The 130229-nt window shown below is 44.7% G+C and overlaps 1 protein-coding gene across 1 annotated transcript; it reads left to right on the top strand.

The window, feature by feature from the left end:
* The first annotated feature begins 21843 nt into the window (after positions 1-21843).
* HSD17B4 (hydroxysteroid 17-beta dehydrogenase 4) lies at positions 21844-118033 on the top strand. The gene is made up of 24 exons (XM_062189273.1): positions 21844-21966; positions 24103-24156; positions 40676-40783; positions 43089-43148; positions 44394-44415; positions 44522-44568; positions 46108-46192; positions 47251-47438; positions 54758-54849; positions 59299-59323; positions 61900-62028; positions 64131-64234; positions 67092-67328; positions 69834-69885; positions 74238-74309; positions 75954-76057; positions 76988-77053; positions 81228-81297; positions 83346-83452; positions 93724-93810; positions 97642-97728; positions 99172-99310; positions 109735-109862; positions 117610-118033. Exons 1-24 carry the CDS (start codon positions 21909-21911, stop codon positions 117697-117699), a joined length of 2211 nt encoding a protein of 736 aa, XP_062045257.1. The 5' UTR covers positions 21844-21908; the 3' UTR covers positions 117700-118033.
* Positions 118034-130229: the final 12196 nt, after the last annotated feature.

The raw sequence follows: 130229 nt of genomic DNA, 5'->3' as shown, positions 1-130229 counted from the left end.
TCCACATCACCCTTGCCCCTGGCTGCAGATTTCACATAAATTCCAGGTATGCAGTGTGTAAACCATATGGGCACCATGTGAGGACAGCCTTTATCCTCTACTCGCTCTTTAGAATATGCTGGAAACTTGAGACTGCTTGCCTCTGCCTCCTTCAGTTTCTTTGATGGCTCCTCTGTTCCAAGTCTTGGAATATGCAAGGTCACGATCAAGTGGGTGCAGGGAAAGATGGATGATTGACACTTGTTCCATTCCTCTGGAGCCACAGGTATTGGCCTTGGCATACTGAGTAAGAGCTGCTTTGTGTTAACTGATTAAATCCATACTTTACGGGAATGTAGGGCTGGAATCTGGCCTGGTCTACTTAGGAATCTATTGGGCTGAGTCCCCATGCTTATAGAGCGTTAGGACCTCTCATCATCGGTGCCCGTGGTCATTCGCATGTGCTGCTAAGCACCCATTCCTCATCCTGCTGTTGACAATATCCAAGTCCCCAACTCTCTATCCATGTGCTGACATCACCTCTGACAACAGTGGGTCCCAAGACCAAATGCTCTGGCCTATCAGAGCATCTCCTCCCCTTGGCCACAGTGATTGAGTCACAGATGAGCACGTGAGGCAGCCAGGCAATCAGGATCAGCTGTAGATCATCCTGATGTTGGCACTGGAAACAGGGGCCTATGCTCCTGGAGTTTCTGGCGGCCAGTGTGCATCCAAGAGGAGAGAGAGCCAGCCTGAGACAGGACCAGATCTGGAAAGCAGAGCCATGAGATGGAGAGGTGTCAGGGAGAGAGAGCGAGCAAGCGAGTGCTGACGCCACAGGCTTCCCCTAGGCTGCTTCAGTTTCCAAGGCCAATACATCTTGGGTTTTTGGTAAAGCCAGCGTGAAGGCTTCTTAACTTATAATAGAAAGCGTTCTGACTGACACAGATGATTTTTGGATGGGTTTTGCCTTCCCTGTCGAAAGTTCTGTTGTAGAGAAGGGATAGAGACTCCAAGAGACCTCTGGTCCCTGAACATCGCCTGGAAACAGACCAGCGAGAACCTGGAACGGTCACAGAGATACATTAGCCTGAACTCAGAGGTAATCTGTCCTCAAGTATCATGAGAATGCACTGATTCAAATAGAAGGTATTTAAAAAATTTTTTAGACATTAGTGATAATTTGTTTCAAGTATTTTGGGGGTGAGCATTTGGCAGAGCAGTGACAGCACCACTTGGCACGTCCACATCCCATCCTGTCCCAATGCCTGGGCTTGCTCTCCAGCTCCGCTCCTAATCCAGCCTTCTGCTAATGTGCACTCTGGAAGGCAGCAGGTGAGGGCTCCCATGCCTGGGGCCCTGCCACTCATGTGGGGGAAACTAAGCACCTGGCTCTGGCCTGAGCCTGACCCAGCTCTGCTCTGTTGGGGCCATTTTGGCAGTGAACCAGCAGATGGAAGATTCTCTCCGCCTTTGAAGTTAAAAAAAAAAAAAAAAGGAAAAGATATTTTGGAAGGCTGCAAAGTTTAAGGAAATAAACTTTGTGGTTGAAGCTTAGGAAGGTGACCCTGTGTCCTTGAGCCTCCATTTCCCCGTCTGTAAAATGAGCAGATAACTGTTAACGCAGATGATTTGAATAAAGCATTCAGAACAGGTGCCTAGTGCATCCTCTGTAAGTAGAAGCTGTCCCTGTGAACAATGCTCTGGATTTTTCCTTTCTGGGTTGTGTGAAGATTGTTATTATTGCGTCCTTGAGCCAGATTGAGAAACACAAAATTACCTACATCAGAAGCACAAACGCTCTACCATGAGAATGCTGAATTTGCTCGCTGGCTGCTCCGTGCTGGCAGGCAAAGGAGACCGAAATGCTAGCTGTTTTCCTCATTTCAATGCAGCCCGAGTTATCCAACAGCATGCCCCTGGCTCCCTTGAAGGCTGTGACATCACCATCTGTGCCCCAACGGCTCCTCTGAAGTCTTTATTGTGACTCATTTCTATTTCAAGACCCTAAAAGCACTTGATGTTCTCCAAAGTTGTCTTTCAGGTTTCCAGTCACATTCCGGGGAAGAGATGTAATCGCCGGCCGCCCTAGACCAGTCCCATCCCCATTGCAAGAGCACTGCCTGCACGTATGGGTTGGAAAGTACCCAGAGGTCACTCTGCATCATCCTAACACTAAGATCTCCACCCCAGGAGAGCTTAAGCCTTGTCACCCTAACACACAACCTATGCTGACACATGTGTCTGAACTTATAGCCACCCTTACATGTGATAACAAGGCATCTCCTCTTACAGATCCGTTTCCCCCTAAAATAAGATGGCTAGTGGAGTCACAGCTTTGGAAATTGCTCCCCCTTGCCTCCTTATTTGCTGCAAGTAAATAACTTGATGTGACACCTGATTCTGGTGCATTTCCTAGATTTCTCCAGGAAGCTATCCACAGTTTCAGGTAGACAACAATATGTTGTCAATCACAACCTTTTTTCTGGTGGAAGCACGTTCACGCCACACTTTACCTCCTGGGCACTTAAAAAAGCAACAGCAACAAAAGCACAACACAAGTCAAAAAGCCCAATCCAGCCGTGGATGGTCCTGTTTCTATCACAGTTCTAGAAGTAGGAGCTTTTAATCCTCATTTTACAGATGAAAACACTCAGCTTAACAAGAGAGTGCAGCCAGCTGATGATCAGGGGCTGGGATTATAGCCCGGGCTGTCGAAACCCACAGCCTGCTCTTTCTTCCCCTGTCCCCGCTGCCTGCTGGCCTGCAGCACCCTCTACACCAGCAGGATTTGAGTCCTTGGCCCGTGCACTCAGGCTCCTGTGCCCACCTTTGTCCGCTGTCGGTTCTGGCTCATCAGGAGACCTGGTTCCCAGGGGTGAGTCCTCCTAGGATCCCACAGAGGCTGACTGTGGGACTTTCCAATGGTGAGTTAGAGACAGGAGCAGAACTGAGTCACTTTGAGGAAGAAGGTTGTCTTCCCTGGGAAGAGTTGTTACGGTCTCACTGTGTCTTCTCACTGCTCTGTCAACTTCAGGATTTCTCATTGCGGAAGGACAAGCATTTCTTCCTAATGAATGACTCGTTATGATTTGATTGGATCACGTGTTTAACAAGAGAACCAGGTGGGAATCACGGGGAATTACTTTATTCAGTTTATTGCTTTGCACAAAGGGGAGAGGAATGCAGGTGTTCACTTGAAACAAATGACATATGCTAATTTTGTATGGAAAACAGGCCTTGTTCTACAATGGATTAACAAAGTGGTAATTAACACCTTCTACCACCTAGAGGCCTTGCTAGGTTCCCTGTCCTTTGTCGGGCACCCTCTGAGACCTGTGTTGCTGTCAGAGGTAGTCATGGACATTGCTTGCCTCCTTGAGTTGTGTATGTGTGATCTGGTGACAACAGAAATTAATGAGTGATCTTGGCAGAGACTGAAACAGCACTTGGCAATCAGCTACTTATGATCCTCCCCACAGAGCAATCCCCAACATGAGAGTGCCCATCATTGGGACCAGCACACTGCACGATAGCAGGGCCTCTGTGTTCTGTCCTAATGCCCAATGTTCCCAATGGGCTGTGCTAGGTGACGATGGGGAGGCAAGGGCTGGTGTTGGTTGAGGTATGCTGGTGTATGGTTGAGTCTGTGCCGCCTCTGGCTCCACTTGGTCTCTGTATAGTAGCCCTCGGTATTCCCTGCGGATCTGTATCGGCTCACTCTGGATGCAGGTGGCTCCAATGGAGCTGACCACAGCCTGAGGGTGGCATCAGTCAAAGCCTCGATCCCCTGCCTGCAGTGATTCATTCAAAGATGGATAGTAACCAGCCTCCAGGATGCCAGTGTCTTCTGAGAGAGACCTTGGCACGGTGACTCCTGGGCCAGGCGGAAGTCCCCGAGCTTCAGGCCCACGTGTTCAAGCTGTGCTGACTCGACCAGGTTCAAAGCTGGAAAACAGCACTGATGAAATGGCAGGGAGAGCAGCTGGTGAGTTGGAAGCACGCATCCCTCCATAGTAAGCGAGCTTTGGATTGCCAAGAGCGGAGGGGTGTTGCGTCCCAGGGCGTTCGGGAGCTGAGATCTGCAGGAGGATTCCAGGCCCGGGAAGCTCCCTGAACCCTGGTGGTCTCGGCAGCACAGGGCCGTGGCTGTCTTCTCCTCCTTCAGCCTGCAGGTGCCTTCTCATGGGGAGATTTGGCCAGTGTGCTTTCTCCTGCTCTGCTCCGCTAAGGCGCCTTGGCTTTCCTCTGCCCTCCCCCACCTCGGCCACGAGATGCATTGTCTCTAACAGTCTGTGAAAGTTTAGGTTGCTACTGTGCGGGAAATGTTGCCCTATTTGCAGAAGTAGAAATAGAAACGTAAGAAAAGAATGAAATCTTGCGGTAGACGTCTGGTAATTTATTTTCAGTTATTTTTTTCCCTTGCTGTCGTAGTTTGCAAAGCTGTTCCGTTGAATGTGCGTGTGCATTAGCGCCAGCAGGATTCCCATGTATGTGACCACTGTCAGAACTGACCTCTTGCTGTGCTGACTCCTCCCTGGGGCTCCGCCTGCAGCATTTGACTAACTGCTGGGAGGAGGGTCTCAGCCAGCTGCAGTCATCATTTTCCAGGCTGTACTAACAACAAGGGAAGCCACTCCAGACACCGCGCGTGGTGATCAGGTGCAGCGTGCCACCTTTCAGGGGGCCCTGTGCTACTGCTGGCCCAAGTGCCGAGGACTCAGAATGATGGGGATTAGAACTGGGGATTTCATTCCAACAAAGCTAAACCTGACCTCTACTGATTCAGTGCTTACTGTGGGCTTCTGAAAGTTACGTGTTGGTCTCTATATCACCTTGTTGCTTTAGTGTCATAACAAATCCACTCAAGGGTGTCCTGGCTCAGTGGCTTACGCCTCCGTTCCAGACACGGGCGTCCCATATGAGTGCAGGTTCATGCCCCTGCTGCTCCACTTCCAATCCAGCTTCCCGCCAATGTGCCTGGGAAAGCAGCAGAGGATGGTCCGAGTGCTTGGGCCCCTGCACCCACGTGGCAGACCCAAATGGAGCTCCAGGTTCCTGGCTTCTGTCTGGCCTGGGCTTCTGCAGCCATTTGGAGAGTAAACAGATGGAAGATCTCTGTCTTTCTCTCTCTGTTTCTCTGTCATTCTGCATTGTAAGTAAATACATTTTTTACAAATAAGTCAGTCAATTCGTGATTCGCTGAATATTTTGAGAAAGTTTTCCCATCACCCAGAATTTCTAGCTCTGGAAGCAAACCCAGGAGTGGACCCAGTTGAGGCAGTGTGGGGAGTGCTCCTTGGGGGTGGCAGCCCGAGAGCGGCGCTGAAGTCCACTGCTCCCCTGGCCTCTGCCCCAGCTTTACAGTGCAGTCTGCAGACACTGGCCCTGCTGCTGGCGGGAAGCAAGTCTCTGGAGGGTTAGAAGGAGAACAAGGTGGGCAATGGACACAAAGGTCTCTTTCCCCAGGTGGTCCCGCCTAGCCTTAGAAACACGGAGTGAGAGGTTTCCGCGGCTCTTCACTCCCTCTGGTGGCAGTGCGGTGCCACTACTTCCCAGCTGTGGTGGCTGGTCGCGCCTGCCCAAGTCACCTGGTTGATAGGAGACTAGAAACAGCAGTCGTTGGAGGCAGAGAGCAGGGCACCTTGGCTGCACTGGACTCACCTCGCAGAGCAGTGAGGAACTCGGCGTGACAGGTTGTGGCTAAGCATTGCAGACCTGCTGGTCACACCAAATGTCGCTTCCCAAACACATTTTCCACCAAATGTTGGGCTAGTATGGTGATTTTAGGATTTGGGGAGTAAAGAAATCACCAGATTGTCTCTGGTCCCTCTTCCATTCCAGCTGAAGGCAAATTACACAGATTTACCCTTCAAAAAATTAAAATGCAGATTTGAGTTCAGATGCAGTTCAGTAATGCATCTGTAATACTACTGGAGTTACTTATTGCACATTACTGTATGTCTCCTCTGTTGTATGTTTCATACTGCAGCATAGAGAGAAATGGAATAAAAGCCACAGTTTAATTGAGGGGTCCTTTTTTGAAAACCTGTGTGGGATGAACAGTTCTCGAAGAAATTGTCAGAAGTAGATACTAGTTTTCAACAAAAATGAGCTGGCCATAAGTTTTCAGGTGCTATGTTTTGCGTAAAGATCATTCTTTTTTTTTTTTTAACTTTTATTTAATGAATATAAATTTCCAGTGTACAGCTTATGGATTACAATGGCTTCCCCCTCCCATAACTTCCCTCCCACCCGCAACCCTCCCCTCTCCCGCTCTCTCTCCCCTTCCATTTGCATCAAGATTCATTTTCAATTCTCTTTATATACAGAAGATCAGTTTAGTATAAAGATTGAAATGGTCAGAAGTAGATACTAGTTTTCAACAAAAATGAGCTGGCCGTAAGTTTTCAGGTGCTACATTTTGCGTAAAGGTCATTCTTAATACACAGGGGCAAGCGCTTCCAGTGTTTAGTACTTTGGTAAATGACGTGACGTCAAACAAGGGTGGAGCCTGCCCTGCCACAGACTGTATGGTGGACACCTAAATAACTGTCCGGACCTGGCCGAGCCCTCGGTCAAGGTGGCGGTAAACCTCTGTCTCCCTTGCTGTGGTGGCAACCTCTGGGTCATGCCCCCGATCATTGCCTCTTAGTATTCCTGCCTTTTTAAGATTTATTTATTTGGGGCCGGTGCCATGGCGTAAGAGGCTAATCCTCCGCCTTGCGGCGCCGGCACACCGGGTTCTAGTCCCGGTCGGGGCGCCAGATTCTGTCCCGGTTGCCCCTCTTCCAGGCCAGCTCTCTGCTATGGCCCGGGAGTGCAGTGGAGGATGGCCCAAGTGCTTGGGCCCTGCACCCCATGGGAGACCAGGAGAAGCGCCTGGCTCCTGGCTTCGGATCAGCGCGATGCGCCGGCCGCAGTGGCCATTGGAGGGTGAACCAACAGCAAAGGAAGACCTTTCTCTCTGTCTCTCTCTCTCACTATCCACTCTGCCTGTCAAAAAAAAAAAAAAAAAGATTTATTTATTTGGAAGGCAGGGTTACAGAAAGGCAGAGGCAGAGAGAGATGAGAGGTCTTCCATCCGCTAGTTCACTCCCAAATGGCTGCAAATGCTGGAGCTGAGCCCATCTGAAGCCAGGAGCCTGGAGCTTCTTCCAGGTCTCCCACATGGATGCAAGGGCCCAAGCACTTGGGCCATTTTCTACTGCTTTCCCAGGCCATAGCAGTGAGCTGGATTGGATGTGGAGCAGCTGGGGCTCAAACTGGCATCCATTTGGGATGCCAGCATTGTAGACTGGGCTTTACCTACCATGCCATAGCATTGGCTCTGATACCTCTGCCCTTTTGCGATTTCATCTCTTGAAGCATGGGATGGACATACTAACTTGCTTCTGATAAATAGAACATTGCCAAAGGAACGAGACATCATTTCTAAGATTAGGTTACAAAGAGACTATGGCTTGTCAAGACTTGGAAGCAAGCAAGTTGTCTTACTGGTGTGGTCCATTTAGACGATGGAATAATATTCAGTGTGCATGTATACACAGCTGTCAAGTCATGAAAAGACATCGGGGAAGTTGAAATGCATATTACTAAAATAAGTTCATATGGAAAGGCTATATACCATATGATTCTAACTATATGATATTTTGGAAAAGGCAAAACTACAGTAAAATAAAAGAGCAGTGATTGTTGAGGGTAGAGAGATGGAGAGAATAACAGGCAGAGCAGAGAAGAATTTCAGGACGGTGAAAGCTATGGAAAGGTACTGGAATGATGGATGTGTGTCATTATACACTGGCGAAAACCCAGAGCTAGCACAGCACTGCTGTGGTCTGGATATGGTTTGAGTGTGTCCCGAAGGGTTGCAGGTGTTCCTATCTAATCCCATTGTGTGGAATTAAGAGGGTGGGGACTTAATCCAATCACAGTGCGTGGAGGTGGGGCTGTCGGGAGTGACTAGGGTTGGAGAAGGTCACCAGGGAGAGGCTGCAGGCTTGAATCCTGGCGGCGTTCTAAGAGCAGGGAGAGAGGCCTGAAGACGTCCACACACGTGTGTGCTGCCTTTTGCCCTGTGATGCCCTGTGCCTTGGGACACTGCCAGCAAGGAGGCCAGTGCTAGAGGCAGCTCCTCAATGCTGCACCTCCGGGACAGTGAGCCAAACTAAACCTCTTTTCATTAAAATGTACCCCGTAGTATTGTGTTGTCGGTCATGGAGATGAACTAATACAATCAATAATGGACCGTGATGCGAACTGTGGACAGTGGGTGCTCATGATGTGTCAGTGTAGACCCCTCAGTTGTCAGACCTGTAGCACCCCAGTGGGCAATGCTGACAGTGCGTGTCTGGGTGCACTCCGTGCCTCTAGCTCAGCTTGACTGCGAACTTAAACCTGCTCTAGAAAATAATGTCCATATGTTAAAATAACAAAGACTGAAAACAACAGTAAGAACAACAGACTGCGGCTTCTTTCTTGGGTGCATTGTCTTGTTCTGTCCTTGGCTCTCACAGAGCAAAACTGGCTTCCACGCTATGGAATTATCAGTGTGGCAGGGAATGTCTCCAGCCGGTAGACCTGACATCAGCTATGACTGCTGTTGTGAGCTCCAAGCGGGTCCTTCTCCAGGTGCATCTTAAAACGCTGCAGCTGAAGTCGGGTTCTTGTCTGCCCTGTGAGAAACCCTAAGCTTTAGGTGCCCAGCTAAGCTGTGCCCACATTTCTGACTCAAAGAAACTGAGAAGACACATATATGTGACTTTGAGCTGTCTGGTCTCTGGGGTTAAATCTTTAGGCAGCAATAGATAGCTACCTGTTATGCCACTTCTATCCAAGTGTTGAGACTGAAACTTAGATGCAAAATACTAAACTCATTATTATACCATGAGCTCCGTGCTGACTTCAGCACAGATATACCTAATAGTTTATGAATATCAAGTCACAGTGGTGGTCCAGATTATACCACTAGTCCCTCCTCATGAAGAAAACTAACTTGCTGAGCACTGTTAAGTATCTGTTCACTAGACACCTATTCCTTTAGAAAGGGGTTAGGGTAGTTATTTATTCAAATTACATAGACAACAAGGAAGGAGATGAGATTCCAGCAGAGCTGTGGCTTGTAACTAAAAGGAACTCAAATTACCCTTTCTGGAACTTTCCCTCACTATTTGGCACGGTCTTCTCCACTACCTGTGTTGGTTAGCTGCCCTCCACAGCCCATGTTGGACCAGCCCCTTCCATGACTACAAGTCATGATGCTAGTTTCAGAGGGCTCCCAGGCTCACTCTCGCTCTTCCCTTGTCAAAATCTTCATTGTGGTGGAAGGGTGCTGTATTGCCCATGCAGAATAGTAGCCCATGCTTTTTGGGGAGTTTCTCCCACAGTTTTTCCAGAGGCTGCCAGTCTTAGGTCTAGCCCTAAATAATGGGATTATGACTCATGATAGGTTTGTCAAGTGTTCTTTAGTGATTGTTTGTGGTAAAATGCCAGTTAGAGAATTATTCCAAGATTTGTAAATGGAAACTCTGTTAACTCCTCATGTTCTACTGTATACAGGAGATCACAGGACAGTGTAACTTCAAAATGTATAAAGCAAAAAATGGGGGGGGGCAGTGTTGTGGTGTAGCAGGTGAGGTATTGCCTGCTACACTGGCATCCCATGTGGTGCTGGTTCAAGTCCTAGCTGTTCCATTGCTGATCCAGCTCCCTGCTGGTGTGCCTGGGGAAGCAGAGAATGGGCCAGGTGCTTGGGGTCCTGTAACCACATGGGATACCTGGAGCAAGCTCCTGGCTCCTGGCTTCAGATTGGCCCAGCTCCAGCTATTGCGGCCATCTGGGGATTGAATCAGTAGATGGAAGATCTTTCTCTCTCTCTCTGTCTCTGTCTCTGTCTCTAACTTTGCTTTGCTTTTCAAATAAATCTTTTTTTTTAAAAAAAAAAAAAGCAAAAAATGGAAACGGGTCATCTAGAAAAATCTACAGTCATAGTGAGATATTTTAAACAAATTTTTCTCAATCACTCATAGTAGAAACAGGCAAATTATCAGTAAGAATATGGAACACTTAATAATATGGTCTGTACATACAACCTAATGACCACATATAGAACTGTAAAACCCTAAAATGCGAATTGCATGGTCTTTTCAAGTATACATGGAATCAAGCATGTATCTTATGATGGGTCATAAAATCAAACTCAATACGCTTAAAGGATTGAAATCAGAATGTGTTTTTGGACAATAACATGTTAGGCTGAACAGTGATAACAAGAGATTATTAGGACATCCACCTGTTTGAAATGAAGAAATAAACCTGCAAATTATTCATATCTTAAAAAAGAAATAATGAGGCTGGTGCCGCGGCTCAGTAGGCTAATCCTCCACCTGCGGCGCCGGTACCCCGGGTTCTAGTCCCAGTTGGGGCACTGGATTCTCTCCCGGTTGCTCCTCTTCCTGTCCAGCTCTTTGCTGTGGCCCGGGAGTGCAGTGGAGGATGGCCCAAGTGCTTGGGCCCTGCACCCCATGGGAGACCAGGAGAAGCACCAGGCCCCTGGTTTCAGATCAGCATGGTGCGCCGGCCGTAGTGCGCCAGCTGCAGTGGCCATTGGAGGGTGAACCAATGGTAAAGGAAGACCTTTCTCTCTCTCTGTCTCTCTCTCTCACTGTCCACTCTGCCTGTCAAAAAGAAAAGAAAAGAAAAAAGAAATGATGAAAGTTATAAACCATTTTAAAAATGGACAAGCTGTGCATTTTCTAAGAGTATGAAAAGCAACAAAGAAAAGCAAGGTTGCAGCCTACTGATGAGTTAGGGAGTCTAAGCAGGAAAAGGGGAGACAGAAAAGGCTCTGAGTGTTCAGGAGCCATTGGTGTCAGCACGTAGGAGGTCATGGTGACTACGGAGTATCCTGCGAGAGGAGCACTTGGGCAATGCAGTGAGGGAATCTGGACACGAGATTTCAGACGTGGTAAGGTTTCTGGGGATGTACAAACCCAGGGCACGACGTGGGAGAAAATGGCACGAGATGATTGGATACAAATAATCATGGAAGTGAGAGCATGAATTCAGAAGCAGAACACTGGGTGCATCCAACTCCATGGGTCCATTGCACACAGATTCTTAAGTTTCCAAGCTGAAGAAAAGGCGTTGAGGTGGACAAATGGAAAACAGCTGGAAGGAGAGGTGAAGAATGAGAGTTGTAAGCAGGAAGCTGGAAAATATGGGAAAGTGGGTGCTGAGTCCTACATGGCTCAGCATAAAGGAGCAGGTGAGGCAAGCCCAGTCTCCCCTGAGGCACAGGTCATCAGCGATATTCTGTAAAGGGAGATAGAAGCTGGCAGTAGCTCATCTTTACACTGTCAAGTGGCTTGTGCAATGCACAGGATTCTCAGTTGCTTCCAGCTGAGAGAAACCAGCCAACTTCTACTCACAAATTGGATTTTGTCAACCTTACAATACGGCTTTACTTAGCATACCCTGTTGTGGTGTTCCCAACTTCTCTGCGCCCTAAGCTGATTTGCTCACTGAGCAATGCACCTAGCTGCTTGTGGGGGGTTTCCAAGGGAGAGACCCATCCTGTAACGTAGGCATCATGCACTGAACCATCTAATGTGTGCTTCACCACGCAGCATCTGCTTATAGTTGAGGAATTAAACTATACGATACAGGCACCTCTATGGAATTAGATTGCTTAGAAACTTTTTCATTTGTACGTTTATGCAGGTACATTTCCTTGTAAAAAAAAAAAAAGAGAGAGAGAGAGAAAGAGAAAGAAAGAAAAGAGAGAGAAAGAGAGAAAGAAAGAAAAAGAGAAAGAAAGAAAAAGAGATATAAAGAAAAAGAGGGAGAGAGCAAGAGGGAGGGAGAGGGGGGGAGAGAGGGAAGAAAGAAAGAAAGGAAACGTGTGGAGTCGGCATTGTGGTGTAGCAGGTAAAGCCACCGCCTACAGTGCTAGCATCCCATATCGGTGTCAGTTCAAGTCCCAGCTACACCACTTCTGATCCAGATTGCTGCTGATGCCCCTGGGAAAGCAGTGGAGGATGGCCCAAGTGCTTGGAAACCTGGACCCTCATGGGAGACCCAGATGAAGCTCCTGGCTCCTGACTTCAGCCTGGCCCAGACCTGGTTGTTGAAGCCATCTGGGGAGTAAATCAATGGATGGAAGATCCTGGCTCTGTCTCTCCCTCTCTCTCTGTAATTCTGTCTTTCAAATAAATAAACAAATCTTTAAAAAGAGAGAAAATGTGGAAATGCCTTTGGTCACTGTCATTATTTCTTTTTCTTTTTAATTTTTATTTGACAGAGTTAGACAGTGAGATAGAGAAAGGTCTTCCCTCCATTGATTCACCCCCCCAAATGGCTGCCATGGCGGGAGCTACACCAATCTGAAGCCAGGAGCCAGGTGCCTCCTCCCAGTCTCCCACATGGGTGCAGGGGCCCAAGCACCCGGGCCATCCTCCACTGCCCTCCCAGGCCATAGCAGAGAGCTGGACTGGAAGAGGAGCAACCGGGACTAGAATCTGGCACCCACATGCGATGCCGGCTCCGCAGGTGGAGGATTAACCAAGTGAGCCACGGCGCCAGCCCCCATTATTTCTATCTCATCTTTAGAACCAACTGCTGGTATCAGTCGCTATGCTTCCCCAGGCTTTTCTGTAAGCATTTATACTCTTTTAAAAAAAAATTTAAAGGTTTATTTATTTATTTGAAAGGCAGAGTTAGAGTGAATGAGAGATCTTCTATTCCTTGGTTCATTCCTCCAAAAGGCTGCAGCCACTGCGCCTGGGCCAGGCTGAAGCCAGGAGCCTGGAACTCCACTCAGGTCCACCACATGGGTCATGGGTGCAGGGGCCCAAGCACTTGGGTCATCTGCTTTCCCAGGTGCATTAGTGGGAGCTGGATTAGAAGCAGAGCAGCTGGGGCTTGAACCATCACTCATGGGGGTTGGGCCACCTCCTACATCCCATGAGCCACAGTGCTGGCCCTAGCATTTACACATTTAGAAATATATATAGGGAAATGTACAGGTTTACATATCAGATCATTTTACTCCCCAGATTTCTGTTGTAATCGAGCAAATTCCATGCTCTGCACAGAGTCCTGTGGACTGGTTACATCTGCTCCTTGTTTGATCTCTTCAGGCACCAAGCAAGGACAAGGTGTAGTTCCCAAGTCTGTGCTGTCCATTCTGCTTAGAAGGCTGTCCCAATTCTTGTTTGACTGGTTCCTTCTCATATTAAGTTCTCAGCCAAAGTCCACCTTTGTCTAAGCCTTTCCCAATAACCATCTCTAAATTAGTACTCCGCTTCCCAATCTCTGCTTTCAATCTCTTTTTGAATCCCATTACCTGTTTTAAGCAAGAGAGCGACACCACTGAGGTTTGATTCCTTACTTCTCCATGATAGCTAGGTTACTTAACCTTTTGGTGCTGCAGGTCTCTCACCTGAAAATGGGGATAGTTATAGCATCACCTTTATAGGTTGCTAGGAATTGAGATGTGCTAATATTCATTCAACACAAAGTGCCTAGAACATAAAGAACTGTTAAATGGGTATTTTCCCTTAGCACTTGGGATTATATAGAATAACTTATTTGTGTGCTGGCCATTAAGTGCAGGGACCTTATCTCATTTGTTCTCAGTACTGAGAACACTGCCTGACTTGAGCAGCTCATAATAAAGTTTGAAATATGAATGCTTAAATCTTACCCCATGCATGGGGATCTGTGTGTCCAAGAGATAAGTTTACAACAGAAAACACAGTCCCGAGTTTATTGAAAAGCTTTGAACTTTCATACAGCAGTTACAACTGAGTGTTGTCACTGTGTCTTGTGCTGTTATACTAGATGGATGTAAGCCCTTCTAATGCCTTGAAAGGAGGATTGACCCAACTGTAATTCTCTCACATGTCGTCTTTTCCGCAGAGCACAGGGTCTGTAAGACTAGTGTGAGAGCAGGAGCCACCACACACCCATCATATTTAGATAATACCAGCAGCAGTTATCCCAGCCAAAGACATTCCCAGCTCCCTGCACAATCCAGACCTATACTGCAATACCAGTCAAGTGGCTTAAGATTAGCTGGCAGAGAAGAGAGAAACCGTCTTGTTTGAGCTCGTCAGGTTGGCAGTCATACTGTGTCTGTTGGCCAAGGTCTGTGAACCTAAACTCAGTTGGGAAATCTCTTGCGTAGAGGGTTAATTATGCTTCTCTGTGCCACTCCTGGTATCTTGCATGAATCCAAGGCTAGCACCTTCATAAACCCAAATAGCAGGGGAAAAATCCAATGGAAATCTACCTGTTAGGCTGAGATTGGGGAAAAAGCCAGTTTGTCTGCAGTTCCCCATGACTGGCCCTGAAGTTGTATAAAATACAGCTGTTGCATCTGCTCCCCTAGAGAATGTCTTATCATCCTGAGAAAGAAATACCCATCTCCATTTAAAACTTGATCCTGACTTGTGCAGTAGATATTCCTGGGAGGCCTGCGTTGATTCCCAAATGAACCCATCTTTTTTTTTTTTTTCTTCTCTAACTCATCTACTGTGCTCTGAAAGTTCTAAATCAGGTGCACAACTGCAATCTAAAACTAGTTACGGCTGGCGCCGCGGCTCAGTAGGCTAATCCTCCGCCTTGCGGTGCCAGCACACCGGGTTCTAGTCCCGATTGGGGCACCGATCCTGTCCCGGTTGCCCCTCTTCCAGGCCAGCTCTCTGCTGTGGCCAGGGAGTGCAGTGGAGGATGGCCTAAGTCCTTGGGCCCTGCACCCCATGGGAGACCAGGAGAAGCACCTGGCTCCTGCCATCGGATCAGCGCGGTGCGCCAGCCGCAGCGCGCCTACCACAGCGGCCATTGGAGGGTGAACCAACGGCAAAAAGGAAGACCTTTCTCTCTATCTCTCTCTCTCACTGTCCACTCTGCCTGTCAAAAATAAAAAAAAATAATAAAAATTAAAATTAAAAAAAATTAAAATTAAAACTAGTTACAGCTCAGTGACAGCTCAAACAGCCACAGCAAGGACAACATTTCTCATCTCCCCCTGTCATCTCTGGGTCCCAGAGAGTAGCTTTCACCTCTTGCCACACTGGGCACCAATACGCTCTGGTACAGCATGGACTTCTCCCTGTTGCACCATCGCAAGCTCTTAAGCTGCACAAATAGGGAAGCTATGCCAACAGGAACCACAAGAAAACAAATAAGACAGATTATGGGGGCTGGCGCTGTGGCACAGTAGGTTAAGCCTCTGCCTGCAGCACCGGCATTCCATAGGAGCTCTGGTTTGAGTCCTGGCTGCTCCACTTTCCATCCAGCTCCCTGCTAGTGGCCTGGGAAAGCATGGAAGATGGTGCAAGTGCTTGGGCCCCTGCACCTATGTGAGAGACCTGGAAGAAACTCCTGGGACTCAAACCAGCCCAGCTCCAGGCACTGTGGCCATCTGGGGAATAAACCGGCAGAAGGAAGATCTCTATTTTCTCTCTGTCTCTCCCTTTCTTTGTAACTCTGCCTCTCAAATAAATAAATATTAAAAAAATGGAATTCTGGAGACATTTGATCTATAAAAAAATTTAAAAGATTATGAAAACAGGTTTGATTTTCCCGGTTCCCAGTGCCAGGCAGGATGAGGCTGGCTACTCCATGAATCAAGTGATCATCTGAATCTGCTGTCATTTTGGGAACACAAGGACAGAAAGGGGGTGGCTAGACCTCTCAACAGCTGAGAAACAGTCTTGTCTGGCTTGTTGATCCACGTGATGGAAGGAGGAGGAAGAAAGCCCACAGTATGGGCACAGTTAGTGTAAGAGGAATGGTGGAGGATATTTTTGGTCTACAGATCTGTTACCTGATGCCGTTAGTCTATAATGGGTAGTGATTACTATAAATCCCTCAGTGATCATTATGAATAGCAGCTGATTGGTTCTTGGTTATTTTTATTTATTTATTTATTTTTGGACAGGCAGAGTGGACAGTAGAGGGAGACAGAGAGAAAGGTCTTCCTTTTGCCGTTGGTTCACCCTCCAATGGCCGCCGCGGTAGCGCGCTGCTGCCGGCGCACCGCGCTGTTCTGATGGCAGGAGCCAGGTGCTTCTCCTGGTCTCCCATGGGGTGCAGGGCCCAAGCACTTGGGCCATCCTCCACTGTACTCCCTGGCCACAGCAGAGAGCTGGCCTGGAAGAGGGGCAACCGGGACAGGATCGGTGCCCCTACTGGGACTAGAACCCGGTGTGCCGGCGCCACAAGGCGGAGGATTAGCCTACTGAGCTGTGGCGCTGGCTTGGTTCTTGGTTATTTTTAGCCAGATACAAATGCCAGCATGAAAAGTCTTTGTAAGATGGGAAATGACATGGAGGACCCTGAAGGAACATTCTTGGGCCTATCTTGTGTGCAATTAAACGTGATCTGAAGTACATGGGTGTTCTTTACTTTGGGAAGGAATGACAATATTTAGGCTGCCAATGTGGCCAACGCCAGGCTCTACATCTGCAGATACTTGTCTATCTGTTGTGAGCAAACTCATCTTGGGGTTGTCCGGTAGTTTTAGTCATACTTGCCAGCAAATGCCTCTCTACAGCATGAGCCAGATTTCTTGCAGACCTTGGCACTTCCCCACTACATAGTATGAAAACCTTTTTCTCCTTTGGCTCGTGTGCTGCAAAAATCTAATCTGGGAATATGTTTATCCCAATGCTCTAATTCACTTAGGTTACAATAGACCTTCACACGTTCATCATTCATGTGATTATGTTTTCTTTTGCCAGTTGCATTCATTATTGAAAACGCATTCACTTATATCCTATCTGCAAAAGGATCTTAATTTGGCTTTTTAGGTGTCTGTGATAAAGAACAAAAAATAAGTACAAGTAAAAAAAAATGAGTTTGGAAAAATAATGATAGAAAAGTGAATTTAACCTTCAGAAGGCCCATCATGAAGCTGTATACCACTGTCAGAGGTGGGCCACAATTCGAGTCTTAAATCTTTGAGCAGCTGACGACAAAGAGGGGGAAGTATGACCTAAACACCCTTCATAGCACCCATTGGATAAAACCAAACCAATTAAGTGGAACAAGTTACTTCTCAGACTGAGCAAAAGCACCACCCCTCCAAAACTCTGCTTGTGTCCACATAGGGCACTGGGAAATGTGATAAAAGGCAACTTAGATAACATCGTTTCTATCCGACTACTGATAGCTTAGGTACCTTGTTTTCTACAAGGTTCTGAGTTCTCATCATTCCCTAAAAAAAAAAAAAAGAGAGAGAGAGAGAAATGGTGGGGCGCAGCTCCTGTGGCCATCCCTCACACATCAACAAATGAGCTTCAGTGAATTTCTCCGACTCTTCAGTCCGACTGGCCCTGTCTCCTCTTGGGAAACAGTGGGGCTAGCCCGTATGAAAGACAGATGAGATAGGCCCTCTGCCCACTGTGGCCAAGGTGCAGGACATGTCCCCTTCCCCCAGGTGGTGACTTACTGCAGATAATCCCGTCCAGACAGCGCTCCTCCCAATCATGTTTCTGCTGCAGCGTCAAACTCTGTGCTCCCTCCTCACCCTCGGGTCATCGTCACAGCTCACAATCCCTCTTCCTGTCTTCACTGTTGCCTTTTTGCTACCTGAGACTGAAGTCTCACTGAAGTCTCCGCCCCTTACCCCTAACCCCTCCCCTCCGCATTCTGGCAAATTGATGTCATTTACTTCCAAAACTTCAACTCCATCTTCACGTTGGTCTCTTCTGTATCTTAATCTCTCTTCTCTCTAAATTTCAAAGCCTGATTTTTCCAACTGTGTTCTGGAGCATCCTCAAAAAGTCCTCGCTTGCATCTTCAAATATTTGCATCAAACTGAATTTTATCAACCTCACTCCTGTTTTTTGAAATTTTCTTTTTAAAAAATTTTAAAAGTTTATTTTATTTATTTGAAAGGCAGGGAGAGAGAGAGAGAGAGAGAGAGAGAGAGAGAGAGAGAGGGAGGTAGGTATCTTGCATCCTCTGGTTTACTTCCAAATGGCCTTAACAGCTAGAGCTTGGCCTGGATGAAGCCCAGAATCAGGAGCTTCTTCCTGGTCTCCCACATGGGTGCAGGGGACCAAAAACTTGGTTCATCTTCCACTGTTTTCCCAGGCACATTGGCAGAGAGCTGGATTAGAAGTGAGGCAGCTGGAACAGAAACTGGCGCCTATATGGGATGCCAGCATTGCAGGCGGCAGCTTTACCAGCTACACCACAGCACCAGCCCCAGTTTTCCATCTGCTGCTGTCAAGAGCCTCCCTCTTCCTCGGGGGCTCCCTATTTCAGTTAATGGCAATGCCTACCGAAATCCTGCATCACCAGATGTCTGCTCCTCCTATGCCACGTTGGTTAGAATTATGACCTCTTTTCTCTCCACGACAACCTGCTAATTTCTTTTTAATGTGGATCTGTGAGGGATCTGAGATTGTACCTTACTTGCATTAGCCTCACATAGATCAATGGATTCTGAGATGAGATAAGACTCCAGGGTCAAAGGCAAATGATTTAATTGCTCACAGCACAGCAGGCTCCATGAACTTTATGTTTGCATTGGTTTTCTTTTCCCTGCCATGTTCCATGACAAAGAGGCAGAGGGACCTAGGTGGACACTGGTTAGCCAGTGACTTTGTGCTGTATCTGAAGACACCGTAGCTTAGGACACTTTTGTAAGAACCTGCCTGGGGCGGATATTTGGTGCACGGGTTAAGATGCACGCATCCCGTATCAGTGTAACCGGGTTCAAGTGCCAGTTCTACTCCAGCTTCCTGCTGATGCTCACCCTGGGAGGCAGCAGATAATGGCTCAGGGACTTGGGTTCCTGCCACCTACTTGGGAGACCAGATTGAGTTCCCAGCTCTCAGCTTCACTCTGTAGACATTCGAGGAGTAAATCATCAAGTGGAAGATCTCTGTCGCTATCTTTCAAATACAATAAAAATAAATAAAACTTTATAAAAAGGGACCTGCCTGACCTTAGTTCTAGAGGGAGAGGTTACATTTATTGTCCACACATGAACTTTGCACTGTGAGAAAATATGGTTTCTATCTCTTAATCCATTATCTCATCTATTTATGTAACCATTCTTGGGCAGATAGTCTGGGATAAAAGGGCAGTTGGTGGCTCTTGTCATCTGATGAGCAGAAGCATGAGAGGTGTGTGGAGAATTCTCTGTCAACAGGATTCATCCAGTCATGTATTAACTATTCACATGCTTTTTTCAGTATGTTCCAGATATAATTTCCTTTATGTCAGAAACTGGTTAATTCAGGAAGATTTTAAAAATTCAGATTTGAGAGGCAGAAAGGAGAGGGAGGAAGGAAGAAAGGGAGAAGGGGATTCCATCTACCAACCACTGGTTCACTCCCCAGAATGTCCACCACCGGCCCCTTGTTGGGGCCAAAGGTGGGAGCCAGAACTCCCGCCCAGATCTCCCTTGTGAGTGGCAGGAACTCAATTGCTTGAGCTATCAGCACTGCCCCCAGAGTGTGCATTAGCAGGCAGCTGGAGACTTGAGTGCAGCCAGGCGCTCTGGTATGGGACCCAGGTATCTCAACTGGTGTCTTAACTGCCAGATCAGATACCTGCCCTATCTTAGGAACACTTTTGATGAAAATAATCCTTTGTGCCCAGATGAAAGCTGTTAATAGAACAAGATGTCACTGGCAGATGCTAGGTCACTGGGACAAGGATGGAGGAAGTGTAAAGCTTAGTATCTATTTAAAATCAAAACCATGGCTTCAGCCTTGATGAACATAAGGATAATGCTTTGGAAATACTGTGTCACTCAGATTTCTTATTTACAGTAAAGAAAAACTGACTCTGGCTGAATCAAGTCGGGCAGGATATGGGGAAGCTGATGGTATGAGTAGGAGGAATAGAGAGTGAGGTTTTGCAGCTCTGTGGCCAGGAACTATGCCAAATCACGCCATGGAGCTGGTCTGATAAGAGACCACTGTCCTTGCAGCAGGATCTGAGTGTTGCCACTGGCACCTGTGGGAAGACGGACTCTGAAGCCTGCCCACCCCTACCAGAGCAGACGCCATTGTCACTCCCACAACCTCTCACCAATATGGATTCATGTCATCCGCGCCTTCACTGATCTGTTCCCAACTCAAAGCCTTGGGCAGAAGTGTCTGATAGGCAGGTCTTCAGTCCTATGATGCCTGGTGGCAGCCGAGGCTGGGAAGATGATGACCTGCATTTTCAGGCTTTTAGGTGACAAACAGGCAGCAGATTATCTAATACGAGGAAGTTGGCTTAATGACTGGGCAGCAAGCAAGACTGTGGTTTCACCATAACACTCCATGCTCTCCCAGGTTTTCACATACCATTTAGACTGAGCCAAACACTGTGATACAGCAGGTTAAGCTGCTGCGTGCAGGGCTGGCATCCCATATGGGCACCTGTTCAAGTCCTGGCTCCTCCACTTCTGATCCAGCTCCTGGCTAGTGCGCCTGGGAAAGAAGCGGGAGATGGCCCAAGTGCTTAGGGCCCTATACCCAGATGGAAAACCTGGAAGAAACTCCTGGCTCCTGGTTTTGCCCTGGCCCAGTCCAAATTCTGTGGCCATCTGGGGAGTAAACCAGCAGAAGGAAGATTTCTCTCTGCCTCTAGCTTTCTCTCTGTAGTTCTGCTGTTCAAATAAATTAACCTTTAAAAACAACAGAGTAAGCCATAAAGCCTAGTGTCTCCCTTAGAAGAAGTGACCCCTTAGAAGAAAAGTGGACAAAACACATTTAGGGGGAGTTCTACAGGAAATATAAATAGAATCCTTTCTGGGCAAAGGGTGGAGAAAGGAGGAGGATGGACAACAGGGGGTGTGGTCTGCCACCTCAAAAGCCACCAAGGCGGTTGCTCACCCCTTACCTCAAAGGCGTCTTTTCCTTCGTCCCCTCCCTCCCTCCCTCCCTCCCTCGCTCCTTCCCTTCTTTTCACTTCCGGAATCTCAACTGGCTTTATTTTTCATTTCTAGTTTCAGGCAACACTCCATTCCCTGAACCAGAGCCAGTGTTCTGATGGTCAGAGCCATGGAGGCCAAGGAGGCCTTTTCCAGCTCTTTTATAGGTTGTTTTTGCCTCCTTTTCTCCAGTTCTCCATACTGGGGCAGAGTGGGCCTCTCCATGGTGTGCATGTGCTCTGAGCACATAAAATGCAAAGCTCTGCACAGCTGACTGTGCCTGCTTCCTTCTCGCTCCTCCACCCGGCCTGGGACAGAGGCTCTCTTCCTCGGGTCCCTCTGCTGCGCCACCTTTTCGGAAGTTGACCACCTCACCTCGGATAGCTCCGGAAGACCTTACTGAAAACTAGGGCCTCAAACCCAGGAAATGCTCTAAAACTCGTAATGAACGAACGAATGAATGAATGAATGCCGCCGTCAGCGCACACGCGCAAAACTCGTTCCCACAACACTGAAATGTTTCTGTCCCCGGAGTTTCTACTCCGGCAGGTCAGAGGTGGGGGTTCAGGACCTAGCATTTCGGCAGTTCCTGGGTGATTTTCATGCACAGAGTCCAGGAATTGCATCCTGGGGACGCGACACTGTCTCTCGGGGTCACTTTCCTGGCTTAGAGGCTGTATCTGAACGCTTTTTCTCTAGGCCAGTGCCTAAAGCCAGAAAGCGTTTGTTGAGTGAATGACCGCTCGATAGATGAATGGTGAACACAGGGTGCCAAGGCAGCCATCTTGGCGCACAGGTCCCAGCCGCTCTGCAGAAATGGCCTCTTCCAGCCAAACCAGGTTCTCCCAGCGCGTGGAGGCCGCTGGACTACATTTCCCAGGAGCCACGGGGCGCCCCGCGCAGGCGCACTGGGAAACCACGGCGCCGGTCTCCCCAGGAGCTGGCCGGCCCCGCCCTCTCCCGCCCCCGCCGCTCCCCCTGTCCCGCAGTCCGAGCCCGGCCGCGGTTCCTGGCTGTGTGTCGGTGCCAGGCCGGACTCATGGCTTCGCAGCTGAGGTTCGACGGCCGGGTGGTGCTGGTCACCGGCGCCGGGGGAGGTGAGCACGCGAAGGCCGGGGGCGGACGAGCCTCGCTCGGGCGCGGGCCTGGGTGGGTGGGCGCCGGCCGGTGGCGGGGGAGCGGCTGTTCCTGGGGCTCTGAGGAGGCGGCCGAGGGCCTGCCCGGCCTAGCGCGGGCACGGAAAGCCCCGGCCGGGGAGGCAGGTGCGGCTTCCCCGCGACCCGGTGCAGCCTGAGCGGGGAGGCGGGGGCAGGTGCAAGTTGGTGCCGGCGGTGCTGGCGGGTTCCCGGGGCTGGGGCCCAGGGGTCCCCGGCCCGGAGCAGGCAGGCAGGCCTGGGTGTCTGCTTCCTGAAGTGACCCTGGGCCCGCCCGCCCCCGTCGGAGTTTGTGCAAAGTCCACGAGCGCCTTGGCAGAGCTTGGAGCTGTGCTGCGGCCAGGGGTCAGGCCGGCGGTGCTCGGGCCAGGGTGGGCGAGCGGTGGGGGCCGCGAGGAGCCGCGGAGAGAGTCTGTGACGCCGGCCTGCGGGCGGGGTACGCCTACCCCCTGTGTTTCTGGAGAGGCGCTGTGCAGAGCCCGTGTGTGCAGTAGCCCCATTCTGAAGGGCACAGTGGAAGCAAGGGGTCGTCCCCAGGTAGCGGCTCTGCGGCGAGGGTTTCACCGGGCTGTGCACCAGCGACCTCTGTGCGGGGCCTTGTCACCCTCGCTGGGCTCTTCAGGGGTCGCCCCTATGACAGCGACGTCTGCACTGCCTCTCAGAATGCTTTTAGGATTTCTGGGTGGCCAAGGGTTTGATTCCCGTGGCCGGCTTCACTCGGAAATGGTGCTTTTTGGGGGGAAGTGTAAGCATTTGGTTGGCTTTTGATGGGAATATGTGATGCGCGTGGTGTTTAAAACTTCTTCTGTCATCGACTCACAGATGCAGTCCGTGTACATCCTGCGCCGTGAGCGAGTACCCACACTCATGTTTGTTGGAAGCAAGTTCATGACACGGTGCACAGTACATGCAGTGCACTCCGAAATTTTCTGTATTCCATTGTTTTATATAGCAACTGCTGATTGCATCCCCCACATTGATTTCCCGGAGTGTTAATGTGTTATGACTAGGCAGTTATGAAAACTAGCACCTCCTGTTCGTCAACTGGCCATCTCCGTTTAGAGTGGATCGAATGTTAAAGTAAATTGTTTGTGATACCTTCCAGTTTTGGAACACTTTATATTTTAGTTTCTTTTTGGAAGAGTATAATAACATGCATTTCACTTTACTTGTGTGCTTATGTATCAGCTAGCTTAAATCTGTTTACCAGTTAAGTTTATCAATTGATTAATGAACTTACTAGAGATGTGCTTGTTACAGAAATTTAAACCTTGTGAAAATAAGCCTCTACCCCTGAGTCTAGCCACACAGGTGTTTTCCCTAATGTTATATAAATTCTGTCTGAGATTACCTATGCTTATAAAACTTGCATATTTAGAGGTTTTTTTTGATATATATATATCTATATATATATAGATATAAAAGCACACCTTGCTGCTTTGAGCTGGAATTAATTTTTTTTTCTGTGTCATGATTGTATACTGAAGGTTTATTGCAGGGTACAGGAATCACCTAGATACTCTAAGCAGGAAAGGATTAATACAGCCGGTGAGGTTTTAGGCAGGTCCTCTTGGAATGACTTCCAGAACAGTGCAGCACGGTCTCTTAGAAGAGACCTGAGGCGGCCGGTGCCCGAGTAGGCGGAGGACGCCACCAGGGATTAGGGAGCTGCATCACGAAGCCGCCTCTACAACCGCCGTCTCTCTGCTTGGAAACCTAGGAAGTGTCAAGAAAATCAGTGTCACACCAGTGGCATCAGCCAGAGCCACAGAAAGGTGGTGTCTGCCTTGTCCACCTTTAAAGTTTCACACAGGTGCATCCGTGGTAGAACCCGATTCACACAAGGCATCGGGCGTGGGTAGAATGGCAGGAAGTGGTGGGTCAGCAGACAGGGAAATGCAGTTTGCAGCTTTCCCTCTGCAGGCGGAAGAGGCTAGGAGGAGGTTGAGAGTACCACCGGGGACTCTGTGGCTGTAATGTCATTGGCTGCCTTTTGTTTAAAGTCAGGATTGAGTTGAGTGGACCAAAGAAATTATGCTGGCGTTTTCTCAGCTTTCTTATTATTTTGTTTTTGATTAGGACTGGGCCGAGCCTATGCCCTGGCTTTTGCAGAAAGAGGAGCATCAGTTGTTGGTAAGTTGGTGTTTAATCATTAGCTGATAATTATGGCCTTCACAAGCCCCTTGGTCTTTCCGCCACAGTTGAGCCTCATTGAAAATGCTTGCTTCTGCCAACAGATCCCCCTCCTCTTCCCCAAGCCTGACTTTCTAGCTTTTTGGATTCAGTTGGTTTCATAACATTTCTAACTTGACAATTAATAAAGAGGGATAAACATACATTATAATAACGGAAATTCTTGACTTCATTGTTGTGGACTGTAACACTGTGAGGCAGAAGGCCCTTCTTGGGGCTGGCGTTTTAGTGTAGCAGGTTAAGCCTCTGCCTGTATGAGACCTGGCTGCTCTACTTCCTAGCCAGCTAATGCTAATGGCCTGGGAAAGCATTGAGAGGTAGCCTGAGTACTTGGGCCCCTGCACCCATGTTGGAGACCCAGATGAAGTTCCAGGCTCCTGGCTTCAGCCTGGCACAGCCCCGGTCATTACAGCCATTTGGGAAGTGAACCAGCAGATGGAAGATCGATCTCTCTTCTCTCTCTCTTCTCCCTCTCTTCTCCCTCTCTTCTCCCTCTCTTCTCCCTCTCTCCCTCCTTCCCCCCTCCCCCCAACTCCCTTCTGTAACTTTGCCTTTCATATAAATAAAAAGTAAATATTACAAAAAAGAAAGAAAGCTTATCTACTGGTGTAAGTTTGAAGGAGAAACCTGTAAGTTCATTGATACATGTAAGAAACAACTGAATTTTGAAAACGGGAAATTTTAGAGTCTTTAATCAAAAATTTTCAGTTGCAAGTTTGTTTATTTTTTAAAGATTTTGTTGACTTGAGTGAGAGGTAGAGTTAGAGAGGAGAGAGAGAGAGAGGTCTTTCATCCTCTGGTTCACTCCCCAAATGTCTGTAATGGCTGGAGCTGGGCCGATCTGAAGCCAGGAGCCAGGAACTTCCTCCTGATTTCCCATGCAGGTACAGGGGCCCAAGCTTTTGGGCCATCCTCCACTGCTTTTCCATCCCATAAGCAGAGAGCTGGATGGGAAGAGGAGCAGCTGGGACACAAACCGGCGGCCGTATGTGATGCTGGCGCTGTGAGTGGAAGCTGAGCCTACTACGCCACAGCACTGGCCCCTGGACGTTTTTTTAAAAAACGAAAATATGAGTTCCCAAGGCTATGGAAGCCTTCCAAGTTGGTTACTGGCGCCATAAACTAGAGTGTCAATTTGTTGGGTCAACAACAAGAGCCACTGTGCACTTGCTCCTCATGTGGGATCTCTGTCCTTAATGTGCTGTACATTTTGATTTAATGCTATAACTAGTACTCAAACAGTATGTTTCACTTTGTGTTTCTATGTGTTTGCAAACTGTTGAAATCTTTATACTAAATTGATCTTCTGTATATAAAGAGAATTGAAAATGAATCTTGATGTGAATGGAAGGGGAGAGGGAGCGGGAGAGGGGAGGGTTGTGAGTGGGAGGGAAGTTATGGGAGGGGGAAGCCATTGTAATCCATAAGCTGTACACTGGAAATTTATATTCATTAAATAAAAGTTAAAAAAATTAAAAAAAAAAAAACACGAAAATATGTTAGTTGAGGCAGTTGTGAGTTTGAGTGTTTTTTTTTTTATGATGGAAGATATTGTATTGGAGGCTCTCAAAGGTAGGAGTTTGAGTGCTCTGAATGGCCTGGACTGGCCTGATATACTTGACAGTGGTATGGACCCTGGAGCCAGTGTGTCCACAGCTGAGTCTTAGTGGGCAGTCACTGAATGAATGCCTCCTCCTGGTCTCCCATATGGGTGCAGGGGCCCAAGCACTTGGGCCATCCTCCACTGCCCTCCCAGGCCACAGCAGAGAGCTGGCCTGGAAGAGGAGCAACCGGACTAGAACCTGGCGCCCAAATGGGATTCCAGTGCCTCAGGCAGAGGATTAACCAAGTGAGCCAAGGCGCTGGCCTCCAGCAGCCAGGTTTTCTAAACAAGGAAGGGGTAAACAGGACATTGAACACGCTCTTTGGCAATGCGGGGGCAGGTGGGAGTTGTGGCTTTCATGGAAGAAAGAGCACAGAGACTGGGAATGTTCCTTGTTCAGGGTCATGGCCACTGCTGCTTTTGGCAAGGACAAATTCTGATGGGCTAGTGTTAGCACAGGGGCTGTGTATCTCAGGCCTTCTTGGCCAGATTTTCCCAAGAATCTTTTCCGTTGGGACTGAAGACACGTGCTGGTACTGGTTTCTCTTTCGTATGTTACTATTTAGTTCTTCATATTTTTATCTTCAGGTTTTTTTTGTCACATCTTTTCAGTTTCCCAAGTGCAGTGGTCTGTTTTGCTCTCTTGTGTCTTCTAGAAGTCTTACAGTGTTGTCCTGCACTAAGGAGATGTTTTGCTTTTTGCTTTGTTTTACTGTTGACATGGTGTTTTTGGGGGAGGGGCTGGTGTGTTTGTGACTGAATAATCTGTTATGTAAAATATTTTGTAGCAGTGCATGTTTTCTGGACCAGTTTTCCTATTTCTCTTTTCCCTTGGGATTTGTTAAATTCAGATGAGGAGTGAACAGGGAAGGTTTGTTGTTTTTCTAGTTGTCTTGTTAGAAAGATGGTGTTAACAGCAAGCCCTGGTTAAAGTCCAACAATGTAGACAAAAATGCTTGCAAAACTTGGTGGAAGAGCCAAATGTAGTTTGGCCTGCAAGGGCAGAATTCACGCCAGGTGGACCTGCAGAGCGGTTGGTCGATGTCTTCTGCCCTCTGTGCCCTGCCTGTGATCTTTGATCTGTGTGATCTTCCCTGCCCACATCCTGGCCTGTCCTTTGGCTTTCTCACCTGCACACAGGACACCTTGCGGCTGGTTGTGTCACGTGCACTGCTGTGTCTGCTCTGTTAGTTTTGTTCTGCTGAGCCTAATTTTTACCCGAGTATGCAAAATAAATAAATAAATAAAGAGGCGTAAGAAAACCTAGGATGTAATGATGGTATCTGAATGATTTGATTTTGGGAAATTGATCAGTCACATGCTCTGACAAGGTCAGCGGCCAATGAGAAGTAAGACTTTAAAGTTGTGGGGCTGGCGTTGTGGTGAAGCGAGTTAAGCCAGCGTCCCACGTTGGAGTGCTCGTTCCTTCCTGGCGGCTCTGCTTCCAGTCCAGCTTCCTGCTGATGCTCCTGGGAAGGCAGTGGGTGATGGCCCAAGTGCTTGAGCCCTCTGTTACGCATGTAGGAGACCCAGATGGAGTTCCTGTTTACTGGATTCAGCTATACCCAGTCCTGGCTGTTGGGATCGTTTGGGGAGTGAAGCAGCAAGTGGAAGATTTCTCTCATGCCATCTAACGCTCCCTCCCCCCTCTTCCCCCTTTTCCCCTCTCTTCTCCCCGCCCCCCCCCTATTCTGCCTTTCAAATAAATAAGCCAATCTTCAGAAAGGTCGCATGTTTCTCACATAAGCCGTTTTTTGCTAGGTTATGCTAGGTTAACGTCTGTAAATCTCATGTGGCTTGCAGTTCTGAAGGAGTACTGCATTGCTCCTGTGGACTTGTGATTCTGGTTGGCTGTGGGTCTGCTCTGTGTGTCTTCCTGATTTCAGGATCCCAGCTGTAGGAGTAGGTCCTGTCTGGGACGTTGCTGTTAGGGGACAGAGGGAAAATGAAGGATCTACTTAGTGCCTCTTAAAGCTTTATTGGGAAGTGGCAGGCCATTTCCACTCTTGTTTCATTGGTCAAAGCATTGAGTCCAAAGTTAACGGCCTCCATTAAGATACTTTCTAACTGTGTGTCAGTATGAGTGCTGTGTGTATTCTATAACATACATGAAATGGCACAAATTCTACTCAGACTGTGTCAGATGTAAAAGAAGAAGCGGTTGGTTTCTGGATCAAGCCCTTGTGCTCTGGACTCAGTCTCCCTCTTCATACTGTGAGTTGAAAAGTTACTCATTGTTACTTTGAGGAAAGTACTTTATTTGAGAGCCACATCTGCTGATTCATTCCACCAGATGCCCACAACAGCCCCTGACTAGGACCAAAGCTAAAGACTGGGAACTTAGTCCTTATCTCCTTCATGCATAGCAGGGATCCAGCTCCTTGGGTCACTACTTGCTGTCTTAACTCCCTCTGTGTGTGTGAGCAGAAAGTTGGAGTTAGGAGTGGAGCTGGGACTCAAACCCAGGTGCCCCAGTATGGGATGTGTGCGTCCTCACCTTTATGCCAAATGTCTGCCCACATTGATACTTTTAAAACATGGTTAGGCAGACTTTCTTTGTTTATTCTTTGTCTTGTTTTTCTAGAACTGTTGAGACAGGTTTAAGGACCATGGCCCAGTGATTCTGCAGTGAGAGATCAGGCTCAACTCTGAGTGTAGTGTGGCCTGGTGGGGCGTCAGTGGATAGCGGATTACTAGGAGGGTATGTGAAGGGTAAGGGCAGGCTCTGGCTGGCCTGCCCTCACATGGTTTTTGCTACAGATGCTGGGGTGATTAGACATCACCCGTGAGTTGGTGGTGGCTGAGGAATCCCAGTGGGTGTCAGAAATGATCAGAGATCAAGGGTTGGAGGGTTCCTGCCAAACTCAATTATCAGGCTTCTTGCTACAGCTAATTCAAAGGGAAGTACCCAGTGGACCTAGGAAGAATCTGGAGCTTAACTGCAGTTTGGGGAAGCCAGGAGTCTTTTATGGACTGCGATCCTCACCTTGTTGAAGGAAGAGCAGCTGTCTCCCTCTCTAGTGATGTTGCCTGTTGTTCCTTAAGGACCAGCTGAGCCCTCTGCGGGGAATTATTAGTAGCCGCTCCTTTGGCGAATGCTGCAAGCAATCAGGCCTCTAACAAGGGGGTTCCTGGGGAAGTAAACCCAGGTTAATTGGAATCCCAGTGTCAGAGTCCCGAGGGCAGCAGGTGAGATGTTTAGACTTGAGCATAAAGCCTCATTAGATGGTGGGTGAGAGTGGCGCTGGTTGCTGTCCGGAAGCCTCTGATGATGCCATCGGGTGTTCCAGGAAACTGAGTGGTCCACGGGGCAGCAGGCAAAACGATCGTTCCTTTGAAGCTTGTGAAGAGCGGTCCAGCTTCAGCTTGCATGGCGTTAAGAAGGGCATAGGTTTAGTTAGAGCTGCCAGCTCGGGAAGGTGTATACTGTATGTAGTCTTTGGAGAAGATCCTTACAGGAGGCTGGGCTGAAGCACAAGAGAAGAGACAAGAAAAGCACCTTCTGAGAATACATAGCCTGTGTTCCTCCTCGGATAGTACTGATGCTCAGATGTGATGTTCATTTCTCTCCACTTTCCAGTAATTTACGACTTGCAATATATATGACAAAGAATTAAAAGCAGCTAAGATTCAGCATTACCAGTTACTGTGTAGCGGCAGAATGGAAGTCCTGTGGCTCTTACTCCACAGAACTGTAATTTCCTTTTCCAGAGGAGTTACCTGAGCTCCTGTGGGCTGACGCCTGTCGGGTTTAGCTGCTGTGTAATCCAGCAGTTGGAAGGTGAACTTCATGGGGAAAATGCGTTGCCTTTGAGGTCAGGTCGGGGTTCAGATCCTGGCTTTCCTGACTAACTCATCACCTCCCTGTTTGTAGCTTCCTTATCTTCTGGGAGAAGGGTGAGGTTGAAGGACAGAAAATTGCAGACTTTTGTAAGAAGCGAATATGAAGGTAGCAGTATTGGCGGCTGCTTACTATGTACCAGATGCTGTGCGTGAAAACCATGTGTATCAACGTGAGCCTGAGGTGTGGTTCTCTGAGGGCGCGTCCTAGCCCCTGAATGACATGTGCCTCCCCTGTAGATGGTGCAACAAAAAGGCTGCTTTATATTCATATAGCAAATATTTATGACGTGTGCTATCTTATCTGCATGTGTAAAAGCAGTGCTTTGCTTAGTAATCAGGAATGCATTTTGATTGAACAAGTTCGACAATGTAAGACACAGAAAGATCATGAGAGGAGGCATTTGAGGATTCCAGCTTAGAATAGCAAGCACACATCTCCTCTAGATGTCTCTGGTTATCACCACTGTAGGTTGGGGGGGGGGGGGGGCTTCTGAATATCTCTTAGCTACTCCTCATTTTTAAAGCCCAATTTACAACAGAGTTAAAGCTAAGAGACTTAATATCAGTTGGATTTCTGAATTCAGTCCAGTAGTTCTTTGATGAGTGCCTGTTAATGTAGCAAGTGCTGTTCGGGAGCTGGGAGATGATAGTGGGTAAATAACTGTTGAGCATAAGCTTTTATTGAGCTTACATTCTAGTGGGGGGAGTGGAGAGACAGACACTAAACCAATACACTTGTTGAAATATAATAGATAATGGTAGGTGCTAAGTAGAAAAAAAAGAATGATTGGGACAGGAAATGCTGGAACCTACAGGTGGTGAAGGAGTGTGCCTTGAGATCTGGGGCAGAGGGAAACAGCAAGTACCAAGGTCCTGGGGCAGGCATAGGCTTGGTGTGCTACAGTGTTAGCAGGGCCTGTGGCTGGAATGAGTGAGGTCTTCAAGGGGAGTGACAGGCAGACATAGGGGTAGAGAGGCCTCAGGAGGCTGTGTTAGACAGGACTTAGTTCAGAATGGCTTGTGTTGGCCATTTGAGGTGTGAATGGAGGAGCAACATAATGTGATTTACGTACTAAATGGATCATTCTGGTTCCGATTGGAAACTAAATGGTTGAGAAGCAGGAGTGGAAGTAGGGAAGAAGGGCGGACACATTGGGGGTTATTACACTGCTGATTATTTTGTATATGGTGTTTTGAAGCCTGGTGAGTGAGTGTAGCATTCACACACACACGCACACATACACGCTCACCCCGCACGCTTGGTCTCTTATCACCCTTGATACCTGCCGTGGATGGTGGGTGTTCGGGCTCCAGCATCCCACAGGTGATATCTCACCCCAGCCATCTGCAGCAAACCTCACTTAAGGTCAGTCTAGGCAGGATCTCCACTTACCTCTGATGTATTCCTGCATATATAATTGAATCTTTTTTTCCCCCTCCTTCTACCCATGAACTGCTTTGTGTCTGTTCCTTAGGGATTTAATTTATTTACTTTACATTCAAGGTTATTATTGATAGTTCTCCCACTGTACTAATTGTTTTCTGATTGTTCTGTGTATTTTTTTGTTCCTTACCTTCTCTTATTTATTTTTTAAAAAGATTTATTTATTTGAAAGTTACACAGAGAGAGAAGGAGAGGGAGAGAGAGGTAAGTCTTTCATCTGCTGGTTTACTCCTCAGATGGCCACAATGGCTGGAGTTGCCCCGATCCGAAGCCAGGAGCCAGGAGCTTCCTCTGGGTCTCCCATCTGGGTGCAGGGGCCCAAGGATTTGGACCATCTTCCACTGCTTTTCCAGGCCATAGTAGAGAGCTGGATCAGAAGTGAAGCAGCTGGGTCTCGAACCGGTGCCCATATGGGATGCTGGCACTGCAGGCGGTAGCTTTACCCGCTATGCCACAGCACCGACCCCATCTTCTCTTTTTTTTTTTTTTAACAGGCAGAGTTGGCAGTGAGAGAGAGACAGAGAGAAAGGTCTTCCTTTGCCATTGGTTCACCCTCCAATGGCCACCGTGGCCGGTGCAGCCAGCGCACCATGCAGATCTGAAGCTAGGAGCCAGGTGCTTCTCCTGGTCTCCCATGGGGTGCAGGGCCCAAGCACTTGGGCCATCCTCCGCTGCCTTCCCGGGCCACAGCAGAGAGCTGTCCTGGAAGAGGGGCAGCTGGGACAGAATCCGGCGCCCCGACCGGGACTAGAACCCAGGGTGCCGGCGCTGCAGGCGGAGCATTAGCCTATTGAGCCGCGGCGCCAGCCCCCATCTTCTCTTATTCAGTTTTTATGCTTTGGTGTTTTCTGTAGTGATGGGTTTGCTTGTTTTCTCTTTTGTTTATATGTTTGCTTTATCACTGAGTTTTCTTCTTTCAGGTGTTTGGTAATTGTAGTTATGATCTTTTTGCTTTCAAATATAGGACTCCTTTTCTTTCTTTTTCTTTTCTTTTTTTTTTTTTTTGAGTTTATTTATTTGAGACAGAGTGGCACAGAGAAAGGGAGAGTCATGGTTCTTCTGTTTCCTGGTCCACTCCGCCATGTCTGCAACAACCCAAGCTAGGTCAGGCTGAAGTCAGGATCCAGGAACTCCATGTGGGTGGCAGGAAGTTGAGTATTGGGGCCTTCATCTGGTACCTTCCATGCATGTTAGCAGGAAGCAGAACTGGAAGGATAGAGCAGCCCGTGGCAAGAGTCTCGGTTGACCACTGAGGTCATAAATAAAAGTGTTAATTGTTAAGTGAACAACAGGAGTCACTGTGCACTTACTCCCCATGGAGGACCTCTATCCTTAATGAGTTGTACTATGAGAATTAACTGCAAAACTTGGTCTCAAACAGTACTTTATATATATATATATATAGTGTGTGTGTGTGTGCGCGCACGTGCAAACTGTTGACATCTGTACTTAGCATAGAGTTGGTCCTGTATATAAAGTGAAACTAAAAATGAACCATAATGAAGAATGGGATGGGAGAGGGAGTAAGAGATGGGACCCGAGTTGGGGTGGGAGGGCGGGTAGCGGGGAAAGAATCACTATGTTGCTAAAGTTGTACCTATGAAAAATGCATTCATTAAATAAAAGCTTAAAAAAAAAAAAAGAAGAAAGTATAGAGCAACCTGCACTCAAACCAAGAGCTCTGATGTGAAGCGTGGCTGTCCCAAATGGTGGCGTAACCTGCGCCAGAACCCCACAGGCAGAGCCCCACAGGCAGAACCCCACAGGCAGAACCCCACAGGCAGAGCCCCACAGGCAGAGCCCCACACGCAGAACCCCACACGCAGAACCCCACACGCAGAGCCCCACAGGCAGAGCCCCACAGGCAGAACCCCACAGGCAGAACCCCACAGGCAGAGCCCCACAGGCAGAGCCCCACACGCAGAGCCCCACAGGCAGAGCCCCACACGCAGAACCCCACAGGCAGAGCCCCACAGGCAGAACCCCACAGGCGGAACCCCACACGCGGAACCCCACAGGCAGAGCCCCACACGCAGAGCCCCACAGGCAGAACCCCACACGCAGAACCCCACAGGCAGAACCCCACACGCAGAGCCCCACACGCAGAACCCCACACGCAGAACCCCACAGGCAGAGCCCCACAGGCAGAACCCCACAGGCAGAGCCCCACACGCAGAACCCCACAGGCAGAGCCCCACACGCAGAGCCCCACAGGCAGAGCCCCACACGCAGAACCCCACAGGCAGAACCCCACAGGCAGAACCCCACAGGCAGAGCCCCACACGCAGAGCCCCACAGGCAGAGCCCCACAGGCAGAACCCCACAGGCAGAGCCCCACACGCAGAACCCCACAGGCAGAGCCCCACACGCAGAACCCCACAGGCAGAGCCCCACACGCAGAGCCCCACAGGCGGAACCCCACACGCAGAACCCCACAGGCGGAACCCCACAGGCAGAGCCCCACAGGCAGAGCCCCACAGGCGGAGCCCCACAGGCGGAACCCCACAGGCGGAACCCCACAGGCGGAACCCCACAGGCGGAGCCCCACACGCAGAGCCCCACACGCAGAACCCCACACGCAGAGCCCCACAGGCAGAGCCCCACAGGCAGAACCCCACAGGCAGAACCCCACAGGCAGAACCGCACACGCAGAACCCCACAGGCAGAACCCCACAGGCAGAACCCCACACGCAGAACCCCACACGCAGAACCCCACAGGCAGAACCCCACACGCAGAACCCCACACGCAGAACCCCACACGCAGAGACCCACACGCAGAGACCCACACGCAGAGACCCACAGGCAGAGCCCCACACACAGAGCCCCACACGCAGAACCCCACACGCAGAGCCCCACACGCAGAGCCCCACAGGCAGAGCCCCACAGGCAGAACCCCACACGCGGAGCCCCACAGGCGGAACCCCACACGTGGAACCCCACAGGCAGAGCCCCACAGGCAGAGCCCCACACGCAGAGCCCCACACGCAGAGCCCCACACGCAGAGCCCCACAGGCAGAGCCCCACAGGCAGAGCCCCACACGCAGAACCCCACACGCAGAGCCCCACAGGCAGAGCCCCACAGGCAGAGCCCCACAGGCAGAACCCCACAGGCAGAACCCCACAGGCAGAACCCCACAGGCAGAGCCCCACAGGCAGAACCCCACAGGCAGAGCCCCACAGGCAGAGCCCCACACGCAGAGCCCCACAGGCAGACCCCACAGGCAGAGCCCCACACGCAGAGCCCCACACGCAGAACCCCACACGCAGAACCCCACACGCAGAACCCCACAGGCAGACCCCCACAGGCAGAACCCCACAGGCAGAACCCCACACGCAGAACCCCACACGCAGAACCCCACAGACAGAACCCCACAGGCAGAACCCCACACGCAGAACCCCACACGCAGAGCCCCACACGCAGAACCCCACACGCAGAACCCCACAGGCAGAACCCCACACGCAGAACCCCACAGGCAGAACCCCACAGGCAGAGCCCCACAGGCAGAACCCCACAGGCAGAGCCCCACAGGCAGAGCCCCACACGCAGAACCCCACACGCAGAACCCCACAGGCAGAGCCCCACAGGCAGAGCCCCACAGGCAGAGCCCCACACGCAGAACCCCACACGCAGAACCCCACAGGCAGAACCCCACAGGCAGAGCCCCACAGGCAGAGCCCCACAGGCAGAACCCCACAGGCAGAACCCCACACGCAGAACCCCACAGGCAGAACCCCACAGGCAGAGCCCCACAGGCAGAGCCCCACAGGCAGAACCCCACACGCAGAACCCCACAGGCAGAACCCCACACGCAGAACCCCACACGCAGAGCCCCACACGCAGAACCCCACACGCAGAGCCCCACACGCAGAGCCCCACAGGCAGAACCCCACACGCAGAACCCCACACGCAGAACCCCACAGGCAGAACCCCACAGGCAGAGCCCCACAGGCAGAGCCCCACACGCAGAACCCCACAGGCAGAACCCCACACGCAGAGCCCCACACGCAGAGCCCCACACGCAGAACCCCACACGCAGAGCCCCACAGGCAGAGCCCCACAGGCAGAGCCCCACAGGCAGAACCCCACAGGCAGAACCCCACAGGCAGAGCCCCACACGCAGAGCCCCACACGCAGAACCCCACAGGCAGAACCCCACAGGCAGAGCCCCACAGGCAGAGCCCCACACGCAGAGCCCCACACGCAGAACCCCACTTCAGAACCCCACACGCAGAACCCCACAGGCAGAACCCCACACGCAGAACCCCACACGCAGAACCCCACAGGCAGAACCCCACAGGCAGAACCCCACACGCAGAACCCCACACGCAGAACCCCACAGGCAGACCCCCACAGGCAGAACCCCACAGGCAGAACCCCACACGCAGAACCCCACAGGCAGAACCCCACACGCAGAACCCCACAGGCAGAACCCCACACGCAGAGCCCCACAGGCAGAGCCCCACAGGCAGAGCCCCACAGGCAGAACCCCACACGCAGAACCCCACAGGCAGAACCCCACACGCAGAACCCCACACGCAGAGCCCCACACGCAGAACCCCACACGCAGAACCCCACACGCAGAACCCCACAGGCAGAACCCCACACGCAGAACCCCACAGGCAGAGCCCCACACGCAGAGCCCCACACGCAGCACCCCACAGGCAGAGCCCCACAGGCAGAGCCCCACACGCAGAGCCCCACACGCAGAGCCCCACAGGCAGAACCCCACACGCAGAACCCCACAGGCAGAACCCCACAGGCAGAACCGCACAGGCAGAACCCCACAGGCAGTACTCCTGTGATCGTTTCTTGTATGGCCTGACTGGTGATGATGAATTCCCGTGCCTGTCACTTGTCTTGAGAAGTCTTGTTTCGCCCTTGTTTCTGCGGGGTGACATTCCTGAACGTAATATTCTTGGTTGGCAGTCTTTTTCTTTCAGAACTTTCCGTAGTCCTGTAAGGTTTGTGCTGAGAAATCTGCTGTTAGTCTAATAGGAATTCCCTTAAAAAAAGGACGTGGCACTTTTCTGTTAATGAGTTCAGAAATCTCTCTCTATCTTGGACTTTTGACTGTTTGGCTATGATGTGCCACGGTCAGGATTTTTTTTTTTTTAATTAGATCTGTTTCAGGTTCTTTGAGTTTTCTAGACCTGGATGTCCAAACGTTTCCTATGGGAAATTTTCAGCTACTGTTCTATTAAATAGGATTTGTCTCCCTTCTCTTCATCTGTTGGAACTTGCACAGTCTGGGTACTTTTTAATTTAATGGTGTCTCCCAAGGCTTGGAGGCGTTCTTCATCGTTTTTGTTTGTTGTTTCTTGTTCTGGGATATTTCAGAAGACTTGTCTTCAAGTTCAGAAATTCTTCTGCTTGCTCTGTTATGTTGGGGCCCTTAGAGGTGTTTCCGAGATCTTCTGCTTTAAGATTTCTGTTTGGTTCTTTTTCCTGGTCTCTATCCTTTTGCTGAATTTATTTGGCATATTGTGAATTGTTTTGCTAAGTTCAATGAATCCTCTGCATTCTCTTGTACCTCACTAAATTTGTAAGAATTATTCTTCGGATTTTTATTGTGCACTTACTCAGTATCCTTGTCCTTGGAATCTGTTGCTAAGGAGTTGTGTTGTCGTGGAGGTGTCCTGGTAGCTTTCTGTGTTGATGTTGGTGCCTCTGGAGGTTCAGTTCTGTTTGCCAGCAGTGTGGCCCTGGAAGTCCACGCCTTTCTGTTGCAGGTGTGTCTTAGCTCTGGTTCCATCTGGGTTAGGTGGTGTGGTCTTCCTCTAGTCCAGAGGCAGGCATTTTCAACTACACGGGGCCATTTTCAGGCTTCTCGGTGCTTTTTGTTTACATAGTCTGGCATTATGTGTTTAGACATAGTTTTCCTACTTGCAGAATAGTTCTAATGTTTTAGAATTCTGTGGATCCCTACATTCTCAGCATAGGTTTTATTTAGCAGAGTTTTGGGGGATGGACTTTTTTTTTTTTTTTTTTTAAGACTTATTTATTTGAAAGACAGAGTCAGAGAAAAGCAGAGGCAGAGAGGCAGAGAGAGAGAATCTCCCATGTGCTGGTTTACTTCCCAAATGGCTGTAATGGCCGGAGCTGGGCTGATCCAAAGCCAGGAGCCAAGAGCTTCTTCCAGGTCTCCCATGTGGGTGCAGGGGCTGAAGGACTTGGGGCCATGTTCTCTTGCTTTCCCAGACACGTTAGCAGAGAGCTGGGGACTCGGACTAGTGCCCCTTTGGGATGCTGGCGCTGCAGGCGGTGGCTTTACCTGCTATGCCACTATGTCGGCCCCTGAAGATGGATTTTAAGGGAAAACCTTTGTGCAGTCTTTAAAAGACTTAGTAATTGGCTTTTTATTTATTTTAAATTTCAATTTATTTGAGAGACGGAGGAAGGACGAGAGAGGGACAGACAGAGAGAAAGTTACCATCTGTTGGTTCACTTCCCAAGTGCCCACAGTGGCCTTAAGCTGAGATCTGGGAATTCATTCCAGGTCTCCTTTGTGGGTGATAGGAACACAACGACTCACAGGGTCCACGTTAGGAGGAATCTGGAACCGGGAGCTAGAGTCAGAATTTTAACTCAGGTACTCCGAAAAGAATGGGAGTGTCCTAACCAGTGCCAGCCACTTAGCCAGATGCCCCCTCTAATGTATTTAAAATGAGAGAAATGGGGAAAAGATTTGTGTCTTAAAAAATTTTTCAGGGTTATGTACTGGATTTTTTATGGTTAATTTACAAATGTACAACACCTTGGATATTTTGATAGTTTCAGTTGAAAAACTCTATCCTTAACTTTTTAAAGCTGTTTGAGTAGGGTTGCTGCTTTATCTTTTCCTATATACCTTCCCCAACAAAATGTGATTTTTTTTCTTAGTGGAAATTCTTACATTTTTTTCGGGATAAAGTATACGTATACAGTTGCAAAAATCTCTTTGATGCTGTTGATATTCAAGTGTGTAACCAGTGCTTTTCTAGTTAAGACTGTAATTTCTATAGTTTTGTTCTGTGGTAGTGGGATGACTCCTGGGTCAGTGTTCATCTAGTGCTCTCTAGTGGAGAGACAATTTTCAGTCAATCTGTTTTGTTTAAATTCCACTTGTTTCGTTTGTTTATCCAGACTTCAGGCTTTACCTCTGGTTGCATTTCACAAAATGTCCACTTGGGGGTAGTGTTTCACTGCACAATGGAACATGTCCTTAAAGGTATTTGCCAGTTTGCTTTTGTACTTCTCTGTACATACTTAACAAAAGAGTCATAAAAACTACTAGGTGCATGTCTGAAAACACTGATTTTAAAAAACTGGCTGTTTCCTGCCATTTGAATAATCTTATGGAAATGAACAATTTGTAGGAATTCAGTCTTTTGAGAATCTAATCCCTTTGTTGCATCTCTTGTGTGAGAATGTAAGCCTATTTTCATTATCTTGTGTCTTGGTAGCATTTTTTGTTTGTATTAAGACTGATAATATTATCAGAAAAAAAAATCCTAGGTCACATTTTGAAAAATTCATTTCCTTAAAAACAAAGAAGTGAAGTGAAAACACATTTGCCCCAGCTGGTGAGGTGGCTTTGGCTTTGTGTCCGTGCCATCCCTCTGCTCCTTAGCCACCGGGTCCACTGTCAGTCTTCCTGCAGTAGGAAAAAGGGACTTTTCTTGAATGTTGATTGCTAGAGGCTGGGAGAGGGCAGGGAGACGGGGAGTCTGGCTTAAAAAAAAAGGGAGGGGAAATGGGGTGTGCTTCTTCGTGGCATATACTAATCCAAGCTGTTAATAACCAGGGAAGCTCGGGTTAGGGGACATGGGCACTTTCTGTACTATTTCACAACGGTTTAATAAATGTAAAACTGTTCTGAAATAAATTTTTTTAAAAAAGAGACTGTTCTTCAGAAAATCCTATATTTTTGCAGTTTTGATAATCAGCAATATTAAAAGACATTAAACTTATTAATTAGTAGTCTTTTGATAGTCTTCAAAATCTGTGATAGTAATGCTACAAAAAATGATTATTTCACTGTGTAAATTGATTGTCCTGAGTGTTTTTCCTAAATTCTTTGTTCTCCCAGTTACTTGGTATTGATCAGTATATCTTTTTATTAGTCTCTACAATTTACTTTGTAGGTTTTGCCTTAAATTATTGTGTTAATTAACTTTGTTACTTTTCCTTATTTAATTTTGTGGACCTTCATTTATACTTGGTGCTAAGATCCGTGTATTTCAGCACAAAGTGGTTAAGTTAAAGTATTATCACATAGCTTTCAGTAGATTATAAACTCTTTGAGGACAAGTGTCATTCTTGTGCATTTGTGTGTCTCTATAGATTTTCTTGCAAATAGTAAATCCTCAGTTAATGTTTGTGGATGTAATTGGATAAGGCGAGTTGTTGTAAATGTGGTCAATTAAGCATATGAAGATGGAATCCTGGTATAACTTAGTGACTAGACATATACTAGTTTCGTAGTTTTTGAGCTGTTTAAATGTTAAATGAGTAGTTTTTATTTCTTTAATTGTAGAGTGTGACACAGTGTGTCCTATGAAAATATGAAAGTGTGCTTCTCTGCCTATTAGTTTAAAATCATGTTTTTTTTTTTTTTAAATCACTGTTCCTGTAACAAGTTTTGTTGACATGCAGAATACATTTCACGGTATGTCTTTAATCTGTACATGTTTTTTTTTTTTTTGTGCTAAGAACGCTCAGTGTGAGATCTGCCATCCTAACAAGCTGTTAGCGGCACTGTGGTGCCCTCAGGGGCACAGTTGTGTGCAGCCGATCTCTAGAGTTGTTTGCTGTGCAGAGTTGAAGCGCTAGGCCCACTTCCAGCCTCTCCCCAGCCCCTGGCAAGCACCGTACTGTCTCTGATTCCGAGCGTGACTGTCTGGATATCTCATGTGAGTGGAATCTTGCGGCGCTTGTCCTTTGGTGAAGGATGCGTCTCACGTAGCACCTTCAGGGCTCAGACACGTTGTCATGTATGGAAGGGTTTCCTTTTTTAATGTTGGCTAGTGCTCCATTGCTTGTTTATACCACATTTTCTGTATCTGTTCATCCGAGGATGGGCGTTTAAGTGAGCATTGGTGTGCTACTATGTTTTTGTTGTTTGAAGAGAATTTCAGTTCTTCTTCCGTCTAGTTTTAATTCTTTTGGATAAGTACTGAAAAGTGGAGTTTCTGGGTAGCATGGTAGTTTTTGCGTTTGACTCTTTGAGAAATGTCTATACCATATTCCTGTTTATGTAATCCTAAAGGGGTTTTCACTTTTTTTTATTTTTGCTAAAAAATGAGTTGAATCATGTTCTTTTTCTTAGGAAAAGAGAAAAAGCATTGCAAAGTTTAAAATTCTGTGATGTGAACTTGCATTTAAGCATTTTTGCTGTTTGTTTAAATCCATATTGAAAAACAAATGTGTGTTTTCAAAAAATCTATAATCTGTATATTTAGTGAGATGGGAAAAGGGCAGGAGGAAACTGAGCAGATTAAACGCACACTCTACTAAGTAGAATTATGCTTCTAACTTGTGTTTCGAGGGTCCAGAAATTAATTGTTATTTGCTTAATTTTGCATTGCAGTGAATGATTTAGGCGGAGACTTCAAGGGAGTTGGTAAAGGCTCTGAAGCTGCTGACAGAGTTGTTGAAGAAATAAGGAGGAGAGGTGGAAAAGCAGTGGCCAACTATGGTATGGTATATGAGAGAACAATGCTATTTATTTTCTTTCAACTAACGCAGTTGCTCATGCTAGTAATCTTTGAGCAGATATCTCATTGTTCCAGCATAATTTCGAAATTAGATTTTAGGTAAGCCTGCTAGAGATCTTTGTTACATATTTTAAACAAGATGTGAGAATTTTTTTAAACCATTGATACAGATTGTTTCATAAGATCCTAACCATTTTTGTTCCAGTTTATTAATGAGCACATGATGTAACTATAGTAGATGTGAATATACTCTTGCTCTTAAAACACTTGTTTTAGTTAAAAGAGCTTTTAACTGATGGTGTTAAATTTAGAGGAGTCTTAATCTTAAATTTAAAAGAGTCAAGTAAGTGTTAGAAGTGAGATGTCCCCTTCGGTACTCAAGGCTCCATATTCCATCCTGCACAAGTGGTTCCCTGCTGTATGTAGCTTTGTTTTCTTTGTAAAAACTTAAGGCTCAGAGGCATTAAATAAAACCACAGGAAGAAAACAGCATCCACTACCTTTCCATTTGAAGTGCTGATCATAATAGTAAGACGAGTGCTTGCTTAATTCTTTTTTTGCAAACTAGGTTGTTTTATGGACCAGGAATAGGTTGATTTCATTTTGAAACTTCAGAGGACAGGAAATAAGATATGGGTTGAGTGTTCGATGGAATAATGAGACATTTTAGGATCTTTCAGTTAGACTTTGGAAATGTAACAAAAATGTTTTCAACTTAAAAATCTCTGGAATTTAAAAAGCCTGTTTGATAGATGAAAATTCCAGGCTTCCCCCTCCCCAGTGTTTTTTTTTTTTTTTTAAAGATTTTATTTATTTATTTGAGAGGTAGAGTTACAGTGAGAGGGAGATAGAGCTAGAAAGGTCTTCCATCTGCTGGTTCTCTCCCCAAACAGCCCCAATGGCCAGAGCTGAGCTGGTCTGAAGGCAGGAGCCAGGATCTTTTTCTGGGTCTCACACCTGGATGCAGGGGTCCAAGTGCTTGGGCCATCTTCTGCTTGTCCAGGCCATAGCAGAGAGCTGGATCAGAAGTGGAACAGCAGGGACTAGAACTGGCCCTCATATGGGATGCTGGCACTGCAGGCAGAGGTTAACCCACTGGGCCACAGCGCCAGCCTGGGGCATTTTCTAGTACTTTCCCAGGCTATAGCAGAGAGCTGGATTGGAAGAGGAGCAGCTGGAACTCGCCCATATTGGAAGCCAGCGCCACAGGCTATGGGCGTGGGGGCCTTTCCACAGCCTGACCAGACAACAAAGCCATAAGATTTCATGGAACTTTACTTTTTGTGGTTAGTGTTGCCAAAACAGTAGTCCCCCATCCCCACCCCACCGTATGTACCTATTCTGCCTTGAACATGCTTTTTCTCTTTGAGGAATACCTCCCTTTGTCCCAAATTCTCATTTGCATCCTTGAGGGAAGGTGCCTGTGTTGTTATTTAAAAGTAAACATAAATTATGTGAAATTAAATATTCAGTTTGTCTGTCATACTTAGTCATATTTTCTTTTTTTTTTTTTTGACAGGCAGAGTAGACAGTGAGAGAGAGAGAGACAGAGAGAAAGGTCTTCCTTTGCCGTTGGTTCACCCTCTAATGGCCGCCGCGGTAGCGCGCTGCGGCCGGCGCACCGCGCTGTTCCGATGGCAGGAGCCAGGGGCTTATCCTGGTCTCCCATGGGGTGCAGAGCCCAAACACTTGGGCCATCCTCCACTGCACTCCCTGGCCACAGCAGAGAGCTGGCCTGGAAGAGGGGCAACCGGGACAGGATCGGTGCCCCGACCGGGACTAGAACCTGGTGTGCCGGCGCCGCAAGGCGGAGGATTAGCCTGTTGAGCCACGGCGCCGGCCCTTAGTCATATTTTCAACATTCAAAAGCCGCATGTGGTTGGTTGGTGGCTATTGTGTGTATGGTACAGAAATAAGACATTTCTGTCTGTACAGAAAGTTGTATTGGCAATGCTTTTTTTCCCTAGTGTTTGTCAAGTACTTTTTCCCTCCCCTCTTCCCTTTATATGTTAAGAATTGCCTAGGATTGAAATGTTTTGTAACATTAGATTATTTGTATTTTGATTAGTTATATGCCTGTAATGTGAATGTATTTTTCCTGGAGATGAATTTTATTGAGTGAACAGTAAAATGGAAAATGCATATTGAGAAAAAGTATGCAAAGATCTTAACATTTTTTATGCCAAAATAAACTTACTGTTTCATTCCCTTTTTCTCACACGTTCTGTATGTGGAAGTCATGTTGAGGAGGACTGACCAAGTGTTGTACTCTTTCCTTTTCCCCAGATTCCGTGGAGGAAGGGGAGAAGCTTGTGAAGGCAGCCCTGGATGCTTTTGGAAAAATAGGTGATGTTTCTTTATGCTCCTAACAGAACACCTACCTTCACTTTTGTCCAATAAATGTCTCTAGATAAAAGATTTTTAGATTTGTTTTGTAAATTGATTCATTATTTTGCTTATCCTGTCTTATTCCCTAAAGGACTTAGGGTTAGAGTTTTGTGAATTTGTGTGTTGAGCTTGTTTTTTTATTGCTTTGTGCACTCCAAGTTCTTTAAAAAGCTCACCAATATTTGCCAGTGCCCTTTTTACAGTAATTCAGCTAAGCCTCAGAGATCTGTATGAGATAAAATTAGTATTTAGGCAGTAGAAAGCCCTGTGTATTCTTTTGGATAATTGTAACAACTTGCATTAAGATGATCCAACTTCATGCAAGTTAATTAAGATGAATTGTATACAATAAAAAAATCTTCCCTTTGAAGAAGCATTTCAGATACATTGCAGAGTCGCTGTCTCTCTCACCTTCTGACCTTCCCAGTGTAGTTTTGTACACTCTTCATACAAGGTAGTGGAGTACTAGAGGTAAAGATTTTTGCAGATAGCTCAGCGTGCATACAGTCCGAAACCCAAGATTTTTGGTGAGTTGAATGTGTACCTTCCTTTTCTTGTCTGGTTGAGTAGTTTTGTTTTTCTAATTTTGTTTGGTTGGACTCATCAGAGCCAGCTTCACATACTGTCTGGTAGAGGGGTAGAGTCCATGAGGCTGTGATGTCACAGGGTGGAAATAGCTACAAGATGGTGATTGAACCTTAAAAAACAATTAGAATTTTTGTGATATCCAAATATCAGGATAGGGCATTAGTTTCGAATGTGTCAAGGTAGAATATTAGTTTCTAACTTTAATGTTTCTTTTTGGGATTTTAAATGGTAAATCTTTGGGAAAATATTTTAACCATGCAACTTTCCAAGTGAATGTTGGGTTAAGGTAGAGGATGGCTTGTGTTTCCAGTCTTCAGAAGCTGAGAGCTGTGCAGTGGCCCATCTGGTAAATAAGCTGATGGAGTTCTGGTGGAAGGTGGAGGTGGAACACTTAGTGAGAGAGGAAGGTGCTGACAGAGTGCAGTACTTGTGCATTTGTGAGCTGGGTGTTTCCTGCTGTAGGCACTTGGTTTTGTTTTGATAGGCCTCCCTACCTCTGACATTTAGTTTTCTATGGAGAACAGGGACCGGTTTTTAAAGAATCGTGAGTTTTAAGCAAATGAAGATTAATGTATTTGTTTTGATCTTTGTGACATGTGTCTTCTTGTGTTGTAGATGTTGTGGTCAACAATGCTGGGTGAGTTTTTCTTTATTCCTTTTTATTAAAGTAATGTGCGTGCAGCTGTCTTTTCACGTATGTACCTTCCATCCCTTTGTAACCCCATATAATGTCAACTTTTCAGAATTCTGAGAGACCGTTCCTTTGCTAGGATAAGTGATGAAGACTGGGGTAAGTTATTTTTAACGAGTCTCTGTAGAACATACCTATCCATTTAGCCTTTTTAAATATTTGTTATGTTTATACACTTACGGAAAAGTTACCTTACTAACCTGCTTGTGCTGCTGCTAATACAAGAGATGAATAAGCTGTGCACAGAAAACAATGAATACTTGGAAGTAACCTTTTTTTTTTGGCAAAACAAAATTAATCGTTCGGCAGTCTGTCTCTACGAGGATTTTGTTTCTTTCCATTCAGGAGAAATAAATAAATGCTAGCACTGCGCAGCAGTGTTCACTTCCTTCTCCGAGCCTTTCACTTGCTTCCCCGGCTGTGTGGCTCTTTGTTCAGAGCAAAAGTGGGAAGTGGAAGGCAGTGCAGGGCAACAAAGATGATGGAGATCTGAGAACAGGACTGGACAAAACCTAGCTTCTAGTAAGGAGGAAAGAGTCCCTCTTCCCCTGGCACATCATAAAGACTGAGTTTAGAAAGTGAACACATCACTGTTACATTTTGTTTTTTATTTGCTCTTTTTTGTCCTTACACACATTGACCGTCAGAATTAAAACAAGTGCACGAAGGTGCCCATGGCACTGGCCGGCCTGGCAGCAGAGGTGCAATGGTGGCGGCACTGTTTGTAGTTGTGCCTCTGGGGAGCGCCTTCAGAAGTTCTTTTGGAAGAAGAGAAGTATCTTTGTGACTTAGAATCAGGCAAAGAAGAGCTCTTAGTTTCCACTTCGTTTGTAATGACTTGAATAAATAAAGAAGCAAAGAAAGATGTTGGCAAAGGCGGCCTGTATCAGTGATTTCCTGGAGCTGTGGTGGGATCGGGGGGTTTCTTTTTTAACTTTGTCCTGCTGAGTCAACCATCCTGAGTGTCCTGTTCTGTTTTCAGTGTTTGTTTTCATTCTTACTTTCTTCTTCTATGATATACATAAAAATATTTGTTAGAACTCCAGAATCAAACAGAAATAAGTAAGATTGGTTAAGAACAACAATAAAAACCTTGACAATTAAATAAAATAAATCCTGAGATGTCTGTCTGAACAGTGTTCCCTCGTGCTCTGTATTGAAACCCTGAAAGCAGGTGCCCTTCTACCTCCCAAACTCATTTGCAAACCTTAGTAAAAAATAGGAATGGAGTATTTTATAAATATTTGTTGGTGATGAGCTGTGTCACTTATGATTATGCTTTGGCTGATGTAGATTTGAGTGCCAATTATATATGTGACATTCTTGGATATTGTTAGTACCAAGTTTTTATGTAAAATAAGCATAAATCAGACATGGTGTTGTACTGAGATGTAAATAAGGATTACCATAATTTTATAAATTACAGGGAACCTTATTGTTAAGTATGGATATGAACTGTTGACTGGTAACGCCTAATTGTAACAAAAGCAAAAATAGTTACTCAGGAATGAGACAATCGGCGATTTTGAATGCTGGGTATAAAATGAGCATGTTTGTGTTAGGAAAGCATGGGTTAAGTTGATTTTTAGACACGTGTAACTTGACAAGACGCGTATTAAGGGTCATTTCTCGCTTCAGATATAATCCATCGAGTTCATCTGCGTGGCTCCTTCCAGGTGACTCGGGCCGCGTGGGACCACATGAGGAAGCAGCGCTATGGAAGGTGTGGTTGCACGTTGCGTCGGGAGGCGTTGAGGATGGTGTGTGTGTCTGTGTGCAGTGAGGGAAGGATTGCTCGCATTGAGGAAAACATAAGATATATGCAGGCTTTTAAAATGTTGTTTTAGTACGTGCTCTTTCAGTAAGTTGGGGCCATTTAGTCACAGATGAGCTCAGTAGCTTTGTATTTCTTCTTCTTCTCCTACTTTTCGTTCTTAATGATTTCCTGCTGTTCTCTAGCATTTAGAAAGTAGTGCAGCCAGTGAGGATTCAGCTGTGGATGATTCTGTAACCAAAATGTCCTTTTGTGTGTCTAGTGATCGATTGGGAGTGGCTGTTACTTACTAGTTGGTAACTCCAGGCAGGAGTTAGTAGTCTTTGTCAGCAGCCACAGAGCTGTAGGGCTTCTCACGATTGCTCCTCTGTCAGTAACTCAGGTGTGGCTGTGCTAGGACACTTAGTCCATGCGGTCTGTTGCATGGGGGTGCCGGTCATCCCTGATAATTGAGGGTTCACATACCCGCTCTAGAATCACATTGTTTGTGCTGCTGTTCTCAGTAGAGATTTAGAGCTTGTCCTCACTCCGGCACTTCTTGAGAATAAGTGAGATGATTTATTTTCCTTGGTCTGAGTCAAGTGAGCGAGGCTGGGTCAGACTGAGCTGGCATTGTTTTGATGAGTCACTCAGTATGATTCAGAGGGAGTGGGGTGAAAGGGCGAAGCGTGAAGAGCTGGAAATGCCTGCTCTCATGTTTCATGCAGAAAGTTCAACTTACATATTGCTGATTCATTTTGTGTCTTTAAATGTTGCTGTTTTTGATAGATAATGAATATACCTTATTGCACCTAAATTCATTTGGTTCTGATGGAAGATTCTTTTCAAAACCGTTGAATCTTGTCGTCGAATTTGCAGAGATTACTTTTATATTCATCATGACCATGAGAAGCTAGTGACAGTACCCAGAGTTGATTTTGAGGATCTCATACTACAGAATGGGGTGAGAGTTGCAGCACTGTCAAAGAGTGGGAAAGTTGACATCGAGAGACTGATTTTCATTTTAGGATCATTATGACTTCATCCGCCTCAGGAATTTACGGCAACTTTGGCCAGGCAAATTACAGTGCTGCAAAGCTGGGCATCCTGGGCCTGGCAAATACACTTTCCATCGAAGGCAGGAAGAACAACATTCACTGTAACACGATCGCCCCGAACGCCGGATCGCGGATGACCCAGACGGTCATGCCTGAAGGTAGGCAAGCGTACGCGTTTCTGTGCTGTGACCCACGTGGCTGCAGGAAGTGGCCTTTGCAAAAGTAATTGGTTTTCTGAGTACGTACAAAAAAAAAATCATTTGGTTTGTTACTTCGAGAATGTTGTGTGTAACCTGTGTTATTGTGGTAAATTACGAAAAGAAAAAGACCCATTTTACCACACGGAAGTAAGCTATTGTTTTTTTCCTCTACACACAAACATGCACACACACACATTTGATAGTATAGAATAATAACAGTATTATTGTTTATAATAATTACCATTTTGGCCTGCGCCATGGCTCACTTGGCTAATCCTCCACCTGCGGTGCCGGCACCCCGGGTTCTAGTCCTGGTTGGGGTGCTGGATTCTGTCCTGGTTGCTCCTCTTCCAGTCCAGCTCTCTGCTGTGGCCCGGGAAGGCAGTGGAGGATGACCCAAATGCTTGGGCCCTGCACCCACATAGGAGACCAGGAAGAAGCACCTGGCTCCTAGTTTCGGATCAGCGCAGCGTGCCGGCTGTGGTGGCCATTTGTGGGGTGAACCAATGGAAGCAAGACTTTTCTCTCTGTTTCTCTCTCTCACGGTCTAACTCTAACTCTGCCTGTCAAAAAAAAAAAAAAAAAAAATTACCATTTTGAAAATAGACTCTGTAGAGTAGTTAGATGTACAGAAAAACTGGGCAGATAATGCAGAGTTCCCACACACCGCCACCCTCCACTCAGTTTCCGCTGTTCTTAACATGTTGCTGGGGTTTGGTGTATTTCTTAGACTGATGAGCTGGTGTTGATCCATTCTTGTTAGCTGAAGGTCGTAGTTCGTGCTTGGATTCACATTTGTGTTGTGCGGCTGTGTGGCCTTTCACAGATGCACAGAAATTTCAGTTTGTGGAAAGTTTCACTGTCCTCTGGGTCTTACTTTGTTTCTTTCCCCTGTTCCTCTGGAGTGCCTGGGGCGGTTGGAGCTGTTTCTTTTGTTGTTCAGGAAATACAGTTTGTTTATTGAGGAGAATCTTGATAGCTTCCAGTTTTGGGCCGTTCTGAATAAAGCTACTGTAGACGTTCATGTGCAGGCTTTCGTGTGAATATTAAGTTTTCAACTCGTTTGAGTAAGTGGTTGCTGGACGGTGTGCTAAGACTTGGTGTAGCTTTCTAAGAAACTGCCAAACTCTCTCAAAGTTGGCTGCACCATTTTGCGTTCCCTTGAGCAAAGCACGTGAATTCTTGTTGCTCCTCGTCTTTGGCTGCATTTGTTGTTGGTTTTCGGGCGTCATTCTGGGCGGTGTGTAGTGATACCTCTTGGTTGCTTTAGTTTGCAGTTCCCGAATGATGTGGTATTAAGCATTTCCCCCATGTTTGTTTGCCTTTTATCTTTGGCAAAATGTCTCTTTAGATCTTATGGCTGTTTTTTGGCTGGGTTTTTTATTGTCTAGAGTTCTTTGTGTATTTCTTAAACTAGCCCTTTATCAGGTACTTGTTTTGCAAGTACTTTTCCCCCATCCTGTGGCTTGTCTTCCTGTTCTCTTCATTGCCTTTACTTTAGAAGGATAAAATCACTGGGTACAGGATTCTAGGGCGGTGGCTTTTTCCCCTGACCCTTTGTAGAGATGGTTCGCTTCCCGTCCCCTCTGTTACGTGGCTCTGAAGTGCAGTCTGATGCAGCTCCTGTGCTTGCTCCTCTGTAGCTGGGGTGTTTATCCCTCTGCTTCTCCCGAGATCGTCGCCTTGTCTCAACTTTTTCTGCACCTTGGATATGGCACACAGAGGTGGAGATTATTGCTTGGTGGCCTCTGAGTTTCCTACATCTGTGGTCTTGTTAATTGTGGATAACTCTCAGCCATCATTACTTTAGATACTGCTTCTGCTTTTCTTCTCTGGGATTTCCATTGTACACCTGTTAGGTCTTTTACTGTAGCCCACAGGTCCTGGACACCCTGTTCCATTTTCCTCCCTGCGTTTCAGTTTAGGGATTTTGCTTTTGACCTGTCTTCAGACGCACTGTCTTTCGTCGTGTCTCTTACCGTGGTTTTGATTTCTAGCGTTGGTTTTTGATTCTGTGTCTCTCCGTCTCTCTTCTCAGAGTGCCCGTTCTGTTCTTGTTTCGGTCCAGTTTTTCCATCGCAGTTATTCAGGTTCTCTGTCTGCTGATTGGCAGATTTCTGTCATGTTTGGACCTGGTTCTGAGGGTTCCTTTGTCTCTCTGACCTTTCAGCATGTCTTTTAGCCTTGTGTTTCTTTGTGGAAAGCTGAACGTTATGCAATGTGTTGTAGGACATGAGGTAAATAGACTTGTACTATGAAGGTTTATGCTTAGAGTGTTGGTTCTGTTATGTTGTGATCCTCATGGCATTGTTATGTTCTGTGTTTTATTTGGGGAATTGCTGTTTTCCCTGTGCAATCTCATGTCTGCCGTGTTGCCGTAATTCATTTTTACTGCCGTAAAATAGCCTGCTTTGTGAATTTACTTAATCCTTGCTCATGAACGTCTGGATTTGTTTTTAGCTTACTGTTCTGAAAAGTGTTACCATTCTATTCTAGAGTTTTTATTTAAAAGGCAGAGAGAAAGGGCACACGACTGATCTTAAACCCACCGGTTCACTCCCCAAATGCCCACAACAGCTGGGGCTGAACCAGGCCAAAACCAGGGGCCTGGAACTGATTGGTTTTCCTGGAGCTGTGGTAGTGAGGGAGAGGGGGCATCATGCTTGAGTCAGCACTTCCTGTCTCTCAGGATGTGCGTTAGCGGGAAGCTGGAATTGAGAGCAGAGCGGGGACTGGAACTCAAGCACTCCTTTATGGGGTGTGGGCTTCCAAGCAGCATCTTAACGGCCACACCAAATGCCTGCCCCCAGTATCGCCTTTCTTGTGATGTATCCTGGGTCGTATGAACAAGGCTTTTTCTAGAATGTATACTTAGAAGTAAAATTGCTGGAGCCGGCACTGTGGCGTAGCAGGTAAAGCTGGTTCCTGCAGTGCCGGCATCCCATATGTGTGCCAGTTTGAGTCCCGGCTGCTCCACTTCTGATCCAGCTCTCTGTTATGGCCTGGGAAAGCAGCAGGGGAGGGCCCAAGTCCTTTGGCCCCTGCACACATGTTGGAGAGCCAGAAGAAGCTCCTGGCTTCCGGCTTCAGATATGTCCAGCTCTGGCCATTGCAGCCATCTTGGGAGTAAACCAACGGATGGAAGACCTCTCTCCCTCTCTGTCTGCTTCTGCCTCTCTCTAACCCTGCCTTTCAAATTAAAAACAAAAAAAGTAAAATTGCTGAGTCACACAGCATGAAATAGTAGGCTTAAGATAATGCTAAATTATTTTCAGTTAAACCAAGTTAACATCCAGCAGTGATTACATAGTTTTCACTCTTAAAAATTCCTTAATACCCGTCCTTGTATATTCTCTTTTATTTATCTTGAAACGTATATATTTCCCCTTGGTTCTTTTTTTTTTTTTTTTTTTTTTAAAGATTTATTTGAAAGAGTTACACAGAGAGAGGAGAGGCAGAGAAAAAGAGAGAAAGAGGTCTTCCATCTGCTGGTTCACTTTCCAGATGGCTGCAACGGCCAGAGCTGTGCCGATCTGAAGCCGGGAGCCAGGAGCTTCTTCTGGGTCTTCATCCGGTGCAGGGGCCATCCTCTGTTGCTTTCCCAGGCCATAGCGGTTTGCTGGATTGGAAGTGGAGCAGCTGGGACTCAAACCGGCGGCCATATGGGATGCCAGTGCTTCAGGCCAGGGTGTTAACCCGCTGTGCCGGCCCCCACCTTGGTTCTTGAATGCCAAGACCACAGCTCCAAGGTGACAGTTATTCTTCTCAACACTCAGTGGAAACCATTCCACTCTCATCTGGTGTCTTTGTTGAACTGTCATTTCTTTGAAGGCACTTTGTCATCTGGTGCTTTATCATTTCTTTTGTGTGTGTGTGTGTGTGTGTTTTCTTCTTTCGTTGATTTTCTTTGGAGTGTGTTTCCAGTGTGAGTGGCTCACATCGTGGTTTTTTAATGTGGGGACTCAGGGTTTGTGTTTGTAATTTTGTAAGTTGTGTCAGTTTTTTACCATTCATCTTGAAGTGTTACTGCGCCATTCTCTTCTTTCTTCCTCAGTGTCAGTGAGCTGTATGTTAAACTTAATTCTGCCTTCTGTTCTCTTAACTTTGCCTCTGTATTCCTGTGTCCTTGTCTCTTGTATTGAATTCTGGGTAACTTCATGAAATACATATTCCATTTCACTAAAGCACTGTTCAACTGTGTCTGTCTGTGTTTAATTTAACACTGATTCTTTTGCTTTCAGCACTTCTTCCCTTCCTGCTTTGCCAAATGTACTCTGCCTACCTGCCTGCCCCTTACAGTTCCTTGTTGTTGGCTTGCCATTGTGATTGTATTCTTTCTTAATCAATAGCTAGCTTTTCCATATTTTTAAAATTTCAAGAGGGCTGTTCCATTGTAGTTTGTTGTTTCTTTTGGTTTTTATTCACACTGTCTTTCCTTCCCATGTGCTTGGGGACTTTTAATCAAGAGCCCTTTTCCTGATTTTAATCTGTGTTCATTCTGGGTTTTAATTGGTGATGTTTTCAGAGATGATTTTTCTGTGCTACTGCTGATAATCTGGAGTTACAACCAATCTTGGTCTACTCCAGTCTTCCACGAAAGTTGAGTTTCAGTGCAACAGAATTTTAGGCTCTGTTCTCGAGACAACAATGCACTCCCTGCAGTGTGATGCTCAGTACTTTTTTTTTTTTTTAAAGATTTATTTATTTACTTGAAAGAGTTATACAGAGAGAAGGAGAGGCAAAGAGAGAGAGGTCTTCCATCCGCTGGTACACTCCCCAGATGGCTGCAATGGCCAGAGCTGTGCCGATCCGAAGCCAGGAGCCAGGAGCCAGGAGCCAGGAGCCAGGAGCCTCGAGCCTCCTCCGGGTCTCCCACACAGGTGCAGGGGCCCAAGGACTTGGGCCGTCTTCTACTGCTTTCCCAGGCCATAGCAGAGAGCTGGATTGGAAGTGGAGCAGCCAGGACACAAACCGGCGCCTGTAAGGGATGCCAGCACTGCAGGCTGTGGCTTTACGGGCTATGCCACAGCACTGGCCCCTAAGTACTCTTTTTCATCTCTTTTTCTTAGGGATTATCTGCTTTATCTCAGCAGTGTTTTTAAAGAATCTCATTTCTGGTAGCTGTTTTGTTGCTCAGGGTACTTCGCTTACTCTAATGCTAGCTCTCCTAACATTGGATATTGTGGAAGAACTTCATTGAGTGAATAAATCAAAGTTCTAATTTTGATTTCATGTAGCTTTATGTCCTACTGGCTCGGATTTCTCAGACATTTTATTTATCTTTATTTATCCTCTTGAGCCTTTTTATTTATTTATTTATAAAACTGAATTTAATAGATGCTGGATAACATAGGAATTTGAGAATGAACTGGAAAGAAAGAACATTTCCATATAAAATTCGTGGTAATATATATGAAGCATTTTTTATATGTGGCTTTTGTTCTTTATTCTCTCGTGAGATAAATGATGCTCAGCTGGATTTTGTAGATGTATTTATTTTGCACTTATTATGACGTTGGTCATCTCAAATACTTGAATATAGGCCGGCGCCGTGGCTCACTAGGCTAATCCTCTGCCTTGCGGCGCCGGCACACCAGGTTCTAGTCCCGGTCGGGGCACCGATCCTGTCCCGGTTGCCCCTCTTCCAGGCCAGCTCTCTGCTGTGGCCAGGGAGTGCAGTGGAGGATGGCCCAAGTGTTTGGGCCCTGCACCCCATGGGAGACCAGGTTAAGCACCTAGCTCCTGGCTTTGGATCAGCGCGGTGCGCCGGCCGCAGCGGCCAATGGAGGGTGAACCAACGGCAAAAGGAAGACCTTTCTCTCTCTCTCTCTCTCTCTCTCACTGTCCACTCTGCCTGTCCAAAAAAAAAAAAAAAAAATACTTGAATATAAATATCCTTTTACTTTCACTTTTGCCAAATGTTACATGGAAAGTGAGAAGAATGTTACATATTGAGGTGAATGGTATATAGGTTGAGGATTTGTTGTGTTGTGTAGTTTGGAGTCTACCATTTGTTTCTCCTCATGTTTCTAATGGAGAAGGAACAGTATGCCACTGGATTGCTTGCATACCTGAGAGCTTGTAGGAGCTATGAAGTGAGAAGTTTTTGAAGCTGCTGTTTGATTTCCAGGGACTGTAAAGGCATCTTTATTACTTTAGCATCAGAATATAAAATTGTATTTTGTCATTTTACAATTAAATTTTTGCATGTGCTTGATCCTTTAGGTAGGATTATAAGGTATTTGAGGTATTGTAAGCTATAATTGTATGTCATCTGAGCCTTGGAACAGCTTGATAGAGTAGACAGGGAAAGCATTTTAATTACCAGTGTCCTGATGAGGAAGACAGCAGGGGCCCAGGGGAGGTGACTTACGTGCTCGGGTTCCTGAGTTGCCTGCATGTAGGTCCAGCACTAAAGCCATGTCTCCTTATTCTTTGTGTGTTGTTCTGAGCTGCTTACAGAAAGTAGGCAGTGAATAACTAGTTCTGACACTTGTTCTTAAACTTGTTATTCACCAGTGAGAGTTGCAAGGTCTGTGTCAGTCATTGTCTGCCTTCAGCATTGTCACGCCTGTGTTGTTAAGTAGCTGGGAGAGTGCAGTAGCCCTGGAATTGAGTGGTAGTTCAGTCTTTCGTGTTGAATGGTTTTGCTCACCAGCCTTTGCCCAGGCAGCTGTTCTTCTCCTGAATAGTATGATACCCACCTTGGCAAAGGATGTCTGATGCCTACGATTGTATTTACTTTTAAAGATTTATTTATTTGTTTGAAAAGATAGATGACAGAGAGGTAGAGACAGAGATGGAGAGAGTTCTTCCATCTGCTGGTTCACTTCCCAAATGGCTGCCAACAGCTGGGTGTTGGCCATTCCAAAGCCAGGAGCCGGGAACTCTATCCTGCTCTCTCTCACGGGTGACAAGCAGCCAGGTACTTGGGCCATCATCTGCTGCTTTTCCAGTGCATTGGCAGGAAGCTGGATCAGAAGCGGAGTAGCCAGGACTGGAGCTGGCACTCTTACCTGGGGTGCGGGCAGCTCAGCCCGCTGCACTGCAGTGCCCACCCCCATGCCAACAGTTTCAGAGCCTGAGAGTGCTTCAGGATTTCTGCACTGGGATGAAAATGTTGGAGTAGTCATACATATCTAATGCTGTTCTTGCAGTTAAGAATTCGGTGAACTATCTGTGTAAAAAATTTTCAGAATGTAAAGTGATTGATTAAATGTGTGTATGTTCTTCTTTTTCTTCTTCTTCTTCTTTTTTTTTTTTTGCCTTTATTCCAGATCTTGTTGAAGCCCTGAAGCCTGAGTATGTGGCTCCCCTGGTCCTTTGGCTTTGCCATGAGAGCTGTGAGGAGAACGGCAGCTTGTTTGAGGTATTCTGCAGCTTCCTGTTTTCTTCTGAAGCAGTATTTGTATCATTAAATATAAAGACTGGATTTAAAATTAGTATTTATTTTCCAGTTACTTATATTTGTCAGTGGACTCAGCAGTTGACATGACTTACATTTTGATACTCTGAGTATGTTACTGAGGAATAAGTGTTGACCAGTGTCCTTTTAGAAAATGTAGCAGCAGCTTTTTAAATTCTATTTTCCTTAGTTTTCTATTTCTAACATTTTTATCAAATAAAAATGTGGCTGGTTTGATGTAGTCACATACAGAAAGTCAAAAAATTCGTGGAAAATATGTATTATGAATAACTGTGCATGGATTTCCAGTACTTTTTTGCACCCAGATAAGCTTGTCTTTTAATTCCATGTACCCTGTAAAGTTTTTCAGCCCCATCTTAGGAAGTGAAGGGAAGGTAGGAGGACAGAGCTGGGGCTTTCAGTTATCTGGGCCAGATGTGAGTTCTTACTGTGATAACGGCTGGGTTGCTGCGTTAGTAAATGCAGTAACCCTGAGGTTTGTTTTCCTGGGGTGCGTGGCCAAGTGTGTAGCAGTCATCCCCTCAGTTTTAACTATGAATGATTATAACAGGAATTTAGCCCATGTGTGATAGAGCGATAAATCTAACTTACTGTTTGTTTTAATTGTAAAAGTAAATTTTTCTGTTTTTCCCTATGCAAAGTTTTAAATGTTGGAAAATAAAAACCACACAGTTCCACCGTCCGGTGAGATTATTTATTTATTTGAAAAAGGCAGCATTAGAGAGTAAGGGAGTAAGCAGGAGGGAGAGACAATGAGAGATAGAGATCGTCTATCCATGGGTTCACGCCCCAGATGGCCACAATGACCGGGATTGTGCCAGGTCAAAGCCAGGAGCCAAAAACTTCTTCCTAGTCTCCCTTGTGGGCGACAGGGGCCCAAGCACTTGGGCCATCTTCCACTGCCTTTCCAGGCTGTTACCAGGGGGCTGGATTGAAAGTATTGCAGCTGGGACTCAAACTGGCACCCATATAGGATGCCAGCCTCACAGGTGGCATCTTCACCTGCTATGCCACATTACCGGCCCCGAGATCCTTTTTTTTTTTTTAATTTTCTCTCATCAGTTATCTTTAATCAAGCTAAATTGTTCTGTCTGAAAAAAAAATCAATCTTTTCATTTGTTCAATTAAACAGTATTTAGGCTGTAAATCTTTTTTCTTTTTTAAGAAAGCTTTTATTTAATGAATACAGATTTCATAGGTATAGCTTTAGGAATATAGTGGTTCTTCCCCCCATACCTGCTGTCCCACCCCCACTCCCGTCCCACCTCCTACTCCCTCTACCATCCCTTTCTTCATTAAGATTCCTTTTTAATTAACTTTATATACAGAAGACCAACTCCATACTAAGTAAAGATTTCCACAATTTTCACCCCCCCCCCCAAAGTATAAAGTACTGTTTGAAAACAAGTTTTATAGTTAATTCTCATAGTAGAACTCATTAAGGACAGAGGTCCAACAGGGGGAGTAAGTGCAGTGACTCCTGTTGTTGATTTAACAGTTGAACTCTTACTTTTTTTAAAGATTAATTTATTTATTTGGAAGAGTTACACAGAGAGAGGAGAGGCAGAGAGAGAGTGAGAGAGAGAGAGAGAGGTCTTTCACCCGATGGTTCACTCCCCAATAGACCACAGTGGCCAGAGCTGTGCCGATCTGAAGCCAGGAGCCAGGAGCTTCCTCTGGGTCTCACATGCAGGTGCAGGGGCCCAAGGTTTTGGGCCATCTTCTACTGATTTCCCAGGCCATATCAGAGAGCTGGGTTGGAAGTGGAGTAGCTAGGGCTCTAACTGGCGCCCATATAGGATCTGGTGCTTCAGTCTAGGGTGTGAATGCGCTGTGCCACAGTGATCACCTGAGACTCCTGACATGAGCTGCCAAGGCTATGGAAGTGTTTTGAGTCCACACACTCTGTCCGTATTTAGACAGGGCCATAAGCAAAGTGGAAGTTCTCTCCTCCCTTCAGAGAAAAGTACCTCCTTCTTTGATGGCCCCTTCTTTCCACTTTTCTCTCACTCACAGAGATCTTCATGTAGATCATTTTTTTGCCAGAGTGTCTTGGTTTTCTGTGCCTGAAATGCCCGAGATCCATTGTTTACTCCAAGGGTGAAAGTTCTTTTAGACCTTTTGAAGCCTGTATGTGTGTATGTGTATGTATACATTTTTTAAATTTAAGTTTGGCCTCATCTAGCCTGAACTGTTATATATTAGAACCCTCCCCCCATCTGACTCTGTGATAGTAATGAATCTATTATATGCAAAATACTGACATGTGAAATACTACTTGACAGCTAGTGAATGTGGCTCAGTCTGAAATGAATGCCACCTTAGCCTGTTTTGTTTGAATAAAAGGCAGACGAATAAGTTAAAGAAAAAAGTCTCCATACATTTGGCAGAAGTGCTTCCACCCTTTTGATGAAACCTTTTGAAAGTGAGTTGTGAAATTTTAGAGGTAGAGAGAACTTCACAACTGTAATTTTACAGAGTAGGAAAATTCAATATGATCAAGCCATCTAGAATTCAAACTTTTTAAACTGTTAATCATCTGTAATTATATTATTAATTCTGTGGACAAAATATTATATGTTCTTTTTGAAAATTTTAAGTTCATAGGAATATAAAGAGAAAACCAAAATCACCCATGTTGGCATTGTCCAGAGAGAACTACTGTTAATATTTTTATGTATTTCCAGTATCTTAGAAGATAGACATACTACACAAATAGTCTTTTTTTTTTTTTTAAATAGCTGTTTTATTTATGCACCCAGACACACAATTAGGACTGTGCTGGCAATGGAGTTTTATATGTTTCTTTTTCTTTCTTTTTTTGTATTGTGAACATTTTTTAGTAAGAAATACTGTGCTTGCACGATAGGTAAAATGTAACATGATATGTGTGTCGTGTCCCAGCTTGAACCTTGGAAGCAAGTGGTGCTTGATTCTTAAGCTCTCTTGGACGTCGAGGGGCGGGGCAGAGTGTGTGACTCAGTTTGTACATTTGTTTCTCTCAGATGTGGGGAAAGCTGATGGCTCAGTTGTTGGTCATCAGAACTGCTTGGGTTTATGTAAACCAACAATGCCAAGGCTAACTGGATGCATCCTAAAAGTTTTGAGCTTATCATCAAAGAAGGAGGTACCTATCTCTGCAGGGAGGAGAGAACTTGCACTTGGATTATGGCCTTGTCTAACTAATGTCAGAGTTTGTGTACTTAAGAGGCTTCCATAGCCTTGGCAGCTCATAAGGGTCTCGGGTGATCACTGATGTCATAAATAAGAGTGTCAGTTGTTAAATCAACAACAGGAGTCACTGTGCACTTGCTCCCCATGTAGGACCTCTGTCCTTAATGTGTTGTACTATGAGAATTAATGGTAAAACTAGCCTTCAAACAGTACTTTATACTTTGTGATTCTGTGTGGGTGCAAACTGTTGAAATCTTCACTTAGTATAGAGTTGATCTTTTGCATATAACGATAATTAAAAATGAATCTTAATGAAGAATGGGGTGGGGGAGGGAGTAGCAGGTGGGGCAATTTGGGGGTGGGAAGGTAAGTATGGGGGGAAGAACCACTATGATCCAAAAGTTGTGCTTATGAAATTTATATTTATTAAATAAAATCTTTCTATTAAAAAAAAGGTGTGGGCACATCAATATAGAGGGCAAAGGTAATGAAAATCCTACTGTAAGCCTAGAACCACTAGATCTGCCTTCCGCTGGTTCGTTTTCTGTGTCACATATGGGTGAAATTATGGTAAATTCTGCCACACTGCAGTGTGGTGTTTGAGCACATGACAGGAGCTTTTCTTTATATCTGACATTTTTTCCCCCTGAAGATTATCTTAAATGACCTCTAGGAAAAAACTATAGAAATGAAAACTTTATCTTTCTGGGTAGCTGCTAGTATTTGGTCAGTTGCCTTATCTCTGTATAAAGATGTTTCATTAGTGAATATTTGTAGTTCCCTAAGTCATATGCTCTTTATTTGGCTTTGATCTTTTTAAAAATTCGATAGATCTTTCTGGAGCCCGTGGTATGTGAGGCAGTGTACTATTTATATTTTTTAAACTCCCTGGTAGGCCCTTGAAGTATAAATCATGACCCTTTTATTACATTAGAGGCAGTGTGGGTTTAGGGAAGAGAAATGCTTTTGGCTGGGGTCTCACAGCCGGTCGGTAGAACTGGTCGGATCCTGGTCTCTGACCTCTGTATGTTTCTGCTCTGGGAACATGGAGCAGTGCAAGGCCGTGCTGGCCAGTGGACTTGCGGAAGCTGTATCACTGTCTTCCACTGTCACCTAGCATGCTGATACTCTCAGTAAGATAACTTTCTTTTCTTTAATTTAAAAAATTGTTGGTGATTTCAAACTGATGATAGAATGTTTTTCCCCTCTTTTCTGTAGGTTGGAGCAGGATGGATTGGAAAACGTAAGTGCCTCTCTGTGGTTTGCTGTGGATTATTTCCTTTCTTTAAACCTGCATGTCCTAGCGCAGCTGGCTTAGGATGTTGCCGGAGGCCCAAGCATTGGCTGCGGCGTGTGTGTGTTCAGTCTTAACCCTTGTTAGAGCCACAGTCCATTTTTTTTTTAAGATTTTATATATTTATTTGAGAGGCAGAGTTATAGGCAGAGAGAAACAGAAAGGTCTTCTATCCACTGGTTCACTCCCCAGATGGCTGCAATTGCTGGAGCTGGGCCCATATGAAGCCAGGAGCTTCCAACAGGTCTCTCACGTGGTTGCAGGGGCCCAAGCACCTGGACCATCTTCTGTTGCTTTCCCAGGCCATAAACAGAGAGCTGGATTGAAAGGAGTAGCCGGAACACGAACGACGCGCACAGGGGATGCTGGCACTGCAGGCGGAGGCCTAGCCCACTATGCCACAGTGCTGGCCCGCCACAGGCACTTCACCTGCAAGAACCCATCTCTTCTTCAGAGCCGTTGGCAGCTCTTCCTGAGGACTTGCTGTTTTCTTCAGGACTGGCTGTGCCTTTAGATAGCACAGTCTCTGTGTTGACGCTTTGTCATCCCGTGTGTCTGGAAGCCCCCCGCCCCATCCCCCGTGTGTCTGGAAGCCCCCCGCCCCGGCACGCTCGTCCTTGCCGACTGAGCAGAGCAGTGAGTGGCAGGGAAGCATGGAGATTGTGGTCTCGACGGCGCAGCAGGCACGTTCTCTGGTTCTCTCATGTCCCTTATTCCTTGGAGCATGAGACATCAGGGAGCAGAATCAGACTGACAGCTTTCCAGGGTAGAAATTCCAAGTGAGCTGTGGGGCTGGGTCCCCTTTAGACTAACAGTGAGCAGTGGCATCAGCCCTCGCCTGCCTCATTTCTCAAATGTGAGCCCCGAGTCTGATGATGGATTTATGACGTTAGAAAAAAACGGTGAAAGTTTGACTATTTCAGTTTGTTTCAGTTGGCTGCAACTATCAAAATTAATTACACAGTTAATTGAATTATTTAAAAGGTTGCCATCACTGGAGGGCATTTTTACACAGTAGCAGTATTTTTGGCATTAATGGCTGTTATGTCCAGTTGTTAAAGGGACTTACATTCCTCAAACATTTCTGGGTCTTGTGCTGTCTGTTATATATGAGAACGTCGAGGGTTGCAAGCAAGGGCTGTGTCTGCCACTTTACTGCTGGATTCTCCGTGGGAGCAGGCATTTCCGTAGTTCCTCAACACAAATCTTCATTTTAACAGTTACCACAGTCTGGGCCTTACATTTAAATCAGGTTACTAGTGGCTGTTCTTCTGAATTTTTATAAAGAAAACAATTTAAAAATTCCCCTTGTAGAACCTGTGCTGCAGTAATGATGTGTGTGAGCTGTGTATCAGTTGATTTCTTATGCAAGTAGGAAATGAGCAAAAGGAGAATTACTTGTGGAGACCTGATTGGTGCACTTTTTGTTAACTGGAACCTTTTTTTTTTTTTTTTTTTTAATTTATTTAAAAGGCAGAGTTACAGAGAGAGAGGGACAAATAGAGAGCAGGGTATCTCCCACCTGCTGAGTCACTCCCCAAATGGCCTAAATGGCCAGGACTGGCCCAGGCTGAAACCAGGAACCTGGAACTCCATCTTGGTCTCCCACATGGGTGTCAGGGACCCAAGCACTTGGGTTGTCATCTTTGCTTTCCCAGGCACATGAGCAGGGAGCTGGATGGGAAACAGAGCAGGCGGGCCTTAAACCCATGCTCATATGGGATGCCAGCATCATAGGCAGGGGTTAACCCATTGTGCCACAGTGGTGGCCACTGTCTGGAGTCTTCAACCTATTACCACCATCAGTCCTCAGTTTGCTACCCAACAGAGCTCTTTTTCATTATCTTCATTTGATAAATGAGGAGAGGGAATTGTATTACCTAATGATCTGTGGTTTTCTCAGATTCCGCTTAACATTCTGCCTTATGTAGTGTCTGACGTGGTCCAAAGAGAAATTGCCCCTTCAGTTTCAAATACTGTTTTCCTAATGGGTTTGGTGGGAAAATGCATGTTAAAGCTTGCAGTACAATTCTTTAGGCTGGCGCCGCAGCTCACTAGGCTAATCCTCTGCCTTGCGGCGCCGGCACACCGGGTTCTAGTCCCGGTCGGGGCGCCAGATTCTGTCCCAGTTGCCCCTCTTCCAGGCCAGCTCTCTGCTGTGGCCGGGAGTGCAGTGGAGGATGGCCCAAGTGCTTGGGCCCTGCACCCGCATGGGAGACCAGGAGGAAGCACCTGGCTCCTGCCTTCGGATCAGCGTGGTGCACCGGCCGCAGCGCGGCGGCCATAGGAGGGTGAACCAACGGCAAAGGAAGACCTTTCTAGCTCTGTCTCTCTCTCTCATTGTCCACTCTGCCTGTCAAAAAAAAGCTTGCAGTACAATTCTTTAGAAACTAGAACTTTTTTTTTTCTGAGTTTCCTTTTTCTTGAAGTTAAAGAAAATCAGTTAAAGGGCTCTTAGGCACCTTATTTTCTGTTTTCCTTCTTAAATGAGGTGCCGAGTGTCTTGGTTTTCCTTGTGTCACCAGTTCGCTGGGAGCGCAGCCTGGGAGCCATTGTGAGGAAGAGGAATCAGCTGATGACGCCGGAGGCAGTGAAGGCCAACTGGAAGAAGATCTGTGACTTTGATAATGCCAGCAAGCCTCAGAGCATCCAAGGTAGCCCTGGCTGGGGTGCTGGAGCCCGCCGACTCTTCTGCTTGTTGGGAAATGTCTTCTGCCTTGCCTTTCACCATCTGTGGCATATCTTCTGCTCTGTGAGGTGTCAGATCTCCTCACAGTTAGTGTATTGATGTTATTCCCATGGTGTTTGTTTTTTTTTTTCCTTTCTTTCTTTTTATTTTTTTTTTTTTGGCTTATGTGTGGGTGGAGGACAGATGTCATTTGTACTAAATTCCCTCCCCAGCTGATGGTTGATCTTTAAGTTTTCTGTTTTCTGGCCATGTGCTGCAAGGCAGACCCAAGTATACTCTAATTCTCTGAGGGTTTCCTTAAGCCTGCATTATTCAGGCTTGGCTTTGTCCAGCCCAGTGCCTGGGTGTGGCCTTGTTTTAAGCACTTTATCTTCACTACACACCCTGACTTTTCCTTTCACAGCTCTGTTCTTCTCAGGTCTGCTGACTCTTAGTGTGTCTTTAGAGAAACTCAAGGCCCAGGTGCTCAGTGAACCCCCCACCCTCACCCCTGTTTTCTGGGGCACCTGACCGTCTAATTGTAACTGCTGTCCACTGCTTTTGTCTCATGAACATGCAGCTCCCTAACTGCGTGGTCAGTTCTTCTGGGGCAGAGACTGTCTGCTGTAACTTCCTTTGTGTTTGGTGTTAGGTTCTTGTTGAGTTCACAGTTTATACACAGGACTGCTGCTTGCTAACTTGAATTGTTGGATCACTTGTGATATGCCACAGGAGTAGGTAACCAACTAATCCACACTTTTTCTAGTGTAACTCACATGTATAATACATTCGACTTAGAGGACTCTTCTGGGAAAGATTATGAGTCAGTTATTTTACAGAAAAACTTTTTTTTTCTTAGTAAATTTGTTTTCAAAGTTTGGCAGAATATATTTGAATAATGACTATTTTGTTTTCCTCTCCTTAATGATATTTTTCTGTTTGTACGCTCATTGTCATGTCATAAATCGTAGTGTTTTTGCTTTCTGTACCTTGATATTTGAGATAAATTTAGTGTATAATAGTTACCTACTAGTGAAAATGAGTGAAAAAAAGAAAAAATATATTAAAAACTTTTCTCTATCTGTTTCAAAGTACTTCTACTCCTGAAATATTAGACTGTTACTTTCAAACAGCTAATTGAGTCATATAATTGTAAGTGAAAAGATATTGTAATATTTAAAGTACAGTAAAAACAAAGGCTACCTTTTGTATGAGTTGAGTTTCCAGAGTCCTTACTCCAGTGTTTTCATTTCACAGATGGCAAATCCCAGCAAAACCAAACTAGCCTATGTTTGAGCCAGGAGTGTGTTTGTCCTATGCAGAGTGCCTTCCAGTTACATAGCCTCTCCTCTGGGTAGAGTCTGAACGGGACTGCAGGGTGAGGACTCCAGGCATGAAGCCATCTTGGTGTCCCTGGGACTGGGAGATGTCTCTGGTCATCTCAGACTGTTAGGGTTTTTGTCTGAGTGTGGAAGAAGCCCACGTCTCTGAGGTGTGTTAGAAGGGGCTCAGCTTTCAGGATCTCTTCTTGTGTTCGTGGCTGCCCCGTGAACCTCCTTCAGGTAGCTTTTGAGCCCCAGAGCAGCAGCTTTCGATGCCAGTCTGGAGTCACTGGTCATGGTGGTGGCCTTATCTTTCTTCCCAATCACTTGTGCAGAGCCTGGGGGTGATCTTGGCATCTTCCATCCCGCGGGAGAGAAGGGAAGTCAGCTGTCTGTCCACCTGACAGAGCTGACAAACGTCGACAAACATCGGAGCTGTAGACAAGCGTCCTGCTTTACAGAGTCATAACACAGCTCAAGGACATTGAAATGTTCACAGCCCAAATGACCTGGAAGGGTTATGTTATACTAGGCCTTGTGCTCTGCTGAAGGTGTCCAGTTATCTTTGGTCTGTTTTAAAATCTCCCACAGTTTTTCCTGCAGTAGCCTGACACTGTACAATGAGTTCATGATGACAATGGAGACCGCGGTAGTAGGTTTGATGAATGTTAGAGGAGTTATTATCTAGCGTGTTTTAGTCTTTTCTTAGCCACTTCTTCAACAAAGCTTTACTTTTAAATATTTGTATTATTTTTCCTAATTTCAGATTCCACTGGCAGTATACTTGAAGTTCTGAGTAAAGTAGATTCAGAAGGAGGGGTGGCAGCAAATCGTACGAGTCGCACAGCCTCTGCAGCCACAGCAGGATTTGTAAGTTAACCGGCTGAAGCTTCTGTGACTGCCCTCCCCTCCTCCTCTCTCTCTCCCTCTCTTTCCCACATCCACCCATCCATCCTCCTTCCCTCTCTCCCTCCCTCTCTCCTCCTATTTCTCTCTCTCTCTCCCTCTCTTTCCCACATCCATCCACCCATCCTCCTTCCCTCTCTCCCTCCCTCTCTCCTCCTGTTTCTCTGTCTCTCTCCCTCTCTCCCTCTCTTCCCCACGTCCTCTCTCCCTCTCCCTGCTTTTCTCTGCCCCTCCCCCTTCTCCCCTCCACCCTCTTTTTCCTCTCCTTTCCTCTGCAGTGCAGTCACTGTCTTTCCGACAGGAATACAGGGAGAGAAGCAGACCACAGACAGTTGATGGCGGAGGATTTACTCAGACGTGGTCGTGGCTGTAGGACAGGGAGCTCCCGAAGGCTGAACGGCAGGAGGAGGCTGGGGCCTTTCTGAAGTGGTCCAGGCTATGTTATGATTTGTCTCCACTCCTTCTCTCATTGTTGGGTTTCTCGGTGCTGTACTGTGCTTTTCTTTGCCCTAAGGAAGAGCTGTCTGGAAGGAGATCAGGGAAACCGAGTGTCAGTTTCTAAAGCTTTTCCTAGTGACTGAGAGGGGCCTGAGAATGGAGAGTATGTCCCCGAGTTTATTCCCTTGGTGTTTCCTGGGGCTTGGAAACAGGGTCTGGAGTCCTGTGTGTCAGTCTTAGTCTCCTTTTGGGGGTGTGATGAGTCAAGTTAGTTGCTTTACTAGTTTGGCCACCTCTTTCTCTTTCTTTCTTTCTGTTTTTCTCCTGCTCCATTGTTACTTGAGAATAGCTCAGGGATAGAGGGAAAACAATGGGTTAGTTCAGCTGACAAGAAAAAGGACTGAACTGATACCTACTCTGGCTGTCTCTGCTTGCCCACAATTTCTGTTCCACATGCGGTCCTCATTCTGCCCGTGAATATCTGTGTTGTCTGTTGAAGGCCAGCTTTGTGTTGCCTTGAAGTATATTTGAATTAAGCTGCAGAGGGGCGGGGTGGTTGGGCGCCATGGCAGTGTGACGGGGGAGGTGACCTGCAGCTGCTTCCCTTCCCCTTTCTCACACGGCGCTTTATGCTTCCATATGGAAAATGCCAGTTCTTGGCAAAACTTTGGATTCTGAACAATTTTTTTCACTTGCAAAAATATTTTTCATCTTAAGTTATTAATTTGTTGTCAACTAAGTGAACACAAAACATTTTGTAAAAGATGTACCAAATGTTGATAGAATTTGAATGAACATAAGCTAAAATGTTAAATGTAGCCTTTGCTTTCTCTTTTTTTCAGTACAGTTAGACAAAGGTCATTTTTTTCCCTTGACTTTCATTGCTAATCCTACTGTAGTCATCATTTTTCTAACTTTCTAGAAAAGGATATTTATTTAAGCGTTTCTTCTGGGTCATTTCTTTGGAGGGAACGCATCAAGAAATTGTGTTTTGGGAGTATTTCAACATGACTGCAAGTAAAAAGTTTCCATTTTGTCGGAAATCCTAATAAAATCCTGACTATAGCTCTGTGAAATTTGCTTATTTACTTTCTTCTGTACATATCCTGTTTTGAAAAGAAAATTCTTTTGGATAAATGGCAAGAAATAAGTAATTTGTAACCTTAGAGTCTGCTGTGTTGTGACCTGTCATAGGCATAGGATAAAGAAAACTTGGAAATCTAATTTGAAGCTTGATAATATGACCAGGGTATAAATGTTATTTTTCTGTGGAATAGGAATAGATGTCAGCATACTTTTTGGTAAACGACCACAGAGTAAGTACTTTTGGCTTTGTGGGCTCCTTCTGTTCGAGATTCTTCATGTTTCTGTGTTTTAACTGTCCTTTGAAAATGTGAAAATCTCCTTAGCCCTTAGCCTGTGTCTACTGAGTTCTGCTTTAGGATTGAAAAGTGATTTTAAACCTGGATGTTGTTCTTTTATAACCTAACAAACACTCTGCACATGAGAAAGGTGTATCATCGCTAAGTAGAAGAATGCAGCATCCAGTTAGACGAAGGAAATTCAGGTTAAATCTCTTTTTTTTTTTTTTTTTTTTTTTTAAATTTTTGACAGGCAGAGTGGACAGTGAGAGAGAGAGATAGAGAGAAAGGTCTTCCTTTTGCCGTTGGTTCACCCTCCAATGGCCGCCGCGGTAGCGCGCTGCGGCCGGCGCACTGCGCTGTTCCGATGGCAGGAGCCAGGTGCTTATCCTGGTCTCCCATGGGGTGCAGGGCCCAAGGACTTGGGCCATCCTCCACTGCACTCCCTGGCCACAGCAGAGAGCTGGCCTGGAAGAGGGGCAACCGGGACAGGATCGGTGCCCCGACCGGGACTAGAACCTGGTGTGCCGGCGCCGCAAGGCGGAGGATTAGCCTAGTGAGCCGCGGCGCCGGCCAGGTTAAATCTCATTTTAACTGAAACCATGATGAGGGATTTCACATCAGGCATTGTTTCGCGTATCATGTTGCAGTGAATTTTAGACCTTAGCAGGCAATCCATTATCCCGAATCATAACAGATTCTTTCTTTTTTCTATCTGTGGGTGAGTGAATGGTTGCTGAATCAATAGAGCTTTCCACCCTCCGAGACAGGAACATTGAATATGAGACACACACTCTCTGTTAGCAAGAAGCAAGACGTTTCCATAGGTTATTTAATTGATTTCTATTTTAAAAACCACATATAGTGACAGAATTATGCTCATGAATTTCTCTAACATCCATTCCCCACCCCTTCAAAAGAAAGACTATGTATATAAGCAGCTACTATTTTTGAGGAATTAAAATTTGAAAGATTTGATGAAAATATTAATGAAAAAATCATTTTTTACAACCATCTTGTAGGCTGGAGCTATTGGCTATAAGCTATCTTCATTTTCTTCTACTTACACACAACTGGAAACTATTATGTACGCCCTTGGAGTGGGAGCTTCAGTCAAGGATCCAAAAGATTTGAAATTTGTTTATGAAGGAAGTTCTGATTTCTCCTGTTTGCCTACCTTTGGAGTTATCATAGCTCAGAAGTCGATGATGAATGGAGGATTAGCAGAGATCCCTGGGCTCTCAATCAACTTTGCAAAGGTAGGTCTAGTATTCGTGTGCACACGTGTGTATGTGTGTGCCTGTCTTTATATACAAGAATATTCACAAAGTTCTTGGAAAATACAGTTTATTTTGGTGTGAAATTGTTTTTGAAATGCAGGCCTAGAAAGATCTTCACTAAGTTCATGGAAAACACATATTATGAGCCAACTATGTGTAGATTTTGAATTATTTTACATCAGAATAAACATATTTTAATTCCATATTTTTTTCAAAATTTTTGAAGTCCTGTGTGTGTGTGTATGTGTCTACATCTACTTATTTTAAGTTGGGGGTGATCAGGACTTGGTCTTGGGTACGTTTGAGGTTGTGCATCTCCCATTCAAGTGCATTTATGAAATGGGCAGTTGGATGTATGAGTCTAGAGTTGAGGGGAGGGGTCTGTCCAGATTCCTTAGCATTTAGTGTGTAAAGACCTGACTGGATGAAATCACCTAGTGTGTGAGGATCAGTAGGGAAGAGGCCCAAGTCTCCCTGCCCTGCCGTGTTTGGAGGTTGAAGAGCCGCAGAGGAGGTAGCAAGTAGATGGAGCAGGAATGGCCCATGAAGAGTGAGGAACTTCAGGAGGATGTGGTATTTGAGAGGTCAAATGAAGAAGATGTTTCAAGAATGTAGGGAGATGAGCGAAATGACAGCTTGAGCATTGATTGTTGTTTGTAGCCCTTGTCTATCCTCTTGAGGAACAGTGGTTTTTCTACTTACCGCTTGTTGAATTCGTTCTTTAGTGGAGGGGTAAGCTTGTAATTATAAAAAAATTGAAAGCATGTCATTGTAAAAATTAAAAATATGAAGTAGGAAGGAGAGAGAGAGGGAGGGAGGCTCTGGTGGGAAGTATTATTATGCTGTTAAAACTGTACTTAGGAAATACAAAAAAGTTATTGCAAAAATTAAAGGAAAAAGGAAAGAAGGAGAGGGGTTTGAGGGAGGGAGGTAGGAAGGAAGCATGGTTGTCTTAGAACTGTATCTGTGGGCCAGCGCCATGGCTCACTAGGCTGATCCTCTGCCTGCGGCGCCAGCACCGGTTCTAGTTCCGGTTGGGGCACTGGATTCTGTCCCAGTTGCTCCTCTTCCAGTCCAGCTCTCTGCTGTGGCCCGGGAGTGCAGTGGAGGATGGCCCAAGTGCTTGGGCCCTGCACCTGCATGGGAGACCAGGAGGAAGCACCTGGCTCCTGGCTTTGGATTGGCGCGGCACCGGCTGTGGTGGCCATTTGGGGGGTGAACCAATGGAAGGAAGACCTTTCTCTCTCTCTCTGTCTCTCACTGTCTAACTCTGCCTGGCAAAAAAACAAAAAACTGTATCTGTGAAATATGTGAAATCTGTTCAATTAATAAAAAGTAAAATAAACTCCATCTTTTAAAAAAAAAAACAACAAGATAGATAGGGTGAACATCTGTCAGTGATTTTGAAGTGGGTTATATTTTAATTCTTGGCATAACAATAAAGTTATAAAGCATGGCAATAGTTGTCCAGTTTTAGAACTGTGTTTCTGTGACTGATTGGATTGCATAACCTGTGGCTGCCCTGGGTCAAAGGAAGCATATTAGAGTATTTGATTCAGTTTTCTTGATGAACTTGGGAGGAAGATGAGAATTCTGGGTTGGGCATTTTGCTATTTTAGTCACTTTCTCATTTTTTTTTTTCTGGATGCTGTTATTTTTCTATTTGGATAACATAGGAACGAAAATATTAGAGCAGATGTTTCAGAACTTTCCATCAGAATTGGAAATCAAAGTGGTGGTCATGGTCTGGGGCCAGGAATGACAGCTGTTTTGGAATCTGAATCTTTGCTACATTGAGGACAGAGTAAGGTGGCCCTCCATGATTCTTCTGATCCGTTCTGTCCCCTCTGTGCCCCCTGGGTATCGAGGAAGACTGGGTGCTGTCCTGTTGCTGTGGAGTGTGTGTTTGGGTGTGAGGGTTACATTTTAGTTTTCCTACTTACTTCGTATTCTTTTTTGATATCTTGAGTTTAAATGGCTATTAAATTATACTGTGTCCTTGTATTTACTCTGTGGATAACTTATAAGATATTATACCAAGTGAATGTTCACATTAACAGCGCTTTTCCTTGGAACATGTTTGTCTTTGTGTTTTATTTGTCACTTCTATTTGATGTGTATGACCTGAAATGACCAGCAGTGGCCCGTTTGTTCATTTTTGTTCAGCGAATATTCATGGCATGCCCAGTGCGTTCCGGCACTATTATAAGCACTGGGAAGACAGCCTAGTTTAGAATCTCTATTGGCAAATAATCCGTAATTACCAGTCAACAAGGATGTATGAATGCCAAGAAAGAACACAAATGTGTCTTTGCTCCAAAGGAGATGCCTTTGGACTGCAGTACAGATAGAAGTAGAAGCCAAACTAATAGATAATTTGGGGGGAGTAGTGATGTATGTGCACTGTAAAATATCACTTGTGGTTTGCAATACCTACATGGAACGAAAAAGTTTACTAATAAAATTTTGCTTACACCAACATAGGTTCTTCATGGGGAGCAATACTTGGAGCTATATAAGCCACTTCCAACATCAGGTGAGTACTTGCTACGCCAATTTCAAAAAACAAAGTTTTATTTTCTGATCCACCTCCAGAGTGTATCAATATATTAAACTCACGTAGAGTGACCTAATAATACATATTACAAATTATTACGTGCCTGTAAACTGTTAGAGTAGATTAATGTTATTTGGAACCTGTTTTGGAAACCCTGAACTTTTGTCCCTTAATGTAATGTAAGAAGTTATTTCATAGTTGTACCAATTTATTTCTGTTGCTGTCTGGGTTATTAACAAAATAATGTGTGTACTGTAAACTTAGTGTGTGTTTATCAGTTATGATTCCTATGATTATAGTTCTCCATTTTCTCAGCTGCTTATCTTGACACTGATCTTCATAAAACACTTACTTTTTTCTTCCTCTTTTAGAGAAAATGAAACCAAATCTGCTTTAATACTCATTTACACTTTTATATAATCCCTTGTTCAGTAAAGTTCCTATTCTCAGTCTTTCACTATCATTTGATGTATTATTGTTTTGCTTCTGTCCTTTGAGGTCAGAATGTTGTCTAATTCTATACTTACTGGACTTATCAGGTGATAAAATACAAAAAGGAGCATTTGTCCTCTCATGTTATAAAATGTAGTGGTCAGCAAGTAGCTGGAATCTTTTTTTTTCCTTAAGCCTTTCATTTTATTAAAAAATATATGACATGTGTATTGCTTGAAGCTGAATAGCTTTTTCCCAGTGAGTGTCATGGCATGAGTTTCCCAGCAGCTGGTTTTATGTGAGATGGTAGTAATTGTGTATTCATCCCTTATCTACTGGCTTTCTACCATTTGCCAGTATTGGGTATCAGAGAATTTTCTTACCTGACTAGAATTGTTACATCTGACTGCATTACCTGTTATGTTAGTAAAATACGGTTTCCAGAGCCAACCTTGGAGAATCTGTAAGGGATCGTGTACGCCTGGGTGTGGGTGTGGTGATGGCTGTGGCAGGGGCTGGGAAGCATCCTGTGAGTCTTAGAAGTGATAGCATAATGGCTTCCTTTGGAAACCATTGTTACAAGGGAAGCAGAAATTTTTAGAGAGGTTTTTGCCTTTAGGGATTTTAAAATATGAATAAAGAGGGAGATCAGACATGTATTCTAAAATGATTACAAGTAATATAGACAGGAAAACATGTATAATACCTAATTTCCCTTACAGTTAGGTTTCTCATGAATGACTTCTCTTCAGTAGTGTCTCTGCATTTTCTTGCTTTCTTTTTTTTTTTTTTTAACTTTTATTTAATGAATATAAATTTCCAAAGTACAGCTATGGACTACAATGGCTCCTCCCTCCCCCCCCAATAACTTCCCTCCCACCCGCAACCCTCCCCTCTCCCGCTCCCTCTCCCCTTCCATTCACATCAAGATTCATTTTCAATTCTCTTCATATACAGAAGATCAGTTTAGCATATATTAAGTAAAGATTTCAACAGTTTGCACCCACATTGAAACACAAAGTGAAAAATACTGTTTGAATTCTCTGCATTTTCTTAATGTGGTTTTCAAGTTTATGTTCCCATAAATGTGAATATTCAAAATTCAAGATTCTCGTCATTTGGAACCTTTCTAAGCTACAGAAAACCAAGGGCGTGGCTTTGTTGATAATCTTTGCATCACACACACCATTGATGAGACATGGTCTCCAACATCAGGAGACTGAAGTCAGCATTTCTTGGAAGCTTATGTGTTATCTATGGTGGTGCTGTCCGGGGCTGGCTTTACCCTTGCCCTGGTTAGAAATGACCATTAGATGGAGGGGAAGAAGCCGCCAGCAGCACTGTGTTTTCTTCCATGAGACAGAACATGGTCCAGTCCAGGATGTGCTGGTCTCTGGATTTTCTCAGTGTAAGAGTTTGATCTTGATTGTGTTTCTATTTGATGTCTTCCTTTATTAGATTTATTTATTTTTTCAAGATAATTTCTGTTGTTAGTGCAAAACAATACTTTATTTCATCAGGAAGTGATTGATAATGCTGTCTTGATTCTCTCACAGCAAATAAGTCGTCATCAAATACTTTTTTTAAAGACCATCAAATATTAGTATATATAAAAGTGCTTGTGATTAGTTAAGCATTCTGGAAATGTAATTATGCAAGATTTACAAACAGAAACTATGGAGCTTTGTTTTTTTTAAAATGTTTTTGAAAACTTTTTTTTTTTTTTAAACTATTTATTTATTGGAAAGGCAGAGTTATAGAGAGGCAGAGGCAGAGAGAGAGAGAGGTCTTCTATCTGATGGTTCACTCTCTAGATGGCCACAACGGCTCGAGCTGCGTTGATCCAAAGCCAGGAACCAGGAGTGTCCTCTGGGTCTTCCATGTGGGTGCAGGGGCCCAAGGACTTGAACTTGGGGCAGGGCCCAAGGACTTTTCCTCCACTGCTTTGCCAGTCCATAGCAGAGAGCTGGATTGGAAGTGGAGCAGGAACGGGACCTGAACCAGTGCCAATATGGGATGCTGGCACTGCAGGCAGTGGCTTTACCACAGCGCTGGCCCCGAGATAATGTATTTTTAATTTATATGGTAAAGGCTTAATGGCTCAAGTAAATAACAAGTTCAACAAGTAAAAAGGCCATAATTCATTAGGAAAATATGTAGGAGCTATAACCAGTCAAATGGAAAGATGTTCAATTTCTCTTATGAAGCAATTTTTAAAATAGTCAAAAGTCATTAATACTATAGTAGTATATAATTCCTGTCAGTTAGTTTGATGATGGTATATTTTTGATTGTCAGCATAGATTTCAGTTTTTTTTCTCTCATGGGTGTATATCTGGTAGATTTTCACAAAGTTATACAATAGGATGTGCTATTATAGAAAACTTGGGAACTGGAAAAGTAGCACAAGGAAATGGGAGTCTGCAATTATTTTTTTTTTTTACCTACTGAATATTTACAAGTACCTCTAATATGCCAGGCATTCTGCCATGGATTGATAATATAACCATTGAAAAATATTATCTGTGCTTATACAGAGCTATTTGTCTAAGATACAGTGGACAGTCATAAAGATTATATAATGCAATATAATGGGAGAAGCATAGGTGTGGCACAGGAGCATATAGGAAGGTCTCTAACCTGAAATTGCCCTGGGAGTTGGGAAGTGAACCCTTAGCTGAGACCTGAAGGATAAATCAGGGATTAACTAGGTGAAGAGGAAAGGTGTTGCAGGCAAAGAAAACAAGTACATGCAAAGGTTTGTAAGTAAACAGGAGCATGGTTGTTGGGGGATAAAACACCGTGGAAGCTTCCTGAAGGGTGGCTTGCTGGGGTGCCATGAAGTAGGAGCAGGGAAGTAAGAAGGTCTAGGGAGCCTTGGGAGTCAGTGCAGAAGGTTGGCTCCAGCTGATGCTAAAGGCAGTGGATAGCCACGCGAAGACTCTGAGCGGGAGAGCTGGTGAATACATTTGGGTTTTGGAAGGCATCACCCTGGCCCTTGTCATGCTTGGCTTCTCTTCCACATCTCAGATCCGGACAGTTCCCAGGTTCTTTGCTTCTCTTCCTTAAGTAGATGTGGAATTCTGTTTCCGTCCCCTCCATTTGGACGTCTGTGCTCCTTACTTCCTCTCTTGCCTTCTTTCTCTGCCTCCATTTAGCTCAGGTCAGGCCCGTGTAACAGACTGAAACCCGCCTGTTATTTCAGCATTCTCTTGTGTTTGCCACTTCCCTATATAAAGCCCCAGAATAGCTAGCCATAGACTTGGGAGGAGTTTGAAAGTTTTTGGTGTGATTTAGCTTCTGTAAGTGTCTACATGTGCAAGTCTTGCCACGTGCTTCCTTTCTGTTTTATGCAACAGGGATATGCTAGAGATTTTGCCTGGCGCCTGGGGAAGGGTGCTGTCCACACATCTGGAGGCCATAAGGGAAAGGCAGATCTTGAGAGAAAGGTGCTGAGTTCCTCCCATACGCTGTGTCCCCAGATCAGCAGTTAAGTCATGGGAAGAACAACCCATCACAGAACAGAGGAATTAGAAACAGCGTCATGGAAACCAGGAGAGCACAGAGTTGAGAAGGAGAGAGGATGTGGTGTGGTTAAGGACGTTCAACAAACTTGGTTAAGTAAAAGAGTTAAAAGAAGCCAAGAGGAGTCCCTCAGAATGAAAGTGTTATTTTTAAAAACTCTACCAGAAGTATTAGTTTTTCAAATATAAGTGACTCTGTTATTCTGGTTGTTTTTAATGTTGAATTATTTTTTCTAGTGAGTTTAGGAAACTACTTCATAGCATAATTTTTTAGTTTTGTTGAGCTTACTGTGGAAATTACATTTAACTCTCTTCTGTCCCAATTTAGCAGCTTAGAGTCTTGGAAACTGTTTATGTACTTTACTTTTCGTTTTAGGAACCTTAAGATGTGAAGCAGTTGTTGCTGATGTCCTAGATAAAGGATCTGGTGTCGTCATCCTTATGGATGGTAACTCATTTACAGTTCTTAGAATTCATTTTGCATGTCTCTTCCAGGTCATAAGGAAGCAAGATAAGTATTCTAAAAATTTTGGAAATGAACAGCAGGAAATTCAGTGTTGCTTGACATTAGCAGTACACGCTTTATCATTTTTGTTGTAAATACAGAAGTGATTATACAGATGCTCTTCACTTTGCACTAGGGTTGTGTCCCCATCAACTTACTGTATGTTGAAAATGTCTCAAGTCAGAAGTGCATGTAAGTCACTGAGCCTGGAGTGTCCGTTGAGCACGTGGCTCATGAGTGCGCAGCTGACTGGGAAAACTCTAACTCAGTGACATCGGCCACAGAGCGTCTCACTGTATGTCACCACTTGGGGGAGAGATCAAAATTCACAGTGTGGTCTCTAGGTCTCTATTGACAGCATATTGTTTCTGCCTCATCGTAAAGCCAAATAATCCTAAATTGAACCTGTGTTCATCTGTACTCTGCGTGCTGTTTTGGATACCTACCCTGTTTTCATTTAATGTACTGGGACTGTTTTAGATGTTCTTAAATATTACGTGTATTCTCTTGTTTTTTTTTCCCTCTCTCTTCCTCCTCCTTGTCCCTCTTCTGTTTTTAATGTTTCCTACCTCTCATCCCAGGTGCTGGCTCGCGTTGGCTACGTTTCTGGCTCTCTGCTAATCTCAGCATTGTGCCAACTACAACATAGCATGAAACAAAAGTACTATAGTAACTTTGCTTTAATTCTTATTATCTCTTGATCTGTTTTATTCAGTCAACTCAAACTTGGTAATGGGTCATAGTGTATTGCATTTTATGTAGGTAACGATATAGATTAGATGAGGTGTAGATGAAATGACCTAGAGATGAAATGAGGTATCTAGTATCTGAGGTAGTAAAGATAAAAATCTTATTTTTAATACAAATTTCCATGACTTTTCTTTTTTATTCTAATTACAGTTTTTTTAACATGCAATTCAAAACCATATTTCTCGTTTTTAGAGCTATATATAAACAGATGATGCCCAAACTCTGATAAGTACATTAGGCAGTTAATTCAGTACTTGCTTACTTACTTCCTAACTTACGTATCCATGTATTATTCACCGATTCATCAGTTAATTTGATAACCATTTATCCGGTGTCTTTTTTGTACCAAGTACTGTTCTCATAGCTGTGACTACAGTGGTGAGCAGAGCAGCCGTGGTCCTGCCCTCTTGGCTAATCCCTCTGTCCCCCATATTTCCTTGTTTACATCCCAGACTCTTCCCGAATGCTTTGGCGGAATGAACGTTTGAGTATCGTTACCTAACTTTCCACTGGGATTGTTTGAAATGCTTGAGATGGAAAGATTTGGAATTTGAGTGGCAGTGAAGGAAGTTTAAGAAGAAATGAGAGGCTGAGAGGCGGCTGTTCTGTAGTTAAGGCGGGATTAGGGACGCCTCTCTTTTCTCTGCTTCTGAGACCAGTGGTGAATGCATTAAAATGAATTTGCTTTGTAATCCAGGTTTGACTACCTGTAAATTACAGAACACGTTCAGTAATTGGATTTTGCTTTTGAAGCTTTTAAAGGAGTTACTGAACATACTTTGGTTAATTCTTTGTACCTTTTGATAATAACTCCTATTATTTTTCTTTGTGTTTCAGTCTATTCTTACTCTGGAAAGGAACTTATTTGCTATAATCAGTTCTCTATCTTCCTTGTTGGCTCTGGAGGCTTTGGGGGGAAACGGACATCAGACAAAGTCAAGGTAGGCCACTGCCTTACAGATGACACTTCTGTGTTAAGGATTCAGTCTTATCATACTATCATACATGTAATTTCATAGAGACTCTAATCCACGCCCCTTTGAGTTACAGTGTTGTCTTTGACTTGAAATGTTGCTTATGTTTACATATTACTAATATTTTTTGTGTATATATATATATACACACACACACACACATATATATATATAGAAAAGTCTTGTGTGGTTTAATGTATTTGAGATAATTTTGAGAACATTTGTTATTTTCTTTTGCACAATTTTTGTGGTACCCAAAAGTTTTCAGAAAAACTTGTGATCTTTTTATACATTTAAATCTTCATTCATTAAATGTCCTAAGCATTTCTCATATGTAAGGTAACTGTGGTTATTCTGTAGTTATAAAGATTTAAAAATACACTTATATTTTTCTTAAAAATTTTATTTGGATTTACTCCCAATTTTTATGTGTAAGCTAAAAATAAATTTTCAACAGTATTTTTCGCTTGGTGTTGCTATGTGAGGGCAAACTGTTGAAATCTTAATATATGCTAAACTGATCTTCTGTATATAAAGAGAATTGAAAATGAATCTTGATGTGCACGAAAGGGGAGAAGGAGCGGAAAAGGGGAGGGTTGCGGGTGGGAGGGAAGTTATGGGGGGGGGGCATTGTAATCCATAAGCTGTACTTTGGAAATTTATATTCATTAAATAAAAGTTTAAAAAAAAAGAAAATAAATTTTCCAAATGGATTAATTTCATGAAAATCAATGCATGTGAAGCTAGGAGTTAGGAAATTTTAAATGTCATTATGTTTCAAGCATAAAAATTTGTTTTGCAAAGTTTATTATATTGAAACAAGGTGGTTTATCAAATGTCAGAGTAAAGAGTAACAGTACTCTCTATTTGACTTACCATAATGTCTTTTGAATGCAGGAAGCTGTAGCCTTACCTAATAGGCCTCCTGATAATGTACTTACAGATACCACCTCACTTAATCAGGTAAGATTTTGTTTTTGAAAAGTGTTTTTTTTTTTTTTTTAAAGATTTTATTTATTTATTTGAGAAGTAAAGTTACAGACAGTTAGAGGGAGAGACAGACAGAAAGGTCTTCCTTCCGTTGGTTCACTCCGCAAATAGCCGCAGTGGCTGGAACTGTGCTGATCCGAAGCCAGTAGCCAGGTGCTTCTTCCTGGTCTCCCATGTGGGTGAGGGGCCCAAGCACTTGGGCCATCTTCTACTGCTTTCCCAGGCCACAGCAGAGAGCTGGATTGGAAGAGCAGCAGCTGGACTAGAACCGGTGCCCATATGGGATGCCAGCGCCACAGGCGGAGGATTAACCTCTGCACCACGGCGCCAGCCCTTGAAAAGTGATTAATCCATCTGGCTGTTGACACTTTTAATTTATAATTCTGATACCCTGTAATCTTGTGTATCCAAAAGTAGTCCCTGTGTCCTCAATATAATAAAGACATGTTTCCTGTGTTTGGAATTTATTCCTCTTAAAAGTTTAGTTGCCAATTTTTACCCCTCTACTAGATACGAAAAGAATATTCCGGTTTTCATTCGTTTAGAAGGTGTGGTGCTTTGTGGCACTGCAGTGCTTGTGTTGAGGGTACTGCCTACTCAGATGGTGAGGAATTCCACGAGAGCCTTAGAGAACAGGATAAGAAAGGAGGTAAAAGGCAAGTGTTAGTCCTTCCTTTTCAGGAAAGAGAGCTGTGCCACATTACTTGGGAACAGACTGTCTTATGCTGACTTTAAAGTGTTGTGGGGTGCACAGATTAAAGACACAGAGAGACCTGTGAGATTGAATTAGGAGTCTTTATCAACCAGCTGGCGACTGCCCGCTCACAGAGCACATCCGGAGAGGACAACCCCGAGTTGTGGTGGTGGGGGCTTTTTAAAGGCAGACACTACATCTTGGTGGCTTTGGCCATTGTCAAGCAAGAAAGCAAAAGTAAAGAAGCCAGAAATGTGCCAGTTACAGCCGGAGGAGCAGACTGGTATATATAGCTTGTTTCTCTCAAAGGAACAGTCCCTGCTCCGAAGCAACCAAGCAAGATAACCTATAACCACCCGGGCAGGCTGTGTCCTGTGAGAAAACCTTAAACTTGAAGTCACCCTGTCACAAAAGAACAGGCACGATAAAGCATCTTAGTAACAATAGGTGATTTGATTTTTGTTCATATGGCACAAAAAATGTTTTATGATCGAGGAGGTAAGTACGCTGTCAGTTCACATGACATGTGAGCTTGCTAGAGTGCATTTAAGAAACTAAAGCAATCATAAAGATGAGAAAGGCAGGTTTCTTTATGAAAGTCCTCAAGGTTCTTCCAAGAGAAGCCATGCAGGTTAGACCCGGAGTCCTTCACCTTCCTGTCCTCAAGCTCATTGGCCTTTTCATGGTAATTTTGGGACGTTTGATGTGAGAATTCCTGCAGGATTTCTTTCCTCCCAAATAGAAGTAGCATTTTATGAGCCAGAGAAAAGTAATGTTGGTTTGTATGCATTTTGTTTTTTGTGCACTGTATGGTTGGGATGGGAAGAATGCTATTCCTCAGATGAGTTTCTGCCTTTATATGTCTTCCAGTCCCTTACTGTGTCTAGCAGTTTGTTCTGAGAAGGACAGATGTCCAGTTCTGTAAAACTTAACAGAACAGTTGATTTTTTTTTTTTTTTTTGACAGGCAGAGTGGACAGTGTGAGAAAGAGACAGAGGAAAGGTCTTCCTTTTGCTGTTGGTTCACCCTCCAGTGGCCGCTGCGGCCGGCGCACCGCGCTGATCCGATAGCAGGAGCCAGGTGCTTCTCCTGGTCTCCCATGGGGTGCAGGGCCCAAGGATTTGGGCCATCCTCCACTGCACTCCCGGGCCATAGCAGAGAGCTGGCCTGGAAGAGGGGCAACTGGGACAGAATCCGGCGCCCCGACCGGGACTAGAACCCGATGTGCCGGCGCCACAGGCTGAGGATTAGCCTATTGAGCCGTGGCGCCGGCCGATCAGTTGATTTTGTTAGGGTTCTGAAGAAGAGAAGAAAACCCAGCAGAAGCAGTTTTATTACTCTTAGCTTACAGTGAAATAATAAAATGTATCTGTGGTAGACAGGAAAAGTGGGATAATTTCCAAGGCTTAAATTTCTGCACAGACTAAGTAGAGTTTTCTTTCTCTCACTCTTTTCACATGATGAGCACTCACGGTTAGCTTTTAGCAGAGGTTAATGTTTTGCTGTGTGACAAAGGGCGTTTTTTAAGCCAACAAATATCTTTTGTGTAAATAATGGGCACTCATCATTTGGCAGAGGTTCTTGACTGTTTTGTAACATTTGATCATTTCATAATGTGATGAGAACTAGGTAGCAGGTTTTCAAAAACACAATATACCTGAGAGTTTGTGTAAATTTCACAGGGCTATGCCATTTGAAACTAGATAAGTTCTGTAGGAAATAGCATCAGTAACAGAAATGTCTTCTATCTTCAGAAATGGAAAAGAACACTTGGGTAACTCAAGAGGTAGACAAAATAGGGCAAGTGTTGGAATCAGTTAGTGACTAAATACAAGACTTGGGTTTTTATGTAGTGCCCTGGATGGCCAGAGAAGGGATCCTCATTAGGGAGGGGTGTTGGGAAGGTCTGGCAGTAAAGGTGCTTAGCTAAAGTGGCCCGGGGACATTGTCTCCTCAGCCAGGGAGGCTAGCAGGAGGCAGGGTGGGCTTGGGACGTGGTGAAGCAGGGTGTAAGAGAGGAGGAGAGGGGCATGGCATGTGTAGAGGAGTGGTGGAAGTCCATTACTGCTTAATCCTCTGGCATCTTATACAGAAACTTGCCAAGTCACTAGTATTCAGTAGTTACTGATTTGATTTCATTATGTTTAGAAGACATTTAAAGGAAAAAATACTGAGTCATTGAAAAGTAAATAATTATAGACTATATGGAGTAATGGGAAAGGGGGAAAGAGCTTTTTAGAATTATGCAAAAACATTAAAAAAGAATTCAAGATTTCTTATGAATTATAGAAAATGTTATTCTAGAAATCAAACTTGTTATAAATGATTAATGAGTAGTTTAAAAATAATTTAAAAAATGAGTGATTAAAAAGTCAGATAAGCTGACATGGCTAATCTCAATGACATTATAATAATCTTGAAAAACGGCCGGCGCCGTGGCTCAACAGGCTAATCCTCCGCCTTGCGGCGCCGGCACACCGGGTTCTAGTCCCGGTCGGGGCACCGATCCTGTCCCGGTTGCCCCTCTTCCAGGCCAGCTCTCTGCTGTGGCTAGGGAGTGCAGTGGAGGATGGCCCAAGTGTTTGGGCTCTGCACCCCATGGGAGACCAGGAGAAGCACCTGGCTCCTGCCATCGGAACAGTGCGGTGCGCCGGCCGCAGCGCGCTACCGCGGCGGCCATTGGAGGGTGAACCAACGGCAAAAGGAAGACCTTTCTCTCTGTCTCTCTCTCACTGTCCACTCTGCCTGTCAAAAATAAAAAAAAGAAAAAAAAAAAAAGAAAAAAAATAATCTTGAAAAACAAAATTCAGCAATGGATGAGAAAGGGAGGAGGTCTTCAGACAGAAAGGGTCAGGGTAATGTAACATGTACGTTACATACAAACTGTTTCTCTCCTGCAGTACTGAAAAGTACTCTCTGGCCCAGTTGAACAACACACAGTTTAAATGTCAGGAGGTATGGTGACATTTCCCCTCTTGTTATGCTAATCTACCTGAACTGGGTACACTGCAGTGTGGGGAGCTGAACCAAGCAGAAACGACATCATGACACCAGGCTGTTGGTCTGCTTTCTTGCAGGGTGACCTCATGGTCACAATTTAGTGTACCAAGGAGTGCTTGTAGGTCTAGTGTTATGTTACAGGCTTCAGTTTAAAAGACCCCATTCAGAAAGCTGGTGTAAGGTTGCATGTTTAGAAGAGACTGTAAACACTCGCCTTTTCTTCATTGTGTGTTAATGACCAGATTGATGGCTTTCTTCTTGTGAATGTCTCTGTGGGCATTGGAGACACTCTTAACCACCAGATGGAATTCTTGGCTCTTTACTTTCCTTGATAGTCCCCACTGCCAGACGCGCTAATTTCACTTGCAGGTGTTACAAAAAACATTTAATTTATAGGTAATCTTTTTTGTTATAAGCTGAGTACCAGTTACAGCTGTAATTCTTTCCATACAGGCTGCTTTGTACCGCCTCAGTGGAGACTGGAACCCCTTACACATTGATCCTAACTTTGCTAACCTCGCAGGTGAGTTGCTAATAACATGAATTAATGGAAAATATCAGCTCCACTATCTAAATGATGTACTTCAAGAGACGGTTAGTGGGGACTGGTACTCTGAGTAACTAAGAAATAGCCCTCTCTGTGTGGCATCGATGCCGAAGTTATGGGGTGGCAGGAACCCGTGTCCCAGAGACGGTGAACTTGATCTCAGGTGATGGCAGAGGGAAGCTCCTGCTCCTTCAGGGGCGGGGCTTGGGGAGCGGCCTGAGGATGGGAGGCTGAAGCGTGAGACGTGGAGGTAACTGGAGGAGCCTGGAACAAGGAGCTCCAAGGGTGGGGAAGGGTCCCCTTGCTTCCTGGATATTGGAATCACCTGGATGATCTTATCATTGCAGCTAAAAGCAAACCAAAGAATTTGTGTTTCTAGGTCTCTCAAGTCTCCTATTTTTTTTTTTTTAACTTCCTTCACTTATTTAGGTCATACTTTTCTTCCAGGAAATATTACTTACAAAATGTTTTGCATGCTTCTTAAAGTAGGTGGTACAATTCTTGCCAATGCAGTTGAAAGACTTACTGTTGAGGCCTTGAATTAACTGTTCTTTGTGTACTAGTCAGTTATGTTTGGTACTATAACATCATTCCTGAGGCTGAATACTTATTAAAAAGAGGTTTATTCAGCTCCCACTTTTGGAGGCTGCCCTTCTGAACAGCATAGCACAAGCTCAGCTTAGCACCTGCTGGCTGCATCACTCCTGGCAGATGGCATCATGGGGGGAGTGGGTGTGAGAGACAGATCTCTGCTGAAGACGGGAAGCTATGGCATGGGAGGGGCCGGTAAGGACCCCACTCCCGGCCCCATTATTTAACGTTCCCACTACCTCTGACATGGCCACACTGGGGACCAAGCTCCCAGCATGTGAGCCCTTGGTGGACAAACCACATGTAACCCATTGGATTCTCCTGCTCAGGCCCCCAAGGTTCCTGTTTGCCTCACAATAAAAAGGACATTCATTCCATCCCCAGTAGTCCCAACATCTTAACTTGTTCAAGCATCACTCATAGTTTCTTTTCTTTTTTAAGTTTATTTGACAAGGTAGAGTTATAGACAGTGAGAGAGAGAGGCAGAGAGAAAGGTCTTCCTTCCGCTGGTTCACTCCCCAAATTGCTGCTACAGCCGGTGCTGCGCCGATCTGAAGCCAGGAGTCAGGTGCTTCTTCCTGGTCTCCCATGCAGGTGTAGGGGCCCAAGCACTTGGGCCATTCTCTGCTGCCCTACCAGGTCACAGCAGAGAGCTGGACTGGAAGAGGAGCAGCTGGGACTAGAACCTGGCGCTCATATGGGATGCCAGTGCCGCAGGCAGAGGATTAACCAAGTGAGCCACGGCGCCAGCCCCATCACTCATTGTTTCATTTGAGACTCATGGCAGACTCTTTATTATCTGGGAGCCCTGGTAGAAATACAGGTTACATAACTGTACCAAGTTACGTGCTTGAGAGATAGAATGGTGGGATGCATACAAAGAAAAACATCCCTATTGCAAAAGAGAGAGATGGGGAAGTAGGAATAGTCACCCTCAAGCCAGGCCTGAGCTCAGCAGGGCAGATGCTAAATCTTAGAGCTCCAAGTCTAGTATTCCGTGTGCACTGTGGAGGGTGGTGGGACCTCAAGATCTCAGGCAGCCCCATCCAGGGTGGCCCATATGGTTGCTCTGTGGCTGGGGCCTGGAAAAAATGGTGTTGCTGGTCGCTGTATCTTTGTGGGGTCTCCTCTGCTGCCTGAGTGCATGGCTCCACCCAGACTCGTCCTGCTGGGTACAGCACACTTCCAACTGACTGCCCAGGCTTTCCTCTGAAGGCTTTGTGGATGCCCCCATGGCCAGACTGCAGAGTCAACACCACGTGGATGCCAAGTCTGCTACCAGCACAGGTGATGCCTGGGCCTGCTTGAACCACGGCTGCAGCAGCCACAGAGTTCGTAACCGTAAATCCAGAATCCGGATGGCCCGGGCCGGGAACACTTGGTTTTTAAACATGAAAGGGGCCTGTTGGCAACTAAATTCTCTCTCTCTCCAGGCTTCGACAAGCCCATTCTGCATGGGTTATGTACCTTCGGATTTTCTGCCCGGCACGTTCTACGGCAGTTTTCTGATAATGATGTTTCCAGATTCAAGGCAATTAAGGTATATGTATGTTACCACATAATTTGAATTTAGTTCCTTTTTCCAGCATTAGAAAAGGAGTTTTATTGACTCAGTCTAAAATTGATACCATACGATAACAATACACATTTTTATTATTAGGAGTTGGTAATTAGCACATTTTCCTTTTGTAGCTCTAAATAGTTTTCTTACATATACACCATTAAGGATATCATGCACAGTTCTGATTGTAACAGATTGGATGGTTTTCTAAATTAATTAGTTGTACACATATATCAGCATATATACCTTAAAAACTCAAGATTTACTTTTTTCTTTTACTGTTTTGTAATTTGCATCAATGTACCTGAAAACATTAATTGTATTTGAACTCTAGTAAACATGGTAACAAAGGAACAAGTTAAAAAAACTTTATTAAAATAAAGAGAACAGATTGTATGCATTCCATAGGTACATTTCCAAGAAGACAAGCATGTTATGCCCAGTTCAGTCGTCCCCAAAGACCACTAAGGAGCCGATACCGCTGTAAAGCACACGAGAGTTTTATTGCAGGTCCGGGCCTGGTCTCTCAATCAACACCGACGCAGCGGGTCTGAATTGAGAGCTCCAACCCTTCAGTTAACAGGGTTTTTACAGGGTTTTCAGAGACATTCTATACATCATGGTGCCATTTAGCAAATCATCTCATCCCACAGGAAATTCAAAAGACATCTCCTAGAATTGATTAGTGCATCCAGTGGTGGGAACGGACCTACTAAAGGTGGTTGGATGGCTTTGGGGTTGATGCCTTTTGAACTGATTGGCTGAAGCACAGGGTCCGAGCTGCTGGGGTGTATGTGCTGAACTGCAGGGTCTTGGGTAGCTATCAATCACCTTATCTGCCCTGAGAAGACACCAGGAACTCTAGGTATTTCTCTGTTATCTGTTAATCGGCTATTGCTAGGAGAGTTTATTGCAAGGGGAGTTCATTTATTTACTTTTAGGAGCTTCTGGCTTAGGGTTCAGGGCCTGGTCAGGCCCAAATTACAAGATGGAGGCCTAATTTAAAATAGTTATACCTTGATCCAGGCTCAGGTCTCACAAAGCACACTTCCCTCACTCCTCTGCTCCCCTTCGAACCCCTCCTCCTCTGCTTTCTTCATCAGTTTTTGCAAAGTCATAATTTTACTCCACTGTGTATTCACAGGGTTAATTTGACATTGATCATAATATTTTTTTCATTTATTAAACTTTTATTTAATGAATATAAATTTCCAAAATACAGCTTATGGATTACAATGGCTTCCCCCCTCCCATAACTTCCCTCCACCCGCAACCCTCCCCTTTCCCGCTCCCTCTCCCCTTCCATTCATATCAAGATTCATTTTCAATTCTCTTTATATACAGAAGATCAGTTTAGCATATATTAAGTAAAGATTTCAACAGTTTGCCCCCATATAACAACACAAAGTGAAAAAAATACTGTTGGAGTACTAGTTATAGCATTAAATAACAGTGTATAGCACATTAAAGACAGAGATCCTACATAATATTTTTTTAAAAATTAATTAATTTTCTATGCCATTTCCAATTTAACACCAGGTTTTTTTTTTTTCCATTTCCAATTATCTTTATATACAGAAGATCGATTCAGTATATAATTAGTGAAGATTTCATCAGTTAGCACCCACACAGAAACACAAAGTGTAAAAATACTGTTTCAGTACTAGTTATAGCATCACTGCACATTAGACAACACATTAAGGACAGATCCCACATGAGATGTAAGTACACAGTGACTCCTGTTGCTGACTTAACAATTTGACACTCTGGTTTATGGCGTCAGTAATCTCCCTAGGCTCTAGTCAGCTATGGAAGTCCTGAATCTAGATGTACAATGTAATACTTTATCCTTTTTAGTATTTTTTGTTGCTATTGCTGTTGTTCTAGTACTAGTGGTTGAACTCTGTAATTAACACACAATTATTCTTAGGTGTTTAAATTTTAACTGAAAAGCGATCCCTGTTAGATATAAAAGTGGAAAAAGAGAGGGAGGAGATGTACAATTTGGGACATGCTCAATCGGACTTGCCCCAAATGGTGGAGTTAGAAATGTGCCAGGGGATTCCAATACAATCCCATCAAGGTGGCATGTACCAATGCCATCTCTCTAGTCCAAGTGATCAATTTCAGTTCACAATTGATGGCTCTGATAGGTCTAAGAGTCAAAGGGATCACACAAACAAGACAAGTGTCTGCTAATACTAACTGATAGAATCAAAAAGGGAGAGAATGATCCAACATGGGAAGCGGGGGACACAGCAGACTCATAGAATGGCAGATGTCCTAAACAACACTCTGGCCTCAGAATCAGCCCTTAAGGCATTCGGATCTGGCTGAAGAGCCCATGAGAGTATTGTAGGCATGGAAAGCCAAGATACCATGGAAAAGAAAAAAAAGAAGAAGACCTAAATGAAAGATCTCTGTGAGTGAGATCCCAGTGGAAAGAATGGGGCCATCAAAGAAGGAAGTACCTTTCTCTGAAGGGAGGAGAGAACTTCTACTTTGACTATGACCCTATCAGAATAAGATCAAAGTCAGTGAACTCTAAAGGCTTCCATAGCCTTGGCAACTCATGATCATAATATTTAAAAAAAGTAGGAATATATTTCTATAGGAGTATATATAAGTGCTAAAAATAGCAATCCTTTTCCAAAGTGACCATTTCATTCCTTTACATTTTGTTGTATTCTGTATTAGCTGTCACATATCAGAGAAAATACATGATATTTGTGTTTTTGAGACTGGCTTATTTCCTAAGCAAAATAGTTTCTACAAAATGCATCCATTTTGTTGCAAAAAACAGGATTTCATTCATTGTATGGCTGAGTAGTGTTCCACAGTGTATATATACTATATTTTCTTTATCCATTCATCATTTGATAGATATCTGGGTTGATTGCATGTATTAGCTGTTGTGAATTGAGCTGCAATAAATATGGGGTACAAATAACTCTTACGATGATTTAATTTCCTGGTAAGTTTCTAGGAATCAGATGGCTGGGTCATCTGATAGGTCTATTTTCAGATTTCTGAGGAATCTCCATGCTGTCTAAAATAATGGTCATACCAGTTGACATTCCTACCAGCAGTGGGTTAGCATACCATTTCCCCCACGTCCTTGCTAGCGTGTATTGTTTTATGATTTTTGGATGATAGCCATTCTAAAAGGGGTGAAGTAAAAGCTCATTGTTTTTTTTTTTTTTTTGAGATTTATTTATTTATTTGAAAGGAAGAGTTTACAAAGAGGCAGAGAGAGAGAGAGAGAGAGAGAGAGAGAGATCTTCCATCCACTGATTCACTCCCTAAAAGGCCACAATGGCTGGAGCTGGGCCAATCCAAAGTCAGGAGCCAGGAGTTTTTCTCAGTCTCCCACTCTGGTGCAGGGGCCCAAGAACTTGGGCCATCTTCTACTGCTTTCCCAGGCCATAGCAGAGAGCTGGATTGGAAGTGGAGCAGCTGGATCGCCAACTAATGCCCACATGGGATGCTGGCGCTACAGGCAGCAGCTTTACCCACTATGCCACAGTGCCAGCCCCCTCATTGTGGTTCTTACTTGCATTTCCGTGATGGCTAGTGATCCTGAGCATTTCTTCATCTGTCTGTTGGCCTTTTGTATTTCATCCTTTGAAAAATGCGTGTTCACATTCTTTGCCTGTTTCTTAACTGGATTGTTTGTTTTGCTGTTGATTTTCATAAGCTGTATAGACTCTGGATATTAATCCTTTATCGGTTGTATGGTTTGCAAATATTTTCTCCCATTCTGTTGGTTGCCTCTTCACTTTGTTGAGTGTTTCCTTTGCAGTGCAAAAGCTTCTTAGCTTTTGTGTATTTTTGCTGTAGTTACCTGTGCTTCTGGGTTTTTTTGAGAAGTCTTTGCCTATTCCAGTGTTTTTCAGAGTTTCCTCCATGTTTTCCTTTAGTAATTTATCGCTATCAGGTTGCAGATTTAGATGATTGATCCATTTTATGTTGATTTTGGTATAAGGTGTAAGGTTATGGGTCTAGTTTCATACTTCTGCACACACAGATCCAGTTTTCCCTGCACGATTTGTTTAAGAGACTAAGTTTTCTCCAAGAATTGAGTTAAGCTTGTTTGTCAAAGATTAGTTGGATTAATTTCTGTGGTTTCTATTTGGTTCCATTGGTCTGCATCTCTAGGTTTATGACAGTACCAGGTTGTCTTGATTATAACTGTCCTGTAGTGTGCCTTGAAGTCTGGTATTGTGATGGCTCCAGCTTTGTTTTTGTTGTTTAAGATTGCCTTAGCTATTCAGGGTCTTCTGTGTTTCCATATGGATTTTAGCTTCATTTTTCCTCCATCTGAGAAGAATGTTGTTAGTGTTTTGATTTGGATTGCATTGATTCTGGAAATTGCTTTCAGTAGTGTGTACGTTTTGATGATATTAGTTCTTCCAGTCCACAAACATAGAAGATTTTCCCATTTTTATGTGTCTTCTATTTCTTTAATTTTTTATAATTTTCACTATGGAGATCTTTCACTTCCTTGGTTAAATTTATTCCAAAATATTTAATATTTTTCTGTAGCTGTTGTGAATGGGACCGATTTACAAGTTTTTTCTCAACCATGGCATTGTGTGTGTGTACAAAGGCTATTGATTTTTGTGTGTTCATTTTATATTCTGCAACTTCACCAAACTTTTTAAAATTCCATTGTTCTTTCTCTCTGTTATCTTTTTAAGATTTTATTTATTTGAGAGGTAGAGTTGCAGACAGTGACAGGAGAGACAGGAGAAAGGTCTTACATTCACTGGTTCACTCCCCAAATGGCCACAACGGCTGGAGCTGGGCCAATCCAAAGGCGGTAACCCGGACTTTCTTCTGGGTCTTCCACGCAGGCACAGGGCCAAAGGGCTTGGGCCATCTTCTACTGCTTTCTCAGGCCTTAGCAGAGAGCTGGATCCGAAGAGGAGCAGCTGGGACTGGACCTGGTGCCCATATGGGATGCTGGAGGGGGGTTAACCTACTGCACCACAGTGCTGGCCCCCCAATAGTCTTTTTTTTTAACTTTTATTTAATAAATATAAATTTCCAAAGTACAGCTTTTGGATTACAGTGCCTTTCCACCTACCCATAGCTTCCCTCCCACCCGCACCCCTCCCATCTCCTGCTCCCTCTCCCATTCCATTCACATCAAGATTCATGTTCAATTATCTTTATATACAGAAGATCAATTTAGTATATATTAAGTAAAGATTTTAACAGTTTGTACCCACACAGTAACACAAAGTGTAAAGTACTGCTTGAGTACTAGTTATAGCATTAATTCACATTGTACAACACATTAAGGACAGAGATCCCACATAAGGAGTAAGTACACAGTGACTCTTGTTGTTGACTTAACAATTGACACTCTTGTTTGTAGCGTCAGTAATCACCATAGGCTCTTGTCATGAGTTGCCAAGGCTATGGAAGCCTTTTGAGTTCACCAGCTCCGATCTTATTTAGACAACGTCATAGTCAAAGTGGAAGTTCTCTCCTCCCTTCAGAGAAAGGTACTTCCTGCTTTGATGGCCCATTCTTTCCGCTGGGATCTCACTCACAGAGATCTTTCATTTAGGGTTTTTTTTTTTTTTTTTTTGCCAGAGTGTCTTGGCTTTCCATGCATAAAATACCCAATAGTCTCTTACTGAAATCTTTTGGTTCCCCTAAATATAAAGCATCATATTATTTGCAAACAGTTATAATTTGACTTCCTCCTTTTCAATTTGTATCCTTTGATTCCTTTCTTTCTTTCTTTCCTTCCTTCCTTCCTTCCTTCTTTCCTTCTTTCCTTCTTCCTTTCTTTCTTCCTTCCTTTCTTTGTTCCTTTCTTTCTCCCTTTCTTCCTTTCTTCCTTCCTTCCTTTCCTTCCTTTACTTCCTTTCCTTCCTTTCCTTCTTTCCTTCTTTCCTTCTTCCTTCCTTCCTTTCTTCCTTCCTCCCTCCCTCCCTCCCTTCCTTCCTTCCTTCCTTTCTTTCCTTCTTTTCCCCTCCCTCCCTCCCTCCCTCCCTCCCTTCCTTCCTTCCTTCCTTCCTTCCTTCCTTCCTTCCTTCCTTCCTTCCTTCCTTCCTTCCTTTCTTCCTTTCTCAGTATGATGCTGGCTGTGATGTTGTCATACATTGCCTTGATTACGTTGAAGTTCCTTCTATACCCAATTGTTTTAGGTTTTTATCATGAAGGATGTTGTATTTTATCAAATGCTTTCTCTGCATCTGTTGAGAAAATATGCTTTTGTTCTTCAGTTTGTTAATGTGATGTATCACATTTACTGATTTCTGAATACTTAACCATCCCTGCAGATCAAGGATAAATCCCACTTGGTGTGGCTGAAAGATTTTTCTCATGTGTTGTTGGATTTAAATAGTTACTGTTTTGTTGAGGATTTTTGCATCTATTTTCATCAGGGATATTGATCTATAGTTTTCTTTCTTTGTTGCACCTTTTTCTGGTTTTGGAATTAAGGTAATGCTGGCCTCACTTAAGGAGTTTTGGTGAATTCCGTCTTTTTCAAACGTTTTGAATAGTTCAAGAAGAACTCAGCCAGTTGTGTCTTTTAATTGGAGAATTTAGGCCATTTACATTCAAGTTATTATTGCTAAATAATGACATTTTTCCATAAATATTCCTGTTGTTTGCTTTGGATTTCCTTTGTACTTTTACTGGGTTTTCTGCCTTCACATTCTTTCATCATGATTTCTTTTTTTCTCTGTTTCTGTGTGTAGCACATCCTTAAGAATCGTTTATAAGGCTGAACAAGTGGTGACAGATTCTTACAACTTCTGTTTGGCAAGGTCTTTATTTCACCTTCATTTATAAATGAGAGCTTTGGTGGGTACAGTGTTCTGCGTTGACAGTTTCTTTGTTTTAGGACTGAACTCTACGTCACCATTCTCCCTAGCCTGTAGGGTTTCTGATGAGAAATCAGGTGTGAGTGTGATTGTGGATCCTCCAATCGTCACCTGCTGTTCTACTCGTGCACATTTTAGAATCTGTTTATGTTTTACTATGGGAAGTCTGACTCTCAGGTGTGGTGAAGATCTTTTCCGATCCTGTCTGTTAGGAGTTCTTTGTTTCCTGTACTTGGACGTCTCTTTCTCCCAATTAGGGAAGTTTCTGCTGTTACTTTACTGAACAGGCCTTCTAATGCATTCTCTCTTTCCACTCCTTCGGGAGCCCTAAGGCCTGTATGTGTGGTCGTGTGATGGTATCCCATAAATCTCTAAGTTGGCCCATAAATCTCTAACACTGTTTTCAGTTTTTCTTTTTTTTCCTCCTCCTTTTTGGTTGACTGTTTCCAAGGGTTTGTCTTGAGGCTGGGATATATGCTTTTCTGCCTCACCTAGTGTACTCTTGAGGCTTTCCACTGTATTTTCTGTTTCAAAATTTGATTCTTCAATTCTAATATTTCAGTTTTGTTTCACTTCAATATTTCACTCAATCTGTTGGCAAAGTTTTTAATCCATATCATGTATGCATTTCTTTATATCATGAATTTGTTTCTCTGTGTTTCTGAGCAATTTCATGATTGTGCTTGGGAATTCATTTTCAGGCCTTTCATCAATCTCTGTGTCTTCACATTCTAATATTGAAGTGTTGTTGTGTTCCTTTTGGGGTGTCATGTTCTTGTTTCTGTATTTCTGTGTTTATTTTGAGGCATTTCTGGAAACACTTCTTGGTTTTCTGTCTGATGGGAATTTTCTTTGAATTATTCCTCAGTGGCTTAGTGGCGTGTCTGCTCCTTCGGTGGCTCTCCAGAGGTGTGAGCAGCATGGGGCCAGGGAGCTCTGGTCAGTGCTCAGGGTGGGGTGAGAATCCAGGGCGACACCCAGGTTGGGCGTGGTAGATCTCCTGTATTGTCAGCAGGGGGAAGGTATGACCACGCCTGTTAGCATAATCACAGTCTTACCTCCTCTCTCCCAGACTGATCAGTGCCCGGGGTTAGCCCACAATGGGTACAGGCCCTGTCCACGCAGGAGCGTGAACTGCATGAAGGATCTGTGCAGTCCTCAGTGTGAGCCTGGAACCCCAGGCAGTCAGGGAGCACTGAGCCTCTACAGCCAGACACAGTGGTTGCCCAGAGCCCCTGCTTCACCTTGTACCCTGTTGTACAGTCAGAGAATTCCCACAGTCACAGCATGCAGGGCTTCATGGTCATGGGTTAGAGGATCCACTCAGCTGCGAGCCTGCCATGTCCATAGAGAGAGCAGAGACATTCCCAGAGCCAGCCGCCTGTGGGTGCTCTGCCTTGGCGGTTTGGAGCCTATGATAGGCCTGTTAGATGCTCCCATCCCCTCAGTCTAAGTGGGTGCCCAGCCCCCTGCCAACCCTCCTGGCCGGACTCAGTGTCAGTGGGGAACGTGGATTTTTCCCTCTGCTAAAATCCCCTAGCCATGTGTGAGAGCCGCCACAGCCCCTGCTGGTGTTAAGATGGCCCTTTCTCACTGTTGGTTGCCTGGTGCCCTTGTCAGGGGATGGGGACAAAGAAATATGCTTTTCTGTGCTTTTTCCTTCACTGGATTAGGTAGGTACCTCGCCACCCACTAGGGCTCCAGGCCTGCCTCAAAGTCAGTGTGGTGTGCAAGGTTCTCCCTTAGGCAGTAGCACCGGTGTTACCCGCTGCTGCAGCTGCCGTCACCTTGCTCTCAGAGCTGTCTCTTCCAGCGTCCCCTGCGGGAGTCGTGGATGGTGTCCCCACTCCCCGCTGCGTGTCTGCACTTTCCATGCTGCTCCATGGTGTCTGTCTTCTTTCTGTGGACGTTCCACTGCAAGCTTCTCTTCCACTGTCCCCTAGGAATCCACTTCCCCAGCATTTCTTCTGTTATCCTGTCTCTTCCCTTGGTCAAAATCAGCACGTCTTTTTCCCTATTCAGCCATCATAGACACCCCCCTCCCCCAGTTTTTTTAAATTAATGTGAAAGGCAGAGAGACAGGTGTTTGGCACTTGGGACACCCATATCCCTCGTCAGCGTTCCTGGGTTTGAGTTACAGTTCTGTTTCTGATTCTAGCTTCCTGCTTCTCCGTGTCTGCATTTCAAGTAAATGAAACACAAATAAGTAAACAAGGAGACAGACAGAAAGCCCCGTTCTCTGGTTGCTTCCCAAATGCCTGTAGCACTTGGGTGGGAGGAGCCCAGCCATTTGAGTCATTTCTGCTGCGTCCTCCCAAGGTGCACCTTCGCAGTGAGCTGGAATTGGGAGTGCAGCAAGCACTTGAACCCGGGTGCTTGTCTGAGGCCCGCCTTTTAGTTTTTTTACTTTTAAGTTGATTCAAGTTTTTAACCATTATAAATTACAGGGAAAAATGTGTTTCTACAATATTTTTGCTTAATTGTAAGTCAAATGATATACAGTTAAAAAGAAAAAAGTGTAAAGCATTGTCAAAGAGCTTCAGAAACTTTTATTAGTGTACGTTCCGTGCTCTGCCCTTGATAATGTTGATTGTTCTCATGCCTTTCTTTTTATTGCAACTATTTTTATTGTCAAATAATATGTGCACAGAGTAAATCAAGTGTGGAAAATGCTACAAAGTGGGATTATTTTTCCCTACATGTCCACCTCAGGCCTCTTTTTTCCAGATGTGATTAGGATCACTTTTTACAGTTTCTGCATTGTTTTGTGGTTAGCTGTGCAGCTCTGCCTAATGAGTATGGTTTTGTTTCTTGTCAAGATAAAATGTGATGTTCTTACTCATTTCTTTGAAAAATGAAGAATTATATACACGTTGTTGTATCCTTTCTCTACTGCTTTTACTTTTTTTTTTTTTTTTTTGACCGGCAGAGTGGACAGAGAGAGACAGAGAGAAAGGTCTTCCTTTTGCCGTTGGTTCACCCTCCAATGGCCACCGTGGCCAGCGCACTGCGCTGATCCGAAGGCAGGAGCCAGGCGCTTCTCCTGGTCTCCCATGTGGGTGCAGGGCCCAAGCACTTGGGCCATCCTCCACTGCACACCCGGGCCATAGCAGAGAGCTGGCCTGGAAGAGGGGCAACCGGGACAGAATCTGGCGCCCCGACCGGGACTAGAACCTGGTGTGCCGGGCGCCGCTAGGCGGAGGATTAGCCTGTTGAGCCACGGCGCCGGCCTTCTCTACTGCTGTTATCATATTTTTTGATGTTTTATGAATTTAAATATATCAAGCCTCTGTTTTCTTCCTTTTATACTCTTTGAATGCCCATCTAAATTGTTTCCCCATAAGAGAGGTTTTGCTTCAAAACATTTTAAGCTCTGAACTCTTTTTTTTTGTTTTTTTTCAGGCTCGTTTTGCAAAACCAGTGTACCCAGGACAAACTCTGCAAACTGAGATGTGGAAAGAAGGAGACAGAATCCATTTTCAGACCAAGGTATGGATAACAGAGTCGGAGACACGGCTTTGTGACCCCGTTTCCCTAAACTCTGTAATTTTGTTCCTATTAGCACAGTTTTTGGGTTAGTACTAGATGACGTTTTACTTAGAAATTTTTTCCCTTCACCAGGGGGAACTTTAGTTGAAAATATATGTTGTGCACCTTACTTTTTATTTTCTGTCATAACTTTCAACTAAAATGGTTGCCTGTCTACCTAGCTATTAGCCAGGCTGCTCTGAGATTCCAGCCAACCATGTATTTTTGGCTGAACTTGTCAGCTAAGTTGTTGTCAACGTGTGATCTTCCAAAAATTAAAGACATGACTCAGATGCACAAGGAAACCATGACAGAAATTTATTTAATGAAGGATCTTGCAACATCATAAAAGTGCTGCAAAAGAGAATACAGAAAAGAGCATTCTAAAATAATTTTGCTGAGTTAGAGACAAAACTAGATATTCAACAGAACAGTAAAATCATATCCATTATAGTTATCTTTTCTCTGAAGCAAAACCTTGTGCATTTGATTACACAGAAATCCACAAGTTACTGTTGTACAGCACAGAGCTTGGGCTTAATAGTAAGATACAAGTCGAAAGTATATTTCCCCATAGAATCCAGCGGGTTTTGGATGTGAGAGTCAGCATTGCCCTAGTAAAATACTAAAGAGACAGGCAGTCACTGTTGTGTTGGCAAGTTTTTCAAAGATAATATTTATTAATACAATTGGCCACATACAGTTTTGGTCTGATCATTTTGCATTTACATAGGATAGGTTAGAGAACCTCAACAATAATAGTAACAGCTTCCTTTTATTAAAAACTATAAGCAAGCTATAGTTTATATTGCCCATCTTTAATAGGAACAACAACTCTGCATTTACATACTGGGACAGGGAATCTATGTGTCGGAATTAATTTCTCATGGTCATATAGCAGGTGGTTGAGTTGGAATAGAAGTCCAGGTAGCCACGTTCCAAAGCTTAAATCTCAGGGCCCTCCCACTTTATGCTGTATCATGTTTTGTTTCGTTTTTCTTACACATTGAGAGCTACAAAATTCTTCTTAGTGGTTACCCTATTCTTGAATCCTGGTTGCTGTTTGAAATACACTGTCCTGCTTAATCTGTGCACACTTTTTATTTTAGTTTTTAAAAAGCTTATTTAAGAGGCAGAGAGAGACCCACACAGAGACAGACAGACGCATGGAGGGAGGGTGGGAGGGAGGGGTGGGCGGGGAGAGATTGCTTCCATCAGCTGGTTCACTCTTCAAGTGCCTGCAGTGACAGGAACTGTGCCAAGACTGAAAGCTGGAAGTTGGAAGCTCAGTCTGGTTCTCCCACGTACTTGAGCTATCTTCTCAGCCTTCTGGGGTCTGCATCAGAAGGAAGCCGGTATCAGGAATCAGAGCTGGGTTTTGAATGCAGATACTGCTTGTAGGGTGTGGGCATCTTAACCCCTAGGTTAAACACGGCCTTATGTTCCTTTGTCGGTTCCTCCTATCTGTTAGGCTTCAGCTGAAGCTCTTCCTTGTTCTTGCTGCTCCCCTCTTTCCCATCCTTGCATGTGCCTAGCACTGGCTTTCTCTGAAACCCTCCTACAGGTGAGATCTGTACTGCATGTTCTGTGGCCTTCTTATTTTCTAATTAGCTTTGATTTTTTAAAATAAGATTATGAACTCCAAAAGTATTGCAGACCACAGTTATACTACAGGTTTCTACTCTCCTACAATGCTAGTCATGAACAGTACCTACATAATTTCCATGGATGTAAACCTAAGTGGAGGTGGTTGGGAAATAGTCTCTAAATAGTGGTACATCCCTGTCAGTCTGATAAATTCTAAGTGCACCTTCTTACCCTTTCAGTTTATTTGCTGTTTTTCTCCAGTTATTAGAGGTGTTCTTTTTAAATTACTTATAATAAGGGTACTTCAAAATATTCATGGACAGTGAAAACAAAAGATGAATTTAGTTTGTTAAAAAAATTTTGAAATCTGTGCAAGTAGTCTTCAGAAAGTTTAGGAAAAATGTGTGTGATGAAAGAACTGCATGGATATCAGGATTCTTTTGTCTCCAGATAAATTCCACTTTTCATAAACCTCTCAAAAGTGCCCTCGTACAGGACTTCTTTCTTCCGTATGTTAGGAGACACTTAAAACCAGTGTTTCAAAGTTCTGTTCTTGACTTGATTAGAAGAAAGTAATTAACTAGAGAACTAGAGTGCATTTTGTTCATTAATTATCTCTTTCCATATTTTCCACCATATATAAAGTAAAATGAACAAATTGATCAAAAGAATGGTCTTGATGATTGCAAATCATAATTTTACTAATCTTGAGAGACAGCGTATTTATGGGTAGCAATACCATAATTTTTAGGAAAGAATAGCAATTGGAATAACTTGATATGAAAGATCAGGAATAGGAATTTGTGTTTCTTTAATAACTGTTAGGTATTTATGTTAGCTGGAACTCACAGTCAGTCCATTTCTGTTCCTAATTCCGGTTTCCTGCTGATGTGCACCCTGGTACGCAGCATTTGGGTCCCAGCGAGTTTCCAGCTTTGGTCTGGCCTAGCCCTGGCTGTTCCTTTTGAAAGTGAACCAATGATTGGAAAATACTGCTCTCAGTCTCTCTCTCCTCTCTCTGCCTTTCAGAAACATGAAAAACACCATCATGGTCTGCTCTTATCATTTTATTGTGTGTTGATGAAACAAATAATTTGAATGCAATTAACTCAGATATTGTGCCATATCTTTTTTTTTTTTTAAGATTTAATTATTTATTGAAAGCCTGAATTACAGAGAGGGTAAGGCAGAGAGAGAGAGAGAGAGAGAGGTCTTGCATCTGTGGTTCACTCCCCAAGTGGCCGCAATGGCCAGAGCTGGGTCCCTCCGAAGCCAGGAACCAGCAGCTTCCTCTAGGTCTCCCAAGTAGTTGCAGGGGCCCAAGGACTTGGGTCATTTTCTGCTACTTTCTCAGGCCACAGTTGAGAGCTAGATCAGAAGTGGAGCAGCCAGTACCTGAACTGGCACTGCAGGCGGTGGCTTTACCTGCTATGCCACAGCGCCGGCCCCACCATAACTTTTATTATTTGGAATAGTTCATTACTTCTCACTCTGGCTTCCCACTAGAGATACTCTTATGTTTTTTTGGGAAAAAAGTCTTCAAAGAATCATTGCCTAGGCTCCATCCCAGACTGCTAAAATTGGAATTTTGAGGGATGAGACCTGGTCAAAGATTTTTTTTTTTTTTTTTTTTTTTTTAAATAAGGGCTGTAGCTGATTCTACAGCCAGGGTTAATAATAGTTGTATTAAATCAGAAAGCCTTTGTGTTTGTTTATCTTGACATTTATTTTTTTCATTTTTATTTTATTTGGGTTATTTTCTTTTTCACACGAGACAGAATCATAGTTTTCTGGGGACAGGGCCGTGGCTTAGAAGCTTAGGCTTTGGCCTGCAGTGTCACCCCATATGGGCACCAGTTCTAGTCCTGGCTGCTCCACTTCCAATCCTGCTCCCTACCTAATGCGCCTGGGAATCAGTGGATGATGGCCCAGGTGCTTGGCCTCTTGTACCCACATGGAGACCTGGATGAAGCTCCCAGCTCCTGGTTTCAGCCTGGTCCGGCCCTGGCTGTTGTGGCCATTTGGGGAATGAAGCAGTGAGGGAAGGCCTCTCCTTTCTCTTTACCCTTCTCTCTATGTCTGCCTTTCAAATAAATATTTTTTTTTTTTAAAAAAAAATCAGATTTCTTTTGCTTCACAATGAGATCATGTCTCCATTGGAGTTGTTAAAGTGAGCTTTTTTTTTTCCCTTCTGCTGCTTACAAGGTCCAAGAAACTGGTGATGTTGTTATTTCAAATGCGTATGTTGACCTTGTGCCAGCATCGGCTACCTTAGCCAAGACGCCCTCTGTGGTAAGTTAAGAAAACGGTATCTGGGTCACTTCCTTCTTTATGAATTCAGTTAAGATCACTTTAAGAAAGTTCAGGCTTCTTTAGGAAATTAAGAGCTATGAAGGATTCACAGTTCTTGAAGTGAAGGACATTAATTCAGATCCACTTGGCATAACAGGAATACTTTCACAACTTAGGAATTTTTAGAAAACTTTTTGCAGGAAATGGGAACATCTTCAAAGGGAAAATAATTTTTTTGGTTTACAGTAACTAAATCCGTTGTTGACAGAAATTTTTTTTTTAGAAAATTTTTATTTAATAAATACAAATTTCGAAAGTACAGCTTTTGGATTATAGTGGTTTTTCCTCCCATAAACACCCTCCACCTGCAAACCATCCCATCTCCCACTCCCACTCCCACCCCATTCTTCATTAAGATTCATTTTTAATTATCTTTATATATAGAAGAATAACTCTATACTAAGTAAAGATTTCAACAGTTTGCACCCACACAGACACACAAAGTATAAAGTACTGTTTGAAGACTAGTTTTACCATTAATTCTCATAGTACAACACATTAAAGATAGAGACCCTACATGGGGAGTAAGTGCTACAGTGACTCCTGTTGTTGATTTAACAATTGACACTCTTATTTATGACATCAGTAATCACCCGAGGCTCTTGTCATGAGCTGTCAAGGCTATGGAAGCCTCTTGAGTTTACAAACTCCGACCTTATTTAGACAGGGCTGTAATCGAAGTGGAAGTTCTCTCTTCCCTTCAGGGAAAGGTACCTCCTTCTTGTTTACAGAGAACTTGTAAGAAAATGTTGTGGAGGAAAATAGATTAAAAGGTTAAATATCCTGTACCTTTGACTTGATCTAAAAATTTATATAAACTTTGTATAGAAATATAAAAAGAGCATATCATGTTTATTAAAACATTTATATGGTTCTCTTAGTACACTGAGAATTTGATAAAAATGTTCCCATTCTCTGAAACACCAGCTTTAATGTGTGTTGCATTATCCATCATAAACGGTATTACAACTGGTTAAAAATTAAAAAGCCATAAGAATAATTTAAGACAAAAAACTTGGGAAGGTTTCGATGTAGGAGGAAATGCAGGCTTCCTGTCATTTACAGATGAGAGCACAGACATTGGTTTATTTGCCCAGTACCATCCTAGAGTCAGCAAGGGCATAGCTTATGAATTTCCTAACTTACTGTGAAAATATTAATTTTGATTTCTGCTGAGAATAAAATCCTGCTGCTGGGAGGACTGAGGTTCTGGATGGCATGCACATAAGCAAAGTGGATAGACTAGTATGAATCGAGAAAACTAGGTAACTGCCCTGTCCATGTTCAGATTTAAAAACAACTGCTTTTCCTGCACATGTCTTTTCTAATCATTGTTCCCGAGTCATTTCTATAGAACTTCTAAAGTGAGCTCTGTCTCTCTAGGGTGGGGAGCTTCAGAGCGCCCTTGTGTTTGAGGAGATAGGCCGTCGCCTGAAGGATGTGGGGCGTGAGGTGGTCAAGAAAGTCAATGCTGTGTTTGAGTGGCATATCACGAAAGGTGGAGCTACTGCAGCCCAGTGGAGTAAGTCACAGCCCCGACTTTCTAATTCTGAGGTAATGCTTACTCAGTGGAGGGGAAATAGCCTTGTAATTGAAAACTCGCTCTCTGAAGGTGGGTAGGTTTTTTTTTTTTTTTTTTCATGGGAGCCAACAAGTTCCAGGGCACCCAAAGAGATGTATGTTATTTAAGACTTATTTATGTATTTGAAAGGTAGAGTCAGAGGAAGATATTTCTTATACACGCTGGTCCATTCCACAAATGGCCACAACAGCTAGAGCTGTGCCAAGAGGAATCCAGGAGCCTAGAACTTCATCCAGGTCTCCCCCGTGGGTGGCAGGGGCCCAAGCACTAGGGCCATTGTCACTGCTTCCCCAGGTACATTAGCAGGGAGTCAGATGGGAAGCAGAGTAGCCGGGCTCGAATTGACACTCATATTCAGGTGGTGGCTTAACCCAGTGCATCACAAGGTTGGCCCCGACGTGCATTCGAGTTTTAAGAGATTTGGGGAATAAATTTCATTGGAGTACTTCAAGTCAGTATAGTCAGCCTCCCTTAGTGATGGGCTTGCCTCTGTGGAGTCACCAACTGTGAATGAAAATGTAATTAGGCCTCCTGTTTTTGCATCTGTGCTGAAAGTCTACAGAGTTTTTTGTTATCATTTACATAGCGTTTATGTTGTATTAGGTATTGTGGGTAATTCAGATATTTAAAGTATATGGGAGGGCTATGCAGGTCATATGTGAATATTATGCAGGTTTTTTTTTTTATTAATTTTTTTTTGACAGGCAGAGTGGACAGTAGAGGGAGACAGAGAGAAAGGTCTTCCTTTTTGCCATTGGTTCACCCTCCAGTGGCTGCCGTGGTAGGCGCGCTGCGGCCGGTGCACCACGCTGTTCCGATGGCAGGAGCCAGATGCTTATCCTGGTCTCCCATGGGGTGCAGGGCCCAAGAACTTGGGCCATCCTCCACTGCACTCCCTGGCCACAGCAGAGAGCTGGCCTGGAAGAGGGGCAACCGGGACAGGATCGGTGCCCCGACCGGGACTAGAACCCGGTGTGGCGGCGCCGCAAGGCGGAGGATTAGCCTACTGAGCACGGCACCGGCCATTATGCAGGTTTTTTATAAGACACTTCAGCACTGGTGAAATTTGGGTCCAAAGGAAGGTCCTGGCACTAATCTCTGCATGCTGAAGGACTGTTGTGTTTTCATTCTATATTTTTATTTTGTATTATCATTTGGGAGGCAGACAGACAGACAGTACTGTCTTCTGGTTCACTCCTCAAATCCCTGCAGTGGGCGGGGTTAGGCCGGGCGGCAGCTGAGATTGCAGTTCAGGTCACCCACGTGGATGGCAGGGACCTAACTAGGTGAGCTAAAACCTGCTACCTCCCAGGTCCATAGTAGCAGCAAACCTGAATGGGCAGTGGAACCAGGATTTGAATTCAAGTACTCGGACAAGGGACCTAGTCATCGTATCCACTAGTCCAAACACTGCCCACACTGTGCTTGCACACAGTCTTGTTAGCTGCATGCTGCTTTATTTTCCACTGCCTCTTAAAAATATTTCATCTGACCGGATAAACCTGTGTTACATTTAAGTCATTATATTTGACAATTAAAAACTTTTTCATTCAAATGATTTGGACATGATCTTAATATTAGTTTAAGATCCTAATTATTTTCCTGACATAGAGATTGCAATCAAAGATGCTTATATATCCAGTCCAGGGAAATTAAATGATCTGTTAGATTGCCATCTGGCAAGCTGATCAGGCACTGATATGCAGCAGCTTGCTGCAGAAAGAAAGTAGTCCTGTTTCCTCGCACTGATAGAGTCCAGAATGACCAGAGCGGCATTTGAAGAATGTGTCTGGCATAACTTGCCTCCTTAATCATGGCACAGACTTAATTGCAGCACATTCTAACTTTGTATGTTGGAGTCTTCACACCTCTAGAGTTCTTGGAGAAATATGGGGTACTGGTGAACGTTCACTGAAACTTGATTTTTTCATGCTTTTCTACCTGGAAGTTCCAAGGAACAGGTCCCCCAGACCTACCTGCTGATAGGAGCAAAACTGCATCCTGGGTAGTGGTTGGCTCCACGAGCTTCCCCTTGCTTCGTGATTCTGAGGCACAGTGGGATCCCCTGGAGTTTAGGTTGCCTGAGTGCCCCTGGAGAGCTGGGAGCCTCCTGGAGCAGCCTGCGCTGGTTCGTACTCTGGGACCACCTAAGGTTTTCAGCGCAGCCAAGGCCCTGCAGTCCTCCTCTGGAGCAGCGAGCTCCTGCAGCAGATGCAGCACGCGGGGTGGTGCCTCGGACGGAAGGAGCTGTTGTTCCCCTCGGTCTTGTATTCCGTGGACCTACCATGGAGTAGTGTGCACACATTTTGGGCTTTCCTTGCACAGCAAGGTGCTCGTTATTTTTATTCTAGAGTGCCTGTTTAAGGAACAGGCATTTAGCTTGGCAGCTGGGACTCCTGCATCCCACGTCAGAGTTCCTGTGTTCAGTTCCTGACTCCAGCCTCGCGCCAGTACAGAATCAAGCAGTAGTGTTCCTGCCACCTGCCTGGGAGACCTGGGTGGAGTTCATGGCTTCAGCCCAGCCCTGGCTGCTGTTTGTCCCTTTTTTTTTTTTAAAGAGTACCTGTTTAAATGCCTTAAAAATTAGATTGCCTTATTATTTATTATAACCAGAGAGTAACTATGAATGTTCACTTAGACCAAAAAATTAAAATATCTGAATCAATTGAAATTTCTTGAAATAATTATCTATTACATATTCCTAGAAGACATTTTAAAGTTCTGTTCATTTGGTTTTGGTTCAGTATTAACAATTTTTAATATAACATGTGCCATTCCTGGAGGTACTACATGCTAATTATGTGAAATTTGATCTATAGAGCTATGAAGAAGAAAATGATATATAATTCCATATATATATATACACTATATATATACATGCTATATATATATATATATATATATATATATACACACACACACACACTGATCCTGAAAGAATCCAGATAAGGAATTGTGTACCCATTCATGTATTCAAATTCTTTTTTTTTTTTTTTTTTGGGACAGGCAGAGTTAGAGAGAGAGAGAAAGGTCTTCCTTTTCCGTTGGTTCACCCCCCAAGGGGCTGCTACACCCCCCAGTGTGCTGCACTGATCCGAAGCCAGGAGCCAGGTGCCCCCTCCTGGTCTCCCAGTCGGGTGCAGGGCCCAAGCACTTGGGCCGTCCTCCATTGCCCTCCCAGGCCACAGCAGAGAGCTGGACTGGAAGAGGAGCAACCAGGGCAGAATTGGGCACCGCAACCGGGATTGGAACCTGGGGTGCCAGCGCCGCAGGCGGAGGATTAGCCTAGTGAGCCGCAGCACCGGCCTCAAATTATTCTTACAGAACACCGAGACAGAAAAGCACTCTGGGCTTTCAGAAGATTGGGAGATTGGTGCATCCTACAAATATTGGAGGTTTTTTTTTTTGTTTTTGTTTTGTTTTTTTTTTTTTTGACAGGCAGAGTGGATAGAGAGAGAGAGAGAAAGGTCTTCCTTTGCCGTTGGTTCACCCTCCAGTGGCCGCCGCGGCCAGTGCACTGCGCTGATCCGATGGCAGGAGCCAGGTGCTTTTCCTGGTCTCCCATGGGGTGCAGGGACCAAGCACTTGACCATCCTCCACTGCACTCTCGGGCCATAGCAGAGAGCTGGCCTGGAAGAGGGGCAACCGGGACAGAATCCGGCGCCCCGACTGGGACTAGCACCCGGTGTGCTGGCGCTGCAAGGCGGAGGATTAGCCTAGTGAGCCGCAGCGCTGGCCTGGAGTTTTTAACTAATATAAATTTGTCTCTAATTTGTTTTTCTGGAAGACATTTTTGCTTTTGGAAGTTAATTCAGAATGGGGATTAAGGAAAGCAAAAATGTCCTAAGTATGTATTCCCCCAAACTTCAAAGGGCCTAATTTTCTTTTTAAACTTCATGGATTGACAATGTGTATATAGGGTTCATTATTGTCCTCTCTCTTTGTACTTTTCTTCCTTCTCTCCATTCATTCTGGAATTCAGCTTTTTCCTGTGGATGAAAGTATGTTCGCAGTCAAGTTTTGAAGTCCGGGGCTTTTGAAGGCACTGATAAGGGAAGGAGCTGAGCTGCAAGCATGAGAAAGGGCACAGAGCCGTGTCTGGGCTGGCCAGTATGCCTCTGGTAGGGATCTTAGGGTGAACGTGCGACTCACTCTGGACAAACCACATAATTTTCTCCACCAGCGGAGACCCTCCCGTGATGTTACTGATACATTTTCTAATATTATCGGTAAGGAAGGTATTTACATTTGAAACTTACCTTTAGTTGCTTGGCAGAAGGTTTTTATTCTCATGTTTCTACTTGAGAAATGGGACTATTGGGATCCTGTTCATGGCTACTTGGTACTGCTGCCTTGTGGTCTTTGTTTTCTGCTCTCTGCATCTCCTTACGTATCAAAGTAACGATCAACTGAATTAGTGTGGGAGTAGAGAGGAGAGCACTAGGAGAGTTCTGGTGTCGGTTCTGGAGGGGGAGGGGTCATGGCTGTGGTTCGTCTTCTTTGAGGTTCGTCTTCTCTGTGCTGTGTGGTTACCCAGGAGCAGGAGGGCAGCCCTGCTGGGCTGAGATGACCTGAGAGGTGTAGGTCCCTACCTGCCCAGAAAGTCAGGAGGGCCTCAGCAAGGTGTCTGCGAGAAGGTGGCCACGTCCTGCCGTACTCCCTGCACCTTCTTGGCCCTCCTTCAGAGAGGAAAGTCGTTTTACAGCTGATGAATAGACGCTTTATTATCCATAGACAGAGCTGTTTCAAGTAGTCAGAGGAGAGGATTAAGCCTGTCTTCCTTATTTCACTATTAATATGTTATATTAGCAAGAACACAGTGCATTTGTTGTCTCTATTACTCCACAATGCAGTTGAATGATGGGACATATTTGAACCCTTTTAGATGAAACACCTGTGGGTTAAGAAGGTGAAAATGGACAGCAGTTGGAGAAATAAGTCTGAATGCCCTTTGAGCAGTTCACTGCTTGTCACAGTTACCTTACTGCACTGTGGGCTTTGTAACCGTTGTCTCCTCTCACTTGACCTTGGTGTAGTCCTGAGAAAGGGCAGCAGTTAATTCTTCTGTGAGCCTCTAGTATTATCTGAACATGTATTAGCCTGGCTTTGTACATGTTGAGAAAAAACAAAGGATAATTTTGGATGGAATAGAGCAACTGCTTTTTCTAAAAAATACTGAAATTGAGCTATTACTTTCTGTTAAAATAGATTTTCTGTGTGGATAATCACATTTATTTTCTGTTACCATTAATTTCTAAAGCCAGCCAGAGGTTGGTGTGAGCTGCAGTACAGTTCAGGGGAAATGAGAGATGACAGGGGGAGAGGGCAAAGAATGCCCCTGGAAGTTAAAATGGACTTATTCCTTCCTGAAATTCCACAACCCATAAAGCTCTAAAATTGCAAAGGTTTTTTTTCTCCTAACTCTCTGGTGGCAAAACATAATCTAAACTTACATGATACTTTTGTTGTTAATTGTCTCACCTAGTGTGAAATTAGTCAAGTATAGAAATAACCTGTCATAGATCTTTGCGCCGTTGGAGGTTTTTCTAATACACAATGTGTGACGACTTTAAAAGTTCATGGACTAATGAAATTAAAAGCCAAGTTTTTCTTTTGGTGCAGAAAATGTTTGAAACCCACGAAGTTTTTCATAATACCCATTTCTCATGAACTTGTACATGTTTCATGTATGAGTTCCTTCTTAAAACCTGAAAAGCTTAATTTTAATATACACAGTGAGCCTGACAGAATCCAGATAAGGACCTGTGTACCCATTCAAGTATTCAAATTGTTCTTACAGAACACCGAGACACAGAAAAACACTCTGGGCTTTCAGAAGATTGGGGGAGCGGTGCATCCCACAAATATTGGAGTTTTTAACTGTGTGCCAAGTTCTCGGCTAGGATGGGGGCTACAAATATGAGAAGACAGAGGAGGTGTGTCAGGGGAGTTGGGGAAAGAAAGGTTGCATGGTAAAGGGAGGAAGACCTACGTTAATGGTGACAATGGAGAGGAGAAGGCGCCTGTAGGATGAGTAGTAAGACAGTTGAACTCCATGGAGACGGTCAGAAGTAGTGCCGCGTGCTGAGCCTGTCTGCTTGAGGATGCTCATTCTGTCTCCTCCTGCTGTCCATTATTGTCAGTGACTGTCTCCCTTCTCCTAAAGAAATGGGAGAGGAGTGAGGTTTGCGAGAGAAGAGGAAGAGCTGTGGTGACAAACGTGTACCCAACCCAGATCTGGCTGGGGGAGGGGGAGGGTAAATTCTCAGCTGGCAGCCTGGAGTTGGAAACCTTGTCCAAGGAATTAGTAGTTGAGCCTGAGAACATGAGCTCTGCCACTTGGCCTCAGGGCGTCCAGGAAGATGTAAGAACACCTCCTTGGTCCTAGCAGATTATCTGCTGTTCTGTGTATAGACCAGCTCTAGTATTTCCTTTTGTCTGTAAACAATGTGAGTGTCTTAGAATTTAGCTCACATTTTAAATACACAGTTTATTGTAACTCCAGGCACAAAGAGCCATGCAACTCAGTGAGAATCTGTGTCCAATACTGTACACCAGCCACACTACTGAAACTTCTCAGATTATTTTCATGTGTTAAGCATACAGCGTTGCTGAGCAAGAAAGCCTGTTCCGTTTTCTTTAGGATGATACTTAGCTTTCAGCTGGTTGGCATGGAGCACTTTGGTTTTTCTCCTAAATTTAAATTTGGTTTCTTTCCCACATTTGTAATTTCTATATTATGGGAGCCTAGGTGTTATGCACATTTAGATAGCAACATTATACAAATACTATACATTAACCATGTAGAGTAAAGTCTGCATATCAGGACTTAATCCAGGCAACTGTTAAGCACGAAAAGGCAATGACTGGATGAGGAGGTTCTGTGACTATACAAGTTATGTATTTGAATCTCAGAAATTCGCCATACAGAGGAAGGGTGTGCCCTCCTGGTAGTGAGACCAGATAACCCTTAAGTGGTATCATTAGATCAAGTACTGTTAAGGATATTGGTTCCAGGTTTGGCGTTGCAATCCAACTGAGCGTCTCCTGCATTTATCAGAAGTCTTGAAAGATGGCCTTTGCACTGGCACCGTGGCTCAACAGGCTAATCCTCTGCCTGCGGCGCCAGCACACCAGGTTCTAGTCCCAGTCGGGGCGCCGGTTTCTGTCCCGGTTGCCCCTCTTCCAGGCCAGCTCTCTGCTATGGCCCGGGAGTGCAGTGGAGGATGGCCCAAGTGCTTGGTCCCTGCACCCCATGGGAGACCAGGAGAAGCACCTGGCTCCTGCCTTCAGATCAGGGCGACGCGCCGGCCACAGTGGCCATTGGAGGGCGAACCAACGGCAAAAAGAAGACCTTTCTCTCTCTCTCTCACTGTCCACTCTGCTTGTCAAAAAAAAAAAAAAAAAGAAAGAAAGAAAGAAAGAAAGATGGCCTTTGCAAAGAAGTATGCTCTCCAGCGAGGGATGGGGCCTGTTTGTTGGGAGGAGCCTCCTGCAGGTTCACTTAGCGAAACTGACTGCTTCCTCATCACTGTTCCTCGTCAGGACACACAGAAACTCATTTCATGAACAACACACAGCATTTACGGCTTTCAATCCCCTTGTGTGTTCTTCATCTGACATCTTTTCTGATTAATTTCAGATGTACAGAGAAGTTATGTAGAATGGAGAACTTGAATCTGTCTTTAATCCAGTTTCTGCAAATTCTTAAATTTCTATTTCATTTTTATTTACTTTTTTCATCATGTTATTTTTCTGTATTATTATTTGAGAGTAACTTGCAGACATGATATGCTTTTATCCTTAAAGGAAAAAACTGTCTAGTTTCATTTCCTGAGAACAAAGACATTCTCTTACCTATTCACGGAACAGCTATCTAAATCAATGGAGAGTAACACTGACTCAGTATTACGATCCGTACACCTTAATAATATTTCACCAATTGTCTCCCTTATGGCAAAAGAGCAAAAGGTATCTTTTAAAAATTTTATTTATTTATTTATTTAATTTTGACAGGCAGAGTAGACAGAGGGCGAAAGGTTCACCCTCCAATGGCTGCCGTGGCCGGTGTGCTGCGGCCGGTGCACCGCGCTGATCCGAAGGCAGGAGCCAGGTGCTTCTCCTGGTCTCCCATGGGGTGCAGGGCCCAAGCATTTGGGCCATCCTCCACTGCACTCCCTGGCCACAGCAGAGAGCTGGCCTGGAAGAGGGGCAACCGGGACAGAATCCGGCGCCCCTACCGGGACTAGAACCCGGTGTGCCGGTGCCGCAGGTGGAGGATTAGCCTATTGAGCTGTGGTGTGGGGCCGCAAAAGGTATCTTAATAGTAATAACAATAGAAATGAAACAAAAGGAAAGGACTGGACAGGTACAGCCTGGATATGCATGGTGTTTATTTCTCTGTTGTCTGCTTTCACCTGGATGATCTTCTCATGACCTTGACACATTTTTAAGAGTGGAGGACAGTTATTTTATATAATACTCCTCAGTTTGATGTTTTTTCATGATTAGACTTAGTTTATGAACTTTTGGCAGGAATAGCACAAAGTATATGTCCTTGGTTTGATTATGTTTAAAATTTTAATTTTCAATGTAAAATTTTCATTTTTGGGTAGAAATCATTTTTTCATTTTTTTTTAAAAAAAAGATTTATTCTATTTGAAAGTCAGAGTTCACAGAGAGAGGAGAAGCAGAGAGAGAGAGAAGTCCTTCATCCACTGGTTCACCCCCCAGATGACTGCAGTGGCTGGAGCTGTGCCAATCCAAAGCCAGGAGCTTCTTCTGGGTCTCCCACATGGGTGCAGGGGCCCAAGGACTTGGGCCATCCTCTACTGCTCTCCCAGGTCATAGCAGAGCGCTGGGTTGGAAAAGGAGTTGCCAGGACTAGAACTGGTGCCCATATGGGGTGCCAGTGCTTCAGGCCAGGGCGTTAATCCGCTAAGCCACAGTGCCAGCCCCCGGGTAGAAATTATTTTTAAAAATATTTATTTGAAAGGCGAAGTTAAAGAGAGGGAGAGCAGAGGCAGAGAGAAATCAATCTCCCATCTACTGGTTCACTCCCCAGATGGCCTCAATGGCCAGGGCTGGACTAGAATGAAGCCCAGGAGCTTCATCTGGGTCTCGCATGTGGGCGCAAGGGTCAAAGCACTTGGGTCATCTTCTGCTGTGTTTCTGAGGCCATCAGCAAGAAGTTGGATTGGAAGTGGAGCAGCTGCAATGGGAACTGGTGCCCAGCCTACTATGTCACAGCACGGGCCTCAGAAATCATTTCTTTTTAAAGATTTATTTATTTATATGAAAAAACTACAGAGAGAGAGGTCTTCCATCTACTGGATCACTCCCCAGATGGCCACCACAGCTGAGACTGGGCCAAGCCAAAGCCAAGAGCTTCTTCCTGTTGTTCATGTGGGTGGCAGGGGCCCAAGCCCTTGGGTCATCTTCCACTGCTTTTTCCAGGATATTAGCAGGGAGCTGGACTGGAAGTGGAGCAGCTGTGATGGGAACTGGTGCCCACATAGAATGCTACTGTCACAGGCAGCGACTCTACCTGCTACACAACAGTGCTGGCCCCGGTAGAAATTGTTCTTTTATGTGCTTTTCTAATCACCCATTTAGTAAATAGTTGGAGTATTTTCCCTGCATTAATGAACATTGGGTATATACAGATACGGCTGCACTGAAATGCCTTTACCAAATTAAGGGAAGGAAGCACAAGCAAAAGTAGCTCCTTGTGATTAGTCATGTATGTAACCCAAGATTTCACAGATCCTCAGTCCAGATGCCACAATCTTGCTCCCTGCTAATATGCCTAGAAAGGCAACAGATGATGGCCCGGCTACCAGGGCCCCTGCCAGCCATGGGGGAGACCTGGATGGAGTTTCTGCTCCTGGCTTTGGCCTGGCCCGAACCTGGCTGTTCCAGCCATCTGGGGAGTGGACTAATAGATTGAGAGACCTGCAAGCAGCTCCTGGCTCCTGGTTTCCGACCTCCCCAGCTCCGGACATTACGGCCATTTGGGGAGTGAACCAGCAGATGGAACATCTCTCTCTGCCTCTAACTCTGCCTTTGCAATAAATGAATCTTTAAAAAGAAAGACTTGAAAAGCTTAACTTCTTTATAATATCTTAGTTCTACATTAATTCATGTTTAAAGTAGCTCTGTCATATAAAATTGATCCAGGGAAAAACATTGTTTATAAAAAGAGCATTCAGAAAGTAAAAGGATTTCTAACTTTTTCTAAGTGACAGATTATACATTATCTGTAGATCACGGAGACTCATCACCTAGGAAACGTTAAAGATGCTGCATTTTGGTTGGTTGATCTTGTGAAGAGAAATGATGCACACTGGTGTCTATTTTCCCAGCTATTGACTTGAAGAGCGGCTCTGGAAAAGTGTACCAAGGCCCTGCCAAAGGCTCCGCGGATACCACCATCATCATCTCTGACGAGGACTTCATGGAAGTGGTCCTGGGCAAGCTGGACCCTCAGAAGGTAACACTCAGAATGGTCACTGAGCCGGCCTTCCTGCTGGACAAGCATAGTTTGAGTTGACTCCCAAGTTCTGATAGAGAAGAATCCTTACAACTCTGAAGAAGTCCCTGTTGGACCAGAATTCTGGTTGGTTGACAGATCATCCTTTAAAAAAAAAACAAAAAAACCAGAATTTCAGCTGACACTTTCAGAAACTGAACTTGGGTGAAATTCTCTATAGTCAAATGACCTAGAATTCACATTTGTACTTTGACTACATTAATTCAGAAGTGAAAGGCTACAGGCTGTTAGTATTGTGTAAAACTAGGCAGTCCTTCCTGATACTCTGAGGCACCTCAGACTTTGTGGAATGATTGAGTTAAGAGAGATGCATTTTCTGAGAACTTTATGGACATTTTGATTAGACTTTACCAGCTGAGCATCCCCAAATGTCCAGCATCGGAAATGCAGGTGTCATGTCCGTGCTCGCCACGTTGCAGATTTTGGAGTATTTCGAGTTCGGGATGCTTGCTTGTTCAGGATTAGGAATTCACTGAAATTGGGAAGTAGGAGGAGATTTTCACCTAACATTCAGTGTCTTAAAAATACATTAGAGGCATTTCAGAGGAAAATCATGATTAAGATAGGGTGTCTTTTCCGATGATTATCCATTAATAGTAACTGCAGCTTGGACCCATCCACCAGCACACACAGTAGCTGATGTAGTTTAATGGAGCAGAAATTCCTAATTTTCAGTTCATATCATACAGCCTGAAATTCCAGGAAATCAACTGATATTTATAGAATGAAGGAGTTCAAATAGGTAGTAGAATACATAGTTATATTTGTAAACAACTTTCACCTAACAAAACTAGCCGGAAGGTGTATTGAAGAAGCTTTGTTTTAATTACAAGCCAGTGCACCAGATACCACTGTCTCCCTAAGGAGAAGAGCACAGTGCTTATTTGAAGAAAATGATACAAGTTTACAAAGGATGGTATAATTTCAGTAAACAAGGAAACATTTTCTTGGAAAGACTAATTTTAAAATATTTGTAGAGTAAGTTACAAATACTCCGTCATCAGATAATCTAAGTTTGAGTATTGGCTCTGCCATAATCTCAAAGCCTGTTTTCTCATCAGTACAATGAATATAGTAATTATAATGATCAAAAAGGGATTATGGAGAACTAAATCCAATCATGTGTCTGTAAGGGGCTTAGTACAGAGCTTGGCCTTCATTACTTCCCAGGAATTTGTTGTACCTATTCTGATCCTGGTTCTGGCTGTCGGCCTACACGACAGTGCCCTTGCTGGGTGGAGCTTAGTTCTAGAGTGCTCATGGGAAAGAAATACAACTTCAAGTGTGAAGTAGAATGAGGTAGAGTAGCGGAAAGGGTCACACAGTGAGAACTCCAGACCTGGAGGGCAGGATGGTCTCTGCTGCAGCTGTGGGGCCCTGCCAGTGTCGTCTTAAAGTCGTCAGAGGTAGTATGTCAACAGTGGGGTGTGACTGAGTTCCAGGAATCTGTAAAAACAGGTAGCAGACTAGATCTGACTTCCAGGCCTCAGTTAGCCAGCCTGGAGTTAGAGTGTGGCAAGGTCGAGGACTGTTTCAGGAGGGGTTGTTGGAAAAGGCTTGGTAGAAACTTGAAGGAAATAAGAGAGCGAGCCATGAGACTGAGCCCACAGCCAGCGTGAAGGCCTGAGCAGGTGTAAGGTGGCTCACTGGAGTCAGCACTGCAGCTCGGAGCAGGCCAGTAAGGCTAGCAGGATGCTCCGCGGGGAGAAGTGTGAGGAGGAGGTGGAGCCGCAGGGGCTGGATCACCCAGGGCCTTGTAGGTGTGGGCAGGAGGTTAGGGCTTGCTGTGTGCAGGCGGAAGCCACTGAGCAACCTGATGGTTAAAGCCTTTCTGCCCAGCGAGTGGGATTTTCAGTTTAGGGCAGAGTGGGTAGTTGGGACTGTTTTTCTGCATTTGTTATGGTTGACATGCGTGTACTTTTAGGATTAGGGGAAAATTTATATGATTGCTAGGAATACCATACCTTTAAGGGTAAATGGATTATTCAGTGAGTGAGGCATTTGTGCAGCTCATTAGGAAAGGGAGATTTCTGTCATTCTGTATTCCTAGTCAGTAGTACCACAGGAGATGGACTTAGAAAAATTCTAGTTAATATCAGGATTTTTCTGAACCTATTTGGCTCTGATACTTCATCCCCCTCTACTCCATTATCAAAAGCCATGCTGCCTGGTGTGCAGTCTTTCTCTCCCAACTGTTCCCAACCGTGGAGGCTTCCTTCAAGATTCCTAAAAGTGAGCATGCCAACAAAATGGGCTGTTACCCTTACTCCTTTCTGCGAAGGAGGAGTCTCTATTAGGGACATAAAATGCACAGCTTCTGCTTTTCCAGCACCATCACCTGCATTTCTGTTCTTCAGCCCCGTCCTCCTTTTCACCTCCTTTGTCCTGTCCTCCTGTCTCCCTTGAAAATACCCTCGCCCACCTTTATCTCTCACTTCACGTGCCTGAAAAACACCGCCCTGGTTTTTTTTTTATTTTTTTATTTTTGACAGGTAGAGTGGATAGTCAGAGAGAGAGAGAGAAAGGTCTTCCTTTGCCGTTGGTTCACCCTCCAATGGCCGCCGCGGCTGGCGTGATGCGGCCAGCGCACTGCGCTGATCCAAAGGCAGGAGCCAGGTGCTTCTCCTGGTCTCCCATGCGGGTGCAGGGCCCAAGCACTTGGGCCATCCTCCACTGCACTCCCGGGCCACAGCAGAGAGCTGGCCTGGAAGAGGGGCAACCGGGACAGAATCCGGCACCCCGACCGGGACTAGAACCTGGTGTGCCGGCGCCGCAAGGCGGAGGATTAGCCTGTTGAGCCACGGCGCCGGCCTAACACTGCCCTGTTTTAATCCCATTCTGCGGCCTTGGTGTCTGTGCACATGGCTGGAGAAAATCCATACAACCAGACTGGCTTTCCTCTCACTTTCAGTCACCAGGCTCACATGGTCCCTGAGCAGTATAAGAAGTCTTACCATGGCTTACGATGGCTTCCAGTCAGCGCCCATTCCTGTCGATTCCCCACAGTGCCACAGCCCTGCCTCGCCTTCGTTTTCAGCTGCGCACATCACGCTCCACCGGGTAAACAGTTACGAACTTTTAGATGAGAATCTCCCCTTTCCATTTGCAAACCTTTCTGTCACCAACAGCGGCCATCTGTGCTTCTTCCTGTGTTCTTCATGGAAGGAAGTCTCCCTCCTCCGCTCAAGACGGTCCCTCAAGGCCCTGCTGCTTCCGCTCTTTCCCGGTTCCTGGGTTCCCTCATTACACTGCCAGTGCCCTGCAGCATGAGGCGAGCTAATGCCTTGCCTTTTTTTTTTTTTTTGACAGAGAGAAAGGTCTTCCTTCCGTTGGTTCACCCCCAGATGGCTGCTATGGCCGGCGCTCTGCGCTGATCCAAAGCCAGGAGCCAGGTGCTTCCTCCTGGTCTCCCATGTGGGTGCAGGGCCCAAACACCTGGGCCATCCTTTACTGCCTTCCTGGGCCACAGCAAAGCGCTGGACTGGAAGAGGAGCAACCGGGACAGAACTGGTGCCCCAACCAGGACTAGAACCTGGAGTACCGGCGCCGCAGGCAGAGGATTAGCCTAGTGAGCCGCGGCGCCGGCCAATGCTTTGCTTTTATAGCACCCTCCCCTGATGCCAGATCCCATCCAGCATGCCACACTGTTCTTGATCCTTTTCACAGAAATAGTCTAGACCAGTACTGTCCTCAAGATCTATGATGCGAGCCACATGTAATTGGAACTTTTCTAGTAGTCACATTAAAAAAGTTAAGAAACTGGTGAAAATTTAAAAATGTATCTTTAACCTAATTCATTCAAGTATTAGGATTTCAATAAGCAGTCAGTTTAATGAGATTATTTTACATGTGCTTACAGTGCCAAGTTTTTGAACTTCCTGGGTATATTTTACAGGGACAGCGCATCTCAGCCTGGACTAACCACAGCCTGGCGCTCAGCACCACAGTGTGAGTGGCTGCTCTCCTGGCCCACATGTGTCTGAACACTGTCTTGACTTTGGTCCTCTGCTGTCCCTTACCTTGGTTCCACAGTTATCATGTGGTGGTACCGTTCTTGTAAGGGTCCCTGGCAACTGTTATTGTGCCAAATCCCAGGAGCATTCAGTCCTTTAGTAGCACTCGATACAGTTAGCTGCCAACCTACCCCCCTCCCCCCAAATTTATTTTACTTGATTGGGCTGCTGCTGTGGCATAGCAGGTAAAGCTGCCACTACAGCGCAGGCATCCTACCTGGGCACAGGTTCGACTCCCAGCTGCTCCACTTCCAGTCTAGCTCCCTGCTAACAGCCTGGGACAGTAGTGGAAGATGGCCCAGTGGGAGACCTGAATGAAGCTCCTGGCTCTTGGCTTCAGCCTAGCCCAGCTCTCGTTGTCGTGGCCATTTGTCGAATGAAGCAGCAGACGGGAGATTTCTTTCTCTCTGCCTCTTCCTTTCCCTCTCTGTAACTTTGCCTTTCAAATAAATGAATCTTTCAAGTAAAATAAGACAGAGTTACAGAGAGGGAGAGAGAAAGATCTTCCACATGCTGGTTCAGTCCCTAAGCAGCCACAGCAGCTAGGGCTGGGCCAGGCAAAATCTCCCTCGGTCTCCCTCAGGGGTGGCAGAGCCCCAAGTACTTGGCCCACCTGCTGCTGCTTTCCCAGGCCACACTAGCAGGGAGCTGGATCAGAAATTGAGCAACCGGAACACCAGCTGGTGCCTATCTGGGATACTGATGTTGCAGGCGGTGGCTTAACCCGCTTCGCCCCGTCAGCCCCAGCTGCAAACCTCTTGATGTATTTTCATCCCTTGGCTCTGGGCATCGTATTCTCCTGTTTTACTTTCTCCACCTCCGGCCACCCTTAGTCATCTCTGCCCCAGCCTTGCAGCGAGGTGTTCTGCAGGGCTTCTTCCTGTACCCTGCTCCTTCCCTATATATGTGTTCTTCCATCCTGTGGTATTGGAAGTGAGCTGTGTGCTAACATCTCACGGATTTACATGTTTGACTTCCTTCCTCTGCGCTGCACAGTGATACAGCACCACTAGACAGTGCTGACTTCTCTGATGGAAAACCTAACTGTGGTCTCACACTGACTTGGTCCAGGATGGAACTTGGGGCTTGAGTTTCCTTACCGTATTTTTCTTCTCAGTAAGGGGCACCAGTTAATAAGCCCAGGAATGTAAGCGTCTGTCTAGGATGTGTCCTGAACCCGTCCTCTCCTGCAGGTGGTCACCGCCAGCCAGGCTCTGTGGCCTTTCACCTCAGTCACCAGGGCAGCCCCTTCACTGGTCCTCTGGTCTTGTCTGTCCCATCCAGTCAGTTTTCCATACAGGAGCCAGGGTAATCCTTAATAAAGAAAGTCAGAATATAGATCATTCCACCTGAGAAAACATCCCAGATTTCCTCTACACTGGGATAAAATCCTTACCACTGTCACCACGTCACTTCTGGCTCCATCCCGCTCACCACGTCACTTGTGATAGTGCTAGTTCTCATTACTTTGCCCTCCCTCTCAGTATCTTCCTATCAACTGTGTGGAAATTTGAAACTTCTATTCCTATCACACTCCTTAAAGTAGTCCCATAAACCTGGAGAGTGAGAGTGGAGGTTGTAATAAAGAAATGCGGCTACACAGTATGTTGTTATCACTAATTCACAAAGTAACTTTGAAAACCTCTTAAACCCTCAGTGGAGAAAGTAGACAAAAGGCAATGAATGAATCCATAATTAAGGAAGGGAAAAGAAATACAAAGAAATGCTTAACACAGGTATCCAAAAATGCTAATCCAAGCATGTCATTATGTCATTTTTGCTTCACATTTTCAGATTAAGAAGCCAATTATGTTAAGGTTGGGGTAGCCGAATGCAGACAGACGCCCCTGTGGGTGACATGAAGTGGACTTGGTCTTGCTGGAAAGCATGATGGTCCACCTGCCGAGATTCTTCCTTTCCGGCAGCTTCTCACAGTCGTGGTCCTTCTTGCTCAGCATTCCTAGGCCAAAGAGGTACCTAAGAGCTCCACGGGTGAAGCAGGTAGCTCCAAACAAGACGAGGGCCTGTGTCGTGTTCATCAGTGTGTTTCCCTTGAAAATGCGGAACATTCCACAGTCTGCTGTGCCTTGACTTTGGGTGCTGCAGCGTTTGTGTAGATGGCTTCAGGCTGCTGATACAGAACTATGGTCAAGAGCCTTTTGTAGGAAATGTGACTCGGCAGTTCTAGTAATCCAGCCGAGAAAGGCAGTCAGATTGGGAGAGTCAGTCTGAACCCTCCGAGGTTGGCGTGCTCACTTCCTGTCGTTGAGTAGGAGCTCTTGCTCGGGTCCAGGCTGGTGTCAAAGCGACTCCTTCCCGGCCGACTCAGCAGCCTGTGGTTTCTGCAGGTGCATCCTGAGAGCAGTCGAAGACTGGAATTGAAAAACTACTCAGATGCTTAGCCTTCAATCCTGATTGGATGAGTTCTGTTAATTCTGGGATAAAAAGTTTTTGCTTTTCCTCCAGTTGATGAGGCTTCTGAGGTTAAGATGTTAGCAACTGACAGGCAGGAGGCACTGCCGAGCAGGGAACACTAGAGTTCAAGTCCTAACCCCATGGCCTTGGGCGGTTATTGAAGCTTTGCGAGCCTGAGTTCCCTGTCAGCTGGGGTGGAACTTGCTCAGGGCCTACTTCATGTTGATGGCTGAGATTCTTCAGTGAGATTCTGCAGAGTCTTCAAAAAGCTTGTGAAAATGCATATTATGAAAACCTATGCATAGATTTCAAAGTTCTTTGCAGTAAAGTGAGTTTATGTTTTAACTCCGTTTTCCATGAACTTTTTGAAGTCCTCTTGTGTTTCTGGAGCTGCTTTTAAATGTTAAGTGTATATGGATATTATTCTTGTTTTCCTGCCAGCTAAAAAGCTAGAGATTTCTTTCACTTGCTGTTTCCTGTGTTACTCAGTGATTTATAAAAACTATATTATGTTTCTTTTAGCAGTTGGGAATTTGCACAGAAGGGGACTTGAATTTGCACCGGTTTCTGTACCAGGTCAGATGTGAGGGCGGTACAGAAACTCCCCCTCTTCTAACAGGCCATTGCTTAACGCACTCTGACCAGTGTCAAACACTAAGCCCAACACTGCACATATTATTTCATTTACCTCCCACATATTTCAGTACTGTCGTCATGCCTGTTTATAGATCAGGCACATAGATCTTAGGAGCCCAAAGATTGTCAGTGTTTTGCTCAGGTTCACCGGATTTTAACCCAGGATTCTGATGGCTACAGCTGTGATCTACTGACCACTGCACCACACCGTCCTATTTGGCCATCAGATGGCTTTCTATTTCATGACGTTCTAGTAAATGCTTTTACTCTGTTGTGAATCGAATATTTTTATGGTTTCCCATACATTAGTGCCTGGTATTCAGTCATTTCAAATTAGCAGGGAAGAGTAAAGCCAGGGGCTTAGGGCGGAACAGCTCCCAGATCTGTCAGTTCAGATACATTATTCTAAGATTTTCTAACAAACGGAGTCTCCTCTTCTCCTTTTCTTACATCTCTAAAAACATGGGTGCTATCTATAATCATTATCATTGCTACATAAAAGTTGCTTTACTGCCCAGAGTTATTAACTCAGTTGTATTTAGTCGGAACGACGGGCCTTTAAAAAAAAAGAAACAATAAAATGCAACGTGATTAAGGCTGGCACTCTTCCCCCTCCTCGCCAGGCGTTCTTCAGTGGCAGACTGAAGGCCAGAGGGAACATCATGCTGAGCCAGAAGCTCGAGATGATTCTCAAAGACTACGCCAAGCTCTGAAGGGCTTGCTGCACTACCACCGAAACAGAATAAGTCAACACTGTCTTCACCCAACATGCTTGATTGTGCTGCAGAAATAATCAAAACCGAGATACAGGGAAATTGCTTAACATTTTCAGAGTCCAGGTAACTTTTCAGATTTTCATTTTTTACTAATTGTTCACATATCATTATTTTTGCAAGGAACTGTAAGCTGGCTCGTAAGACCCCTCTGTTCTTAGATCTTTATCTTCATTTAGAGATTATACCCTAATCCAGTTTCCTTCTAATATCTGCTGGCATTTATAAATTACAAGGAGAATTAAATGAATAAAAACCACTTTGATACCTTTCACACTTTGCGTCTGTTGTTTTCTGTTCTCCAGTTTTTGAAATCCCAGTGTAACGTCAATGTCCGAGTATGTGTACATTTCCCTCACTTAGCTGTAATCGCGTTCTGCTTTAAGGCACCAGGACAGTGTTTGTGCTCCCAGCTGGTTTGCTTTCTCTCCCTTCCTCTTTACTAGGAATGCACATACATTCTTTCAAAGTCAAGCATCTGCTACAGCGTAGCCTTCCTGCTGACCAGTCATCTGACGTCATTAAGGTGCTGTCTCACCACTGCCGTCCCCACCGTGTGCTCAGATGACACGTGTGGAGGAAGCATTTTATTGATAGATGGGCTGCACAGGAGGCCAAGCTCAGGGACAGTAAGCATCAGGTGGGATGCTGAGGTAGGTATGGGTGCCTGTTACAGGCAGGGGTCCCTGGGAGGCAGACTGGGAGCACACTCAGGGCCCACAGCTAATCTTTTCCCAAACTCTGAAGCTCGACTGGCCCTCCAGCACCGTCCTGAGGCAACTGGTTGTTAGTTGTGGTGGGCCCTGCAGAGCGGCCATGGCCACGGGCAGTGCCACAGAACAGTTCCTCGAGTGGATTCAGGAGCGGGTCAGCTGGTGGTCTTTCCAGTGGCTGGAGGAACATGTCCTCCAGTCTGTATCAGGGAACAAGAACGTAGATTGAGGGAACTTGAGTTTAGGGATCACAGAACAAGGACTACGAAATTGGAAATTGTGATGCTTTCAACTGAAGGACCTCAAGTACTATTTTTTAAATTACTTATTCATTTTTACTTACTTGAAAGGCAGAGATAGACCTTCCATACCCTGGTCCACACTCCAAATGCCCACACTAGCCAGGGATGAGCCAAAGCCAGCGCCTAGAACTCCACGTGAGTCTCTTATGTAGGTGGCAGGGACTCAAGAATCAGAACTGTTAGCTGCTGCCTTCCAGGATTGCATTAGCAGGATGCTGGAAATAGAAGCAGCACAATGGCCTGAGTTGAAGCGTTCCAGAATGGGATGCCAGCAACCCAAGCGACTTCTTAACCAAATCCCTGCCCCAATGTCTTGTTGATCTAATGAATGAGTAGAAGGCACACAAGAAGAGTTACATGTTTTGTGATGTTGTAACTTCCAAATGCCTTTGGCAGAAAAAAATGTTCCCAACCCCTGCATGGAATGGCCCAAAATCTGACTTCCAAGGTGCCCGCCCAGGGCAAGCCTCGGAAGTGCACCTTTCTCAGGATAAGTAGTCTCTAGGCTGGCTAGAGTTACCTTCTCTACATATTAGGATCTGCCCTTCCCAGACTCCCTGCTTAGGAGCAGACCAGCACTGGGAAGCCAGTCACAAATGTCCAACCAGATGATCTTTAGTGCTTCCAAACGGCTCTGTTGTTTTTTACTTGGTCAACTCCTCTATTTGTGTATCCTTCAGCCTTCCCCAGGGACACCTGTATGAAGCTGTTCCCAGCCACCAGTGGAGAATAATAATAATCTTGGACATCTCAAAATTTGTGTGTGTTATAGAAAAGCAAATAATCTGAGAAAGCTGATTTTTATATCGGAGAGAAGCAGATTAGAATAACACACACAAATATTTTAACTGTCCTTTAGGTCAACAACAGACAAAGCAGCAAAAGTTAGTAGCTCAGTTCCACTGAGAAATTTTGAGCTTCAGAAACCTCAGAAGTTGACAGTTACAGAAAGTTATTTTCTGAAGAGTGGGACATTCTACACCAATGTGGATGTGCACTAAGTTGTTTAAAAGGAGAGGAGAAAGAAAAAGCCTATTTTAAAACTCAAGGCAACACAGACTAATAACCAACTCCTAAAAATGAATCCAGATTGTATTCTATGCATGTGTAACATATCGGCTTTGTGATATCCAGATATCAGGGTAAACAGAGCTTCAGGTACGTGAGCTGCTGAAGTGACTAAGGCACTAACATTAAAAATTTAACTAATCTAAGATCTGTAACTTCATCTAGAATCTGTCTTCTACAAAGCTTGCTTATTTAACTTTTGAGCCCATGGTGTCAGCATGTAAAAAGCCATAAAATTAAACTAGAAAATGTATAAAAAGTATCCCTGGTGTCACCTTAAGTGAGGTCGAACAGCTCCATATTCCTTTATCTCTTGAGAAGTTACAAGGTGTCTGCAAAAACAATGATGGGTTGGATCTGAGTGGGCAAACATTCTCTGTACAAAGGCAAACAGTAAATATTTTAGGCTTTATGAGCTGCATGTGACCTCTGTAGCATTTCTTTTGTTTTTAAAGATATATTTATTTATTTATTTGAGAGGCAGAGTTACAGATATAGAGAGGTCTCCCTTCCTCTGGTTCACTCCCCAGATGGCTGCAATGGTGGGAGCTGGGCTGGTCCAGAGCCAGGAGCTTCTTCGAGGTCTCCCACATGGGTGCAGGGACCCAAGCACCTGGCGCATCTTCCAATGCCTTCCCAGGCTATCCACAGTGAGCTGGGTTAGAAATGGAGTAGCTGGGACTTGAACCAGTGCCCACATGGGATGCCGGTGCCTCAAGTGGAGACTTAACCTACTATGCCGCAGCACTGGCCCCTATAGCATTTCTTTTTTAAAAAGCAGCTCTGAAACCGCAAAATCCACTCTCATTTGTTAGCTGAACAAAACCTGAGCTTTATATGTGTGTATTTAGGATGTATGCAGGATTTGGCTAACAGTGGGGGACCTGGCATGGGTGTTGAGAGCCACTGCTATGGAAAACAAAATTTAAACTAATATCCATTATGGATGTATGGGTACCTTTCAAGAAAAGGTTTATCAATAATGATGGCAGTCAACAGAAGTAACATCAAGAAACAAGAAGAAATACTTGAAAAGTTGCTTGTTCAAAGCTTTTGATGGACCTTTACGTTGCCCTTGACATCATGTTAGAGAGGAGCTATTTTTAAGTCATCTTGGATGACTTGGCCATTTGTCTTCTCATATATATGTGTGTGTGTGTATAGATATATATATACATATACATATGTATATATATATAAATATAAAGATTTATTTATTTGGAAGTCAGAGTTAAATAAAGAGAGAGAGGTTTTCCATCTGCTGGTTCACTCCTCAGTTGGCCACCACGGCCAGAGCTGCGCCGATCAGGAGCCAGGAGCTTCTTCTGGGTCTCCTACATGGGTGCAGTGCCCCCAAAGACTTGGGCCATCTTCTACTGCTTTCCCAGGCCATAGCAGAGAGCTGGATCAAAGTGGATCAGCCAGGTCTTGAACTGGTGCCCATATGGGATGCTGGTGTTTCAGGCCAGGGCTTTAACCCGCTGTGCCACAGCACCAGCCCCAATCATTTACTTTTTCTACTGTAAGATTTCTGGCGCTGGCGTGTGATGCAAGGGGTTAAATGGCCACTTGTGATACTGGCGTCCCATACTGGAGTGGCAGTTCAAGTCCTGTCCACTCTGCTTCTGAACCAGTTTCCTGCTGATGTACCTGGGAAGGTAGCAGGTGATGGCCCAAGTACATGGGTTCCTACCACCCATGTGGGAGACCAGGATGGAGATCCTGGCTCTTGGCTTCAGATTGGCCAAACCCTGGTTGCTGAGTCCATCTGGGAACTGAAGCAGCAGATGGAAGATGTCTCTCTCTTTCCCTTTTTATCCCTCTGTCTGCCTTTCAAATAAATAAATAAATATTTCAAAAAATATTTCTGGCTTGCGGCCAGCTCTGTAGTGTAGTGGGTAGAGCCATCACCTGCAGTGCCAGCATCCAATATGTGTGCTGCTTTGAGTCCCGGCTGCTCCACTTCTGATCCAGCTCTCTGCTATGGCCTGGGAAAGCAGAAGAAGATGGCCCAGGTCCTTGGGCCCCTGCCGCCATGCTGGAGACCCGGAGGAAACTCCTGGCTTCGGATTGGCGCAGCTCTGGTCATCGAAGACCTCTCTTGCTCTCTCTGCCTCTGTGTCCCTGTAACTCTGCCTTTTAAATAAATAAATACATTTTTTAAAAAAAAGATTTCTGTCTTAAAATCTTTGTGTTAAAATCTTTAAAAAATAGGCCGGCACCATGGCTCAATAGGCTAATCCTCTGCCTGCGGCGCCCGCACGCCGGGTTCTAGTCCCGGTCAGGGCGTCAGATTCTGTCTTGGTTGCTCCTCTTCCTGTCCAGCTCTCTGCTGTGGCCTGGGAGTGCGGTGGAGGATGGCCCAAGTGCTTGGGCCCTGCACCCACATGGAAGACCAGGGGGAGGCACCTGGCTCCTGGCTTTGGATCAGCAAGGTACGCTGGCTACAGCGCGCCAGCCGCAGCGGCCATTGGAGGGTGAACCAACAGAAAAAGGAAGACGTTTCTCTCTGTCTCTCTCACTGTCCACTCTGCCTGTCCAAAAAATAAATCTTTACAAAATAAAACTGTAAGCCTTTAAACCAAATACAGTTATATAACTGAAACATGACTGGCATATAACCTTTAGCATTTTCTGTTAAGATTTTGAATTTATCATGAACATAATTAATGCCCCTCCACGAAAACACCTGTTTTTAATATTAAAAATGGAAAATTTCTCCATTAGTAGGAAGACCAATAGCCCAGACACTTCACAAATGTAGATAAACATAACAGCAAATAAGCATGTGGAACAATATTCAACATCATTGGTAGTAAGTAAGATGGCATTACATAGGGAGAATAGCTAATGTTAAAAAACACTGACAATAGCAAGTCTTGGTAAGCATATATACCAGTTGTAACTTAAAAACTGAGATAAAATCACTTTAGAAAAGCTTACAGCAGGTTCTTAGAACGCTAGTGCATCCCTAACCTGTGAATGTTCAATCCAGCCTCTAGCTATTTACTTAGCAGAAATGAAAACACATTACATAAAGGTACTTACAGTGATTTTCATGGCATATTATAATAGCCAATTGTCTATCAGTTACAGTCTGGATAAACAGATTGTAATGTAGAATACAGTGTAATTCCCTTAGGAATTTTAAAAATGAACTGCTTTCCTACTAAATACTAAATAACGTGGATAAGTCCCCCAGATACTATGGGTAAGTGAAAGAAGAGTGTGTGGCATTAGAACAGGAAAACCACGTGATACCAGCCACCCCTGCATCTGACACGAGCGGCTCCAGGCTAAAACTCCCCCACGCAAGACAAGGTAGGAAGACGGTGTCAAGGCCCCTGCCAACGGCATCTTTAACAGAGAGAATTCCACAGTCCCCACTACTGAGGGATGCCTGCAACTTGGGGAGCTGACAGGAGTCTGAGGGATCACTTTGCTCTCAAAAAGGAAGCCACACTGCCTCCCTCCCGCCCCCACCGAAGTGCCAGTCTTAGTTTGCTGTGGCAGAGTCACTACTGAACACTTTTGACACAGGATGCAGCAAGCAATCCTGCTATGAGAAGCCACCAGTGCCAGAGACGGCGATTTATAGCTTAGAGACAGAGCCCCTGTGCCCTGTGACTGTAGTAGTTCTGGGTTTAAGACCTGGAACTAAGGAAACCACAGAGTTACTCTCTAGAAAGTAGGCAGACACTCTGAGAGTGAACAACACACTCCTGAATGAACTGTGGGTTATAAAAGAAACCAAAAGGCAAACAAAAGACATCCCTGGAAACCAGTGAGGAAGATGACAGTACAATGTATCAAAACTTACCGGATACAACAAAAGCAGTGTTAGGAGAGAAGGTTAAAGCAACTAGTGCCTACATCCAGAAATGGTAAAGGTATCAAATAATCAGTGCATCTCCAGGACCACAAAAACAAACCAAATTAGTAAGAGGAAATCAATAAGATTAGAGAAGAAACAAAGTTGGAACAAAAAAATACAAAATTGGTGAAGAGCTGGTTTTTTGAAAAAATGAAATTGATACACCACTGGCCCAACCAAAAACAAAAAAAAGGGGTGGGGGGGAGAAGACTCAAATCAATAAAATCAGAGAAGAGAAAGCAGATTTTTTTTTTTTTTGACAGGAAGAGTGGATAGTGAGAGACAGAAAGGTCTTCCTTTTTGCCGTTGGTTCACCCTCCAGTGGCCGCTGCGGCCAGCGCATCGCGCTGATCCGAAGGCAGGAGCCAGGCGCTTCTCCTGGTCTCCCATGCGGGTGCAGGGCCCAAGCACTTGGGCCATCCTCCACTGCACTCTCGGGCCATAGCAGAGAGCTGGCCTGGAAGAGGGGCAACCGGGATAGAATCTGGCGCCCCAACCGGGACTAGAACCCGGTGTGCCGGCGCCGCAAGGTGGAGGATTAGCCTGTTAAGCCACGGCGCCAGCCGAGAAAGCAGATTTAACAACAGATACCACAAATGAAAAAGAATCATCAGCAACACTGCAAAGAAATATATGCCAACCAACTGGAAAATCTAGAAGACATGGACAGATTACTGGACAACACAGTCTACCAAAATGAAATCATAAAGACGTAGAAAACCTAAACAGACCAATTACTGAATCAGAAATAAAGGCCCTCCCAAAAAAGCAAAGCCCAGGACTGGATGGTTTCACTGCCGAGTTCTGCCAGACTTTTAAAGAAGAACTGATTCCAATTCACAAACTGTTCAAAACATTCAGAAGAGAGGGAATCCTAAACTCCTTTTATGAGACAAGCATCAACCTTAATTCTAAAACTCAGATACAACAAAAGAGAACTACAGATTAATATTCCTGATAAACATAGATAAAAAGTCTTCCAACAAAATACTGATTGGATCCAACAATACATCAGAAAGACCATTCACATGGACCAAGTGGGATATATCTGTGTATGCAAAGACTGTTCAACATATGGAAATCAATAAATGTGATACATCGCATTAACAAACTAAACAGCAAAAACATGATTATCTCAATAGTTGCAGAGAAAGCCTTTGATAAAATACAGAGCTTTGGAGAGTCAGATGAAAGCAGACTGCAGCTGCTCAAGCCGCTGGCAATAAAGCTGCACGAAGAGCCTGGTGTGAGTCTGGCTTGGAGCCCTGTGGGGGACAGTGCACCTGCCAGCCTAGAGGGAAAAAAAAAGGCACAAGTTTCTCTTTCCCCGACCACCCAGCACCATCGTCCTGTAACTAGCTGGGGGGGGCAGGTACCATTTTGGACATATATAATGGCTGCACCAGCTCATGTCCATGCGCCCAGCAACCAGCCAAGCAGAAACACCTGACTCTGGCTGGGAGAACTGAAGGGGCTGTGTGCTTGTGACTGTGGGAGCCTTGTGTGCAGGGACTGTGAGTGTGGTACAGGGTGTGGCTGGGACTCTGGGAAGTCACTGTGGGAGGCTCCACATACTCAGAGCTCCCTGATTCCCTGGTGGAGGGACACTGCTGCAGGATGCAAGCTTACACCGAGGACCACAAAGATTCTTTGTGTGGTTCTCATAGCAGCGGGAATGAATATCATACCCTCTGGGGCTACCGAGCAGGCACTGGTCTCCTTGGAGGAAAGGAGGGTAGCATGAGATGATGCCAACAGAGCAGATTAATTTTCCCCGATTAAAAAAAAAATGTACCACGCCCAATTTGGGTGTCAGCTTGGACATCCCCTCACCCTGGAGCACTGAACGGAGCTCCTTGGCCACACCCAGCACACACCTCAGGGTATTCACTGACAGAGCAGATACTCCACTAAGCCACAGTGGAGTATTTGTCTCTTTGGGACTGGCTTAAATTTTAAAATTTTTAATAAAGCACTTTCAGAGATTGGTTGAGACCCAACAGTATCCATTAAACTAGCTCCTGTGACGTGGAGTGGAATGCTGGGAGGCAGTGGAGGACATGTGAGGGCATTTACTTGCCACGGTTGTGGTTGTGTTCTGCTCGTACTTAAATACAGGTAATGACACACTGACATTTTTGTTGCCCAATAATCTGGAGTAGTATCCTGCATTAATCTATACTAAAATAACCATAAATTAATAGAATCTACAAAGAAGAACCTTGATGATTGAACTGTATTTGGGAGCCTTTGTATAGCTAGGTAAAGTTTCCATGATACAAAGTATTTGGATTTTAAAATTCATTATAAGGTAGAAGACATGATATTATTCCATATGCTTAAATGATAACGTGCTTATTGAGTTTCAGAAGAAGAAATATGAAATGAGTAATCATCACTGCATTAGCTATAATGTTAAATTGGCAAGTTGTAGCAGAAAGCTGAAATGTCTTTCCTCAAATATGAACCACAGTAGACTAATGCTGCTTCGTATATACTGTAAATACTACTAATAGTCTCAGCACTGCACATGTATTGATACCTCTTGAATGAATGCAGCCTTTGAAGTAGGTATTTTGATATGCCTCAAAGTATGAGTGTGATTTTGTTAAACTGTTTACTAATGAAGATACTTTCTGTTCTTTTGTTGTTCCATATTTTCATGTTTAAATTAGAATTTTTGTATTTTTTAGTACTGTTTAAGTACAGTTCGTTCAGTGGTTAAAATGGGGTTGTCAGTGAAGAAACTTAAAAACAACCTCATTCATGTAACTGCTTAAGTAAAAACTACATTTGTGCTCTATGTTCATGAACCTTCAGTGATCTGAATTTCTATTTAAATATAAATAATGATGTTTAGGCTTTGTTCATGCTTGACAAGGCTTTTTACCATTGACTTAAAAAATTTTAAAAAGTCATGGTCATGTGTAGCAGAGTATCATAAACAACTCAAACTCCCTTTCATTCTGGGAAAAAAAATTCCTTTTACCTCCACATATCCATAAACTGTACCACACAAAAAATAAAATAAAATGCAACACCCTTCATGATAAAAATCTTAAGCAAATTGGGTACAGAAGGAACATTCCTCGACACATTCAAGGCAGTGTATGACAAATCCACTCAGCATCTAATTGAGTGGGAAAAAGTTAGAGGGATTTCCATTAAAATATGGAATGAGACAAGGATGCTGTTCAATATAGTTCTTGAAGTTTTAGCCAGAGCCATTAGGCAAGAAAACAAAATAAATGACATAAAAATTGGAAGTCAAGTTATCCCTATTTGCAAATAACATGGTCTATATATAGGGGGACCTAAAAACTCCACTTAGAGACTACTGGAACTCATAAAAGAGTTTGGTAAAGTTGCAGGGTATGAAATCAACACACAAAAATCAATAGTCTGACTACACGAAGAATGCCATGCCTGAGAAGGAACTTTTAAGATCAATCCTATTCACAATAGCCATAAAAAATTTAATTATCTTGAAATAAATTTAACCAAGGATGTGAAGATGACACAAAAAAATGGAAAAATCTTCCCTGTTTGTAGATCGGAAGAATCAATATAATCAAAATGTCCATAAGCAATCAACAAATTTAGTGTGATTCTAATTCAAATACTATTGACATTCTTTTGTATAGGAAAAACTATGCTAAAATTTATATGCAAGGGGTCATCGCTGTGGTGTAGCAGGTAAAGCTGCTGCCTGAAATTCCGGCACCCCATAAGGGTGCCAGTTCAAGTCATGGCTGCCCCACTTCTGACCCAGCTCCCTACTCATGTGCCTGGGAAAGCAGCAGAGAATGGCCCAAGTGTTTAGGCCCCTACACCCAAGCAGGAGACCTGGAAGAAGCTTCTGGCTTTGACCTGGCCCTGCCCTGGTCATTGAGGCCATTTGGGGTATGAACCAGCAAATTGAAGATCTCTCTCTCTCTCCCTTTTTCTTTCTTTATAACATTTTCAATCTACAGTAACTTTTTTAAAAAAAAATTATATACAAACACAAGAGACCCAAAATAGCTAAAGTAACCATAACAAGAAAACTGGAGTCATCACAATATCAGATTTCAAGACATATTACAGGGCAGTTACAATCAAAACAGACTGGTAATGGCACAAAAATAGACATGTAGACCAATGGGACAGAATGGAAACCCCAGAAATTAACCCACACACATACAACCACCTGATCTTTGAGAAACAAGCCAAAATCAATTCTGGGTTCAACGATAACTTCTTTAACAAATAGTGCTGGTAAAACTGGATCTCTGTGTGCAGAGGAATGAAACAAGACTTCTACCTTACAGCTTACACAAATCAACTCAATATAGATCGATTCTAAATCTATGACCTGATACCACTGAATTATTAGAGGAATATGTCAGGGAAATTATGCAAGACATTGGCATGGGCAAATACTTTTTGGAGAAGACCCCAGAAGCACAGGCAAGAAGGACACAAAAAGACCTATGGGATTACATCAAGCTAAGGACCTTCTGCATTACAAAGGAAGCAATCCTTTGGGATTACATCAACTAAGGACCTTCTGCACTACAAAGTGAAGAGGCAACCAGCAGAATGGGTTAGTTAAAATATTTGCAAACTATGCAATTGATAAAGGATTAATATCCAGGATGTATAAAGAACCCAAGAAACCGAAGAACAAAAGAAACAGTCCTGTTAAGAAATGGGCAAGGAACATGAGCAGGCAATTTTCAAAGGATGAGATACAAATTGCCCACAGACACATGAAAATATGCTCAGGATCACTAGCCATGAGGGAGGCCACCATGAGGTTAAATCTCACTCCAGTTAGAGTGACTATCCAGGGGTATTCCAAGGTTGCAGAGGAGGGAGAGGACGTTCTGCTTTAGGCTAGGGGAAAACAGTAGCAAAGAAGTAACTGAAGTGCATTCCCACAGTAGGGTTGGAGAGAAATCTGCAGTGGAAATTCTGTAGATGGGGGACACCATGCATCAGTGTGGAAGGTGCAGACATGCAACAATGAGTGTGGACACAGAGGAAGTGCCAGCTTTGGAGAGCAAGGTGAGAGCAGATTGCAACAGCCCATGCCACTGGTGATTTTTTTTTTCTTTTAAAGAGTTATTTATTTGAAAGGCAGAGTTAGAAGGAGGCAGAGGCAGAGAGATCCTACATCTGCTGGGTCACTCCCCAAATGGCTACAACTGGCAGGTCTGGGCCAATCTGAAGCCAGGAGCTTCTTCTGGGTCTCCCACATGGATGCAGGGGCCTAAGAACTTGGGCCATCTTCTACTGCTTTCCCAGGCCATAGCAGGGAGCTGGATCAGAAGTGGAGCAGCCAGGTCTCAAACTGGCCGCCCATATGGGACGCTGGCACTGCAGATGGCAGCTTTACCTGCTAATTCACAGCACTGGCCCATGGTGATATTTCTGGAGGGAGAGCCTGGCAGTCTACACTGTCTTTGGGTCTGGTCTGGCGCCCTAAGTGGGACAGGGTACCTGCCTAACCCAGAGAAAAAAGGACATATTTCTCTCTCACAACTCCCACAACTGCACAGAGCAACCAGCTGGGAGAAGATGCCATCTGACACCAGTAGTAGCTGTGGAGGTTCTGGTGTGTGCACCCAGGAACTGGCACCATACTGACACTAGTGGTGGCAAGAATGTGCTACACAAAGAAACACAAAAAGATAGTCATAATTATGAAAGACTGTAAAGTCAGAAAATCCCCCAGTAAAATACCAAGGAAATCCAAAGGATACAATAGGAATATTTGCAGAAACACGGCAGGGCCAAGTCATTTATCAGTTGTAACCTTAAATGTAAATGGCCTAAATTCTCCAATTAAAAGATACATACTGGTTGAATGGATTGAAACACAGACCCATCTATTTCCTGTCTACAGAAACACACCTCACCAACAAAGATACAGGCAGACTGAAAGTAAAAGGATAGAAATAGCTATTCCATGGTAATGGTAGCCAAAAAGGAGAAGCTGGTGAAGTCATCCTAATATCAGACAAAATAGACTACCACAAAAACTGTTAAAAGAGACATAGAAGGGCACTATGTACTGATAACAGGATCAATTCAACAGGAACATATGACTATATAATTAATGTACATGCACTCAATGTCAGGGTAGCTAGTCATTAAGGACAGATTAACTAGACAGAAAATCAACAAAGAAACAACAGAACTAATCAACACTGTGGACCAATTGGAACTTACTGATATCAACAGAACCTTTCATCCCAGAGTTGAAGAATATACATTCTTTCTATTGGTACATGGAACTTTTTCTAGGACAGAACATAAGCTAGGCCATAAAGAAATTCTCAGCCAATTAAAAAAAACCTGAAATCATACCATGCATATTTCTGGACCACAATGGAAAGAAGCTGGAAATGAACAACTAAAGAATCTGTAGACCATATGCAAACACAAGGATACTGGACAATAAGCTCATGAATGAATAATGGGTCATAGAAGGAAACAGAAAGGAAATAAAAAAATTTCCTGGAAATC

The sequence above is a fragment of the Lepus europaeus genome, chromosome 4 (genome assembly GCF_033115175.1).
Source record: "Lepus europaeus isolate LE1 chromosome 4, mLepTim1.pri, whole genome shotgun sequence".
In the NCBI taxonomy this organism is placed as follows: Eukaryota; Metazoa; Chordata; class Mammalia; order Lagomorpha; family Leporidae; genus Lepus; species Lepus europaeus.
This window is presented reverse-complemented; position numbering and strand designations above follow the sequence as displayed.

Bases quoted from the DNA above. Each gene is read 5' to 3' on its own strand.
- HSD17B4 (XM_062189273.1), top strand. From the start codon at position 21,909: ATGGCTTCGCAGCTGAGGTTCGACGGCCGGGTGGTGCTGGTCACCGGC. The intron at 46,193-47,250 runs GTGTGGTTGCAC...TTTTCATTTTAG, and splicing joins AGGAAGCAGCGCTATGGAAG to GATCATTATGACTTCATCCG. The intron at 74,310-75,953 runs GTAACTCATTTA...TTTGTGTTTCAG, and splicing joins TGTCGTCATCCTTATGGATG to TCTATTCTTACTCTGGAAAG.